Genomic DNA, 144,179 nt, shown 5'->3' with positions numbered 1-144,179 from the left:
CCAACAAAAAAGGACAAACAAGATTAACATTTATTCTCATTCAGTAATAGATTTAGGCAGCCCAGAGCTGTTTTGCAGCTTCCGGCTACTCTGCCATCTTTAGTGTGCTGCCTCATTTCACAATATGGCTGCTTCTGCTCTGGTCATCATGTCCACATCCCAGGAATAAAAAAGAGACCAAGAATGGAAACCTCACTCCATTTGAGGATATTTCCTGAAAATTGCAAACAACACTTAATTCTCAGTGTTCAAAATTTATTCATAAGGCCACAACTATTTCAAGGGGAAATCCAGTTTTTGAGTGGGCAGCAAGGTAGTCAGCTAAAATTGGGGTTCTTATTAATAAGAAGAGCAGAAGAATTGACATCTGGAATGGACAGAATTTTTTCTCACTTTAAAAACATTAAAAACAGATTACTGGCCTCCTAGGGGAAAAAAAAACCTACTAGATGATTCAGTCTAATTAAAATGAAAACAGGTCTATTATTCACCATAATGTAAACAAAAGCTAACTAAACTTTCAATTTTAAACTGAATATTTCACTGACATTCATAAATATAAGTAAAAAAATTTCTATATATCAGAGAACATCCAAAACTTAAAAAAAACTGTATAATTATATTTTATTGACTGGGAGAAGGAGAGGGGGCTGATTAATTTCTTTTAAAAGAGAAAAAATAACTTAGAAATAATTTCATCCCACTCCTAAATCAGAATTAATGCTCTCAGTTGGGAGTTACACTGTCATATTTGAGAACCACTGATTTGAACATACTATTTCTGGAAATGATTTCTTTTAGTAATTACTAACAGTTTATGAAAAGATCTGCAATTCTATTTTTCCCAGTGTTCAAGTAATCTTAACTCATCAAAATGCTAAAATCTTTTATATCAAAGTTGTCTAAGACTTATTCATATAAATGGCCTGCCTGTTCCCTGACAGCTGGAACCTCTTAGTGCAGACCTGTAGCCTCAGCCCCACCCCAAGTGCTGGGACTCATCTGGTCTCTGAGCAGGAATCCATAGCTCATGGTCCATCTTGCAGGTCCACTCTAACCTAGCAACCAGGTTTTCGGAGCAGAGCCTCTGCACTCTGCCTGATGCCAGGCTTTCCTTGTACCAGACTCTTAAAAACCCATTCCACAGCACACTGGACAGTCCCTGTCAAAGACTGTGAATGAATCCACCATCAATAGGAATCCATACCTCATCATTTAGCTCTTCATGCTGTTTTTGAACACCTATTAATGGATTTAGTAAACCAACACTGAAGTCGACTGCAAGTCGGGCATGTTGCCAGGCATTAGCAATAAAAAAGATCAAAAGCACAGTCGCCTGCCCTCTGGTGGGAGGGACAGCTGAAATTGTGAAAATGATATTCCTTATACACAGTTAGATTTGGTCTCCTAGAATGTTCTTCCATTGTTCTTAAGTCTGAACTCTGTAGTCACATGGAATAGATTCCCATTCAGACTTCCACAAATCCACCCTTCTATGTGGAATATTTCAAATAGGATTCCATTTCTGTCAGTCTCCCGAAACTTCACTGCAACTTGCACATCCTACAAATAACCTTCCTTCAAAATCATACACACACTCGTTTCTTTCTCTTCTCCAAGCTCTTAAAACCGTGTTACTGTAATTCTTAAGTCAAATGAGTTTGTTTCTTCACTTTCTGGGAGATAAATCCCAGTTTGAAAATATCCTTCTTAGAATATAGCATTTAGAGGGGTGCCTGGGTGGCTCAGTCAGTTAAGCGTCCGTATTCAACCCAGGTCATGATCTCACAGTTCTTGAGTTTGAGCCCTCGTGGGGCTTTGTGCTGACAGCTCAGAGCCTAGATCCTGCTTCAGATTCTGTGTCTCCCTAACTCTCTGCCCCTCCCCTGGCCGCACTCTCTCCCCACCTCAAAAATAAATAAACATTTAAAAAATTTTAAAAACAAGAGTATAGCATTTAGAAATGAATATAAGAAAATGCCCCAGTATGTCTTAACTCTACTTAACAGAACTTCGTTATTTCATTTAGAATACCATGTCACGATTCTTGCCCCCCCCCCCCAAAAAAAGCTGAAAATGAGTTTAAGGAACTTCTCAGATCACTTTTGAATTTTTTTTCAACGTTTTTTTATTTATTTTTGGGACAGAGAGAGACAGAGCATGAACGGGGGAGGGGCAGATCACTTTTGAACTGAACTAATAGGTGATCGTAAGTTCTGGAAGCTCTGGTTTTCTTACTGTTGGTGCATCCCTTTAGTTGGTGCCATTTGTGAGGCAGTCTGGTATAATAGTTACAGTTGCGTCAGAACTGGGTCCACGTACCATTCCCCACTTGCTCACTACATGAACTTGGGAAAATTACTTTAAGATACTGAACCTCAGTTATTGTAAAACCATGAAAATAAGGGTCCTTACTCCTTAAGGTTTTTGAAGGTGATACCTGCCAATATGTATAAAGCACACTGTTACAGAGTAAGAACTTGACATATGTGAAATACCAGAATTAACAGTTATTTTTTTAGTTATGAGTGATTCACATATAACTTAGGAATCATTAATCAAACACAGACTTTAAGTAACCTAGGATAGTCCTGTCATTCAATTCAAGAACCCTTCACTAATCACTCCATATATGTTATGTTTTATATCAGGTGCTGGTGATCTAAAAATGAATTAAGCTATCTTAAACCTCAAGAAGCCCAATGTTGAATGAAAAACCAGAGATGTATAGAAACAGTTATTCCACAATTGCACAGATAGAGCTTGCTAGGACAACACTCCTGCCATCTCACTGCATCTCATTCCATTCTAGAATATAATGCTTTCCCAGCATGCAATGAAAATTCAATAAATGTTGGTTGATGTTCCGTACTCAAGATTTCAGAAAAGTAATAATGCTGGCCTTGTTCACACAATACTTTGGTCTGGGGCTTTATAAATTAAGTCCTTTCATCTTGGAGTAGATTTACATACACTGCCATTTCCTAATTCATGGGACTTAAGGGATGGTGAAAAGGCACCACTACCATCTCCAAGAAGAAACTTCTGGAAAGTTGATGACATGAGGCTCAATACATATTTACAAAATATTATACAAACTTTTAAAAGTGTCTATGGTAAAAAAATGATTTGGAAGACATACCCCAAAACATTAAAAATATCTATGTAATAGTGAGATCATGAGAGATTTTATTGATATCCTTATACTTCTAAATTTTTAAATACTTCTCAATGAGTGTGCATATTAAAAGAAATACATGAAAAACTCTAGTAGGAGAAAGGAAACAGGTCAGTGATGGGAGTGCAGGAATACAGATGATGGGAGATTAAGAAGCAGAATGGGGATCTTAGGTATATAAAGGTTGTAAGGTAAAGAATAAAGGCAACAGCAGAAAGGATTAGAATGACAACAAATATATAGATTTACTGCTCTGATAGTATCTAGTTCTTTTTACCTTTTGGGCAGGCCATATCTCCAGTTTTCTTACTGAGTAGGTCCATTGGCCATTGGAATGACTGAAACATAATGATTTTGCCTATCTGCCCAAAACTTAGGTAAAAATATGAAATTGAATCTTGTTGCAACTTAAAAAAAAATGTGTGAATTGTTCTTAAACACACTAGTCTTAGTAAATGTGTCACAGCAGGATAAAAACAAAATCAATGAACTGTAAATGCACAGCCTTGACTTATTAACAAAGTAATGCATTTTCTAAATGTAAGACTTTTGCTTTTAAATATAAGGTTCAAGATAGGGGTGCCTGGTTGGCTCATTTGTTTAAGCAACTGATTCTTTTTTGGCTAAGGTAATGATCTCACTGTTTCTGAGTTTCAGCCCCGCATTGACTTCTTTCTCTCTCTCCCCTGCTTGTGGTCTCTCTCTCTCAAAATAAATAATAAATAAACTTTAAAAAATCAGGATAAATATTTGTGAAATTAATGAACCAAAATAATCTCTTTATATTTCTGTTGTTGCCTTAAATATTTCTCTCAAACAATTCACTGGTTAGGTAGGTAGGTAGGTAGACAGGTAGATAGATATTGGCAAAACTATAACACTTTAATTAAAAATATTATTTGATTTCCCCTGATGGATGCAATATCTCTTCCTCTGAATTCCCTAAATATGAAATCAATATCTTAATCATGTAACTTCCACATTCTCTTTTGTAGTATAGATATTTACTTAGACATTTTATTATACTTCCTCAACTATTAGTTCTGTAAGTTTATTGTTTGTGTCCTATTCATTTTATATCCCTTAAGAGCAATCTTAAATTATTTTTAAGACTGGCATTATATAAATATAATAAATAAAAGTGTTCCCCAAAGTTCTGAGAATATTTTGTGGACTGAATCAACATTTATTACTTTAATAAATAAAAGTATTGTTGCATTTTAAAAAATGATTGTGGACACCGCCCAACTGGATTTCAAAACTACTTCTCATATGAGTGACTGTCAATCTATTATCTGTTCTCAATCTTTGCTTATGAATTCTATGCTTAGTTTTCCCATGCAATTGGTTTCTGTCATCATCCCTCTGTACATTCAGAATGGAGTGGGGAGCCTTCCTGGACAGAGTCTCCCCATTTTGAACATTCACCACCATGCTGGTAAATTCTATAGTAAAGACTATCTCTTCTTAGATTTTGTTGAGTTTTAGTTTTCTTTTTAATAATGATATAGTCAATCCATCAAAATAATGTTATACCAAATCTGATCTCATCTATATTTTTTCTTCCTAAAGTAGAAAACTCTCAAGTTGCTTAGTGAAGTGCTAAATGCTTTATATTGACAGACTACCGCTGTTCAGCAATCTATATTTACAGCCTGCCAAAACGAAAGCCATAGTTGGATCTTCTTTGTTGTTCACAGTATTTTAAATTACAAATGATGTTGATTTTAATCATCTTTGCTCTATTCACTCACAAAGCTCGATGCTGCACAAATCAGCTCTCAGATTCAGTATAAAATACTTTTTATTGGGTTTAGCACTTGCATAGCACTTTACACCTTCAAAATACTTTGTAAACATTAACTAGTCAATCCTCACCAAGAAAGAAAAAAGAAAAATATCTTGATGTACTAAGAGGTGTATGTAAAACAGGTCTTAAAAAAAAGAGATGTCCTATAGATTAAATTTGAAGGCAAGATATTTAGTTAGCTGTTTCTTTTCAGCCAATAGAGTATATTTCAGGAAGCAATTGTCAGTTCTTCACTTTCCATTGTGAAAGAATGCGTAATTGTGAAGAGAATGTAAATAGAGCACATAATTTCAATTTTACTGATCATATGAATTACATAAGTATTAATATTATTAATGACCATTAGAATTTTCCACCACATGAGGAAGTCTTAACATACTGAATGGTGCTTTGCACACTATATAAAGCAAATGTTTTGTGCTAAGTCGATAAGACTCAACTAGTCTCGGAGTACTGACATGTATAAGTTACTGCTTTTCCTGCCTGTCCTATAAGTTGCAGCAGCTTCACTTGGTACAGATGCGGGTAAGATTAACTTGGTCCAAATATAAATGAGTCCCCAAGTTCACATTAAATATATGAAATTATATAGCACAGCAGGAGCCAAACTCACATATTATTTAAAGAGTACACTATAAATTTTGTTCCTGGTTTTCTAAGTAAAATATGGCTTCTGCCTTCATTGGCTCTACTTTTCTCCCATTATTCTCTTAAGATTCTCTCATTTTAACCTGTGCTTTTAAAGGGAAACATTTGTATATTCCTCTTGGAAAAAGATACACTTACTGTAATCATGAAGAAAACTCAGTGAAGAGCCTAAGATACTATTAATGTTATATGTTGTATTGGATATTATTTTTTTATCCATGCCATCATTCAAAGGAAAACATTTGCCACCAATGTTTTTTTATAGATGCAGAAACTGAAAAAAGAAAGAAAAGGAACATATCAGAAAGAAACTACAAGGCCAGGAGTGATAGATAATTTGATATCCAATTAAGACATGGCCATAGCTCAGAAACTGAAACTTGTACTTGAAGAAATATATGTTACGAAAGGCCTGCACTATATTTTCAACAAGTAAATAATCAAATGCAACATGCTAGAGTTACAATTAAAAGCTGTATGCTTAAAAGTTTAGATTTCAACCAGGAAATGGACTGATTTATGAAATCATATTTCCAAATTCTTTGAGGGTTCTTCATCAAGGACACACAAGTTAGGAACTAAAACTTGAAATAAACTACTAAGTATTCCAATTTAAAAGCTGTAGATAAAACCAAAATGATCTCACCATCTTCAAGCTCCTTTCTTTTGCGTAAGAATCATAAGATATACTTCAGATAAATTGATGGAAATATTATGCACATCCATCAGAGTTTATTGACATATCTAGGACAATCTTTAAAAATGCAAAACAAACCTCTTAACCATACAATAAGCAACAGAATTTTTACATTGGATTTTATATTGAATTAAAACTTTCAATATTATTAGCAACATTTTAATCTTGCTCAGATATCGCTGCAAAACACCGATTTCAAAGGTAAGGTCTTTGATCATTCACACATTCAGGAGACTGATGTTTCAACTATTAAAAAGTTGATCCAATAAACATTAATATTGAACTTCAAGAGAACAACATTGGATTTCTGGAAACTAATGTGTTTCTATGAATTCATTATATGACCTCTAACAGCAAATATTTTAAAACCCCTTTAAACAATATTTCATGTCCACATCAATTCCTTTTCCCCAGAAGGTCATTCCTTATCAGATGTCAGCTCCTTACCATGTATTCAAGAAAGAGGTTAAATGAACCAGGTAATAAATCTGGAAATAAGAAGAAAATAAGTGACCACATGGGATGTGGTTCCTGTGTCCCTAAAAAGTAAACAGGTAAGATTTTCTTCCCCTGTTCTCAAGGGCCTGAAATTTGACAATTTGTGATTTCTGGATTGATATTTAATTAAGTAAATATTCTTGGAAAGAACAATACTTTAAACTGTAAAATCCTAAAGCCACCAGAAAACATTATTTTTACTTGACAAATTCTTCTAGAGTCAGCCCAGTAGTTATTTAGGCTACAGATAAAAAGCGACCACTAACAAAGGCTGTTTACTCAAAGCCTGGCCATGTTTCATATAACTGGAGGTAGTTATGGCAATTTCTATTTTATAGCTTCCACATCTACTTTGATGAGAGATTGACATTGACATAATAAAATGTGAAACAGCAGGAAAATATTATAAGCCAAAGAGGTAGCCTATTTTAACAACTCACTGTCAGGAAAATTTTCCTCATATCAAACCTAAATCTCTCCATCAAGAGCTAAGTACATTTAAGGACATTCTCAGTTGTTCTACGGTTTGGCTGATTTCCTCTTTTTCTTTTGGTTAGGACTTTATATTTTCACAGTGCTTTTCCACCACATTTACTAGTTTTTCCTCACAAATATGCCTGAAGTTTAATACTTTTTTCCACTCTTTTACAGATCCTGATAATGAAGCACAGAGAGATTCAGAGGCATGTTCAAGGTTACCCAGCAAATTAAAAACCCAGCAGGGGATGGGCTACAGAGCACCTGAGTTTCCAGACTGCTGCTTAACCAACTGATCCATGGAGACTCTCACTGCACAATAAGTTAAGAAAGAGGAAGAAACTTAAACTGGAAAATAAAATGATGAAAAAAATTGCAGCTTCTTTTTCCAAAGATAGATATAAATACCACATGATGTAATGCTTGCCATCAAGCTTTTAGGTAAATTTACAGACTGAGAAATCTACTCCTATCTGTCTTCATACTTTCTCACCCATTTACATCAGGACATAAAACATTAGGAAGTAGGCTCTTTATCTGATGGCTGAGATGAGCACATTCCATTGCCTCATCTCAAAGGGCCATAAACATGGAAATTTCCAGAGGAATGTCTGAGCTCCTCTGCTCAACTTCTCCTTCCCAAAATTGTCCTTCCCAATTGGCCCTTATGATGGAACTTGGAGAAAGAGGGAAAATATTAAAGACTTGGAATTTGAGTGTTGATGATTGGGACAATGAATTTGGAGATCAAGAGCTCTTGAACTTACATCTAAACACTAGTTTGGAATGGAAGCTTACAGTCACTGGGGTGTGAAGTATGACGAGGTAGTAAAACAGCAAAATTCTCAGTTACTCCCACAAAAAGATGTACTGATACTTAAGAAATATAGTCTGACATACTTCAGAAATCCAAAGCTCCCTCAGTCAATAAGCATTCTTTGAATGCCGTTAATGTGTCAAGATATGAGCTAAGTGATGGAAAAAGCCATGAGAAAGTACTATTCAGGAACAATTACCTAATTCTGTCTGGGGTGACAGAATGACACTCCAGGGTCCAGAGTGACAGAAGAAATTATATTTCAAGATGAGACTTGAAAGATAAGAGTTAGCCAGATTGAAGAGTTCAAGAAGAACTTCAAGGTATGGGAAGCAACACATATAAAGAAACTAAGGCGGGAAAGGGCATGAGATGCTGGAGGAACTGAAAAAAGTCAATAAAGTTGCAGAAGGAGACAAAGAGGTATTAGGTAAAGTTTGAGATGTAGGCAGAGATCAGATCATACTAGGCTTTGTAGTTAAAAGTGAGTATTTCTCCCCACTATATTCCTGATGCCACAAGAAGACACAATATGTTTTAAGAGGTAAATAATATATTATGATTCCATTTGCATTTTTAGATAAGTCAGGCTTCTGCATGAATTTACCTGTTATCCATGTTCTTTCCATGTCAACTTGCAAGTATTTTAGCTCTTACTGTACACAAATCCTCTCTCATGAAGAAGATGCGGCTGTTGGAAGAGTCAAGTAATTGAATGATGTCAATTTCCTTGAGTTTCTTAAAGTTACCATAAATTTAGCCTCCAACTAAAATAAGCTAACTGGTATTCTCATGAAACTCAAAGTTATGCAATCATCAGCTAAGCTGAATGAAAATAAATTAGACGTGGAAGTAAGACAGTCCATTTTAAAATGGCTATCCTCATAATAGGAGATTAAAATCTACATAATAAACCAGAGAGAAAATTCAGAAATATGAAGCATAATTAGTATGCAATTGATAGTCAAACCCATTAAAATGCTAAGACTAAGAAGATGCTACTGTAAATAATTTGTCATCAAAATTATACATTATTTTATCCATTTCTCCTTAGCCATATCATAGTAATCACATGTAAGTAGCATTAAATATTTAATTACAAGTAACTAATAACTTCTTCAGGCCAGCATAAGCAAGAGGTTTTTGTTACTTTGTTTTGTTTTTAATTTTAGTTTCACTTAATTTTTCTACCTTTTAAATTAATACCAAATATGTCAAGCCCAACAACCATGTTGCTAAGGAATCTACTTTAGTCCCAAGGAAAGAAGGCCTTGTCCCTTAACAGGTAAGCCTTCATCTGCTAAATCTAATTTAACAAAAACAACAAAATCTATTTAATAATCTCTATTCCACTCAGTGACAGAAGCATAGTTCCAATCAATCTAGACTTTGTCCTAACTATACTCAGGGTTTTGTTAGGTTTAAGGGGCTTACATTCTGCCAGGGTTGGCATAGAACCATCTATGCAAGGACTTCACTGTACATAGCACAGGTATACAAATATCAAAATGTATAGGGAAAATTAAACCATTCTTTTTCTCAACTACACAGTCTCTTCGGATACCCCTCTTCACTAATATGTTAATATAAGTTGGCCAGAGGGAAATGAGTTCATTCTGTTATTTGGGAACTTCACGGGAGTGCATAAAACTACTTTGCTCCATCTGTAGCTCTCTGACTAGACATACCTCCTAGCCACTGCCTCTCTATGTTCTGATGCTATCTGAGCTTTGTACAGAAAGGGAAAGGGAGGTCATCTATGTCCTCAAATTTTCCTGAAACATCAGTGCTCTACTCAGGCCCATTCCTGGCAAATACTGGCTCCAAATGCTTCTTCTTTATGGATCCGTCATCTATGTATCTACCTATTCACTCAATCTTTTGTGAAACACATTATTTATCTTCCAATTATGCTTTCTTCTTGGAGTGTAGGATGTAAAAATGAACAATTATTCTTGACTATTAATCTGAATCAGCAATTTGAATATCAGAACTCAAGAGTTAATGGGCTTTATTTGCTCTGCTTTCTATGGTCTCATCACCTCTTGAATCAAAGACACTAAATGCTTAGCTGTCTGAATGCAAAAAAATTCATTAGGACAAAGAAATAAAAAAAATAGATAGCCATTCAAAAAGCATATACCATCACATCATTATTCTCCTCATCATCCCATATGGGTTTTATGCTTCCCCCATTAAGAAACATATAATTTATTAACTATTCAATTTGATTAGTCCTTTTATTGTCTTTATGGTTTCTAGCTTTGGAGTTTTTCATGAGATCAAACTTTGGTTTACAGAAAACAGTATGAAGTGGATTGGGGAATACTAAACTACATTAGATAATCAGTCTTTATCTTAATCCTTAAACATTAAGGAATAAAATGCAACACACCCAATAAAGGCCATACTAAGTGGATAAAGAATGTGCAGGTTTTTCTAAATTGCAATCTCTTATATATTATATCATAATCTGAGTTTCTGGAAGGAAGACATCCTCAATCTTAATCATCTAAGAGGCAATATCATCTGAGAAGGGATAGGAAACATTTAATAGTTTGGAGAAAATGAAAAAAAAAAGATATATTAAAACACCACCTTTTTGTTCCCATCAACAATGACTTCAAAATCATTCTAAATATCTACTCCTGCAATTTAATGTAAATGTCCTATTTTTCTCAGTATTCAGTACGTAATAAAAGTTATATGTTATTTTTCCTTAGCCAGTGTTGCTCTCCCAACTCTCATAAAATATGTCAGAGTTTATCCTTTGTATTGACATTGTTGTCCTGTACCCCAGTCATGTGGAGTGTCATTCCAGTTGTACTTTTCTAACATTTGGGAAAGTAGAGGGCAGTGACAGGAGAGCTGGATCCCAGAGCCCTGAACAAGCAGGGGTTTTCACCTACATCTGCAACACTATCTGAACTGAGGACCTGACTCATCACTTGCTACTTCAGGATGGAGCCTTTCTTTATTATACTGATAAACATGCAAAGCATGAGAACAGACAGAGCAGACCTTGGATGACAAGCCTATCCCTGCAAATAACAGCAGCAACAACAACAACACAATAGGTTTATAAGTTCAAGGTGTACTGGGCTTTCCAATGGATATCATTTATCTACTAATCAGTCACTAATCCTTAATAAATGCAGGGAAATTGGGATGGCCTTAGCATACATTTTCTTTCACAAGACATGATTAGCAAAACCCATCAGGCAACTGTGGTTTTGATGTGGAAGCAGTCAAATTACATTGAAGTATATGGAAATGGCAATCTATTTTTGATGAGATATGTATCTTCATCAGATTGATAAAAAAGATTAATATTTTTTATAATAAGCCATATAAAAATCTATCTATCTTATGTAAGAATACATTTAAATTTCATCCCAAATCTTTGTTCTGTTCATTTTATAGGTTACCACATTTTTCATAAGTTTTATTTAAAAGAACCGAAAAATCAACTTTCTCTTCTCTCTCTCTCTCTCTCTCTCTCGTTTTTTTTTTTTTTTTTCCTTTTTAGGATCTAAGACATCAAAACCTTACCCAAAGGTGTTATTCTTATCGAAGACCAGTAAACAAACCCATCCTTACAGCTGCAAGAAGGGATCTGGCTGGCCCTCAAAGATTGCTTTAAAGCACCTGAGTGAGTAGAGGGTATTCTGTAAGTGTCAAATATAAGGGAAGATTATTTTGAAAGGTTGTAAGGTAAAAATAACTTTTTCAGAAACACTAGAATTATGTTGGGACAACTTTTAGCTTTGGAAAAAATCATTGCAATACACTGTTGTGATACAACTTAAACCAGTATTTCTCAATGTATTTAATATTTAATTTCATTTTTCATCATTAGAAATCAACAGTTCTTTCTAGAGCAAAAATATACTATCTGACACTACCTTTTTTTTCCTCACCTTATGGCATACACCCACATGTGTAAGGTTATTTAAACAAATGCTTACACCAAAATGTGCAGAGGTAGCCTGTAACGAAAACAGTGAAAATATATTTTCAAGAGATTTTAAAATTCCAGGCTAGCCTCAATTTATTCAATAAAATGTCAAAAAGAGAAAAACTTCAAATCCTTCCATGTGGCCATTCTTTTTCACACATACAGAAAAAGGAAATAAAGGTACTCTAAACCTAATACATATGCAATGCTTGTTTCCTGATGCTGATGGTCAGCCATAACCAGGGACCCGGTTATGTTACTTAATGTGCTACATATCTGGTAATGCCGCCACGTTGTCAATGAGCTTTAGGACTGACAGTAATTTTCTTTTCAGGTTCAGTCTTATGATGCTTTCCTATAGGAATAGGTTCTATCACAGGAGCAAATTATTCAAATCTAATTTAACAGACTCAATAATTCTCCTCAGTTTTATCTTGGGCATTCTGTATTCCTTTCCCTATACCTAGTGGCTATGTAACAATTCAATTACCAAGGTTCTTCATCCAGAAAGTGCAGTTGATTTCCGGTAATTCTTATTCTGTTTGATTTCTTTTTTTCTCCTAGTTTAACACATGCCAGTTGGTGTTGACTGAGTTAAAAATCTTGAAATAAGCCTGGCACTGTGTCAGTATGTAGGTTAAGAAATGAAAAAAGATTTAATAAAATACACACTAGAAATGGAAAATAAGATTAGTGGTGACATTTCTTGTCATGAGGGCATTTTTCGTCTGTGCACACAAAATAAAACAAGCTCAATGTAACTGAAGAAAAGAGGGGAGAGAGAGATGATATAAATTGAGAGATGAAAAGGTAGAGGGTGAGTGTAAAGAAGCATGTTGAGAGCACAAAGAGTCAGCTGGCAAGAAACAGCAGCTCCAAGAACCTCAGAAGGTAAAACTCCAATTAGCAGATCAAGTGCATAAAAAGCAAGTTTCCTAATGAAAGAGCAAGAGCATAAGCAACTTCAAGGACGATTAAAAGTACAGTAAGGTGATGAAAGTATGGAAGCCCTTAGGGATTATTAGGAGTTTTAGGGAATTACAATAATGAGAAAATTGTAAGGGAAAAGTCCTTATATATTCTTTCATGAAAGAAAACCATCAGTCAGAATCTTGTCTGCATGGATATTAGAATGAGATTCTTGTTCTTCAAGAACAGGGTGTCTTCTAGTCAGATTTAGGGTCATTTTACCGCATTTCTCTAAATAATCCTCTCTGATAAAATATGCAAGTATATATATTTACACCTATACATACATGTAAAAAGTTGAACTCAAAACTCACAGAGTCCTTGAAAATAGACTTAATGCTGGAACTTCATGAAACTTAGTAGTAATCTGAAATAGTCTAAGAAATTTGTTAATAAATTCCCATAAATTGTATAGGTATATTAGTTATGTCTGCAAATAATTCAGTAGTTATCAGCAATTATCTGATTAAAATATCCAATACAAGAAGTAAATTTAGATGAATCAGAGAGATATATATTTGGAGAGGAGGCCTGAGCAAACTCAATTTATCAGTATTGATTAAATGAATTAGACAGTAAGTTTCTACTTAATATTTGACAAGTGCCTACAGGCCTTTGAAAAGATTCCCTTTAGGAATCTGAAATTTAGGTAAGAGAAATATGTATAATTAACATTTTTGGAACTTGTCTACCCTATTTTGTGTTCTTGTACTCCATAAGGAGTCTTGATAGACTTCTTGAGAAAGAGCACTGTACACTTAGATATATAATCATAAAAAAATAAAACTAACAGCTATTCAGCCCTTACTATGAGAAAGGGGTCCTTAATGTCCATATTTTGCAGATGATAGAACACAGGGCTGGGAACCCACCTCACTCTTCTATCTTCTTTATGTTTAGATTTCCACTAGATTTATGTCAAGTACTTCTACATGTCAATAAGAAAAAAAACTCATTAGAAAAATAGTCAAAACATAAGGATAGACAATACCCAGGAAAAATATAAAGTTGAAAAGCTGATCAGCACTATCAATAATCAAGGAAGTGGAAATTAAGATAATAATGTAATAATTAGTAGAAAATACTTTTAATAGATTGTATCTGGTTTGGCACTGGCAGAGACAAATGATCACTTATATGTTGTTGACAGAGAAAGGCACTGTGGCAAGATGTATCAAACTCAAAAGTGAGAATGATGGTGAACCATTTATTCTTTTTCTAGGAACATATGTTAGAAACAGGTACTTGTGTACACAGACAGATGAAAGAAAATTCACCAGAGTACAGTTTATTAATAGCAAAAATATGAACAAATTGCTCAGTGATGAGGGAATTATAAATAAAATTATATCATATTGCTACTATGGAAAACACTGAGGTAATTAAAAAGAACAAGATAAATCATATGAAAAGAACTCCAAGACATATTTTAAATGAAGGGGAAAAAAATCAAGTATTAATATACAGATAAGGAAATTGCATTGTTACGTCGCAGAAGGAAATAGAATTTGCTGCTGTGAGCTCAAAAGTAGGCCTGTTTTAATTCTATATACTTCTGGGTTTCAGAATAACTTAAAAAGTGTTTCTGTATTACTCATGTGATTAAAAAGTAATACAAATATAAAATTCTTCATGGGTCCTATATTTCTCTCAAGGAGTTATGGGACTCAATTATACATCAAAAATTGTGTGAATTTTTATACCTATTTTGTATTTATGTTTTAAAAAGTTTTAATAAAATTAAAAATTCTCCAAAAATATAATAAACCCCTCTATATAGGTAAGAACAGCACATTTGGAATAAAAAAATTTTGCACTTACTTTTTATATAAACTTCTATAAAAATACCTTAAAAATCTGAACTTCAGGTTTCCCTATGCAAAATCCTATCTTTCCTGTTTGACTTCTCATCTCCATAATCATATCTACCCTAACTCAACTTTTGGAGCTACTGCAAAATACAAAGGAATTCTATAAAATTCACTTTGCAAACAACACAGCATTTTGTATACTGATTGGGCAGGTGTACATACTTAGTTAAGCTAAGACCACTGGGGAAAAATATATAACAACCAACATTTTTTTGTTGTTGCTTTTAATGTAACTCACTATGCAGCTATACTAGAGTTCATAAACAAAACTCAAGATTCAGCTACTTATACTTAATCTTTTACCTCTAAAAATATTATCATCAAAAAAGTTATAAACTGAAAAGAAAGCCATCAGAATTATTTCAGAAGTCAATACTGAAGTTTCATTGCATGCCTATAATCGAAAAAGGCTTTGTAAGACTAAAAGAAGACCATTCAAATGTTTTTACTCTCAAAACACACAAGGTTGATTAGTAGCTTGTTGTAATTATTGTACGAATGTTCAGAGACAGGGTAATTAGAAGAAATAGAAACTTTATTTCTGTGTCATTTTAGAAAAATTCAATTAAAATCATTCCCAAAACTGAACAAATGTTTAAATTTAAAACTGCTTAGGTTAAAAAAATTTATGTCAAATAATTAAGATAGAGGACAGACAGAGATATGATAGATACATACATGCAACCAAAGAAATGCACTATAAAGATGGATGCTCATAATTACATTAAATTAAACAAAAAAAAACCACAAATTTGTTTCTCCAACATTTACCCAGAATTTTTTTTACAGAAAATAACTTCACTAATAAGCAACTTAGTGGCTTGAAAGTTAACATGCACAAATACTTCTGATGGTAGAACATGAAATGTTTACTTTAGAAAGTGACAGTTAGCTCATGAAAGAGAAAGAGAAAAGGAAGACACAGTAAGAAAATGATTTAGATTGAAGGTTATAGCAGCTGTGCAAATAAAGAAAATGGTGCAATCAACAGTTCACATCCTTCTGATGGATCATTGAAAAAGCTCTATGTAAATAATTTTGACGTTCAAGCTCCTGTAGAAAGTAATACAGTAAAAAAATGCAAGCAAGAAGCTATAAAGTATGAAGAATCTTGCAGTCACTTTTCCTCCAGCAGACACAGGCCACTGATCGGCTGATTTATGTATTGAAAAAAATAACTCTCAGGATTAATGATTTTTTTTAAATGACAAAGAACTACGACCTTTGGTGGAAAACTTAGTAAAGGTGGTATAGACAATATGTTCTGTTGGATCATGGGTAGTATGCAAATGACAACATGATGGCCCAGACTTTAGCCTGGATGCTAACTCAAGTCTCCAAATGGAGAAATTTCTCTCACCTCAAGATTTTTTAATAAAATAAAGTAACAAAAGTTAATGGCCTGCCAGATGTTCACCACAGGGAGTTTGCTTCACGGAAATTGAAGAAGGAACTTAATTTTGAATTTATGGGAACACTGCCCCGTTTTTCCTTGTTTGTCCCACATTGCTTTTCAGCTTTGTTGACCAATGCCAGAAGCGCCACAATGGGACTCTTTCAGTGCTATTCATCTGCATTAGAACAAGATGTGTTTGTCTTTCCCTTTAGTTTTTTTTTTTTCCTTGCCAAGGTACAGCTAGAAGTAGTAATAACATTATCCTGAAACTGACAATTGCTCTGACAATTTGTGATCAGCTCAACAGAAAGTGAATCAAATGAATCAATGAAAGTATCTTAAAGCACAGTCAGTTACTCAAGCTATAGCATTCTGTGACACAAGGCACTTTATTTTTCAGCTTCTAGATTTAGAGCATTGTATGTGTATTGTTCACTTCTCAAGCATTTTTGAAAAGGAAATGAAATTGAAACGTTGTACTTGGGTGGTCTCCAAGAGTATGTAAAGATAATATTGGAGGAATCAACCTAAGTAGTCTTAGGTTGGGGCCCTATGTGTGGTTGCCATTGGAGAGAGTTGAAGTAAGAACAAGGAGGGGAAGGAAAGGAGGGGAGTTGAGAATGAAGGAATAAAAGTAATCGGCTATTCCTTCACTTATAGAACCATATTTATTAATTATTTAATGTGTGTTTTTGACATCTATCTATATGTAGAATTCTGCACAAAAGCTAGATTCAGTCTCTACTCTTTTCTTCAGCGGCTCCCAATCTTTGAAGTACAAATAGACGCCTTAAGAACTTGTTAGAATTGTGGACTCCCTGACCCCACCTATAGAGAACTTACATTTTAGAAGGTACTTAAGAAGTCAGAAGACTTCTTAAGATGGTGCATGAACTAATACTTGCAAAATGCTCCTTTAGAGTCTTGTGAGAAAAATAATAAAATCTATAATTTTACCTAAAAAACCACTGTGGGTGGCTCTTTTACCTGATAGCAACAAAAAATAAACTAAATTTTTAAATTGAATATTATAATAAGTATATTATGACTAGCTCAAAGAGAAAATAGAAAATAAATACTTGTTGAATGTACAAGTGAAAGCATAAATGTGCAAACAGATTTACCCAACATGTGTTCTCTGGATACTCAAATTTTCTAACCTGGAATAAGAACCCGACTTAAAAGTGATTAGCCTTTGGGGCCCTGGGGTGGCTCAGTCAGTTGAACGCCCGGCTGTTGGTTTCAGCTGACAGTCCAGAGCCTGATTGGGATTCACTCTCATTCCCTCTCTCTCTGCCTCTTCTCCACTTGCACTCTCTCTCTCTCTTTCTCTCTCAAAATGAATAAACTTTAAAAAAAAAAACTAATTAGCCTTCCTCACAATGTACAATTTAAATCCAGCTGTTGTGTTACCTTAAAGCACAGTAAGCAAAGAAATGCATCAGTGGATGGTATATACAAAGTGGCTTATGTGTCTCCATTGGAAGATATTAGTCTAACGCATTCACCCTTGTTCACTGGTGGTGAAAGCAACAAAACGCTCAGTATCCATCACTGAAATAATACAAAGAGAATGAAAAATATATAATTTACCTAATTTTTACTTCTTAAGGGCAGTTTTTCCCAAACTTCAATCATTTGTAGAATATCTTCATAATTCTGCCATATCCTTGTAAGACACGTCAATGTATCATGAAAAGGAACATAGGGGCACCTGGGGGGCTCAGTCAGTTAAGCATCTGACTTAGGCTCAGTTCAATATCTCATGGTTTGTGAGTTCAAGCCCCACATCAGGTTCTGTATTGACAGCTCAGAGCATGGAGCCTGCTTTGGATTCTATGTCTCCCTCTCTCTCTGCCCCTCCCTGGCTTGAGTTCTCGTTCTCTCTCTCTCTCTCTCTCTCTCTCTCTCAATCTCTCTCTCTCTCTCTCTCTCCCAAAAATAAAATAAACATTAAAAAAAAAGAAACAGAATGGAGATATTTGCTATAGACGCTACCTATTTTATTTCACACTTATTCCAGTTATCTCATGAAATCTCTGGTTTATCTTGCTAGCTGTTATTTCCCTACACCAAATTTAAATTTAAAATCTCAGGTATTAAAGTTAAAAAGTGTTTAGTTTACCTAAAATTAGCTTATGTTCTGGTAGTGGTTGATTCACTGCATTTTGAGATTCCATGCTCAGACAGTCCCAATCTAAGAAGTACGCATTTCCTCAAATAATCTCACGCTCACCTATGAATGAAGGACCAAGTCTTTCCACGTACAGGAAATTCTCAAAATGTTTAAAACACTTAAAGTTTAAAGAACCAAGTATTTACTATCTCTTCCCAATGGTCTCTGACAAGGAGAATATGTTAAGTGGTGACTTTAAATGACTTTGTTTCCAACAGGCCCTTCTTCTCCCCTACCCCGAAACACTTCCAAAATTAAGCCTGTGTTGAAGGAGAAAAACCCAGGCAATCTCTAGCATCACTCTCTATGTTATAGAGGGGAAAAAATTAAAAAGATATAATTCAATTTACCAAGGTAACTCAGACTACAATGAGATGGCCATTATTCCTAAATTATCAACATAATCATCTCCATCTATATGTTTGCCTAAGGAGAACTGTCCTTAGCGTGATGGGTCATATTTTCTAATTTGGTTACGTCTACTTTGTATGTAATTTCTTTTATTGTGTTAAGTTTTACATAAGTTATTTTTATTTTATGCCTGAGTTGGGGGCTTAGAAGAGAATAGATAATTGCTAAAGTGCCATTAACTATAAAAGAAGGTTATGTATGTTGCTATTTCTTATCACAGGGGAGAAACTCAGGGGTCAGAAAGAAAGGATTGCCCTCAACCTTCAAAACTTTCTGAAATTTATCTTTATACTGAAAATATACTTGCATCTATAGGCATTTGAGCATTTGAGAAAAGTTTAAAACAGCAGCATTTTTGCTCCAAATTCATTTATATTTAATTTCAAAATAATAAATTAGGTTCATTGAGAAAACTAAATAATATATTATCAGCACTTTGCCCATACGGTGAATTAGGAAATGAATGCCTAACTGACCATGATCTCTTTGAAACTTTTGCTATTTTTTTATATTCACTCACAATGGGAATTTAATCTCATGAGTGATCTACCCCTTCTACTTGTCTTTCCAGAGGTAACAACTGTTCTGCTTTGTCCACAGTATACCATGAAATAGAGGGATAAAACTTACACATTACTTGTGTGATTAAAACTCAATATAAATAACTTTATCAAATTAACAAAGTATTTGGTTTTCAGCCAAGATGGAAATATACTAATAAAGTTTGTGATGAAGAGTATTTTAATTTTAGGTTTAGAATGATTTTACATTAACCTCTCTACTTAATGTATACTAACATCCATATCCACTCCCAGAACAAGTAGTCCAGAAGGCCACAGTTTCCTTGGAGGAACAAAAGCAAAAAAATTATTAAATCAAAATATAATGTAGAGATGCATGGCGTAATGAAAGAAAGGGCACAAAGTAGACATGGCAGTGAAGAGAAAAATAACTGTCCAACATATGAGATGCCCTAGGAAGGTCACTATATTGAATACGTATCTTTTCTTATGATTACCATATAATGCTAATAGCAAGTATAAATTCATACAAGCAACCATATGACAGGCTATACTAAGTATTTTACACACAATATTTTAGTTCATCTTTGTAAACGCACAATATAGTAATACTCTCATATTACAGGCAGTAATACTCTCATATTGTGTAAATGCACAATATAGTAATATTCTCATATTGTAAAAGCTAACATTTACAGAAATTAAGTAAATACCAGAGCCTCCCAGCTAGTTAGTAATGCAATCAGAACTTAAACTAGATTTGTCTGATTGTAACACTTGGAACTCTTGGCCACTAAGCTCACATCACTTTGTGAACAAGTCCTCCAGAAACTGTGAGCAGATTATAAAGCTGACTGTTCCAAACCTTATATCCCTTTGAAATTTTGAGCTTTATCACTTAAATTCCTGTGAATGCTGCCTGTACACAAAAACAACAATAGTAAATGTTTATTTTAATGCTAAAGCTTTGGAACCCGTCCCAAAAAATTAGAGTAATATTTTCATACTTTCCATAGAGATAATGACATTTATCCTCTGGCTTTATGTACCACTATGATACCGCTACAGTTTCAGACTGTCAGCTAAATGATGTATGAAAATTACAAAAATACATATTATTAAAGAAAATAAAAATTTAAAGACAAGAAACTTTAAAAAGAGGAAAACTTAGGTGAAATATATTTGAAATCATGAATGAAGTTAGTAAAGTGCCTTACCAATTATGGCATTACCAATCATGTTTTTGTTTTTCTATAGAATAGTAATACATGAATAAAATTTTTAAATGGTACACATGCATTTCCACACAGATTAGTCCCAATTCCCTTAAGCAAAAGAGTCTACTGGAATTATTACTCCCCCAGTTTTCTGAACCACTTCAATGAGTCTAGGGGATGCTGCAGGTATAAGGAATCTATTTAACCCCATCCTTCTAAGATGTGGATAGAAGAGGAGAAATACATGTCCTTCAGGATCTTGGTAATTTTTGAACATGTGAAGCAGTTACACAAGCACCTGGCTGAAACTTGCTAAAAATGCAAAGGAGAATGTAAGCGTGAGATACATCAACTTTCAAGTCAGTAAGGGGTGGTTTGAAAACTTTACAATGTAATGCACATTGCATAATATAAAAATTCTAAGAGAATCTGCCCTAGCACATTACACCACTTTAGCGGTAATTCTTGAACAACCAACAGCGATCTCAGAGAAAAGTCACCTATGTGTGTATATGTGTGTTTACATGTGTATGTGTGTTTGCTTAACTAGTGTTCTGGTTTTGGTGAGATAGATTTTTTTTTGTTAATTTATTTTGAGAGAGAGAGGGAGAGAGAAAGTATGAGCAGGGGAGGAGCAGAGAGAGCGGGAGAGGGAGAGAGAATCTCAAGCAAGCTCTGCACTGTCAGCATGGAGCCTGAGGCGGAGCTCAAACCCACAAACAGAGTCGAAACCAAGAGTCGGACACCTAACCAACTGAGCCACCCAGGCGCCCCAATAGATAAATTTAAAACGGATTTCTAACTCAATGATCTAGTTTATTTTGGAAGTTGAATTTTCCAGAATTTTTATTAAGTTTAATTTTTAAGACCACATTAAATGAAATGTTTCTGTATTCTCTTGGTCTAGTCAACTATAGTTTTGCCACACGCTATGCTTCTTAATAGTGTAATAACTATGGCTGGCAATGGATCACTGTACAAAAAATAAATGGCAGGATGACACAGCATGCTTAGTAGATGTGGAACACAGATTTGGACCCAAGATTTTTAGAATGTAATCAATTATATGATTCACAGCATCCAGGAGATAATAATAAACCACGGACAGTCAGGACATTCTTTCCCTTCCATACTTGATTTCTCATCCAGTCTCAAAGTGTCTGGAGTCATCACTGACGTCTCCCTACTTCAGGTCACATATTTAATAATCAAGTCCTGTAGTTCCACTGTCATGGATCTCTCAGATCAATTTCTTCCTTTCTACTCTCATTGCCACCACCATATTTCAGACCTGCATTACCACAATCTGTTCTGTCACAAATCAGGCTTCACGCTAATCAATCCTGAAAATGCCATCAGGTTAATCTTCATAAAACGTAATTCTGGACATGTCACTCACCTGTTCAGATAGTCACAACAGCTCCCCGATGCCTAGAGAGTAAAATCCATACTTCTTAGCTCAGAATTCAAAGGGCCTCCTGTATTAAGATTATTGGTGGATGTTTAGTTCCTTCTTAGGTGATAGGACCATTTTTTACTTTTGCGCGTATAAAGTAACAGGCACAGAAATTTACACATAGAAGCCTGTATTCTTGCTTATAGGGTCTATCATGGCTCATATATCTACCTTTCTTAACTCTAACATTTCATTATCATAGGATTAAGTTTTCTTATTTTTTAATTTCCTCTGGACTATAATATTCATTACATCAGAAAGTTTCCAACCATAGCTTTTCAGAATTAAGTATCAGAGACAGTTTCTCAAAAGTAGCTATCACTATTTACTCTATATCGCTGATATGAGACATAGAAGAAAAGATATTCCTTTACTTACCTGTAGACCATAAAGCCTGTGGGATCAGAGATTGACTCTAATCTTGAGTCTTCTTCAATCTTTCTTTCTCCAATCTTCTTTCTCCAATTTCTCAGGAATCTTGTATAAATCTGACAAATGTGTTTGCTAATTTCTGAATGTCCTGTCACAGAACAATTAGGTAAAAGAAAAAAAAAGGGTCAAATGATGTTTTTAAAGGCCATGTTTGTCTGAACTAATTGTGTTCTTTTGCTCTGAGTTAGACTATAGGGCTGCATTAACAGTCCACTTATTCGGGAGTTGTTTATCAATGCTGCCTCTCTCTGCACAGAGAATGATTACAGGTGAATCTCCACATGGGTAATTTAGATGGGAGCTCACTTATCAGACCACTTCTGTTCAATTCAGAGCTAAAAATACTTTTGGGGCCCCATAAATGTTAAATAGCACAAAGAATAGTAATAACTAACCTCTTCTTAGTACATATGTTCCTGAGTACACATACTTAATTTTTTTCCAATTATCATTCAAGAACATTTCAGTTCCCTTTATTCAAGACTGTTATTCAGGCTCTTCTGGAAATGTTTTATTCAGGTTGCACATCTCTCCTCCACAATTTTGATTTAGAATTCAGCTCTCTGATAATGAGCTGAAATTGGGGTCTGAAGGAGAAAAACACCATTTTCTTAAATAATGCTACAGGCATACGTTGTCTTAATCTGGAAAAAAAAATGAAACCCTAAACTATTTTTCTGAACTGTTAAAATGCTTGAGTTTTGAAAACAGAGAAGAAAGGCAAATTACAATACAATTCAACTATGTTTTTTAAATATCCACGATCACATCTGCAACATTACAGAATAATGATAGGAGTAACATCAAACACTGGCCTGAGAGCATTTTAGTGGTGTTCTCCAGGCAAACGTGCAATCTGACTAGACATGCATTGCGGGTATAAGTAAAAAACAGAAAATACCTTCTTTTGTGGTGGTGACAGTTGCTGTTATTGTTGTTGCTGTTGATAATAAAGAAAAAGGCCTGCTCTCAGTAGGACAGCTATGATCAACCCTTTCCCTGGGCTGTAGTATATTCTCTGGTTCATACCTGAGGACAGTTGGGGCAACCTCTTAAGCACTGTAAGGAGATCTGAGCAAAGATGCTTTCACAATGAATCAGCCCTGTTTATTCCCAGCTCAGAGAATTGGGGCAACTCATTGCGAGACCTCCCTGTTTTTCACTGTAGAACAGGCTGTTTTGCTTTGACTCTTTCATAAACCCAAGTCTAACACATATCTACTTGGCCATTCTTGAAATAAAAACAGCTAGTCCTGGAGCATCTGATTACTGTAAGTTCAGAGAGCTTTGAGGTTCCAGCTGAGGCAACAGGGAGCTCACAGCTGAATGACTGCTGGCTAATGGAGAAGTCAAAGGACACGGTGGGCACAGGAGCAAAGTCAAACGAGTGTCTCGGTGGGGAAATGTACCAACCCTACAATGACTTGCCCAGGAAATAAGGATACATCTGGAGCCACCTTCCTTTTAAATGACCACCATGACAAGAGCTGTTAAGTATTAAACAGGTGTGTGCTGTTCGTGATTGCATTTGGATCTCCCAACTTAGTGGTGTCAGTAGAACTAATGACTGAGACAGATAAAGTGGCATACTTCCTGCATGGATTAAGATTCTGTGTGAAAGCCAAAATAAAGTGCTGCACACCTGCCACATTTGAGGAAACATAGTCATAATTCCTAAGATGCTTATCTAAACTTTCTGGTCTTAAATTCTCAAATGGATCAGCTCAAAAAGATTTCAGATATTTGGAAGTTAGAGAAAATCACAAAAACTCTTCAGGCATATATCAGTTCCAAATCTCTCATGCAGGAGAGCTTCAAAATTACATTTGCTCTTACTCCTGCATTTGTGATCTGATAAGAGCACTGACATATATTAATTGCTGCAAAATGAAGCAAAACAATGACCAAGAATGAATAAAACATTGGTTTAAAAATATCCCTCATTCCAATGCTCAGTACTTGAATTCGTTACATTTGAGAATATATACATAAACTCTTATGTGGCTGGTGAAATAAAAACTTGCCAAATATTTTGAAATTTCCCTTTAGAATGTTAAGCTACCTTGTAAACATGATCTTTTCCACTTTTTCCTTCTATAAGCATATGACTGTATTTCAGCTTTTTCTGACATCTTCTCAGTAATTCAAAAAAATCACCTATTCAAGATGTTTTGCTAGGCATTATACAGTATAAAATTATAAAAAAGACATTAGTCCATATCATCTAAAAATGTATTTTATGGATGAAAATTACATGTTTAGAAAACACAAATATAATATATAAAGTGCTAAATGCCATAAGAGAGATACAAAATGATTGGAGGAGTGAAAAAATATTTAAATTAAAATTTCTATTTTGTTGGATGCCTGGGTGGCTCAGTTGGTTAAGTGTCCAACTTTGGCTCAGGTCATAATTTCACCATTCGTGGGTGCGAGCCCCTCATGGGGCTCTGTGCTGACAGCTCAGAGCCTGGAGCCTGCTTCGAATTCTGTCTCCCTCTATCTCTTCCCCTCCCTCACTTACACTCTGTCTCTGTCTCTCTCTCTCTCTGTCTCTCAAAAATAAAAAAAAAGTATATATATATATTTTTTTTTTTAAAAAATCGAAGATTTTATTAAGATACATCTTGGAGAAATAAAAGAATTTCAACAGAAATAAAAGTTAATGGCTTTTCAGAAAAAAGAGAATATTTTAAGCCACATTAAAATGGACATAATAGAATGAAATCACCTTTGTGGATGGGTTAGGGGCTCAGATTGCCTGGAACAAAGGGTACATAAAGAGAAAGTAGTTGATTAAAATGCAAAGGACAATGGGAGTAAGATCACAGAAACCTTCAGCCATATTAATGAGTATGAAATGTGTTTCCATAAGCTGTGGAGAATTATTAATACGAACTTTTTACTAATTCATTTTATTATTTTATTTGGCAAGTAATACATAACAATGTGACATTAGAAAAAATAAATAAATTACATGATATCTCACCACGGTTAACCTTTTAGTGTACACTGTTTTCAAATATTTGCAAACATGAGACCATACTAAGCATCATGTTAAGTTACCTGCTTTTTAAATTATATATGTATATATATTTAATGCATAATGAAAGTCTTTGCAGAACACATTTCTTTTCATGTCTTTCTTTTAAATAACTGCATAAAAGCATATTTATTGAATGTATCCTAATTTATATAACCATTTCTATATTTTTATACATTTACATTGCTTTTTATCATCATTACAAACAAGTTTAACAAAAATAAATATTTATTGAGTACCTACCATGTGCCAGACACTATTCTAGATAATTTTCATAAAACGGAATAAAATAGGGGCACCTGGGTGGCTCAGTCAGTTAAGCGTCCGACTTGGGCTCAGGTCATGATCTCACAGCTCGTGAGTTCAAGCCCCATGTTGGGCTCTGTGCTGACAGCTCGAAGCCTGGAGCCTGCTTCAGATTCTGTGTCTCCCTCTTTCTCTGCCCCTTCCCCACTTCTTCTCTGTCTCTCTCTCTTTCTCTCTGTCTCTCTCTCTCTCTCAAAAATAAACACCTAAAAGAACAAAAAACAGAATAAAATAGACTAATGTGCTCCCATGTAACATAACATTTTGTATTTACAATAACATCTCTGTACATGCATCTTTAGCATTAATTCACTTATATTTTTATAAATTTTTTAATGTTTATTTATTTTTGAGAGAGAGAGAGAGAGAGACAAAGTGCGAGTGGGGGAAGGGCAGAGGGAGAGAGGGAGACAGAATCTGAAGCAGGTTCCAGGCTCTGAGCTACCAACACAGAGTCTGATGTGGGGCTTGAACTTGTCAACTGCGAGATCATGACCTGAGCTGAAGTCGGACACTCAATTGACTGAGCCGCCCAGGCACCCCAATTCACTTGTATTTTTACAATAATAAATGCTGGATGCAAACTTTCAATGCCAATAGAATTGAATATTTTTAAGAATATCTATGCATGCCACAAGCTTGTATTAGAGTATATTTCTGCCTATACCACTGATAAAGTACAGTATTACCAAGATTTTTGTTCTTTGTCCAAAAGGATGCAAATTATATATCATTTTTATAAGGTATCTTCTTGTGTTGCTAGTGATTTTCAATATTTTCAGTTTTGCTGTTACTGGTTATTCTTCTGCATGTATGAAGCGTTTATTTAGCCCTTTAACATAAAAATTTTCATTTTTTCATTTTTATGTCCTCTTTGTGACATTTCATTATAAATTAAGAACTTTGCTAAGTATATATTTATAATATTTATTAATTATATATTTTTCAAATATTTCCTCAAATATATATATGTGACATATGAGAGAAAACTATATTTTTTTTAACTTTTTGTGATAAATTTTACTAGAGAGATTTATGATGACTTTGGCTTTTGGTATTATGTTTTTAAATGACTTACTAATGTCAATACTTATACAATTTATCTATATTTTGCTCTAGCACTGTAAAACACTTCTTACACATAAGTCATCAATGAATTTATGCTGTGTGATACAGGAGTCAAATTTGCTTTCTGAGAGGTGAGGCTCCTATCTCCATACCGTTGATCAACCAATCCATCATCTACCTCAATGATTTGTCACAAATAGTAAGTTCTCTATAAAAGCATTCTTTCTCTAAGATATAGGGTGTAAAAACTTTAAAAATAGCTCATTAAGACCATTTTCCCCTTATACATTCCCAATACTTCAGTAAATCCTGTCTAGGATTAAACCAGTAGCTACCAATTCCTTACTGATATAAGAGAATTTTGAAGCTTCTGAAGCCACCTACTAATCTATCCATAAAAGCTGATGATTCTCGGGAGCCTGGATGGCTAAGGTCATGATGTCACGTTTTGTGGGTTCAAGCCCTGCGTTGGGCTCTGTGCCAACAGCTCAGAGCCTGGAGCCTGCTTTGGATGCTGTGTCTCCCTCTCTCTCTGCCCCTCCCCCACTCACACTCTGTCTCCGTCTGTCAAAAATGAATAAACGTTAAAAAAAATTTTTTTAAAGGCTGATGATTCCAAAAGCCATTATGTGGTCTTTTTTTATTTCAAAACATCTTCCTTTCTAATATCCATAAGTTATTTCATTTTCTAGTATGAATACATGGCCCAAATATTTTAATGAACTCTAACTAGAAAAAAGATACTGTAGCTGCTTATCAGTAAGATTTCCGGCTGTAGTTTAAAATTCATGCTATCTGGGTAAACACTAGAACCTAACAAGCACCTCCATTTAGCCCTTAAGAAGAGGGGTCTAGTACAGCTAAGTCATGTTCTTGAAGGAGCCATTAACAATAGTACCCTCAGATCTCACGTTAATGGAAAGTAAAAGAATTCCCAAATGAGGAATGAAACTATTAAAACCAGACTCCGGGAAAATGGAGGCACATTAATTGGTTAGCCATTTTCTTTTTTTGTAACATCCAAATGGTAACGTCTTCTTTTTCCCCTCCCCTCCCCAAAGTTTATGTATAAAGACTTTCAAGTTGTATTTAAAATGTAGCTGATATAGATAGGGGTGTCTGGGTGACTCAGTTAGTTGAGCATCCAACTTCAGCTTAGATCATGATTTCACAGTTCATGAGTTCAAGCCCCACATCCATCTTGCTGCTGTCAGAGCCCCTGCTTGGTATCCTCTGTCCTGTATCTCTGTCTCTCTCTCTTTCTCTCTCTCTCAAAAATAAATAAAATAAAAATAAATAAAATGTAGCTGACTTAGGAAAAGCTCAAATGTCTGTGCTTAAAAGACTGAATCTAGTTCAGAAGCTAAACTGCTGCAAAGGAACATATCAGAGTTACCTGGGAACTTTTCAAACTAAATACACCCCATACACATGCACCTCGTATAATGAAGAACTTCCTATGCCTCCCATTTGCCATTAAAACCACTACAAAGTAAGCCATTGCTTCTAATGGAAGTGGATCAAATTTCTGGGGTGTGCTGAGAATCATTTCCATATTAACTAAGAGACTAGGAAACACCTTTACATTAACGAAGAGTGTATCATGCAATCATTCAATAAATATTTTTTTGAGCAACTACTGCCTGCTTAATACCTAGCAGGAACACAATAGTGTGAAAAAAAAAATAGGCATAGGATTAAATAAAACAGCAAGGTCAACATGGAGAGACCTATGATTGGTGTAAAACAGAGTATTATGGGACTATGCAGAAAGAATACCAATCCATTCTTGGCCAATCAGGGAAAGATGTCCAGTGGAATTGGTATCTATGTTGAAACCTAAATGATGAAATAAGTCAGGCAAAAAGCAGAAGAAAGTCTCTGAAGATGCAACAGCCTACGTTAATGTCCAGAAGTGAGAGATTACATCATGTTTGAAGACATAAAAAGATATCCAGAATGACCAGAGTGTAGAATTCAAGTCGAAGAAAGGGAGAGGAGATTGAGAGAGGTACAGAGAGAAATGAGGCTAGAGAAGCAATAGGGCGATCATGAAACACCCACTAAGCCATGTAAATGTGTTTGAATTCTACCAAAAGAGCTCAGAAGAACAATGTGAATATTTTAAGCAGAAGAGCAGCCTAATCTTTTCCTTTGGGAAGAAAACACTGACTGCAAAGTGCAAAACATCTAAGAGGAGGGCAAGTCTAAGTCATGGAAACAAGTTAATATGCAAAGGTGTTTTCTGTTCACTTCTGAATAAAAGTTCAAATAAGTATTAAACCACCAGAACTCTCTGACTAACCATTGATTACTCTGTGAATTATCTAGTTAAAGCACAGTGTGTCTTAATTGTTATACTTAATAATGCACTGTTTATAATTTAAGTTGTTTACTATATGAGGTTTAACACTCAGAGAATTGATTAAATTGGGTAACTCCTCTCTTGGATGGAAGCAATAACCTTCAATGGAATGCTAACTACCTCTGAGAATTATGTTTAACTCAGACTTTCTTTGCCATAGGCAGAAGTAATTGATTTTAGGCTGGGTGAACTGGTTCTTAATACATATGCCCACAGGGAGAATGTCATTTTAATAAGATGCTTCTATAAGCCACATCCTACTTAAAACAGACGGTTTTCCCTTTGTCCTCATAAGCAGAAACTGAAGGAGTCCTGTTTGCCCTTAAGTTCATAGTGAACAACTGTGAAGTAATGTAACACTGAGTCGGCAGTCTGCAAAGTCTCTCTTTGCCAACTCAGCTATCTATGTCTGGTTTGGTTTTTAGCTGAAGCTTTCCCAGGAAAATACATCTATGTGTAACATTCTTGAAAACCACTAATTAGTATACCTAAATCTGCTTGTATTGGCTCTGCCGCAGTTCTCTTGATTTCCCAATTTACTGTTTGGTCCTGCTCCCACCATGCCACAACTAAATAAACAACTGTATCTCAAGAGATCAAGGCGAAAAATGGAGAGTCTTCAAAAAATATGAAATCATTGATTCATAAAAGCAGTCAAATTTTGATGTTGATGCACAGATTTTACCTCCTGGAGTATAAGCACTACGGGTTGTTCAGGGCTATTAACTGAGTTGTAGGGAAAACTGGTTGCATGTCTCCAATTCATGTTTACGTATCATCTGTTACATTTTTTTTAATTTCAATAAATGTTTGCCAGCTCATATAATACATTATGTCATATATTATATATGACATTAAATTTATCCATACATACATCAATGTTCATATATTTAGACCTAAATTATCTATATAGCAATGTTAATACTATCAATCAAATTTACTGCCCATTGTTCTTACTATGTAGCATCTAGTTTACAAAATCCCACATGTAGCCTACTTTTAGGCATTTACAAAATAAAACATTTATTTTTTTAAAAAAAACAATGTCTTTAATCGTTTCAAATTATTGTTGGTATTATAGTTCTTTAACAATAATTTTCACAAACTATTAATCGCAAACTGCTGGTGATACCTGGCTTATTTTACATAATACACGGATGGACTTTTAAAAATATTTTATTAGTTATGCATTTATTCTAACATCAGTTGGAATAATAGAGCTAGAACACAAACACTATGGACAGTAAGGTGCTGCGCTATAAGGACTTGACTGCCAACCCCAAGGACAAAACCATCCTGGACCTGGAATAGCCTGTCCTCATCATAATCTACAAGCCCACTGTCCCTATTACCTCCTGGAACACATGGAACTGCTCAGAAGCCAAGAGCTCACTGTCACCCATATCCACATCTCTCCACCATCCCCAGAGGTGTGGGTGGAGAGCCAGACCCCTAGAATCATCTCCCAGGCTTCAGCCACAAGAATCACTGTGATCTCCCTACCCCAGACAGGCTTGGCCCATTTCCATCATCATCCTACTCAGATTCCAACACGTACAAGCAGCCACCCACCCACAAGCAGAGAGAATCCACGAAGGCAGCCCTCAGAGCAAGCCTTTCATTGAGGACCTCATCATCGAGTCATCCAAGCTCCTTGCAGCCCTGCCCCCAACTCCAATGCCCACCAAGACTGAACTGATTATTAGTCATGCCCTCTGTTGTTGGTCACTGTGGAGAATTAAAGAAACAGAGGCATCACAGAAAGAGGCAGAGGAAGATGATAACTCCAGAGAAGAGATGAAGGCTCCCAGGGATGAACAGAGACAGGAACTCAATAAGGTGACTTAAAAAAAAAAAATCAATGTTTATATTTAAGAAAGAGAGAGACAGATTGTGAGTGGGCGAAGGGCAGAGAGAAAGGGAGACACAGAATTCGAAGCAGGCTCCAGGCTCTGAGCTGTCAGCACAGACCCCAACACAAGGCTCGAACCCAAGAATCATGAGCTCATGACCTGAGCTGAAGTCTCATGCTTAACCGACTGAGCCACCCAGTGCTCCAGTAAGGTGACTTTCTAACTTGAGAAGATAATCTTGAAGGAAGAGATGAAAAAGTCATCGCCTACATGAGGAAAACCCAGTCCCTACTCAACCAGACACCATTTGAATCCTCACTGCACCCTGGGACTTCTAAGTGTTTTCTCCCTAACATGGCAAGGCCAACGTGAGCCAACTACAGCCCACAAACTTCAGCCCATGGAGAGTGAGACTGGAAGGCCACGCCCACAAATCTGTCACTATGAAATGCTGATAGCAATTAATAAGAGGTGAATCAAGTTTCACCCTGTAGGTGTGGATCAGATGAAGTTTGAGAGGTGTCAGTCAAGAGAGGACTTATCAAAAAGTCCTCTCTCTTTTGATTGCCCCATCATGACTCACCATGGCTGACACTCACCAGTGCTGCTTCAAGTCTCTGGAGTTGGGGTCACTGACCCCAAGGCATCCTCATCCCATGGTGAGCAGGGGAATGATCATCTCTTAGGGGATCAGGAAGGTTGGGGCAAAGGAGGATTTGGCTCCACTGCCCAAGTAAAGGGGCAGCCAAGACCTCTGCAGCCCCTAGAGTTGTGAGACATCGACTTTCATCCCCATAACAACAAGTAGGGGTATTCTTTCTCATCCCTGGTATTCACTGCACAAGGTAAACCCAGTCTGGACTCCAGCAGACACAAAGTTGATGTTTGTGCCCTCTCTCTGCCTGCACCCCATAAGAAGATTCCCAGAAGAGACTGAGAAAAAATACACATGGTGCTTCGTGGTCAGACCTCTCAGGTGTGTTGAGTAATGGGTGGATAGAACCTCGGCCCTGGTAGGAGGAGAGTGAGTGTGGGAAGCAGCCAGGCAGACAAGTGCCCGAGTACTTCTCACCTCACCTTTTACAGCTTGCCCTGTGCCTGGGCCTCCTGCTTCTCTGACTCTAGCTGGAGCAGGCTCCAGCTCAGGGAGAGCTCTAGCAGGGAGGCTGCCCTGCCCTCTAGTTCACCCTGTCTTTTACCTGCCACCCCCAAGCATCAAAGCCCCTTGCTCCAGTACTATAACTTTCTCAGAAGCCTTGACTTATCTTGGAGATGTCACTTATACAAAACCCCAGCCTCTAGGGCCTATGCCTCTAGGCACAGTCAACTAGAACTCTACATTCTAACACCAGCCCAGGTCCTGGAAAGAACCCAGGATTTCAGACTCCTTTGGACAGGATCAAGAGAACAGCTACAAGCACATGTCTCAGTATCTTGGCTACCACATCCCGCTCATACCCATGCATCCTCCAGCATACTCTCTAAAGAATACAATTTGGGGGAGCACTGACCCCTGCTCTCCTCACCTAACTCTCTGCCCTACCTAAATCACACTATCATTTTTTCTTCTCCACAAATATATATGTGTATATAATTTTACACTATTCTACATATATATACATCCATATTCTACACACACACACACACATACACACACACACACATACACACACACAGTAAACCTTGGTTTGCGAGCATAATTCATTCTGGAAACATGCTTGTAATCCAAAGCACTCATATACCAAAGTGAATTTCAACAACCATTGGCTCAAATGTGATCATGTGACATTCGGCATTACATGCTCCTCACATTGCAAGACATCACTCATTTATCAAGTTAAAATTTATTAGAAATGTTTGCTTGTCTTGCGGAACACTGGCAGAGCAAATTACTTGCAGTCCAAGGTTTTACTGTTGTTGTTGTTGTTGTTATTGTTGTTGTTGTTGTTTTCCTTAGATATAGGTATATCTGGGTCTGGGTTTTGTTCCTGCCTAGACCCTGACATCCTGTTTCACCATGTGTATGATAATGCTGGGAAGGGGGACTGTGCTTGGAATTAAAGGTTGCAGTGGGTCCCACCTGACCCCAAAAATACATATATATACTACTGAGCGTTTTCTTACTGTCAAAAGTTAAGTAAAACAAAACTCAGTGTATAAAAAGTGGATTTGAAATGTGTGCATGCGTGTGTGTGTGTGTGTGTGTGTGTAGAGAGAGTGAGAGAGAGAGAGAATCCAATTACAAATGATACCCAGATAAGGAAAAATTATGAAGGTAGTTTTTTTTCCTGCCTTCAGACTTGAACTAAAACATCAACTTTTCCTAGGTCTTGACTCTGCTGGCCTTTGGACTAGAACTACACCACCAGCTATCCCAGGTTTCTAGCTTGCTGAATCACCCTAGGACTTGCCAGCCTCTTAGGACTTGCAGGCCTCCATAATCATGTGGGCCCATTCCTCGCTTCCTTATAATAAATCATTTGATAGCTAGATAGTGATAGAGACATATAGATATAGATACAGATGAAGATATACAAACTAAATGTTGGGAAAATTTTTTATTGTACTGATGTCATTACATGCATACCCACACACACATTCTGTTTCTCTACAGTACACTGAGTAATATACTGTTACATCAGAAGATTGAAGATAACATGTCCATCCTAACATGAGGACCAGGAGATCAGCTCATGTTTCATATGGTATCCCAGTAATGGGAACAACGCAAAAAGAACAGTTATCTCCCAGAATGACATGATGACTTTGATAACACATGCACATATTTATAAAATGCATTCTTGAAAAAAAATTATTATTTTGGGGTGGCCAAAAGTGAAGTCCATCTCATTAATTTGCAATTGTATTTTATATTTTCTCCTCACCAATGACTTACTTCCATGTGCTTCTAATCGTGGAAGTGCACTTTAATAGAGCTATAGAATATACTGTTAAGGAGATGACACATTTACCATTGTGCAGTAACAGAAAATCAATGGCCACTAGTCATAGAGGCTTTTTCAATTTCTATCACACATGGTATGCAGCTCTTGCTTCGGTGGATAATCCAATTGTAAACAGTGACTCACTGTTAACAACTCTAGGAAATAGGATTAGCAATTTCTAATTTCAAAGTAAACCTATTTCATTTTTGTCCTGCAAATAAAAACAATGTTTTCAGAGATTAAGCTTTTCAGCTTTTAGAGCTCCCCAGAAACAAAAATGCTGGAAACGAAATTTTATTGTACTAATGCCATTAATGGAAACCAATGAGTACATGTTCCTAATAGTTTTTTAACAGTATGGTACTACTCTTCCTCCTCCTACTACTACTAGATTGAATTTCAATGAGGGGAAACTTAAAACTTGAATGGAAAGAAAACTTAATTGTACCTCTGGAAACTAAAAATTTTAGACGTATCCCCTATCATTGTAATCAGGACAAGAACTGAAAGTCCATACATGATTACAAAAATTTGTTGCCACATCAAAAGTTTGGTTGGTTTTGAAACACAGTTAAACTGAATCAATGATCTTGTAATTTCTGTGAAATATTTATGGTACCATTCTAAAGCCTATTTTTCCTACTTTATCTGTGAATTCCTTTAGTAAAACATTGCCTTTATAGAAAACTATACCTCCGGAGTTACAGACTCTTCTCAACTCTTAGTCCAAAGAACAGAAGATGTCTTTTGTCCTGCTTTTAGAACACAAAAGTGTCACTGTGTTAGGCCATTGGGTCTCTGTCCATAATATTCCTGTCTGGCTTTTTTAAAAATGCCTATGTTTGAACCCTATATACAGAGATTTCTCTAATTGGTCCAGACTAGAAACTGCTAATCTATGTTTTTTAAGCTCTCCAGATATTTATAGTATACAGCCATAGTGGGAAACATTGGCCTAGATTAAACAAGGAAGGTTTACTCAAAAAGAAGCCCGAGGCTATGTAACTGGGATTTAGAACCACAGTATTTATTGTTCAAGTTTGTAGCAAGAAAACTGTACTGAATCCAAAGGGCAAATAAGATCAATCAAAAGACAGAATAAAGTTAGTGGACAGGAAAGTCAATATTGCAAACTGAAGGAGTTTTGTGGAACAGTTTTTATGACTAGTGACCATTGGCAGAAAGCAGATTCAGGAGTTAACTTGAATAAGCCATTCCAGGCTGAAAAAACTAAAAATAAATATCTCCCTAGCTCCTTCTGTGGGAAACTTGACTACGTGTCCAGACAAGAAATTATATTATCTGGACATGGGAAGTTACCTTTTTTTTCCCATTGAACTCATTAATAGTCAACAAACTTGTTCACATCATTCTGATATGAGTACATACTATCTAACATGAAATTAGAGAAAGTTTGTGTCATTTATAAGTTTATGGCACAGAGCAGATAAGAATCAGAGCCCCAGATCCATGACTGGCCAGTCCCACTCACCTTTAAAATCCCACTCACCTTACAAATTTGTAAAGTACTTTTATGAACTCATTGGATTTGGAAGCCACTAGAATTAATTCATGTATTAATCATTTATTTTGTATTAGCTATATCTTATAGGCACTATGCAAGATGTTAGGCAGTCAGGAAAAGATATAGCCCCTGTCCTCAAAGATCTTACATCCTCATAAACTAAATAGAAAGTTACCCAACTATCAAAACTACTGTATAATTAGTGATATGCTAGCAGGTAAGAACAAGGTGTGAGAAGGGCAGCACAAAAGAATTCAATAGGTATGGTTGGGAGTGGACTGCTAAGGCCTATCAAAATGCTTTTGAGAGGAGATTATGTTTCTAGTGATTCCTGAAGCAAAGAAAGGAAGCATTAAGTGACTATAGTGCAAAGCCACAGAAAATTCAAAGATCATGCATTAAGGAATGGTCCAAAAAGGGGCTGCATGTAAAGAGTGACATAGGAAAGATAGAATAAGACATGGGTTTTTTTTAATACCCAAGACTGTTTAAATTATATCTTAAGAGTAATAAAGAACATTTGAAGATTTCACACAAGAGTGTGAACAATCAGATATTTGAGAATTAAAAGAAGCTAAATGAGAGACAGAAACATTAGTTATAAGACTATTGAAATAATACAGTTGATATTTAGCTAAACAAAGCTACGATGGCTAAGATAGAGTCTGAATATAGAGCGGACAAAGTTCACTGAAGAGGCAGTTAGAAGTTGATGAGGTTTAGTGAAACAGTAGGAATGAGGAAAGCTGGAATAATATAAAATCACTCCCAACCAATTTTTAGCTTATGAAATCAAGTGAAACTGAAGTGTCATTTATTAAAGGGGATAAAATGAAACAATTGATTTAGGACAGAGTTTAAGTTCAGTCCTACACAGTTGAATTTGAGGTGCCACTGGGCAGTTAACGGGAGCAATCTTAGAACAGTTGGAGATATGCTATGATGCATAAGAGCAAGTTTGTGTTTGAGTCAGGTATTGTGAGTCATCAATTCATATCTCCTTGTTATAGCCCTGGGTCTTCTCAGGAACATGATTCCAAGCTTTGCCTTCCTGATGCTGAAGAGACCACAGAAGCAGTTGATGGTAATAGTGAGGTGATGGAAAAGGTGGTAAAATCTGCACCTTTGTCACCCAGTATATTTTTTGAGAAGGCAGTGGGCTTCAGACGAAGTCATGGAAAACAAAGAAATAGAGAGTACAGTAGAGGATACAGGTCCAAAAAGGAAGATAAGAAACAGAATTCAAAAACTAAAAAAAAAAAAGAGGCCAAGAGAGAAGTGCAATTTAATGTGAAGAAAATGAAATAGTCAACTGTACTATCAAATACTACTCAGAAATTAATTATATACGAACCATAGGGGTACCTTGGTTGCCCAGTCAGTTAAGAATTTGATTCGATTTCAGCTCAGGTCATGATCTCAAGGTTCAACAGTTCGAGCCTTGCATTGGGTTCTGTACTGACAGTGTGGAGTCTGCTTGGGATTCCTCTCTTTCTCCTTCTCTTTCTGCCACTCCCCTGCTCTCTAAATACATAAATACATAAACTTAAAAAACAGAACCATAAATCACTCAATCTTACAATTAGAGGTTTGGGGCAATATTGGCAAAAGCAGTTCCAGTAATTTCCAGGGATGGGATTCTAAACACAGTGAGTTACATGTACATGGCATGAACAGGAGGTGAGAGATAGTCTTTGAATAAACTTGACTGTTAATGGACAGAATTGTATGGTGTGATGCCTAGTAAAATATATAAGATTGAAGTGAGTTATGGGTTTATTAACTGTTTTAGGTTGGAGAGATGGAAATTTGTTGAAAGGAGTGGCATAGAAGTCTTCCAGTTATGAGATTCAGCCATGATATTCAATGGACTGAAGTCCCTAAGGAAATGGGAATGATGGGATCCATAGCAAAGTATGACGGAATTTTTTTTAACAGAAAGAATGACCGCTTCCTGTGAGAAGAGAAGGAAAAGGCAGAGTGGATACATTAGGTTGAGAAATGAGAAAAATCCTCCTAGTTTAGTCTGTTTTCTCTATGAATTCTAATGCACAGTCAACTTCTGTGAGTCAAAGGATAGGAGTAGGGAATCTGAGAAGAGTTATGGGAGTCTAGAATAATAATGCATACAAGAGAGACTGATGAAAAGCTTAAAGGATTTTGAGGAAGATTTAAGTACCTGCCTGAAGCTAGAAACTATAAATCTGTTCTCTCCCTTCCTTCCATAGTTATATGATTCCCTTTAGCAGTGGCCGTTTGCCTGAACGTAGTCAAAGAGATAATCCAGGTTGACGACTAGGCTTCAAAGTGCAGGTATTGGGAAAGACACGGAAACAAAGCTGTTGGGGTTATTGGAGAGAGGGAGATGAAAATGTGGTTCACAGTTTCAAGATTAAATGCAGAAGAAAACGAAGCTAAGATAGAGAACCAGAACATCGAAAAATCAAGGATTGAACAGTTTCTTTGAAGTTAATGTACAGGTAGAGTGAAAAAAAGGAGTTGAAATTTGGAAAAGAATAGTCAGTAAGTAGACAGTTGCAGCTTACTATCGCATAATACAGCAATTATTTTATTTTGTACCATTATCTTCCACAATCATCCCTGGCACACAATAAATGTTTGTGGAATTAAACTTATTCTGAGATTTATAGAAAAAATATTTCCTTAATTGAGAGATAAACCACATAGTATTCTACACTATAAAATACTTCTCTCACACAGGCAGAGCATAAAGGTCTTATATTCAGGCTAGTAAACCACTCAAAAGCAATACCGGGCACTAAGCTTCCAATTTCAACCTAAAATTCAGAGGATCTGATTCAAATACCATGTTTTGGCCAGTACGATTTAATTTTAAAACTAGATGAGTCATCCTGTCCATGAGGTATTTTAAGCATAGATTGCATTGCATGAAGAGACACCCTACCTAAAGCCTAAAACTAATACTGAGGAAACATAGCAAATTATACACAATCCTTGTGGTTGACTTTTTTCCCCAAGAAAAGTAGATTAGTTACCAGAATTTGACTTCACTCAGCGAAGAAATTGATCCTAGAGATGCATATGTTGACATCATTGTAATAATACCACTTTTCTCATTTTCGAGGAAAAAACGTCCTTAGAGATCACTCAATCCAAGTACTTCATTGTGCAGCATGAAGACCAAGTCCTAAAAAAGGTTAAACAATGTTTCCAAGGTCATACAGAAATTAGGCGGCTTCACTGTAACAGGACCAAACTCTTCCACGACAGTGAAAATCACTGGAATATTTAAGAAGCTCTCTAGCTTATTTATATAAGTTTGTATATCAGGGAAATTGAGTGAAACGGGCATGATTTCAATAGAAGCGATTGCTTTCCATCTACCTCTTAAGAGAGCACTGTGGGCTGAAATCTTGCTCATGCATTCTCTTTTTTTTTTGTTGCAAATGAGCAATAGAAAGGTTCAAATAGGTGATAACCACCCCCCACCGACACACACACACACACACACACACACACACCACACACAGAGAGAGAGAGAGAGAGAGAGAAAGAGAGAGAGAGAGAGAAAGAGAGAGAGAGAGAGAAGAACAGACAAGAATAATAGAGAGGAAGAAGATCTATGAAAACATAATTCACAAACTGAAGTTTCTCCCCCCAGGTAATTAGAAATAGGCTATATTTGCCTATCTTTTTTTTTTGTAATCCCTGATGTGTTTGACTAAAATGATAATTAGCTATATTTTCCACTTTGGTTGAGACATATTGTATATCATGTATAGTGTGGTTCTGGTCTCAAGAGGGAAATGGATCATCAGGAGAGTATTTTTCAAAGTCTCCTCTCTGTAAAGATTTACTGAGTTGTCTCTAATGTACACTGACAGCTTCTGCATTAAAATTAGAGGAAAGTAGACATCGATATTGTCAAGCTAAAAAAAAAAAAAACCCTCTCCCCTTTCATTTTCATTCTACTAAAATAAATCAGGTCCATATCTTTTAATATTTTATTAGAATTGTTCATTTCTGAAGGTCAAGAGCAAAATGACTTTTCAAAGTTTAAAAAAGATTAAAAAAAGGTGGCAGTTAATTGAAAGTCTCCAGACACCAACAACAGTCTGGACCAGAAGCTGAAAAGCTGTATTAATTTCCTTGCTCAAAGTTACTAGTGTTACTTAACAACGTAACTGAACTTTGGTGTGCTCTATATGAATTTGTTTAAAGTAACATAAACCCATCCTAGATAACTTAAATAAAGAGAAAGTGATTAGAAGAATATCAGGGCATTACCAAGTAGATGGAATTGTGGACACCCAGGTTTCAAATCAGAGCAGAACCCAGACGAGAACTACTTTTCTGGAAGGAAAAGAAAACAACAACAACAACAACAACAACAACAACAAAACTGATGGAATGAGTTCTAGCTATTTATTTTGCCCTGTTTGATTCTACTCAAGATTTATAACCCTAAAACAGAGACTCTATTTGCCTAAACTTGGGGTTCACAGGTACACCCTTGATTACACAGGAGTATTGAGATGGGGAAGACCTGCCAGCTTCAGTAAGCCAATATGGCTAACTCCCCTTGCTACATACAATGGGAGAGAGAGTTTTTCAAAAGAAAATCAGGGTATTGCTAAGAAATGGAAATTCATGCTGGGCAGTCAGCATTTTAAAGAACATCCACTTCAAGCCAAAAATCTTAGTGTTGATTTTGAAGGAAATAATAATAATAATAACAACAGCAGCTACACTTAATGCAAATATTCCTGTTAACATATATTAAAATGTATATGCTATTCAAAGTCCCCAAAATCAAAGCAGCAGAGGGTACACTGGAAATCTGGGATATGTGCCCTTCTCAAGTGATAGTGTTTATAAAAATCTTTTGCTTACCAGCAGCAGTCTGAATTCCTGAAGTGGCCAATAATTTATTTTTCCTTTCTAGAGCCACAGATCAGGCTTCACATTTATAGGTCTGGTAAGTCACCATAAGTCTAACATGGAGGTAGCAGTTAGTCCAGCCCAAAGGAAAAGAAGTAGAATCACTTCAGAAATGACTTAATCCACGCTTCAAACTAGCATATCCATCCTGAAAATCATTCCTGACTACATGAGCACCTGAGAGACATTTGCATTTGAGAGTTCTGATCTGACAACCGCAGACATTAACCCTTAATAACATGTAATGCTGCAGTAATTTCACCTATTTGCAATTCATAAGCACGATCTGTTTGGAGCAAAAATAAACTACCAAAAGCAGATTCAAATGGTTTCAGTTTAAGGTGATGACTAATAAAATAACGCTTAACGCTGAGCAGAACTCTAAATTCCACCTCAGTGGTTCTGACAACTTTTCTATTTCCTGAATTAATAATTATCTTAATATAGGAACCTCTTCTATAATACGAACTTTTTCTTTTATGTGTATCGTGTGCTGCTCGAGAAATACATTCTTAGATGAGATAGTGAAAATCAATGAACAAGTTGGAATAATTCCAAAAATTTTGAAATAATTTCATGAACCAAAATGGTATTTTAGTACAATTTTAAAGTATGTTACATAGTTATAAGACATATGTCTTAGAAGGTAATCGAGAAACATTTTAATCTAAATGCTTTATTTTGTGAAATTTCCAATGCCCTAATAGCACATGCTGCATAATTAAAATCAAAGACAAGTCAGTCAATACAGAACACAGGATTGAGTATGGAAAAATATCCAACATGCTCCTGAATATAAGCAATATATGGTTCAAAAAAATGATATGAAAGCTGATACATTGTCTACCTCTGATATTTACCTTTGTGGTCAGAAAAAAAATTGTCATAACTCATGCCCTTTTTTCCAGAGTCACTAATTTTCAAATTTCTAATGGAAAACATACTACTGTGTATTGCGTCTCAAATAACTTATTGACAGTCTTCTTCTTCCTTCTTCAGTATTACCAAAGGCATTCATGGAGAGCAAACAAGCATCTCAGAACTGGAATATATCAAATAACTTCCCAAAGAAATATGGCAATACATTCTCACAAATGGGAGTGCAGAGAGGAAGAGAGGTTTTCATAAAATATTATCTTAAAAATAGAGCAAATCTATTTATATAGAGCAAATCATATGTTTAATGTATTTTGTTAGCAAAACATGCACACACAGAGGATCAGACTTTTAGAATTAGATAAAACTGTACAGATAAATTAGACTGCTGTTTCATAATTGCAGTAAGATTATTTTGATAGGGTGATATTAATTTTTAAGGGCATATTATTTATGCATCAACATAAGTATAATTAGAACTCCAAACGCCATATTTCCCTGATAGTTGCATTAAGAAGAAGCTAAAGGTTTGTTGTTTGGTTAGGGTTTGGTTTTTGTTCTTTTTTTTTTTTTTTTTTCAAAAGGCTATTTTAGAATGTTAACAATTTTGAGATATAGGTAAAGGTAAATGTGTATTCACTATACAACTCTCAGAATTTTTCTATGTACTAGAAGACTGTTATAATATTAGTTATTTCATGCCTCTGGGCACTTTGCATACAATTGAGCTTCTCTATCTTCTCTACCTATCTGATTCCAATCATCTTTAAGCTCAAATATCATTTTCTCAGTCAGGTGACCTGTCCACACAGAGTTAGAGACCCTCCCATCTGCAAGTGCGCTATATGCTGTCCCCAGAAAATGATATTTGTTGTATTCTTTAACACCTAATTTGTTGTCAAGGCCATCCCTTACACTTCCAAGGGCCATGCAGACATGCAATAAAATCACATGGAGAAAAATTTTAAGGTACTGATATAATTCTGCACTCAGACTTGGTGAGGAATAAGCAACCACATTTTTTTTAAAAGTTCTCAGTTGAGTCTAATGTTCATCTATTGTCAAGAGTAACTGTACTTGCCTGTAAACTCTTCAATGTTAAAGAGCTTTTATTGCTCATTTACTTACAGCTTATTGATTCAAGCACAGCACATGGTGGGCACAGAGCCCATATCTCAACGTTTAGGGATTCATATAATACAGTAGTAAATAGCAAATCAGTAATGATGATGCAGATAGCAATATGTGGAGAAGTATAGATTGAGCTGGAAGCAAGCCTGCATAGACCTGATCTTTAAACGAAGCTTAGCTGAAAAGACAAGAAGAGTAGGAGGATCATCAGTTCTAGCAGCACAAACTGCTTCTTGTATTTAGGCATAAATCTGTAATATTAAAGAAAAAATATTTTCCTGCCATGGGAATCAGAGCTCCTGGTTAAGTGGTCCTGTAGAGTGAAAGCTTCTATGCTCCGTCTCTGGCCACCACTCAGGCCCACTGTGAATGCAGAGGACCTCCTGAAAGTGAAGAAATTCTCAGAGGGCTTTGGACAGGAGAGTTAAAAATTTCTTCACTCGTTGATGGTGAAGGTGGGAGGAATTGATTGGGGTAAAAAAAATCCACGGCACCCCCCATGTCAGCACCAGACAGGGCCCCGGGGCTCATCTTCACGTCCCTCTGGCATCCCCTCTGCTGTCTGGCACCAGCCGGGGAGCGGAGGAAGGGCTCCGGGGCCGCAGAGACACAGGAAGCACATTCGGCAACTGGGCTGGAATACTGGTTCTTCCTACTTCTTCCTACTGGTTCTCCTCCTCTTCTGGATGCTCATCAACTCCTTTGTCCTGCCCTCCATGTTTTGTTTGTTTTTTGAAACCTTCTTTGTTCCCCTAAATTAATGCTGCTTGGATTTTTGTCTTCTTTATAATAAAGTTAAAATCTCCCAGAACCATCAAGGAGTAGGAGCAGCCCACACTGTGGGGTTGGACAGACCGTCAGAATGGCTTGCCAGCTCCCTCCGCCCTTTTCCTCCTAACTCAAGTTTTACTCCTTGTGCACACAATGGCGAATGCCCTGGGTCGCCAGCCAAGCCCTGCCTGTAAAGGCTGAGAGCAAAGCCAAGCCATTCCCAGCCCCTACGTCAGCATCCTGGGCCCTGTGTCCTCCCTGCAGGAGGAGAGGATGGTTTTTGTGAGCACAAAGCTATGTAGATCAGAATGAGTGAGGGCAGTCAGGTAGGGTTTCACTGCTGCCTTCTCTTCCCTCTGAACGTGAGAACGCTGAACCCAGCCACTGCCCCTGGCACCCCGCCCTGTAAATGGGCTAATAAACCCTTTTCCCTCTTGAAAAAAAAAAAAAAAAAAGAGTGAAAGCTTCTAACACTCCAAAAAACTGTAAACTTTCTATTAATAAAGAACTTAGTTGCATTCGGATATTTTCAGGAGGTTATGAGAATATGTTCATGCAATTTTATTACAGGTCATTTTTTTTCTTTCCTAAATATAATCTATTGTCAGGTTAGCTAACATACAGTGTGCACAGTGCGCTCTTGGCTTCAGGAGTAGATTCCCGTGATTCATCGTGTACATACAATACCCAGTGCTCATCCCAACAAGTGCCCTCCTCAGTGTCCATCACCCCCTCCTCCCTCCCATCAACCCTCAGTTTGTTCTCATCATCAGGGAAATATAAATCAGGTCATTTTTTTTTTAATTTTTTTTTTCAATGTTTATTTATTTTTGGGACAGAGAGAGACAGAGCACGAATGGGGGAGGGGCAGAGAGAGAGGGAGACACAGAATCGGAAACAGGCTCCAGGCTCTGAGCCATCAGCCCAGAGCCCGACGCGGGGCTCAAACTCACGGACCTCGAGATCCTGACCTGGCTGAAGTCGGATGCTTAACCGACTGCGCCACCCAGGCGCCCCTAATCAGGTCATTTTTTTTTTTAATGAAGTCCCATGTCTCTTTCTTCAGTAAAACCATATAATTCTGTCTTTAAAATAGTTTCCATTTTGAGTTGCCATGCTCAAAGTGAGCATTCTGAATACTATAAAGAGATGCCTTATTTCACATAATTTCACATAATTCAGATAAATATATCAGGCATGCAGGAAGCACTTGGTTTACTGAGGAATGAGTCACTATCTGCGCTAAAATATAAGTGTCCTTGTACCAAGGAAAGGCCATTCCTGATGAATGAAGCATGACTGAGGGCCTCACCATCACCGCCTCCTGCAGAACTTTTCCATCCCTTTCAACCCCCATTATGCATACATAAAACTATTGTTTCTCTCCTAATATTCCCTTCTTTTTCTGGGTAAGTAATTGTGAGATTTTATTAGATAATAAATCCTAAGTGTTCTGAGTTAATTTCAATATATAATACTAATAACATTAATTCATTGGTGAAAAATTAGCACTGTAAAGGCATTGATATTGTTATAATAGCTCTGTATCCTCAGTTTCTCGAACAATATCTGGTGGACAACAGGCACATGACAAACATTTGTTAAGTAAATCAATGAATTAGTGATACTACATCCACTCTTTCATACAGTACATAGAGTGAGGTAAAGCAGATGTAAGTTAGTGTTCCTGTGTTATAAAATACATTTGTTTTTACACTCAAAAACCTAGACTTAAGAAAATCCGGAGTAGCAGATCTTCAGGCTCAAAAATTTACAGTCAACCACAGTGCTAAGATTTGGGACTATTAGTCGACACTCTTCCTCTCCTTGTAAAGCCTGAATTCAAGAGCTCTTGAAAATCACCCAGAGTAGATTGAAAGAGGATGCAGAGGGGTGTGAAGTTTCTATCCAGTCAGCCATAATAAAGAAAAATCACAATACCATCCAGAAAGGGAAATAGTACATTTTAGCAGGTAAAAGAAAACGCATTCTCTTCTACTATTGATAGGTTTATAAAATTTGGGATCCAGTTTCCTATCATCAAAGACCCAGAAACCTGAAAATGTGTTTCCCAAATTATTCATAACATAAAAAAAAACCTAGTGATGGATATCATAGAACCTCAAATCTGGTGCTTTTTAAATTTTTTGCCAGGTACAAAATCATTAGCAGAGAAATATACCGTGACTAGCATGTCATACAGAGGTCTCCATGCCTTTAATGTTGCTATTAATAGCTAGGGAAATTCAGAGCTTCTTACTTATTCTCTCATTGTTTGCACCTGATGTCAACTTAGTCAGAATGATTTGTTTAAAATATGTAATTCAGAAGGCATCTCAAGAAGTAATGTGGAATGTATAAACCTGGCCTGCCTAATTTCAAGTGAAATACAAGAAAGAAATGCATATTAATGTAAAATGACTATAAATCAAAGCTATTTCATTTTCTAGGGTAGTATAAAAGCCAAACCTGTTTGAAACCATAATTCAGCTGTCATAATCTCTTAGATATACCACTGACCTCCTTGGAAGTTTCTGTCACATAGAAGTGAATGGATCAGGAGGAGCAACATTAAATCACATGGCATTACGGAGAGCCAGGCACTTGAAAGTAATTTAGCTCACTTGAGCAAGTCCTTTTAACCACAAGTCACACTTTCCTAGATAGAGATTCCTTTTGCTTGTACATGCACATACACTGACATAAAACACATTCACTGTGTAGACTATACAAAGAGATTCATTGTGTATTCCATGTCTGTGCTTACGGATTTTTTTTTTCCATCAATATTGAACTCGGGTGCTCCTGTGTTTTCAAGAACAGCTAAAAGATTTTGTGTTGTAACTCCTGAAGCCACTTGTCTGATTAACTTAAGGATGTAGATTTTCTCTGGGTATTTTACATTTATTATTAATAAACAGCCAGTATCTAACATGATTACTTGGCTGCCTACCTCTCCAAAATGAATCATTCTATTAAAACTGTGACTTTCAACGTTAAGCCTGAGGTAGGAAACGGGTTTGAATTTAGAATCATGCTATTCACCAATGCCAAGGATTTTGTTAGGGATTTAAAAAAAAACCTTTTGGGGAGGAGGGGTTAAGAAAAATCTGCCTTTGGAACTTATGGGGCTTTTAAACTGGAAGAAAATGGGATGATGTTTATTTGACTCCATGTGCATTTGTTACTAGATTTTCATTGGAGTGCTGCTGTTTTTTCCATGGACAATGATTATTTTACCATTACCTCTTCCCCCAAAGATAGAAGATTAACAAGACTATTCTTGTTACTTTAAAAGCTTTTTAACAATTTCAGAATTTCTTTTTTTTTAATGATTATATAATTTTGAGAGAGAGAAAAAGAGACAGAGCATGAACAAAGGAGGTTACAGAGAGAGATAGAGAGGGAGACACAGAATTCGAAGTAGGCTCCAGGCTCTGGGCTATCAGCACAGAGCCTGACACAGGGCTCGAACTCACGAGCGATGAGATCATAACTTGAGCTGAAGTTGGATGCTGAACTGACTGAGCCACCCAGGTGCCCCCACAATTTCAGAAGTTCTTGTGATTGTGGATGAAAGAGGGTAAGGTGTGGAATACAGACAGACTTCTGCTCAGAGCTTCAAGCAACTATCTCAGAACTGTACTACAAATGGGTTGATCCATGTTTCACCCTCAAACCTTTCACTTAATGAATATCTGATGATCTCCAAGAGTTTGTTGTTTTGTTTTGTTTCATTTTTTGTCTTTTTTTGAGATAAGGAGAAAACTATTCATTTCACAGTTGAGGAATAATTGATTCCCAAAGGGCTTGCTCTATCCACAATGAAAAAAACATTTAAGAATCATTTCTGTTATCTAATACAAAGACTAAGAATATAAAGTCCTTGGTTCCATTTAAAACTCTACTGATAAACTTTTCGGTAAATTACTCTATACCTAAAATTTGTATTTAAAGACTTCCAAACTAGGGCATTAAAAGCTAAAAATGAATATCCTGCATATAGCAAACACTGAGCTTTAAAAAAATGTATTAAAGCATGATTTCAAATTACTTGTGTAATTAATAAATGATCAGTAAATACTTGTTTAGCTGCATTTTTGTGGATGCAGGGGGCTTTGAAATATAATGAATAGTATTTTTAAAAAATAATGCATAGTCCCTGACTTCACAAATTTTACAATTTATATGGCAAAGCCAAGTTTTCAGTGGTTTCATTCTTATTTCCAGAATCATTTATAGATTGACTGCAAACAATTTTATAACAATCTATAGCCAGCCATCCCTTATACTTGGTGAACACAAACTTACCACAAGGGGCTGGATGACTTCTAAGGAATCTCAGCATAACTTGGCATATTTCTTGAGAAAGATGATATTAGGCAGATAGTTCCCTTTTTCACATCTCTATCCCTCAAACTCTTTTAAGCTCTTACATAGAAACTGTATTGGTTAACTAAAAGCTATAAGAAAACTATTACTCTAATTGTAATATAAAACCTGGAAATATTTCTTATCACTAAAGTCAGTCAATGTATCCCCCAACTCATGAATCGATCTTGAGTCTCCTGAGACCACTGTGGTGTACTTTATTGCCAGGAATGAAAATAACACGCTAGTGATGCCTGGCCCCCATCAGTTCCTCAGCCACATTACATTTCTAGCTATGTTTATAAGCATCAACACTTTTTCATCTGAGGACTCCTTTCATATTTACTGTAAAAAAACAAAGCATATATATATATATATATATATATATATATATATGTATAAAATCATTCCCAAAGCAACTACTACAAAGAGACACCATTAAATTCTACCTTCTAGAACTCATTCGTGAAATTTGGCTCTGTATCTGACTAGTGGGTAGAATTTTGAATTCCCTATTATTACAATCGGTGGCAAATTAGAAACTAAACTCCACCTAAAAAGAGGGGGGAAGCAAATATCTGTCTGATGTCTTAAAATTTTCTCCTGAGAAAAATCATTTAGGTGTGGTCATTAAAAAAATGTAAAAAGGAATAATTAGAAGAAAATTGGAGGTGTTTAGGAAAAATACTTAGGTGAATATACATTTTCCAAGAGCATTTTTTTTTCCCCAAGAGCATTTATATAAGACTGGAAGGAGTGCCAGATAAGTAGCCTTTGTTTTTGGCAACTTCTTCATTATCAATCACCAAATCTTATAAAGTCCCTATGTATCTAAGTAACCTAAGCCATGAGATAGAACATGATACATAAGATATAATAGGAAATGTAAGAATTTATACATCTCAATGAAGGGATTATATTCCCTGTGAAGAAGAGACTGATAGAGTGTGGGAAAGGTGCCTTCACAGAGGAGTCTATGGTCTTGATGAAGAAAGGAAATTTCTATCAGGTTTAACAGTAGCTGCAAAGAAGAATGCTACTTGATTGGATATTCTCTTTAACCAAAAGCTGAACCACAGGACAGACATCTCATTCACTCTCATTATTTCAAAGGCCATCTATATTTTGAGGTTCAAAGTTCTATTTTTACACCAATTCATCATCTGAGCTTCATAAAATATCTAATAAGGTCTACTAGACATCCCCAAAAGAATATCAAAAGGCAACTCACACACAGAGGCTCTAAAGACTGAACGTTATGTATTTTACTATTGACCCATTCTTACTCATTTAGGCAGTCAATCAGTCACCCAACCATTTATCCAATATTTATTCAGTAGCCACGATGTGTTTGGCATTGTTCTAGAAGTCAGGGATACAACAGAGAACAAAACTCCCACAAATACTTTCTCGCAAGGAGTTTACATGGTAGTGGCAATGTAAAAAGTCAGAAAAAATAAAATATAACACGTATTTTTAAGTTCTAACAACAAATAGAGCAGGAAATGGGAGGGATTTGTAGATAAGGGAGCTGCCTCATAGAATGTGATCCTCCTTCTGTGTTTTTTTATCTCAGAGAATGTCACTAACACACACTCAACTGCCAATCCAAAGACAAAGGTTGATTCGTGAAGTTAGTAATTATGCTATGTCCATAATAACCCTCCAATTCATTCAATTATTTTCTTCCCAGTGCTATCACATGAGGTCAACCTGACATTGTCTCTTACCAAAATAATTACAACAGATCTCTATAAGGTCTCCCTAGCTGTTGTACAGCTTCAATCCATTTTTCAAATTGTAGCCAGAGAGCTATTACTAACGTATAATCTTTACAGCCGCTTGGTTTCCACGTTGATAAAATCCAAAAGAGCTTTTCCTGTCTTGCCCCTTCTCCATCACCATCCCTCTCTATTTCACATTGTACTCTCAAGCCATGGATTGAATTACTGAATCCTTTGACTCCTTCATACTTTTCACTTGTTTCTACATGTGCCATTTCCTTTCTCTGGAAAGGAATATTTCTCATTCTCTCCCTTCCTCGGCCTCTCCCTCCCTCTTTTATTTTCAACCAGATAGATTCAACTAACTTCTCAGTTTAGACATCACCTTTTGCAGGAAGTTACCACTGAGACCCCCCTGGAACCAATTCCTAGGACCTCCCATAGCACACTGTGCATATACATATCAGAAACTTTACAACATTATATTGAAAGCCAATCACTAATGTGGCAGTATGACACTGTGATGTTAACTTGTATTTTCTTCTCCCTCTCTTCTATTCAAATAGGGAACTGGTGCTGTAAATGTTGCCTTATGGAGAGGTGCATCAGAAAAAATAGTCCATAAATCTTTCTGCTTCCAAAGGATGGAGAGGATTTTTAGACATAGGCAAAATGACGAGGTTTACAACATGAAAGAAAGCCAATTTCCTTGCTTTTAGAAAGAATGTATGAGAACAGCAGTCTGTGGGTCCAGGAGCAATGGGAACCTGCCCTTGACTCCCAGAGCTGAGACCAGTGAGGAGAATGACTGTGTGGTGCATCAGTGCAGATGGACCCAACAGCAGTTTATAAGAAAAGATGTCCCAGCCTCCAAAGTCACATGTGAGAAGTAGATTGCCACTAGACATGAAGCAGCTGTGTGAACCAGGGTGGTGGGTAACACAGTGATATTCTGGAGCACTGGGGACTGATTCCATACCTTTGCAGCATGTGAGAGTTCATGTTCTTGGCATAATCGAGGGGGAGAGATCCTCAAAAAAATGAAGGGTAAGTATAGGAGACATGCCTAGCTCCCAGTCAATATCTATCTGCTCTTCCACCTTATTAAGAACCACCAATTTTCTTCAGAGTATCAATATACCTAACAGTAACAACAACAACAACAACAAAAAAGCAAACAAACTGTGATTTCCAGCCTTCCTCATAACTAAGAGTGGTAAATAAGATGTAAGCCTAAGGCTTTACGGAAACATCCTGGAAAGCGCTGGAAAATGTGCCAACTTAGTTGACATACATACTTTGCCCTTGGCTATTCCTCAAATTCATGCCTTTAAGTTAAATCATGACATTGAAGACTGTCTTTGTCACTGTATTTCCCAAAGCTCTGGATTTCCCAAAGCACCCAAAATAAAAAGGTAGCATTTAGGTCACATGTTTCTAAAGAGCGAGGACCTACCTATTATCTGTATTAGGTACATTGGGTACACAGAGCCTGATGTCATTTTTTAAATTACCTCTAAAGCATTAAAAAACAAAAAGTGAGAATTTTGAAAAAGTATTCTGAATCATCTTTTATTCTAATAGCATGGGGACTTTCCCTTAGCTCTCAGTGTAATGAGCCCCTAAAATTGTCTGCCCATGCCAGTATAAACCAGGACAGGTTAGTTTATGCAAGAGTAGTAACCAGCCTTTAAGTCTCAGGGATTTATCACTAAAAAAAAAAAAAAAAAAAAAAAAAAAAAAAAAAAAAACCTTTTTCCTAGTTCATGCCATGTCTACAGCCAGCCCAGGTGGTCTTCCAGAGCTGCTCTTCCTCCTAAGGTTGGCTCAGTATCCCAGGCTGCTTTAATCTTTGGCACATTCATGTCAACACATGCCTCCATGGTCACAATGGCAGGAAAACAGAGTTCTGAAAAATATCGTATCGACCATCAAATGTTCTGACAGACAGTGACACATAGATATCGCTGCTACCACAATGCATTCTAGAACTAGTCACATAGGTCTGCTTAGTCATAGGGATGTGAGGAAAGATACTCCTCCCATGTTTCCAAAAGAAGAGAAATGAACATTAGTGATCATGCCAAATCTCCACCATACATAAGCAGTTTTTAGAAGAAACATTCTCATATCCCTAAAGACAAAGGTCCTGAAACATTTTGTATTTAAAATCTCTCTATACTTTAAAAACATATGGAGGGTGCTAAGAGGTTTTGTGGATGTTTATTTTATCTACCAATATTTATCATATCTGAAATTAAAGCTAAGAAATTTAAAAAATATTTACTAATTTATTTTAGGAGAATAGTAACATATCCATCATACACTAACATAAATAATATTTTTAGTAAAAATAACTGGATTTCTAAATGAAATTAAAAAATAGAGAAGTGGCACTCTATTATATTTTTTGGAAATCTCTTTAGTATCTCTACTAAATAGAAGACATCTATATTCAAAAATCTGCATTCAACCTGTTGTGATATCACACTTTATGTAGCCTCTGGAAAAATTTTATTATGTATCCATGGGAGAATAAAACTGGTAAAGGCAAATAACACCTCAGTATTACTATGAAGATAGTTTTGACTTCACAGAACAGTGAAAGGGTCTCACAACACCACTAGACACTTTAAGAAATGCTGCCTTAAGATGGCTAATGTCATTGCTCAATGGCATTGCAAACTATACAAAGGTAAAATGCTTGCTGCCTCTAATGTCTTCTATTTTGCTTTACTTTTGCTCTGAAAACTTTTATTGGGTCAACTCATTGTGCTCTGATTGAAAAGTATTCAGTGCCTCAATCAGGGGATAAACTTGCCTGCTGGTTTTCCCAGAAACGATCTGTGAAGGATGTCTCCATTATCTTAAATAATAGTACTGTTTTCTTCTTCTGGTGTGCCTTTTCAACTTTCTCAGTGAATCCATCTGTCATTTTCTGATCAGCAGCTGAATAGGCACATTTGCTTTCACGTCCTCTTAAATCCACTTTCTCTATCCGTCAGGACCCTAAATCTTATAGTATGAGGGTCGTTATCCTTAGCACACTCTTTCCTTCTACCTGTGGGGCTTATTATCTTACTCTTTCTTGAAGGGCCCTTTGGTTGAAATCCCTTTATCAATAGGACTCATGGATTGTCTAAAATGGTACGAAGATACGCCTTTCCATTTGCCTTCTAATTAAAATATTCAAATAAACAGTCACTGAATAGCTACCACATATAAAAGACTCCTAGTACATATAGAAGATTTCTACATTTATTCAAATAAAAAAACTATAGATTCTTAATAGTGATTTAAAAGTTACCAAAACAAACAATATGTTGGAGTAGAAAATAAGACATAAAATATTAGAGGACAAAAATATAAATGTTTTGGGTCCCTTCCCCTCTTTTGAATCTCAGTTTGCATATCTGTAAAACAGGACTAAGAGAGAAGTTTCAGAGGTCTGAGAATTGTTTTTTCAGTCAGTCAGGCCAGACAGTATATACCCCCGCCTTATTCTCCCTCGGCTTCCAGAAAGCTGAAGGGTCGTGGGTGCCCTGGGGCCAATTACTTGATGCTAGTGGGACAAAGTGGGACGCCCCCTCAGATACAGGTTTCTGACCCAGGACTTCAGGGTCACCTCTCCTTTCCCTCAACCCCCATAGAACATTCTTGGAACCCCTGGGACAGCGCTGGGAGGGCACACACAGAAACCCACCAAGAGTGGGGATCCTGGCTCAGGTATAGGGAGGGTATTGGGAGATGGCATTCTTCTATCCGGAGTGAAACTCAAGAGGCTAGAGATGCAGGGCCACCCCCTTTCACACTCTCTGCAGGTGGTTGTTCTCTGCCATTTTGCCCCTGCTCAGAGATCCCCTGGCCTCTTTGTCTCTGCACCCATCTTTGTCATTGTCTTTGGGGCCCAACCCCCTGATGTCATGTCTGATGTCAGCAGGGAGTCAGTAGCAGGCCTGCATCTTGGGCCACTGAGCTGCCCCAAGGGAGATGTTCTTGGCGTGGAGTCTATGCTGTCTTGAAGTGACTAACACTGTAGGTCAGGATGCTACCCTGCATATGCCCACACTGCCAGGAAGCCCTCCAAGTAGATGATGTCCTACAAGTTGAAGTGCCTCAGTGTTCAGCAACTTCCCCTCCCACAGTAGGAACTACATCTCTGAAGATCTGAACTCAAATCCCACTCTGCCATTCCTAGGCCTGTGGTCTTGCACAAGCCCCTTAACTCTCTAAGCCACAGAACATGCTATAATACTCAGCATATAGTAAGTGCTCAACACATGTTACTTCAGTTTTATTAGTATTATTATTACTATTTTTATATTTCCACTTATTAACTGTATGACCTTCATCAAATAACTGTTCTAAGCCCCATTTTCCTCAGAATGAAGATAATTGCACCTGTTCTCCCAGTAAAGATGTGAGAATTAAACAGCAAGGCAATCCATAATGGTTAGCTCCTTTTACTTCCATTCCTACTTAGCAGCCATGTGGCTTCCACATGTTACCTTGCTTTTCTGGGCCTCAGTTTCCTCATCTGCAAAATTGGGAAATAGTATCTACTTTCTTGGGGAGCCTGGTTGGCTCAGTTGGTTAAGTGTCTGACTTTGGCCCAGGTCATGATCCGCACTTTGTGGGTTTGAACCCTACATCAGGCTCTGTGCTGACATCTCAGAGCTCAGAGCCTAGAGCCTGCTTCAGATTCTATGTCTGCCTCTCTCTTTCTGCCACTCCCCTGCTTGCATTCTGTCTGCCTCCCAAAAATAAATAAATATTTTTTAAAAATAGTATCTACTTTCCTAGAACTGTGAGCATTCAGTGAGATTATTTTTGACATACAGAACCTATCGAACATGTTACCTTATTAGTATTATTATTTCTGTTGGTATTATAAGCCCTCCTTACCAGCTGTGTGACCCTGAACAAGTTCCTTAGGCTCTCTGAGTCTCAGTTTCCTCATGGGGTAAGATGGGAAAAATCAATCCTTCTACTAGTTTTGCTGTGAAGAAGAAGCATCTACATCAGTACTTTGTTCTCACCAGCTCTGTTTCCTGGCTCTGTGATGCAGGCAAGTCCCTTCCCCTCTATTTACCTCAGTCTTCTCAACTGCCCTGTGAATCTAGCAATCTCCACCTTATCCAAAGTTGTGGGATAAGGAGGAAATACTCCCACAAGCCTGATTAGGAATGGCATGGATGATGTTGGGGCCTTGGTAACTCCTGGGGCTCACCAGGGAGGAGGAATTTGCATCTCTCTGTGTAGAGCTTCAGAAGGCTTGCACAATAATCCTGGACTGGCTGCCCCACCCAGAAATCCTGCAGCAGCAACACAAGCTGCTTCATGGGGGGGGGGGGCAGGGGCAGAGTGGCGGCAGCTTACTCTGCAACTGTGGGGACATCAATCCCAGAGAGCAACCCACACTCAACCTCGCCTAAAAGACTCAGAACTCACTGGAAGGAAATATATGACCCAGTTCTCCTCTAAAAACCCTTCTATTGCCTACTCAGGGAATATCCAGAGCTCTTGGACCACATGGAAGGATAGGATGGGAACTCAAGCAGCTGGACTTTAAATCATGCTCCTTCATTGATCAGCTCTATGAAGGAACAGGTTTTTGTCTTGGCTTTACTATCAATTAATTATTCCTTTAGACTTCATTCACCTCAACTAAAAGAAGAATATGCTACCTTTTACACTCATTGACCTCTATCATTCTATGATACAAGTGAGGGTTTGATTAAGCCATCTATGTATTAGCAAATCTCTTGATGTATGTTCTTTTTCATCATTTGTATTACATACCCTGTGGAAATACTACAAATATTAATGTTTATTTCACTGTCAATTATCACCTGAAATTCAGAACAAATTCTAGACCAACATGATTACATGGGTCCCTGAGAGAAAGAGCAAAGTGACCAAGGCATCCAACAAAACAAAAATAAAAACAACAACAACAAAAGCTAATTACTTTTACTCCTTACAAGTGGTAGAATTTGTTGGTTAGAAACTTCCTCTGGAACTTTCTGATGTAATCTGAAACCAGGCCCCATACATGGAGGATAGAGAGAGACTGATGAGGCAGATGACTCCAGATTGGTAGATGGCAGGTTTAATAATCAAGGGAACAGACATAAGAGGCTTGTCTTGGGCAGCCTCAAAACAGGTAGATTACACTCACCAGCCAACTCTTAGAAATTTATATAGAGGCCCTAACTGGGTTTAGTCTCATACTCAGTCAAGATAGACTCAACACATTCCTATCGCAAATCTAAATATCCTTAGAGTAGCTTCTGGGAACACAGAAAGCAAACAGAACACACATTCCAAGGACAGGGGAGGGGGTGGGGAGCCTCCAATTGCTCAGATCCAGCTCAGGGGTCAACTGCCAGTTATATCTTCTTGATGACCTCCTCCAACAGAAGTAAATTGAATAGTTAAATTGTTAGTAAAATGTTTAAAATATTAATAACCACATAAGATATGATTGATACCTGAGAATCTAAGGTTCTCTCATTACTCTCTCCAAATACCATGAGAGAGAGTTGCACATGACGGAGGAAAAGCTTGAATTTTGAAATGCATGAATGTTGAGTCTCTTATCTCAAATTTTGAGTTTCGTCCAAACTAGTTCTATTACTGAATTATTAAAAAATTCAGTTGAAGAGGAGGAAAAATTTTGACAATGGAAACCTAAAAATCTAAGATTCAGCTTGTATCCCTAGTTTTACTACTAAAGAGTCTAAGAGAACCCCTTTAGCATTAGAGGTAAGGAAAACAAACATGAAAGAAACTAATCAAATAATTCAGTAGATCATGGTCTTTGGAATCAGAGACACAAATTTGACTCACACTTCTGTCACTCATAAGTCAAGTTATTATATAGACAATAACTAGTCATGTTATTCAACCTTGCTAAGCATCAGTATCCTCAACTGCTCGGAATTGTCCTCATCTGTATGAGTGAAATGACAAAGTGCTTGTACCTGGCATACTGTAGGAATCCAAAGTAATTGCTGGACAACACCTTGCTCTTGACCAAATTATAAGCTTGATAGGGATTTGAGGTCTAAATTACATGAATAGGCAATTTAAAAATACCCAAACTTTCTGGAACATATACTTTGGCATATTCATTTTCAGGTGATTCACTGTAATCACTGTAGAGAAACCTGTATCATTCAAATAAGGAGACTTTTTTTTAAGTTGATTTATTTTGAGGGTGGGGGCGGTGGCAGAGAGAGGAGAAGAGAGAGAATCCCAAGATGTGCTGACAGCGCAAAGCCTGATGCTGGGCTTGATCTCCCTGTGAGATCATGACCTGAGCCAAAATCAAGAGTTAAACACTTGAGGCCCCTGGGTGGCTCAGTCGGTTAAGCATCTGACTTCAGCTAAGGTCATGATCTCGCTGTCCAGGAGTTCAAGCCCTGTATCAGGCTCTATGCTGACAACTCAGAGCCTGGAGCCTGTTTCAGATTCTGTCTCCCTCTCTCTCTCTGCCCCTACCCTGCTCATGCTCTGTCTCTGAGAAATGAATAAACCTTTAAAAAAATTAAAAAGAGTTAGATGCTTAACTAAGCCCACCAGCTGCCCCAAATAAAGGGGCATCTAAGAAGAGAATCAAAGCCCTGACTTTCACTTTGCTTACTGAACTGGTTTGACATAAAGGAAAGGGGACCTTGAAACACTTTTTTTTTTTTTGAGAGAGAGAGAGTGTGCACGCAGAAGGCAGAGGGAGAGAGACTCCTCACCCACCACCAAGCCTGATGCAGAGCTTGATCTCGTGACTCTAAGATCATGACCTGAGCCAAAATCAGGAGTAGGATACTTAACCAGTCGAGCTTCCCAGGTGCCCTGAAACACTCTTTTATTATAGTATTAATCACAAGATTTAGAAATATGATTCTTAAAGGATACAGTTAATATAAACTGAATATAATTTTTAATCAGCTTTACAAATTAAGTTCTTGAGAAAAAAAGTCATAGCTAAATGCCTGAAATATTAATACCAATAGTGGTAGTAGTAGTAGTAATAATAATAAGAAGAAGAAGAAGAAGAATTTGCCTATCATGTCATTTACGATTTCAACAAAATAGTACTTTTCTATCTTAATTTCATGTTGGAGAAGCAAAGTGTACTGCTAATAACAACACAAGACTGGGTTAGGCATGCAAATTAGAATCCAGTGCCTTTTGAGTCCTTTTGAAAGGTAAAATGAATAAAGACTGACAGCTTTTATCAAAATGATTGAAAATGATTTGTGAAGGATTGAAGAAAAAAAGTACAATGATCTACTGCTTAATACAATGGCTCATATGGTCAAAGAGGGTAAGCGTGGATAAGGTAGATGTGACCAGAATGCATGTCTTTAACTGGGTTGCCAAAATGCATAAGGTGTATTTTTACATTAGAAACAACCTCATATATGAATGGAAAATAAATCCAGAGGAATGAACTCAGTATGTAGTTCAAGAAATAAATCTAACCTTTCAAATATGTGAAAACTTGAAGAAATCTGCACATGAAGAATGATAGGAAGTTCTCAAATAAAAAATAAAATAGATTTGAATATTCCCCCATTCCTAAGTAAATGGAATAATCAATAAATCTTTACCAACCACCCGATAACAAACACACAGTTACAATAAAAATCCCCACTGTGATAATTCCCCTGAGTAAATATTTGTGTAATCAAAACTCTAACATATTTCTAAGTCTACATTTATAGATATAGAAATTATTCTGGTAATATCTCTACCCAGTATGCTATATAATTTATACGCTATTTTCAAGCTGTCACATACTTGTCTCTAGGCACTTCCATATTTACATTTATGGGAGTAGAAATTGTTTTGTTAATATCTGTATCTGGTAAATATTACTATGTCATTTTCCAGTCTTAAATATATCCTACAAATGAGGCAATGCCCAGGAAAGCTTTACTGAACATATTACATTTTGCCCATGAAGGTGGCCCATCCCCCCCCCCCAAAAAAAAAGTCATTTGGGGCGTGGTGACAAGGTGTGATTGTGTTCGTTGTTTGACTTAAATCAAATCATTTCTGACACAGTTCAAATCCTTTAGGAACCTATCTATGGCCAATTCAAACAAATAAACACTCGAATAAGAAAAGTAGAATGAAGTCCTGCTGTCATACATTTCACTTAATAGTTGTTTTCCTGATGTATCCGAGAGGAGTATTTGAAAGGACAGTATGTATTTTCCTGTGATGTCAAAATGTCAATTCAAAATCCATCTGTTTTAGCAGAAAAATAATACTTTGTCATAAATGCGAGCTAACAGCCAGTCCTCTACCTGGAACCCAGAGGAGATTGAGAAAATCCTCTATTGTCCTAGCACAATGTTAGTTATTATTTATAAGGCCTTATAGAAAAAAAACAGTTGCCTGACATTCATATAGTTTTCTTAGGAGAAATGTTCCCTTTCCTCAGCAGTGTTTAAAACACACCCAGGCAGCCAGGGATATGGTTATTTACCTTGATACTGAATTATTTTTCTAAAGCTTGTCATTTTAAAGAAGAGATGCTAAATATTGATAAGGTTTGGTTAGTTCCACAGCTTCGACACCAAGAAGCCTAGCGAAAACCAGGGATAAAATAAAATGTTTCTCCCACTGTGCTGTAAATACATTTCATTCAAACCTGGTGTGAATGCCCTTCAAGTCTCAAGTCCTTAGAATTTTAAGACTGAGAGCATATCAAAGCTAAGATTGCCAAATTAGTACCAATTTAGTGCAATTTAAAATTGTGTGATTTTGTATAAGAGAATACAAGCTGAGACTCTTATTTGTCTAGTGACATGTATGGTTGTCTCAGTGGTCTTTACTGCTTCACTATTGATGGTATAGCAAACATCTTTCCAAAATATCATGTAGCTTTCTGTCTAACATGGGGAAAAAATACCTATAGAGGCCAATTGTTGGTTTGATGGGTGTTCATCTTTCAAAAAACAACCCACAAAATTTAAGAAGGTAGCCAAGGAGACCAACTTGCTGTTGATAAATAAAAGTGTGATATTCTAGCCATAACACCTTATATGAGATGCAAAACAGGTATAACCAATGATTCTTTTAAGAGCGTGTTTTGCCAATAAGCATAAACATAATATACACAAAAAAAGGATGGGACAGTAGAAGGTGGGGTAATGATTTCTTAAACTAGATGATATTCTTAAATTTATTTTGAGTATCTTGAAGGATTGGAGAAAATTTTGCTCCCATTCTCTTCCTGAGTTACAATAAAACACCTTTGGTTATAGTTCAGCATATCTGGAAAACTCAGACTCATCACTCTCTACATCTTCATGTAAAATGAGAGTATTGGATCATACCATTCACTCATTCACTTGCTCACTCCTTGAATATTAATGAGTTCCATGCCAGGCCTGTGCTATATACTGGGATGTCAGCAAAAAGATAGGCATGGTCTCTGAACCACTCGAGTCCACATCCTGTAAGGGAAGTCCTACGTTATCCATGACAAAACAAACACCTATTTCAGTTACGATAACTTCTATAAAGGAGCAACACAAAGTGATATGGAAGCCATTAACAAAGAAACGACCTGTGGTTGGAGGGGGGAAATCTAAGCAGAGAGAATTATATCTGAAAAGGCCTGAAGTGGGAAAGTTCAGGTCAAGTTTAAAAAGCCAAAAAGAATGTGTGGTTGGAACAAGGAGAGTGATGGGGCCAACAGAACAAGATGGGGCTATGGAGCTGGCAAGGAGCAAGATCTCATGGGTCTCTCAGGCTTCATAAAGGATGTGAGGCTTTATGCAGAAAACAACGAAAAGTGTTCAAAGCCTATAAGAAGAGAGATGACATGACTTGATTATCCCTGAAGCTGATTTCTACTCTGAATTTGAATAGGAATATATTTGTTTCTACTAATTAAAATTGAAATAAGTAGGGCTGGCATTATTATTATCATTGTGTTACTATAGATGTTATGAATTGACATAGGCACAGAACTCAAGTTAATAAATTGTAACTTAATTATTATATTGTTAAACTTAATTTAACTCATTTAGCCTTGATTCCTCAATTCCCAGTGATTAGATGATAACTCAGTCTTTGCAATTCAAGTTAAGCAGAATCACTTCTACTCTAAACTTTGATCTCTGTTACTACCACTCAGCCAAGTGCAGTCATTCCTTAGGATTCTTTCTCCACTTCCATCCATTCTGACTTTCCTTTCTTCATTTTCTTGAGGTAATCTAAGTTCTCAAAGGACATTTGTATTGTTGGGCATCTGGCCCGGTACTCTTCACTGTGTTGTGTATAAGTCATTCCATCTAGTCTCCTTCATAAGATGATTATTTTCTTTTTTTTTTAATGTTTTTTCAATATTTATTTATTTTTTTGAGAGACAGAGAGACAGAGCATGAGCAGGGGAGGGGCAGAGAGAGAGGGAGACACAGAATCAGAAGCGGGCTCCAGGCTCTGAGCCATCAGCCCAGAGCCCGACGCGGGGCTCGAACTCACGGACTGTGAGATCATGACCTGACCCAAAGTCAGACACTTAACCAACTGAGCCATCCAGGTGCCCCAGATGCTGATTATTTTCTACTGATGGTCTCCATCCTACCTTTTCAATTCCCTCCCCAAACCTAATGAAGTACAATCTGCATTTTAACAAAATGGGTCCCCATGCCGTGTCTATACAAAGTTTGAGAAACCCCACGTCTAAAGTATTTTTCTGTTGATTTCTTTTCAAAAAAAAAAGAAAAAAAAAGAATGGAACATTTTATTAAAGATGAAGATGTAACCAATGTAGCAATTAAGAGCTCCTTTCTGAAAATAAAATGTAACTTTACGGTTATTTGCATAGCATTCAAGGCTGATGTATGTAGTTACCTAACAAGGTACACTAATGTTGCTAATGAGCCAAGCACAATATATGAGTGAGTCCAAACTGTCCATTCTTAATCTATTCTTTCCATGCTGACATGAATTATATCAAGTCCACTGGCAAAACAGACTTTAGAGTTTCATTTGGTAGATTACTCATTAGTACTCACTCTATCTGTTCTAAGCTATCTTGCCGTAGCCCGAAATAAATTTGGGATCTTTACATATTTTTCTGAGGGAATTCCCCCAAGGTTTCGTGTGTGTGTGTGTGTGTGTGTGTGTGTGTGTGTGTGTGGTGTGTGAGCGGTGTAGTTGCAAAGCTAACTAAAAACTGAATAGTGTCAACTGATACGAAAACAACATCAAATAAATGTTGTTTTCAAGTCTTTTTATTTTTTAAAGCTTATTTACTTATTTTGAGGGGGTGCAGTGAGAGGGGAAGAGAAAGAGAATCCCAAGCAGGCTCCGCACTGACAGGACAGAGCCTGATGCAAGGCTTGAACTCACAACCTGCAAGATCATGACCCGAGCTGAAATAAAGAGCTGGACACTTAACCAACTAAGACACTCAGGTGTCCCTTGTTTTCAAGTCTTCTAAAAATTTCATTAGGACAGCTCACACATTAAATAAAGTCATATTGATGAATATGTCATATTTGAACATAATCATAGTTTCAGTTGCTCCAACAAAATTCTGAAACCATGTGTGGCATGTTTTTCAGTAGTCATTATAAAATCTTACTGTGATCATTTCTCATCATGAATACTCCCTTATGCACCAATGTAAGACCATGTCTCCATTACTAAAGTGAAAGTTGGAGTTAAGCAATTATTCAGTAATTTCTAGTGCCAGGTAAGGCCTTGGCCCTCCTGGATGCTTACAAATGTTTATTGATAAAAACTGTATTATAAAGCCACCCCTATTTGCTATGAATTACCTACATTGCCTTTTTAGAATTGTGAGTGTTCTCTAAATAACTCCATGCTCCACTTGTATTCTTCAACCTTGGCATGTATGTCTATCTTGAATAAGTTCTTCCAAAATGCCCTGGAATACCAAATTTTGAAGACTTAGCCATTCCTCTTTTAGCCTTCTAATTTTGCCTATTGAAATGATAGAATATTGATGAATTGTGAAGACTGAACCCCAAAATTCATTCTAAATTATTCTCAGGCAGAAGGAATGACTCATTCCAGACCATCTGTAATCTCTTTGCTCTTCTGGCCCACAGCACATAATGGTGAGGCAGCTGGTTGGGCTGGAAATAAAATAGATGGCACTTCTACCACCATCACCACCCCTTTCATGAAGTTTACTGATCTAGAAAGAATTACAGAAATAATAATCTACTGGCTATTTATGGTTTAGTGTGTTTCAAGTCGTGTGCTAGGTACTTTTCATTTGTTATCTCACTTAATCTTAAAAACATCCTATGAGGCAGGTGCTATTATCATCACTATTCACCTTTTACAAGTGAAGAAACTAGGTGTTAAAGTCAAATAGCTAGTAAGCATTATAAATAGGATTCAAGTCCAAGTTGTCCTGTTCCAAAGACCTCCTCTCCTGTAAGATTTTCATTACCATGATGTTCACCTAATATAGTTGCCTGACTTAAGCCATCCCATCCAAAGGAGAATACCACTGTTCAGGTGAATATAATTAACTTTTATATTCTTAAAATAGAAACCTACAAACACATATATACTCACAAATACAGGCTTGATATGGAGCTGTTTCTGGGTCATAAGTGAACACATGAAGTGACACACACCTGGTACAAACCTATAAAATGTAAATGAAATGACTATCACTATGCTATTTCTACTAAGTAATACCCAATCTCACAGACATCAACACAAATAGCCAAATGTACATAAGAATGAGAATTTGTATTTTCTAAATACGGCATACATGTGCATTCCAATTTGCACATATAAATGAACCTACGTATATGGACCTCCACTGGCAAGAAGCACAAAGGACCACTTTTACTTAAGAAAATCCTGAGAACCTGCTGGATTCGGATGTCCACTTCAGGAATTTGTTCATTTCATGTGCATGGACATCATTACAGGCTGAAAGCTTATTAAGTATAATCAAGAAGGTCCTTTTGGAATTATCTTCCTTAGCCTACTTCCAAGGGAAATCATTTGTAGGTTTCTTCAGGGCAATGGTTATCAACCAAGTGCTCAGGCTCATTTTCAAATGTTCCAAACCAAATTTACTGTAATAATGATAACTGCTCTTTCAGTATCCTGATCTTTTTAACTGCTATACATCTTTTCATCTATTTCCATTTCCCTTAGGTAGAGTGCAGACTAAGAAATCATCAGACCCATTTTTCAATACTATACATCATCAGAAACAATTTTGATAATCATATTATTAGTGTGCATAACCCCATCCTTCAGAACTCTACTAAAAGAGTCACCTAAATGTCCTGCTCTTGTTCAGATACTCTATTTATATCTACAAATGTCAAAAATTCTAAATGAAGTGTATGAGCCTTGATTGATAAAGAGATATGGTTCTCTTTCCTAGCCAAGTAAAAAATAGTTAATAAAATCCTAGCACCTGCCTAAAATTGATTTTTAAATTCTTCAAAATTGTTCTTTAGTTAATTCAGGTGACACACATTTCTATCCCAGTTCAGGAATAGTTTTTTAATGCATGATTATTTGGGAGAGAATATTAGATTTATTACCTTTGCTAATGAACACTTAGATAAAAGAGGTATTCTCAAGATAAGTATTCTCATGACATGAACTCTGATTACCATATATTAATTTTCATTTCAAGTCTGAATTATATAAAGAGTGAACCCAGTGGCTTTTACATATAGAAAATGGGACCTCTCCAAAGTACACTCTGCTATAATTCTCAAGTGTCCCCTGTCACATTTGTAATGTTGCATATCAGTAGTACCAGAATTCATCATCATGAATGCACTTCCAAAAGTTTAAAGAAGCAGTGGATAAACCTTAAAGACACAGAGTTTAACCTCACACTTTAAAATAATGTGTTAGCCTTGTTTCAGAGGGACTGAGGGGACTGACTTCAAGAATGGCCAGTGAATTGGTTGAGATGCCCCTTCCCCTATGCTCTACACCCAAGAGAGTCCCTTACTTATGTGCTCCTTTTTCACAGCAGCATTTATCACGGAGTCACTAAGAAAATGCAACTCCTTAGTGACAGCAGGGTGCATCTGCATCTCCAATATTTGAGACAATGCCGCAACTTTTCAGTACCAAACAGTGCCACCAGGGCCACGGAACTCACATTCCCTGCAGGATATGCCCTTGTCCTGGGGAATCTTAGGGTGATGAATATATCATGAAACCAATGTAACTAGAATTTTAAGAAAACAATGATTTTATCTTCTCCCTGGAATTGAGCAAGGGAAAAAATTAATGGCCTCATGAAATCTAAGAACTAGAAGTGACTTATGAGGCCAGTATCCCCCGGATACCAAAACCAGATAAAAACACCACAAAAAAGGAGAAGTACAGGTCAATATCTCTCATGAATATAAAAAATCCTCAACAAAAAATCAGCAAACTGAATGCAACAATATATTTTTTAAAAAATCATACACCACAATCAAGTGAAATTTACAGGATGCAAGGGCAGTTTAACATTCACAAAACAATCAACATGATACGTCACATCAATAAAAGAAAGGATAAAAACCACATAGTCATTTCAATAGATGTAGAAAAAAAGCATTTGACAAAGTATAGCATCCATTCATGATAAAAACCCTCTGTAAAGTAGGTGTAGAGGGAACATACCTCAACATAATAAAAGCCTTATATCAATATATAAGCCATAGCCAACATTATACTGAATGGTGAAAAACTGAGAACTTTTACCCTAAGGTCAGGAACAAGACAAGGATGTCCACTGTCACCACTTTTATTCAACATAGTACAAGAATTCCTAGCCACAGCATTTAGACAACGTAAGTAAATAAAAGGCATTCAAATTAGTAAGGAAGAAGTAAAACTTTCACTACTTGCAGATGATATGACACTATAAATAGAAAACCCTGAGGACTCCACCAAAAAACTAGTACACTGATAAATGAATTCAGTAAAGTCATAGGATAAAAAAATCAATGTATAAAAATCTGTGGCATTCCTATACACTAATAATGAAGCAGCAGAAAGTGAAAGTAATAAAACGATCCCATTTACAATTGCACCAAAAAGAATAAAATATCTAGGAATAAACTTAACCAAAGAAGTGAAAGACCTGCATTCCAAAAACTACAAAACACTGATGAATAAAATTCAAGATGGCACAAAGAAATGGAAAGATATTCCATGCTCGTGGATTGGAAGAATATTGTTAAAATGTCTATACTATCCAAAGCAACCTACACATTTAATGCAATTCCTGTCAAAATACTGCCAGCATTTGTCACAGAAGTAGAACAAACAATCTTAAAATTTGTATGAAACTACAAAAGACCCAAAATAGTCAAAGCAATCTTGAAAAAGAAAAACAAAACTGGAGGTATCACAATTCCACAATTCAAGTTATATTACAAGGTGATATTACAAGGTGGTAGTAATTAAAACACTATGGTAATGGCATAAAAATAAACAGATAGATCAATGGAATAGAAGAGAAAACCCAGAAATAAAACCACAATTATATGGTCAATTAATCTTTAATAAAGGAGAAATGAATACACAATACAAAAAAGTCTCTTCGACAAATAGTGCTGAAAAACTGGACAGCCAAATGCAAATGAATGAAACTGGACCACTTTCTTTTACCACACACAAAAAATAAACTCAAAATGGATTAAAGACCTGAATGTGAGACCTGAAACCATAAAAATCCTAGAAGAGAGCACAGGTAGTCATCTCTGATATCGGCTCTAGCAACAGTTTGCTAGATATGTCTCCTGAGGCAAGAGAAATAAAAGCAAAAATAGAATATTTTGACAACATCAAAATAAAAAGCTTTTGCACAGTGAAGGGAACCATCAACAGAACTAAAAGGCAACCATGTAATGGGAGAAGACATCTGAAAATGACATATCTGATAAAGGGTTAGTATCCAAAATATACAAAGAACTGATACAACTTAACACCCAAAAAACAAATAATCCATTTAAAAATGGCAGAACACATGAACAGACATTTCTCCAAAGAAGACATACAGATGGCCAACAGATACATGCAAAGATGCTCAACATCACTCATCATGAGGGAAATGCAAATCAAAACTACAATACCAGGTATTTACCCAAAAAATGCAAAAATTCTAATTCAAAGAGACACATGCATCCCTATGTTTATTGCAGCATTATTCACAATAGCCAAACTATGGAAGCAGTTCAAGTATCCATCCACAGAGAAGTGGATAAAGAAGAGCAGTATAGGGGCGCCTGGGTGGCGCAGTCGGTTAAGCGTCCGACTTCAGCCAGGTCACGATCTCGCGGTCCGTGAGTTCGAGCCCCACGTCAGGCTTTGGGCTGATGGCTCAGAGCCTGGAGCCTGTTTCCGATTCTGTGTCTCCCTCTCTCTCTGCCCCTCCCCCGTTCATGCTCTGTCTCTCTCTGTCCCAAAAATAAATAAACGTTGAAAAAAAAATTTAAAAAAGAAGAGCAGTATATATATACAATGGAATATTATTCAGCCATAAAAAAGAATAAATCTTGCCATTTGCAACAACATGGAAAGAGCTAGAGAGTATAATGCTGTTAAGTCAGAGAAAGACAAATATGATATGATTTCACTCACATGTGAAATTTAAGAAACAAAACAAATGAGCAAAGGAAAAAGACAGAGAGAGAGAGACAATCCAAGAAACAGATGCTTAACTATAGAGAACAAACTGATGGTTACCAGAGGGGAGTTGGGTGGGAGGATGGGGGAAATAGGAGATGAGAATTAAAGAGTACACTTACCATGATGAAAAATAAAATGCTAAAAAAAAAGCATTTTGAACCGTCCCTTGAACCATCATATATTGTGATATGTCAGGATATTTTAGTGTCCTAGTAGACATAGGAAATATCAATTTATGGTACAACATTTGCTAAAACAGAAAAAGGGATCATCTACATGATTAATTACCCTGTTTATACTTCCAATATTTTTTTATTCTGTGTATTTATTAAAAGCATTTCTTCAAATAGCTACTTGTTTTAGTGAAAAATAAACTTAGCATTAAACATTTTAACTCTTCAATTGTAACAAAGCATGCGATCAGAAAAATTCACGAAGTCTAGAGCACAGTGAATTACCACAAAGGAAACATACCAATGTAAGCAATGCTTAATTAAGAAAGAGTATCCTACAAGTTCCTCACTTCATGTCCCCTCCCAGTAACTACCTCCTCCCTTCTCTCCAAAGGTAATTAGTTTTAAAATATGTCTATAAATGCTTTATAATCCTACCTTCAAAAGATAGATCCCAATTCTCTTCCCCTTGATGTGAACTAAAGTAAATGACTTGCTTCTAACAAATGGAATAGAGTTGAATTGGCAGTGTGTGCTTTGGGAAATAGATTATAGAAGGCATCATGCTTCCTCCTTACAAAGACTCTTAAATCACTCACTCAGGAGGAAGCCAACTGCCATGTCATTTGAACACTTAAACAGCGCAACGGAGAGTCCCATATGGGGAAGAATGAAGGGACTGTTAGTAAAGTCAATAAGGAACAAAGGTATCTCAACAAATGCATGTGACTGAGCCATTTTTTAAGTTTATTTATTTTGATAGAGAGACAGATATATAGAGAGATAGTGCGAGCAGGGGTGGGGCAGAAAGAAAGGAAGAGAGAGAATCCCAAGCAGGCTCCACACACTCAGCACAGAGCATGAAGTGGGGCTCGATCTCATGAACCATGAGATCATGACCTGAGCCGAGATCAAGAGTCTGACGCTTAACCTACTGAGACACCCAGATGCCCCATGAGTGAGCCATTTTGGAGTGTGTAGACCAGTGCCAATCAAGTATTCAGATTACCAAAACTCTGGCATTTAGACTGACACTTCATGAGAGTTCTTAAGCCAAAACCACCCAAACTGCTCCAGAATTCTTGACTCACATACAGTATGAGATAATAAATGTTTATTATTGTTTTAAGGCTCTAAGTTTTAAGGTATTTTGTTTGCAGCAATACAAAAAATTAACCACTCTCTTTACTACTAATACCATAGTTTAGCTTAGCATGTTTTTAATCTTCTAGTAGTAGAATCATTATTATTTATTATTCTGTATTCAGTTTATTTTACTCAACATTATGTTTGTTAAATTCATTCATATTGTCATGTGTAGCTATGATTCATTTCTTTTCATTGTTGTATAATGTTCCAATGTATGAATGTACCACAATTTCTTTATCCTTTCTAGAAATGATGTTTGGTCTGTATTTAATTTTTTACTTCTATAAGTAATATTTCTATAAACATTCTTGTACATGTCTTTTGCTGCACAAGCAAGCATATTTTTATTAAATGTATACCTAAAAGTAAAATGCCAGGTCATACAATTTGCAAATAGTCAAATTTATTCCTCTGTAACAATATATTTCCAAAGTAGTTGGAGAAATTTACACTTCCATTAACCGTAAATGAGAATTTCTATTGCTATATATCCTTGATAACAATTGGTATAATCAGGGATAACATTTCATTACTTTTTCTAACTTAAAACTGATCTAATAAAGACATATGCAGACTGTAAGGAGATATATGCAACTCAGATATCTGACAAAGGAATTGTATCATGAGCATATAAAGAATTCCTTTAGATCAGTGTAGGAATATAAATGAAAACAACTCAATTTTTTAAATGGGCAAAAGACTTGAAAAGGCATTTTAAAAAAGAGCGTATCAAATAACCAGAGACAATATGGAAAAATGCTTAACATCAATAGTATCAGGAGGGGAATACAAATTCAAATCACAATGATACACCTACCTATAAATACACAGCCACCAGATATGCTAAAATTCAAAAGACTGATAAGACCACTGATAAGACACTTTGGCAAGAATGTGGAAAAACTAGAATTCTTACACATTGTCAGTGAGTGTGAGGTGGTACAACTTTGAAAAATTGCTTATCAATCTATTTGAAGGTAAAACACATACTTACCTTAGGTATTCTATACCTATATGTTTACAATATAGAAATAAAAACATGTCCATGAGAAATATATATTCATATTCTTTTTCATTGCAGATTTATTTATAATTGTCCAAAACTTAAAAAAAAAATAATTCCAAATTTACATTGCAAGAGAGATGATAAATAAATTGTGGCTTATTTATTTAGTGAAATATTACTCAACCATCAAAATGGCCATATGACAAATATTAAGAATCTACTATGTGTTACATATTGGGATATAAATATAAGAAGCAGTTTCAACAAGTTTTGCATATTTTATCTTGAAGGATTTAGAACTTCGGAAATATTTTATTTCCATTCTTCCAAAGCCACACTACCCTAACCTCTTAAAAGAGAAACAAAAATAATACAAATTCATCAAACAGAAAACAATAGTTTATGTCTTTTAATAAATTTTGAGGGTTGCCTGGGTGGCTCAATCGGTTAAACGTCTAGCTTCAGCTTAGGTCATGATCTCGTGGTCCATGGATTCAAGCCCTGCATCCAGCTCCATGCTGACAGCTTGGAGCCTGGAGCCTGCTTCAGATTCTGTTTCTCCCTCTCTCTCTGCACCACCCCCACTCATGCTCTGTCTCTCCCTCCCTTTTTCTCCCTCTCTCAAAAATAAATAAATATTAAAAAAAATCTGTCATCATTCCAAAGAGTGTTCCCAAAACAAGAAGAGAAATATTACATAAACCTTTTTTTTTAAATAATGTATTTATTTGTTTACATAATAATTTAATCTTTCTGGATTTAAAGAAATAATGTCATGTTTTAAACACACTTTGGAATGTATGTAATTAATGGTGTCCATGCAAGTTTTTATTCTAATGACAGGTTGAAAGGATCCCCAAATCTGGACTTTGCCTACAGTTATCATTTCTGATATTTTAATAAATAGGACCCAATAAGGTACTAGTAAATTATAACATAAAAAATACATGGTATATAATAAAGCCTTCTTATGATGCTTTCCCACACATATATTCCTGTTTCAAAGGCACAAGACAAGTCCAACAGACTCCAGTCATGTTTAACATCTTAGCAAACAGGAAAGGCAAAATAGCTTAAGTCCAAAATGCATTAGCCCACTACTTCTTACATAAAAACACAGATATCCAGAAAAAAATAATAAATTAGCATGACTGTGAACTCTAGGACTTCAAGACACATGATTTGGGCAGACTCTATCTCTGCTCTGTAAATATTACTTCACCAAAACAAGAACAAGGATCCATATTTAACAGAAGAACAGATAATTAATTAATCATTATTGGAATTTATTCTCAGTGTGATGGGAGGCCATTAGTGTTTCTGACAAAATTTGACTAATGCTTTTAAAATATAACTCTGTTTATAGTGAGTAGAGTAGAAGAAAGAAGTGGGAGTTGGAGCCTCAAGTTAAGTAGGATGTTATTATAGAAATGAGGTGCTGGTAGCTTTATGAGAGGAAGAGTAGTGGAGAGAGGAGAAGACAGGAGACATAATGAATATTGAGCCAAACAAATTTGAAGTGGGAGGAAAAGCAAGCACTCAAGGATGACTTCAAAATGTTTATGCCCAGCAACTGGGTGAAATTTTACTGGTAGGAAAGAGTAGACGTGAAAACAGTGGACAGGGAATGGAAATCGAGAGTGTGATTTAAGACATGCTACGTTGTAAGGGCCTATTAGACATCCAAGTAGAGGTGTTGCGCACACAAACTCAACAAATTAATTACATATATATACACACACACACACACACACACACACACACATATACATACATATGTATATATACATCCAGAGAGAGAAAGAAGGGGAGGGAACTGGTCTAATTGGTGATTATACATTATGTAAAATAATATATATAATAGAGTCACTGCTGTCTGATTAAATTCAAAGACCCAGGACAATGGAGGATCGACTAGAAATTGAGTGTAGCGTGCAGATTCCTTTTAGTGAATCATATCTCCTCCATTTGGGGCCAGGCATTTGGGGTAGTATTGAACCCTAACTGAAATTCCTTGGCTTAAGCAAATCAGAAAGAAATTCCATCTGCTTGGCTACACACTGATTTCAGTTTGGGTCAAGTCTAATTTGGGCTGTGAGAAAATATGAGCTTCTAGGAAAACGTTTTTCCTGATCTCCCATGAAAGCTATCAGAAAAGAGGTGGTCTTTAAAGGAAATCCTGAGTTAAGATGAAGCTGTCCTTGTAGAAAGTAAAGTACACAAATGGAAAGAAACTACTTGGGGCACTCTCTGATCAACTATCAGTTGAAGCCAGCCTATCTGTGAACTTCTAATTTAAGAAAACCAATAAGCATCTTAACTCAGGCAAATGTTTTGGCTGTTTCTATTGATTTTAATAAGCATCTGAGACCAAAAATGGAAGTAAAGGTAAAAAGGAAGCACTGAAGGGAGGGAGAAAAGGACAGAAAAAATTCTTTAGTCTGAGAAGTACAAAAGAAAAATGAACCAGAGAAATTTATTCGTTCACTCCCTAAAAGGAGCTTTTACAGCGATTTTCTTGCAAAATCTACAAATATTACCAGATTTAGAGTAATATTGAACCGTCAGAGATTTGGTCCTCTCAGGTGGTTAAGATACCTGCCAAAAAGGACCTTACTCCTCTCCGTTTTACAAACTGAAATTGACCCCAGAGAAAGCTGGATGCTGGATCAATGTTACATTACCCTACTGCTATCAGGTACCACACTGTTAGAAAGAAAATACTCTTGCTCCTGAAAATTTGCGTCCTCAAGGCACTCTGAAAAGAGTCATCAAGGAACCCTGATGCTTCTGAGAACCCCATAGCCCACTTGAGGGAAGATTTGTCACCACAGTGTTCTTAAATCTCATTGGTAAGATCGGGATTTTATGGTGTATGTGTGAGGTGGGGGCGGTGCTTAGGGCATTGTACTCAGCTGTTACTTTGAAGAGATCAATAACAATACCATTTAAAGTATTTTTAAAATCCAGTTTCACCCAAAACATAACAACTGACATTTTCTATTGCCTGAATTTTCAAGAAATACTCTGAACAAAATGAAACCACTTCAATTAGCATGGCATTAATTCTGCTTTGCAGGAACAGGGAAGGGGATGCAGGGCTCTTTTCCCCTTGGTTCTCTATGCTATTCACCTGGACTTGGCCTGAGTGCTTGGCAGATGCAGGGGGAGTAATTGAGGATTATGTTTATCCTTTCTGTTGACATCTGGAAAAAACCCCAGGCAAAAGTCAGCAGCCGTTAATTCAAATAAGTATAGTTCCTTTGACAATGCAATTGAACATCTTTCTTTTTTAAAGATGTAAAGCCTCTTTCTAATCCATCATGTTTTTACCACATCTAAGCTTTGCCACATAACTTACATGTTGGGAAGCTGTTCAAATAACAATGTAAGTACTTCCTGCATTTCTAATAAAGATGTAGTCATAAAAGAATAATATGTTTCAACAGCCCAATTTTGGTAGCTTCATACATACCAGAAACACCTGCCAACTACCTCTACAGACACCTTGCTTCCTAACATTGTATAGTTTAAATATTCATATGAATTATTCATGAAGTATTCCTAATTGATATTTGTTATTCAGATGAACTGCAAAGCTATGGATCTTCCCATCCTTAAATAGCATGTATTCTGGCTTATATGAGATTAGAAACAAATTTAAATATTTTATTTATTTATTCATTCATTCATTTATTGTTATTTAGTTTGTTAGTTTTGGCAAGCAATGTTCACTTGTGTTTGTGACTGGCAACTTACAATTTCTGTCTCCTAAAAAGGTGAAAAAGATGCTAGCCACCAAGACTGTCATAACATATTCAAAGTGCTTTTGACAAAGTTCTTGTATCTCAGCTGCCGGCTGTGTCAAAGAGCAGAGTATTCCGAAGAGAGAGAGAATATAAAATATAGATGAAATAATTACCACAGTAGCTACTTAATTGCATTTGAGTAGTTACACTCTGCTAGGACTATTCAAAACACTATTTTAAGTCATTATTCCTTTGTCTTAAGTGTTTATACTCCAGTCATTTTTAATGAAAATATCCTGTTTTTAATCTTCTAATGGGAGGGGTAGTCAAACACAAACCGCTTCTATGGTACCGACAGCATTTGCAAAACTTGCTCATATGCCTTCATTGCAATGTTTTAATGTAGGGCAAATGGCTGCAAGCTCTCAGCATGCTCGAGAAATCTCTGGTGACATAATTAAACATGCCATGACCAAGATTTCTTGAGAAACTCCAGACTGGTAAACCCAGTCCCACCAAAAAATATTAACTAGAGCACCATCACTAAATCCCAAATAACAACTGAGAAAAGCTATCCACGGCTCCCAGGAGCTTCACAGCTCAGTGTAAATGTTCACTCATCGTATATTACAAACATGTATACATATTTTAAGTCATCTTGAAATGTTCCTAACTAGATATGCTGGCAAGTAACTTAATCAACCAGTTTTCTCTTCATTGTCATTTTGGCACAGGTGGTGTCTTTCTGTTTTAAAGTAGATTTTTTAAAAGGCGTCAACACCCAGTAGTCTATCAGTAGTACTCTATCATACCACATCAAAGGCAATTTTTCCATAAACAGAGAGGAAAATGCCTCGGAGGTAAAAAAAAAAAAAAAAAAAAAAAAAAAAAAAAAAAAAAAAAAAAAAAGCACCATCCTAGAATCATGGTTTGACACTGATTCTGTTAAATGTATAAAATTGCCGAAGTTTAGAGTTAGGAGTCCTCGGATACCTAAAGGGGTCCTCATTAACCTGAATGATGAGACAGACACAGTAACAACCGATGTCATTTACCTATTTGCCATGTTCTCATCATTACTGAAGGCACTGCATCCTGAGGTGAAATAAAGGAAAACAAAATAAATCTGAATTTCAAGTGAAGAAAAATAATAAAACCTTATGATAGTAAGGCTTCAGTCATAAAGTTCACCTGAACAAAACTAAATGCCTGATATTAATTTAAAAGCAAATTCATATTAGAAAAAGAACAGTAAATTTTAGGTACACATTGTAGTACACATTGTAGTAATGTACACATTGTGTACAAATTTAGGTACACATTGTAGTAATGAAAGTTATTTCTTCAGAAGAGTTATTATGAAAAAATGTATCTGAAAGACTTTGATCCTGAAGCACTATGGAGAATTTGGCAAATTAGCTTCACTTATTGTGTCTTATTCCTTCAAAAATGTTGATGTTATGTTTTATGTTATATTTAAAATATCATGATATCTATTTTTAAAACAAAATGATATATCTTTGTTTTCTCTATCCCATGAAGGTTATTATTTTCCTATAGGATTTGAACAACATAGCTACAGGTTTTGATTTAGATTTGACACATTTAGAGGATGTTATATTTAATTCCTAGAGGGAAGTGCCATGTGATGAACAGGACTAGAAAGCTGAAACCTTAAACTCTGGTGCTGGCAAGGCCTAGACTGATAATGCATTTTCCTTTAGAAGTTTCCTCTGTCTCAAGTAAAATCCGAATAACGATTTTGATTTTAATGCACTGTTTTATTAATGGGAAAATACTCTTAAGGGCTAAGTATATTACACATACACATGCGCATAAATGTGGCAAATAATGAGTCTATATTTAGAAATACTTTCCAAATCACCCATTCCCAATCACAAAAAAATATTTTGAAATGGCTTAAATTCAACACATAAAAAATACAACATATAAAAAACCAGATGCAGTAATTTTTAACAATTTAACTCTGAAATCAGACTGCTTAAATGCAAATCCCATCTCTGGGATTTTTTATTATTATATGGTGACCTTGGACAAATTACTTAACTTTTCTGCACTTTCATTTCCATATATGAAAATAATCTATCTCCCCCATAATTTGTTTTGACGACAACAATTGTTATAATGTATGTGAAAATACTAGAACAATTCCCAGCTTGTATGAAAACCTAGGTAGAAATTTTAGCTATGATTATCATTGCACTAATGTAAACAGAACAACGTAGTTTATACCACTAGAATAAAAACTTAAGCAATCAGGCAATCAAAATGAAAAATGAAAATTTAAAGAGCAAAAGAAGTAAGATTTTATGTTTGTCTTTACCTAAAAAAAAAAACAGAACGCAAACTTCTGTTTATTATTTTCATTATTCTAATATCTTCTATAAATGCTCTTAAGTCCATCAAATTATACCATTTCATGCTTTCCCTACTGTTTTACTTCAATCAAGCTCCCTCCTTCTGAAAAATATAAAACAAAATCAAGTGCTAAGAAGCTTAGTCATTATTATCTAAATGTTTTTTTTTTGTTAATGTTGATGTATTTATTCTGAGAGAGAGACAGAGAGCATGAGCGAAGGAGGGGCTCTGTGCTGACAGGTCAGAGCCCAGAACCTGCTTCAGATTCTCTGCCTCCCTCTTTCTGCCCCTCCCCTCTTTGTTCCTCTGTCTCTCTCTTTCTCTCTCTCCAAAATAAACATTAAAAAAAAAATCTAACCCCATAAAAAGCACATTTGGACATTTGAAACTTTACTTCAACAGAGTGTCTTTCAGAGTTTTGCCTTATATTCTAATGACAGTGTTACACATGTGCTTACTGGTTTATTAGGACTTCTCTGGGAAGCCCTTCTCAGTGTGCTTATGAATTCTGTTTGATTATTATTATTTTGGACCAGAGCCTACATCTGCAAGGATGGAAAGATAAGACCAACTTTTTTTTCCTAAACAAGGTTAAAAAAACTTTTTTAAAGAGATTTCTCCGGCATCTTAGCATTTAGTTTAAATTCAAATTAGATTTTTATGTTAACATATATATTGGAATTAGAATGTTTAGTTATTTGTTTGGATAACTTTAAAAATAAGAAATTTATTGACCCATTTCTTAAATATTTCCTTAGTTATAAATATTGTGTCTATTTTTCCTTTTGGAATAAATATGTTTACCACATCTAAATAGAGAACAGCTGTTTATTTTTCCTAATTTTTTAAATTTATATTCATCACCATGTCTATTTTCACTAATTACTTAGTACCAAGAAAATATACACCCATATCTTTCTACTCCCAGTGAATTTGCTCCAAAGGAATGTATCATGTGTTGAAGGTCCACCTGGTGATGAGGGGACCAAATTTCCCCAAAAAACACAATGCCTGATGTACAACGATATGACCTCTACAATATAAACTATCAAGGGATACCAAACTCAAATACACTGAAATCATAAGCAGAAGCCTGACTTCATCGGCAAAACAGTCTTTTTAATTATACTAGCTATCCCCTACTTTATGATAAAATTCAGTGTCAACATCATCTTCCAATCCAAATTCATAATAATAAATACCCCAAACCTTGGATTAATATCCTGCCTTTCATTTGAGTAGCTCAGAAAACTTTTACATTTACAACTCTTTCCTCTCTTTATAAATTTTAATCTGGAGAAATTATGTTCCTCAATGACAATGCAGGAAATAGGTTACTCTTAACAAACTTAAGAGGTGTTAAGGTAGAGGTGCCTGGGTGGCTCAGTCAGTCAAGCATCTGGCTCTTGATTTCAGCTCAGGTCATGACCTCACAGTTCATGGAATCGAACCCCACACTGACAGCACCCACACTGCTGTCAGCACAGAGACTGCTTGGAATTCTCTCTCTCTCTGTCTCTCTCTTTCTCCCTCTGCCCCTACTCTGCTCATGAACTCTCTCTCTCTCTCTTAAAATTCATACATAAACATTAAACAAACCTAAATGTATATTATATCCTTTATTGTGTTTGTCATAGTTTTTAATCTATTTACCTTAAACTAGTCAGATATAAAAAAAACTTGTTACAAAAATATATATTTCCATGATACCATGGAAATAAAAGCATCTTCCCACATAAAAAGTTGGACAAGAATGAACATAGCAGCATTATTCATAATAGTAAAAAAAACTAGAAACTACCCAAACATCTGACAACTGAAGAATGAGTAAACAAAATGCATCATATCGATATAAAAAGGAATGATGTACTGATACATGCTTAAAAAATGGGAGAACACTGAAAATATTTTGCTAGGTGAAAGAAGCTGGTAACAAAAGGCCATTTATCATAAGAGTCTATTTATATGAAATGTCCAAAATAAGCAAATCAATAGATAATAGGGGTGGCCCAGGGATGGCCTTGAAATGAAGGTTACCGGTAAATGGGGATCATTGTTAATAGGTATGGTGTTTCTTTTTGTAAAATGTTCTAAAACTGAATGTGGGGATGGTGCCTAAATCTGTGACTATACTAAAATTATCGAATTATATCATTTAAATTGGTGAATTGTGGGGCGCCTGGGTGGCGCAGTCGGTTAAGCGTCCGACTTCAGCCAGGTCACGATCTCGCGGTCCGTGAGTTCGAGCCCCGCGTCAGGCTCTGGGCTGATGGCTCAGAGCCTGGAGCCTGCTTCCGATTCTGTGTCTCCCTCTCTCTCTGCCCCTCGCCCGTTCATGCTCTGTCTCTCTCTGTCCCAAAAATAAATAAACGTTGAAAAAAAAAATTAAAAAAAAATAAATAAATTGGTGAATTGTACGATGTATGGATTATTTGTTAACAAAACTGTTTTTAAGATGTAACAGCGAACTTTAGCAGTACTTCTGCTATATTTTCCTCCTGTCCTCCCTCCTTTTGGAGGCCATTCTTTCAATATGAAGCTTTCTAAACAAATATTTGCAGTTAGTGATCCTCTTGCCCTCTCCCCCTTAGGGATGACTCAAAGGGATGAAGGGACTTGCTCATGATTACACAGCTAGGTGGCAATAACCAGAACAAAAATATTCCATCCCCTCATCAGGCTTTAGCCAATACCAGGAAGGTTTCTTGTTTGCTTCTTATGAAATGGATTTGTACCTACTGCAAGTACCTCTGACAATACTTCTGTTATGATGATCTTCTCTTTAAAATATGCATTACTTATGTTTTAAATACTTTGTCTCAAGATAGAAAGTAACTATCTTCCTCCTTGGCCTTTTCTTTTAGAACGGAATAGTCTCACTCTCTATGTGGTAGTTAAGTCCTACATGTTCAAAACCTGACCATTTAAAAAAAAATTAGACAACTTTTAAAATTTTAATATCTTTATAACAACTGAAGGATGACTAGAAATTATTTAATGAACATATGAAACATTTTTTATTTCCTTCTTGGCTTACGTAGGAGTAGTCCTTCTGATCACTGGTGCTTAAAAACATGTTTCCAGGTATCGATTTGAAAGTAATAATTCATGTCATTTTGAGTAAAGCAATGGTTGGTATGGTATGGTGTTTGGTATTTAGATCATTGAAAACAATTCCTCCAAGGTCATCCTCTTGACTTCATAATCAAAATTCCAAAACATAATACCTATATGGGAATTCATAGATCCCTCATTGGTGATATCCTGATGAATTGCCCATTGAAAGATGGGACCTGTTCTCTGCCCCTAAGAAACTATAAGTTTTCACTTTCCTCTTTAATTCTTCTGGGAAGACCTCTCTCTGTGTCTATTCCATCCCTTTGTTTTAATCATCTTATTTCCCTTCCACCCATTTCCTGAACAATCTCCCTTGGCAGACTTGCTCTCCATGTGAATAATCATGTTAGCTTTTACTTAGAGAGTGTCACAATTTTGTCTCTGAAGTATTGAGGACTAACTGTATCCCACATTTAGAAATAAAATAACTGAGCCATAAGATCATTATCAAAGTTATCATGATTAGTTAACATCAAGTATAAACATAGAACCCAGTTCTTATTTGTGGACCTCCAAGTTTCATTGATTAATATACACTTAAAAAAACAGGCTCAGATTTCATGAAATCAGACAGAAACACTGAAAAGCACCTGAAGAGACAACTACAGTCTTTGAAATCTATTATAATATCATATACTATGTACAATATTTTTTCTGTTAAGCCCACCCATAATTAGGGTGCACATATTTTAAATATTTATTGAAGGCTGTCCACTAACCGAGGTATATTTTGCAAAATCATCTCAGGTAGAAGACATGTCTTCTTCCTCTGACACAGTAGTATGTTATCTATAATGGCGCCTAGCATTTTTCTTCCTCATATTCAGATCCACATCTGAATCTTCTTTTTCCAACAAATGATAATAAGAATTCATTTTCACCCAGTAAAGCTCAGTATTTGTTTCAGGAGGATATGTTCCTAGCCTCTTTATAGCCTATGGAGTTGTTGCAGAGCTGTGAAGTAGGTTTCAAAGTTGTCATTAGTTTTGGAGCTATGAGCACTTGAGTTATTTTCCCTCTTAACTAAACTATATAAGAATAATTGTTATTGTCAGAATTAGGGGAGAAACACTCCCTGCAGTCTTTAGATGAAACCCAATTACTACAGAGGGTATATTTTAAAAATGCATAAATTACCACATGCTACCGTTTTTCAATGCTTTCCATATCAAACTTGTCCTTTGGAGACCACATTGAACAAAATGGATCCATGCATTTCTCTTGAATGACAGACAGCAAGCATCACAAGTGAAAGGTGAACAAACTGTCTGATAGGAGCTCCACTAATTTAAATGAAATCTAGATCCCTGAAAAACTCAGAAATCCATGAGAAAAAATAACTTTGTCAACATAATACTAGCCTTTCCTTAAAGACATATTTTTGCTTTAAGAACTCCATAGACATTTCATACCAAATAGTTCCATTGAAAATGTGTGAGAGATGAGACTATGTAAGGGCCTGACTACCAGCATAGAAAGAGCAAATACATATTTCAAGCAAATAAATTAACAAAGCTCATTTTTCGTAATTTTTAATTTTCTTAATTTTTTCACAGAAATACATTTAAAGATATTTAAGTGAAGGATTATTAGCTATTATTAGCTGTTCTAATTCTTGCAAACATTTGGCTAAAGTAGAGCAAGGATATATTACATTGATTAATAGAATGACCTCTGATATCAAACCTACATTTTAATTCATGCCCTACTACCTATCAGTTGTGAGACAGCAGGCAAGGTGGGCAACCTCTCTCTGTTATAGTTTTCTCATGTGAAAAACAGAATAATTAATTGTACCCACCTAATATGGTTATGTGACTTAAAGGAGATAGAGCTTCTAAAGGGTTTAGTAAAATACTGGTACACACTTAAAAGTGCTAGACATCTTTATTATAGAAATATCATACAAGAACATAGATAACTAAAGTTTTTAAGTTTTCCTTATTTCAATTTCCTTTTGAAGTTTCAAAACAAAAATATATTATTTACAAAAGTAATCTCAAGAACCCTTAGTAATTTAGAAAATAAGCTCATTGTAAAAACACATTTAAGTTTTCATTTTTAGGAAACATGACTCAAATAAGATCAAAAGTTTTAATGTTATCATAGGAAAGGGGGCTACTTCCATAACCTTGGGCAAAGAACAATTTCCTATATCAAAGGACATTATCTTCATCTATTTTACTCTATTAAATAGGTTGGTGGAGGGAGGCAGAAGTAAGGGGTCCTTAAGAAAGGAAAGGGACACTCTCCCAGCTAGCCAGATTAACATATGAAACCCTTGTAGTTGGTTTGGTCACCAAAGTGAAGCTATATTGTCCATCCATCTGAACTAACTTTGGATGTACTCATAGAACTTGTATTTCAACCAGCAGAAGATTCAGAAGGTTATCAGCTACTGGAAGGCAGGCAATTGCTTTGCCAAGTTGTCAAAATAAAGTTGAAAAATAAAACTCTAGTCTTCTGGAGTTGAAGGTAGAAGGGAAAATGGAGACTGCCAAGAATCTAACCCTTCAGGGAAACTTCATGAGGTCCAAAGTAGAAATGCAGGCATGGAGGAAACAGAATTTGGGTAAAAACTGGGTCTTGGAAGGCGCACCTGGGTGGCTCAGTTGGTTAAACGTCTGACTCTTGGTTTCAGCTCATGTCTTGAGGTCATGATTTCATGAGTTTGAGCCCCGCATCAGCTCTGTGCTGTCGGCATGGAGCCTGCTTGGGATTCTCTCTCTCTCTCTCTCTCTCTCTCTCTCTCTCTCTGCCCCTTCCCCACTCACACTGTCTCTGTCTCTCTCAAAATAAATAAATAAACTTTAAAAGAATTTTTAAAAAAACCTGCATCTTGGGATAATATCCTATAAGGTCATTCGACAATAAGTCTCAAAAATTGGACCTTCTTAAATTCCTCCTGCCTAAACTAAGGAATAGTTTGAAGATAGCAACCAAGCTACTCCTAGAGGCAGGAAGCTAAATGGCTCCAATTTGAGAAGACAGACTTCAGTGTCTGATGACTCTCATCCTAGAAGGGAGAGTCTTTCACAGAATACTGAGCAATGGAAAGGATACTAGCAGCATCTAGTGGCCTACCTATGTAAGTGCCCCCATACCTAGGTCCTAGGGTTGAAAAAGTGAGTGAAATAAACATGGTGAACTCCTGATGGACTTTAATGGACTTCTCATTTCTGGGAAAATAACAGTGGAAATAAGGGAAACTGTCTGGACTACCATGTTCAAAGCATTGTGGGGGGAACGTAAAGAAGCGTAAGATATCCAAATAGCTTAGTTTAAATGTATTCTTCCTGCACCATTCCCAGTTAAACCAAAATCAGTAAAATACCACTGAATATATAGACCTTTTCATATTTTTGATCAATCAATATATAGAGCATTAAAGTAATTAAGAATTAGTTTCAAGAGAACACATGACATATTTCCTGTCCACAAGGTAGATAAGGTTATAGAGACTGCTTAGACTCTACTTCGACATCTATATCTGGAATTTTTAACCATCTTCTTGCAGGAGACTTCTATATTGTAACATTAAATGGAAAGACAATTTTCTACTACTTGCCATTTATCGACCTGTCTAAATCATTTACCCTATGTCTGTGGTGATCAAAATATAGTTTATTCTAAATATATCTGAGGAGCTGTTGAAATAAATCATTTGGAAGAATTATCTATTGAAGAGACAACTCTATTTACAATTTTGCCAAATATCTGTGCATTATAGGCCATCAGTGTATTTTTTTAAAGGAATGCACATTTAACAAAATTGTCAAAATCATCTTAAAGAGATGGAAGCAGCTTTCTAGAAAAATAAGTGTCTGATAACCAAAAAAAAAAAAAAAATCAATTAACTAAGCTCCTCTTTAAAGGTAGAAAAGAAATGGACATTACCTGAATTCTCATTCACGTGACTGCTTTTCAAATATTAAGGAGTTAGCTAAATCTTGCCTGTAACTGCTATATTAGAATTTAGCTTTGATAACTAAAGATCATCCCTTTTTTGAATGCAGCACAGTTTCAAGTTTCTCTTTAAAGCCTTTTAAAAGGCAGTTCTTTTTATTCACAGCTCACTTCTCTTCTTTTTCTAATTAGTAGCTTGAATGCAATTTTCCTTTTTTTTTTTTTTTTTTTTTTTTTTTTTTTTTTTTTTTAAATTGAGCAGGCTGTGTAGCTAAATGGTGTTTTTAACATCCCTGCACTGGGGACAGATTCAAAACGAAGGCAGAAGACAATAGAGATTGACTACATACTTCATGGACACAAATCAAGGGAAATGCTGGTAATTACAGGAATTCGGCAACACTTTGTCTCTTGGCATCTGTACTTGGAAAAACAATGAAATAATCATGGACAAATATGATGTGAAATGTGTTTATGGAGCAGCATGTTTTATTAACACTGAGCACTGCAGAGAGATAAGCACCACTTGCTAATTTTAAAATTTCTATGAACTGTGGCAATTAAGCCTAATAATTATTTAAAGACTATAATAAAGATGAGTCCATTTTGTACTGCATTTTAAAGAAAAAAATAAGTACAGTGCTAAAGTTCAGTTTAAATGATGTACCACCTGTACAATGTTGTACTTTTCCTACCTCATATGATTTGAAACTGGAAACATCTCTTGACACATTAGTCACAAACTTAAGGATTTCCTCAGTTCACATTTTGCCTCTTTGCTAATTTGGGGGGTTTTGTTGTTGTCGTGAAAACTATTTGTTGGCTGTCTTTTGTGCTTTAGATGTTAAATTTATAGAGTGTTGCTGAAAACCATGGTGGCCATCAAGAAAGAGTAGGTCTACTTGAACAAAGCACTGAATATATTAACTGTTTCTTCCAGAATAGTCATTTTTCCCACTACAGATTCTTTCTAAATAACAACAAAAAAAGCTGCTGATTGTTTTTAGTCCTTTGATGGAAAACTAGGGAGGCTTGTTAGATCCTTAGGCAGAATGCAACTTCTCCCACTGAATTAGCTCAGTGATAACAGATTCAGACTGGGTATCAAACCCCTGGAACTTGCATTGACTACTGAAAACAGAAACACTGAATTATTGGTCATTAATACAGATTTATGTTATGGAAAAATCTATTATATTTTAGCTTGATTTCCTACCAGGGAGACAAGACATTTCTATTAATTAGTATATCCTCTATTTTCTCTCCTCCATACTCTTGTGCTATCTTTTGCAATTCATTGTCATTTCCTGAGTAATTTTATTTTTTCCCTGAGTAATTTTAAGAGATAAACTTGCGTATTTTACTTTGTAGCATGAGAATAAAACACAATGAATAGCTAGTCTCTGAGTATAAACCCGGGAACACCAAGCTTCATTCATCTCTGTTCTTTCCTAACAGAGCAAGTTTATTATGGCATTTATACTGAAAAAAAAAAAAATTCATTGTATTTGGTATAGAAAAGAGATGTTGCCAATATTTATTTCTGAGCCAGAGTTCTGTCAGCAGGAATGGAGTATGATTGCCTCCCCCGCCATAACAAAAAATTCAGATGGGTTGATTTGCAACACTCAGTATATTGCTTGTGTTCTTCCTGCATCCTCAGCAAGATTATTCCAAAACATTGGTACACATTCCACACTTGCAAAGAGGCAATTTCTCATTAGAACTGTAACTTGATAGAGAACCATATTACAAAGGATTATGAAAAAGTAGATTGTGCCAGTAGCATATTTTCAGTGCCTCTCTTTTTTTATTTGCATCCACATAGTTGAAGAGGAACAGAGCTGGCCTTGAGCAAAAAGAAGTTGAAAATCTAAGCCAGCTTCTTTCTGAGGTCTCTAATCCTCCTGAGTTGTGAATTCCCACCCCCCCCCAGCTTCCAAGACCTTACCCCACTCCACCCCCCACACACAGACACATGTACCTCAAACTTCCTCTCCTGTTTGTTTCAGGTCAAAGACTTAAAGCAACTTTTGACTTTCAGAACAAATGATTTTAAGTCAAAGAGCTGACTTTCCATGAGATATCTGCATTTTCTGAATTTTTGTTTGTGAGATAGAAAAACTATCCCCACTTAGAAAGAAAGATAAAAGGTATTGTTCAAGGGCAAAAGGTAAGGCTGAGGGTAGAACAAGATAGATTTTATGGAAGAAAGTCAGTCAAATGTTTTTTGTTTTGCCAAAATTGTACCAGCCACCTCTCATAATCAGTTCCGAAGGCAAGCTTGATTCAGTGCATCACAGGAATGGAAGGAAAATGTATATAGAAATAATCAACCTGAGAAGGTCCCACACTTATTCTCAGGGTCCACAACCCTGATGCAGCCCTTTCCATCTAAAAAAGAAAAGAAAAAGAAGTAAGGAATGAGGTCAGGGAGGGAAGAAGGGAGACAGGGAGGGAGAGAGGCAGGAAGGGGAAAAGACATTTCCTACTAGGGATAATTGGGCGTAAGGAAGCAATATGCAAGCATTATCTGTTACCTCTGATCCCAGGGGACCAGAACTCCCCATATCTTACTCAGAACGTGGGTTCTAAAGTCTGTTTATATGGCAAAATCACGTAGAATCAACCATCAACAATTTTGCTTGATAATATCTTTTCAGTAAGTTCGGCACTGCCCCAGGGTCGTTTTTCCCCCTTCAGACTTAGAAGCAGACCACTGTCTCTTAGTTAAGTACTAGACGAAGTATGGGAGGTATGTTGTGTGAACAATAAATATTTTCTTGGCTCCTTCTCAGTGTTGTGACATGCCTGCGCTGTGAGAGGCATGCAGCCACAGGACCTGACAGAAGTGGAATCTCATCTCACGTCATGCTGTGCTCAACACCACTGGCAGATGGAGTGGCCGGCACAATCATTTGGATTTAGAGCCATGCAGTCCGGAAGCTGCCCCGCTAAGAACTGGTTTATCAGCCCCAAACTAGCACGATTGAACTATTACCCCAACAGGAGTACCCATAGGTTCTTGACCCAGACACTTGACTTTAAGTTGGTTCTAAACCTCAGTCCTCTAAAACTGTTACTTCTAGGAAAGGAGCCCCTGGTTATAACCCTTAAAGAATCTCTGAGATGAAAAGCAGGGAATAAACGAGACTGGCAGGAAGAGATGAGCGTGAAGAAAGCATTGGCGTTGGGTTTTAGCTAACGCGTTGAAGACAAATGCATGGGGGCCTGGGGTATGGCGACGGTCAAATGTAGGACTTTTTCTTTTAAAATGTGTTCGTTCACATCTCCGTGTGGAATATATGTAATTAAACAGCAGGTGGTATTAGGAGGAACTGTGAATATTACCACAGTTTTGAGACACTGGTGAAATGATAAAAAAAGAAACTACAAATTTGATTCCAGCGTGAAGAGAAATATTAGTTATAGAAATTCACATAAATTTCATAGTGTTGTGATTTTTTGCTGTGCAGAATAAAAAGTATTATACTTATTACAAATTACACTACATTACTGTTACTTCGCTTAACTTCATGCGTTCTTGCATACTTAATATGTGCTATTCTGCGTGCTCTGCTCACTATTGTTTTTAGTCCAAATAATTTGAAATGTAATTTGTTTTGCTTTCCATGAAAAAATATTATTTGAGAAGAATGTAGATTTATATTTCAGTATTTCTCAAAGTATTATACGAATGCCTTACCAAATAACTACAAGAAGCCTCTTTAAATAGTAAGTACTGGGGCGCCTGGGTGGCTCAGTGGGTTGAGCATCTGACCTCGGCTCAGGTCATGATCTCACCGCTCGTGAGTTTGAGCCCCGGGTGGAGCTCTGTGCTGACAGCTCAGACAGAGCCTGGAGCCTGCTTCTGATTCTGTGTCTCCCTCTCTCTCTGCCCCTAACCACTCGCATTCTATCTCTGTCTCTCTTTAAATGTTTAAATAAAAACATTTTAAAAAATTTAAAATAAATAAATAGTAAGTACTTATGCCAAACTATTTATACCAAACTATTTTCTTTTTATAAGAAAATAGAAGACATATGCACATAGGAATTATGGTTCAGAGATTGCCATTTTATAGCATGTAATGTAACAAATTAGTGTAGATATCATTTGGAGTACTACTACCATACCCTCCAATTGCCATTAGCTTATAATGGAGGTTTCACATTTACACTGTTGTTCAATGCAGATATTCCAGAAATCTGTTTTCCTCCATGTAGTGATTCAGGGACCCAGGACCTATCTATCTGGTAGGACTTCTATCTCGTCAGCCTGCCTAGTCCTCTGCACCCCGCTGATAAAACATGAAAGAAGATGGAAAGGGAGTATCTGTTTTCTAAAGGGCTTGCCTCAGAAGTGACACACATTACTTCCACCACTATTCCACTGCATTTTGCTGTACTACTAACAACTAAGGATTTGTTGCCATCATCATTTCTCCCAGGTCTCTTAGTTTTACAAGTTATTCTTTTGTCCCATTTCCAATCAGGAAATTAAGAAGACAAGCAATGAGGTTGGAGCAGAAGAGTGAGTAAAAGGCAAATGGAGGTCACTTCTTAAATCCAGGAATTAAATTACTGGAGATCTAACATCAGTAGAACTGTGAAACAGAGGGTAAGTTAGGAGCCACTCGTCTTAATTCCACTGGCATCTCTGCCCTTGTTGGGTGAACTGAGAAAAATAATTCTACTCTCTGGGCCTGTGTTTTTGCAGTTATAAAATAAGGGAGTTGCACTAAGGAAAACCTCATAAAACCGTAATCTGAGATTAAATTACCACATAATTAATTAATTAATATAATTAATAACCTACACAGCTTTTCCACAGGTACATGTATGGCTTTATTTATTATTCTTAAACTATTAAAAGAATCAAAGACTTCATTAGCAGCAGTACTAAGGCCACCACACCTGTTATTACTACAATTAGAATTAAGCTGACCCTTTATTGAGTGCTTACTACATTCCATACATTCTGCTAAGTGAAATGAATTTATATATCAAGTTCAACCAGCCAGACATTGCACAAATGAAGACAAAACCTATGCCAACTCTCTTCAAAACTCCTCATGGCTGTATTACACTAGATTCACTGACCACTGTAGGGAACCCCTGGAGGAGATGAACTATCAGTAGGCAGTTCTATCACATCTGTGTATCTGTGAACTCAGACCAAAGAGTGAAAAATTGCTCTAACGCATGATCCCACCAAGCGCCCTTTTCCAGTTTGAATATTCTGTGTCTCTGATTCCATATTTGAAAAGTGAAGTTTATGTAGCTTACCCATAGCTCCCTCAAATGCCTTAAGTATCCATTAAGTCACTGCTCCAAAGCAATAAAAAACCCAACTTCTGAGAATTAACTATATGAACATAAGGTAATGAAGCCAACTCAATTATCCATGGTAAAAGATGACAAGGCAAAGCAAGACTAAATTGAATATGCAGGTGTCCCAAAACCATATTTTTGCCATTCACGTAAGCTCTTAACTAGCGCTAATAAGCTGCAGAAGAGATAGATTTGAATTTTATCACTTTCTCTCTCCACCCCCTACTTTGGTCTGGTTCAAGTCCTAACGGGCAGTCAACCACCCTTTAAAAGGCAGGAAAAGCAAAGGCTGGACTTTGCAATCAATAGACTGGATAATTAGCCCCTGAGTAATTGAGAGTTAACGGTCTTATATTAACTTCACCCCATTACTCCCAGAATATGAACAAGCCAGAGCAAGTTGGACATGAATACGAGAGAGCAGAAGAAAAAAAGAAGGGTGGCAAAAGAACTGGGTTATTTGCCTTGGGGTTATCATATGATGTGAACTGTAATGACACAAAGCCAGATAACAACAGCAGCCTAGCAGAGTGACTCCAAACATGACAAGATGGTCCACAAGAGCTGTAAGAGAGTTGTTTCCCCTTAGCACCAAATTATTTTTCTCTTTTCTTCCTACAACAAAAGACTCACTCTAGGCTTTGGCTGTGTTCCCAAAAGATTGGGTAATTAAGCAGGTAAGATTTCCAAGGAGAAATAAATATTTTTCAGTTACTAGACACTGTCATTGGGCTTTGATTCAAATGTGCATAATTTTTGAACAGGAAACATAATGAAAGGAATGTTTCACAAATTAATATAAAGCCCAAAGGCATACCTGGCACTCTCTTACATGAAATCATTGTCTTTCATAAGCCAGGAATGTCGACCAAGTATCTTTCTTGGAAAACGCTTTCTCCTTGTAATATTAGCACTGGTTTTACAGAAGGAAAGCTCAACTTCAAGAAAACTGCTCATAAAATACGACCTGAGCCTGTTTTTTCTAGGTTTGATGGCATTTTAAATTAGAAGGACATTGGTTTCAGCATTATCAGGAAAAACAGTGCCTCTTCCTCAGAAGTTGAAAAGCTAAAGAGAAGGGTTAAATGACCTGCATAATTTTACACAGTGACTAATTCAAATTAGAGGTTTGGATATAGAGCACTGGGCTCTAGGCCCAGAACCCCAAACTACTATTTTCTAAAAATAATGTGAAACTCTGAAAGGTAAAATGGCTTAAGAAGCTGAAGAAATTTCCCCAAAGTATAATTTCAACCGTGTAAGTGGGAAATAGTCAAGCACAGGTTGAATGACAATTTTAGAGTGCTGAAAAATGCCCGAGTCATCACTGGGGAGATGGAACAACTTGTTTCCCTTATAGTGATGAGAGGTTTAGGATAATCGTTCCACACTCTGTCTGTTCTTCCAACAGCAACGAGTAAGATAATGGTTTAACAATGTGATGGAGAATATCCTTAACTAAATCACATTTTCTATGAATGTGACCTTGGAAATTTAAAGTATTATGCTAAAATATATTTATGAATCTCATTTTATGCAAAACATAAAATAACACAAATATCAAAAAATTAAACATATCAAGAATTGCCTAATTTCTGAAATGATGGTGACTGAAATTTAAATTACAAATTCCTTTGAATTGGTAAATATTCCTATTATCTGAGCAACACATTTTGTGTGCTTAAACATTTCTATGAATGATTTGACTGCATATCATACCATTATTTTAATGTTCACCCTCAATGTAATATAAAGTTTTTTATAGTCTTTTTATTTTTCAAGCGATTAAGTCATATTATTTGCTTTCAAGCGAAAGTCACCATTTTTCAAGCCATAATGGTGCTTGGTGGTAGGGGAAAAAATCTGGAAATCAGTAATTTCGTGGTAAAATTTAGAGGCAATCAAATGTTAAGATAAAGACTGTGCCTGTTACCAACTCATTGTCTGTTGGCTCCAAATACATTTTTCATTGCCTGCGCAATAAAAAAAAAAAAAAAAATAGAAGAACCCTTAAAGTGTTTTTTTTTCCTTTCCTTGCTGGAATGATGTTAAGCTTTGTCAAGAGGGTGCTAGAAGGACATTGCATGAGGAAAGCGTTTTCCTGGCTGGTTGAGGTGTGCTTCTGGACAGGCTCCCACACTGCAGGCGGCTTCTTTTAGTACCAAGCACCAGCACCCAGAGCACAGCAGTTTCCAAAGCACCTGGCTCAGGCAGTCTCATAGTTGAGGACCTTCTGGAGAGCCACCTCATGGTGAAGAGATTTCCCTAGCACTCTCACAGGTGGGTTTCTGGCAAGCTCTAGAGGGCAGATTGCTAGCAAGTTCTAGCAGTGCAACCGTGCAATGATTTTTCTGCCATCTAGTCAGCCTCAGCTCTGCCATCTCCTTCAAAGGCTGCCTCTCAGTCATAGAGAAGCAACTCCTCCTTGTGTGCTGTGTTTCAGCCCTAAGTATTGGTGCTGCTCTGTCTCTAGTAATACTAGAATCTTCAGAATCCTAGCTACCAAATCCTACTAACTACAATCTATACTGAGTAATTCTTTAACACAACTTTCCTTGTTGAAATCATTTCACAGGTTCTGTCTTCTGAATGGACACTGACTGATACAAACTAAGACTGAGTGACTCTCATTCTCCATAGCGTTACTATCAGAGAGATTACTGTGAATATTTTAGAGAAAATAAAAAGAATATTTGAAATATGCTAGTAACTTGAATATTTATGCATTCAAAGGAGGCAACCACTGTTTACATTTATTCTTCTAAGAAAATTTTCTTGAAATACGATAACTTTGAATTATGCTTAATTTTGGGGAACTCATCCCTTATATGTGGCTGTCTTACGTACAAACACATAAGCTCTCTAAAATGTTGTCAATGTTTTATGCCAGCCAATAGTTCACTAAATGTTGAGTCTGCAATTCATGTGTAAATATAATTCTTTATAACTGCAAATATGAAACCACACACTGACCACAATTACAGAATGGTTAAAAATATTTTGAAATTGAAATGAGGTATGACTTTGTTCTCCAAGCGACATTCTTTTATGCATTTTCTACCAGTACTTGCATCATGCTGATCCTGTCTGCTCAGTCAAGTATCTTTTCCTTTACACTGAAAAGCAGTCACAGGGGGAATAAACTACTAGGCAGAATGGATCAGCGTCCAGCTTGCAAACCATTGTGAATATTTATAGAGCATTTGAGCATTATTAGCTGAATCTTTTCCTCAAAGCACTGTTTTTTTAATATGTGACCAGAATGATAACTGAGAAAAGAAAATTCTGTGTGTGTATGTGGTATGTGTGTATATGCGCACATATGATCAAGTGCTCACATTTGTGTAACTTTCCCACTGACATTTTTCCTGTGGCATTTTTATCATCCTCCTCAAACCCAGTTCTGTCTTAGCATCTCTCCTTTTACGTATTTTGCAAAGTCTATGACCAGACCTTTTTTCTCTTGAAACAATGAAAAACAGAAGCAAAGTTCACTTTATCAAAGCAATGCAGGCTCATTCAACAGAAATCAAGATATAAAAGTCTATAACTAATACCCATAATTCTTCTAACTTATCCAGAGTCAACTTCTGTTACCACCTTGTATACACATACATACGTATGGACATTCACATATACAAGTCATGTTCTTCAGGATATTTTTCTAAAAATGCAATGTATGTATTGATTGTTTTCTAACACATTTTTTCAACTAGTACACTTATATAATATATTACATTTCAGTACTACAACATTTTAATATTGAAAGAGCACAAGGTAAAATTAAATGACTAATAAGAAGAATATGAAACAAGAAAGAATAAGAAAAGTCTGAAAAAACCCTGGAAGTAGGAATATTTATTTTCTAACAAAGCACTGTGTTGACCAAACAAATTGATTTTGTCTAAGTCCCCTTCAATGGGAGAAAAATAGCATTGTTTATAATAATTAGAATTATTGAAATGCAACCAAGAATGCATGAAGCATGTTTGGAGATATCAGAAATAGCAGTCAGGTCAAAGGTTTAAGGTTCAAAGGACTGAGGTCTACAGTAGGAAACATCAAAGCAGATAGGTCCAGTTGACTCTCACTGAATTTTATATCTTACTTCAATGCCAGAAAAGAAAGAGTTGATAAAGCTATCTCAAAGTCAGTTAAGAAACATCACTTTCCTTCGTTCACAGAGTGGTCATAATGAACTTTACCAAAAAAGTAACTTAGTGAATTATAAGTTTGTCATAGGATCAATATATATTTTCTGAGGTTGTATGTGTGTGTATGTCTAACTTTTAGTAAAAAGGCACTGTCTCAAATATCTCAAGTAAAGGCTGTTCCTTATTATACAATCTTATCTCAGAAAAGTAACTTAACTAATGTGTAAATTCCAGGATAGATTTTTTTTCCCTTCTGCCAAGAAAACTAAAAGGATCAGATTTGTGTCAGCATTATCTAGCAATGAGATGACATTCTACATTATTCCAACCTCACAGAATAAAGAATTTCTTAGTTTGTAATGCTTTATTTTTGATGTTGAACAAGTCACTTCTAGACATATGTAACTCAATTTAATAAATGTTCTTAAAACATTATGTTGCCAACAATAAATAGAACCCTCTATCAAAATTAAATTATTGACTTAAGAGCAATAAATCAACTTTATACTAAAGAAAAAAAATTTTACCTTACTAAAACTTTAGCCAGAAATAAAAAACACAACACTTTTTATATCTTTAACTCACAAGAAATTTCCAATATGATTCCAAAAGGATTTCAATATAAAAGAATTTTCATTCTAGCTTTTAGTACTAATGTATTGCTACTGGTCGTATTTCCAACCTAAGAAGATGGCCTAAAGAATCACATATTGGGAAGTTCAGTTCTTTAAAGATGAAGCTAGAAAAATTCCCAGATGATAGTAAGTTATTCTGAGGTTTAGAATGATCAAGGAGACAAAGAAGAACCAATAATTAAACTTATTCCCCATGGATAGACTGTTCCCCTAGGCATGTATATATACATACGGTTACTACTGCCTGGCTACTTTAGAAGGCATGAGGTCATTACAAGTAATCTTACAATATCCTAACATTTATACTTGGCAATTTCAAATGCCCTACCAAAATATACGTATCATGATTTAGGAAATCTTCAGAGTCAATAGAAAAATGGAGTTTTACTTTGGCAATTGAATGCCTACTACTGTATATACATTCAACATGCACAAATAAGATCTCTACTCTTTAGGAATTAAAATGTAATCCAGAGGAGAAGACATAAATATGAAAATTACAAAAGAGACAGCATTCACAAAGTAAAATCCCTAGCCATGTATATTTACTCAACTATGGTTTCAACCCTAGCCATTAATGTATTCTTGAATTGCCAGATCCAAAATTCTTCATATTCAATGAACTTCCTCAGTAACCAAGTACAATGTTTTGCTGGTTTAGGCAGAAAAAGTTCATCAGTAATTTCAGACTGTTTTCCTACTGTAACCAAAATGGTGACTGTTATAAAACCCAAACTTTAGATATAATATCTCCTTCATCTACCTTATAAACTAATGTTGAGATTAAATTATTAAACAAGATGAACACTACAGATCATCACACACTCAATTATAAATAACTGAAATTGTGAATCCTGTGAACAAATGTGGGAACTTACACAAGAGGTTAAATATCTGATGTATAAACTCAAGAGAACAGCTTCAGTAAATACTTACAGAGTATATTCAGAATGTAAAGTATATACAGAATAGAGGACTTACAAGTCTTCCAGAGCTATTTTAGATGGTGGGAGATAGATTACTTCATTTTTATGCTTCACAAAGACACAAAAAAATCATAGAGTCACAATGATTCTCAAGTCTCACTGATATTAAAAATAGAGATAATTGAGGGTTAAATATTAATAGTTATTCATCTTTCTCTAGTATGCAGTCAAATCTTTTTTCAACATAAACAAAAGTTGTAGACTACATACCATATTGGCTCTAAAAGTTGAAGACAATAGTTTATAAGCACCCTTAAAATTTGCTTTGTAATTAGGAAAAGTTGGATTCCAAACTTTCCAAAGTTTGGGAAATTTCTATTTGATTCTTAAGTGTCCTGTGAGTTTACCTTCACTGCTTCTCAAAGAAAAGCACCAGACTTTTCCTACTTCAGAAGCCTGACTTCCCCATGATACATTTTGAATTGAACCATGGTTGACAGTTTTATTACAAATATGTTGCACTTGTAATTGTTACACCAAAGGAAGTGATTGAAAAAATTTGCAAAGTTATAAAATTGGACTTCAGTTCTGTGCAGAATGAAGAAATAAATGTTAGTTTTAAAAAAGAATATCCTCAGAGATGTATATATCAAGACAAAAGGATTCAAATTTGATTTATTATTCACTTTGGGCATAGCACTTTCTGATCCGGAAAAAAAAAAAAGACTGTCTGAAAGTATTCCACTTTACATAAGTGGTGACAAATCACTACTTATAGATTTCTTTCCAAAAGCCTCACTGTCCATGGCATAAAAATTGCTCGAAAGGGTTCCGTGTGTTGCTATTTTAACATCTCCCACCACACTATACAAATGCCAGTCTGACCAGTCTGCCTTTAGGGCTTTCAGAAGCAGCTTTCTTTAAAGGTTACAGGGGATGTTATGTCTTCTAAGAATGTCAGCTCTCTTGACAGTTCTCCATGATATCAACATGGTTGATACTAAAATTTAGGTAAACGGATGTAATTTAAAAGGGGATTCTATTCATGAGTCCATTTTTATGTTTGCTAATTATTTCACACATCAGTTTTATTTTTAACAAAAGACATCCTGTTTTATTTTCATAGCTTTTAGCTTTAATTATTTCATTTTTACTTTTAATTAGGTAAACCCATACCTTTAGACCTTTTCAGACCTCTAGACCCTTAGACGCTGGAGGGGAGGTGTTTTCTTTTAGAAACAGTACTCCGTTCCACCTAGGGAAATCAACTTTTTCACACTCTTCATTAAAAATCCTCATGTACAAAAGGATAAAACTATAAAAATGTCTACAATACACTTACAGGCAGAATGGATTTGAGCTTATAACATTTAAAAATTATTTTGGTGTTATTTCAACTTTAAAAAGCTAAAAAATATATCATAGACTTTAGTGTCTTCTTCCACAACTCAAAAATTAACTCACTTAAGAAAAATACGTGTGACAAACGTCTAGATCATCAGCTGAGCTAATTACTACATCTTTTTGAATTAAAAGAAAAGTTGCATATAAATTCAGTTGGCACAAAAACAGAATTCTAATGCAAATATTCACCATTCTATTCTATGAAAGGTTTACTTTCAATACCTGAGTAACAGCTCACAGACTAAGCTAATTAATGTTCTAAATTTCATCAAATATGCATTAATATGTTCTCCTTCCTGACTTCCTCAATTTGGAGATTATTACAAATTAGTTATTTTTTTTCCCATTAGGAAAACAAACTGAATTGTTACTACCTTGAACATTTTGAGTAAGAACTGGGATGGCAGTTTGGTAATGCATTTGACAATGATTTAATGTGAACCAATAGTATACCTTACAAACTCAAAATGTAACTTGCAAAGATGCAGAGAAAATACATCATGTAAAAGTTGACAACATTGCTAAAAATAAATATCTAGCAGAAGTAGTATTAACATCACAAAAAAATCAAATGATCCTATACCAAAGTTTACTTCAGGCAAAACTGAAGGCAAAATAATAAAATATCAAGGTTTCAAAGATATATAAACCAAATTGAAATAAAAGCATAACTTAAGCTTATTAATTCAATCACATGAGCTCTGTGTCAAATTACACTTATGGTTCATAAGAATCAGGAAATAAAGTTGGATTGCTCCTGTCCAACACTACTGTAGGGTAGTAGCCTCACTGGATCCCCGCACTTCCCCCCAAAAAACACATCCTGGGCTTACCACTGTGCCTCATGCTGAACAATTCTTAAAGCATTTTTGAACCATTTCAGGAATGAATTTCCGAGACCTGTAGTCATTCATCTCTGCTATTGGGCAAAGTTTAAGAACCAACATGGATTCTGAGTTGCTGTTTACATAATGGTCTATGTTAATGTAGGACTGTTTTTAGACTACATTCCTAATAGCTATGACCTTCCATCCTTAAGTTTGTGCAGACAGCTCTGCTAACCTCCTTCAGACTGAGGTGTGATAACCATGGCATATTGCCATCTCACATGCTACCATCACTGTATGTTTACCATCAATACATAATGTTGTCTGAATTGTACATTTCTTTGTAATTTTTGTAATGTTTATTTATTTTTGAGAGAGAGAGAAAGACAGAGCATGAGTGGAGGGAGTGGCAGACAGAGAAGGAGGCACAGAATCTGAAGCAGGCTCCAGGCTCTGAGTGGTCAACACAGAACCTGAGGTGGGGCTTGAACCCACAAACCGTGAGATCATGACCTGAGCCAAAGTCAGACACTTAACCAACTAAGACACCTGCATTGAACATTTCTAATCAAGGATCTGTTTTATCTTCCACTAGTGAGTGCCAGGATTCCATCTGAGTTTATTTGACACTCGTCTTACTGGAGGTGTGCAGTCATCTAGCTGGAAGCCGTATAGTGACCCTTTCCCACCCTCAGATCCCCACCTCTGCCTATCTGTGACCAAGCTCCAAATCATGTTGCTATTTCTATGGGTTCACCAAACTTGTAGCAATTTCATTAAGGGTTCATTAAAGTAGGTGTTCAGATTTTAATGTTAAAGGTAGCGTATTTCCCTGTTGCAAGTATAAGCCATCCCAACATACTCTACGTTCTAAAAGAAAAAGACAGAAGGAGTGAGGGAGAGAAATAATGAAAGAAGGAAGGAAGGAAGGAAGGAAGGAAGGAAGGAAGGAAGGAAGGAAGGAAGGAAAGGATGTAGGGACGGAAGTGGAGAGGAAGATGAAGGAAAGTTCTGCTTTTCACTAACTGGTTGATTATAGGGAAAAAACTTAACCAGCCTGGGTGTCATTTTTTTTTTAGTTGTAATGTATAAATCACTGTTTTGTACAATTTTAATTTTTGCAACCATAAATTTAATCAAGTCTGAGGTCAAAGTCCAAAATACTAAACAAAGGCTCGGGTCTTCAGTCCTCTGCTCTCTAACCCCAAAAGAACATAGTACCAATATCCCTGGAATAAGAAAATAATTATATTTAATGACAGCTTACCACATGTCAGACATTCTACTAGGATAGTCACATACACTATCATTTTTCTGGCAAACAAGCTAGGAGTATGGACAGGGAACAGTATGGCGTGTTGGTTTAAAGGCTAGGATGCAAAGTCTGTCTGTAGGGGTTGAAATGTCAAGGCTAACACTTGTTTATATCATTTGGACAAGTTACTTAATTTATCTGTGCCTCAGTTTCTGTATCTGTAAGACAGAAATAATATTACTTTCTTTATGGGCTTAATGATGTAGGCTTTAAATAAGATAAAGTATTCAAGCACATAATAAGCTCTTAAGACACATCAACCATTCTCACTATCTCCAATTTATCTATTAGGAAAGTGGGGCTCAGAGAATTTAAGTAATAATCTAAATTACATGGCAATCAAAAGAAATAGCTAAAAATCAGTCCTATCTACAGTCCCGAAGTCACACTCCTATGTGCTACATTATGCAGAGGTCAAGGGCAGGCTGCCCCCAAATATGCCACTTTGGCATATTGTTTTACATAAAAGTTAATTAAGAAACAGCCTGTGCAAGAAGGTCACTGAGACCCTTCTCTGTCCTCATGGAAGCAGGAAATAAATTTCTCATGTGAAAAGTACCCTCTCTGTGCCAGGAGGCAAAGAGGCATCCTCATCATCAAAGAGAAGAAATTTGGAGCCAAGAATGCTGCATACAAAACCCTTATTACTTTTTACTAATACACTACCTCAGCCCAATTCTGTTTAGAATTCCTTACTAAGTGAATCTTCCAAAGGTAAATTTTCTTTGCCCTGCCAATTCCTCACAGATTTATTGCCTCCTGGTCTTAAAAGTATTAAAACTACCCTCCTTGGTCATTTCTTTTTTTTTTTTTTTATAAAGTTTATTTATTTATTATTTTTTTTTTAATTTTTTTTTTAACGTTTTATTTATTTTTGAGACAGAGAGAGACAGAGCATGAACGGGGGAGGGGCAGAGAGAGGGGGAGACACAGAATGGAAGCAGGCTCCAGGCTCTGAGCCATCAGCCCAGAGCCTGACGCGGGGCTCGAACTCCCGGACCGCGAGATCGTGACCTGGCTGAAGTCGGACGCTTAACCGACTGCGCCACCCAGGCGCCCCTTATTTATTTATTTTAAGAGAGAGAGAGACAGCTACAATGAGCAGGGGAGAGGCAGAGAGAGAGGGAGAGAGAATCCCAAGCAGGCTCTGTGCTGTCAGCACAGAGCCCGACATGGGGCTTGATCTCATGAGCCTCTCACTAACCATGAGATCATGACCTGAGCTACAATCCAGAGTAGGACACTTAACCGATTGACCACCCAGGCACCCTTGTCTTGGTCATTTCTTTAGGACTCAATTTCATTATTGAGCCTCCACGTGCACATAATAAAACTGTTTTTTACTCCTGTTAATCTTTCTCATGTTAATTCAATTCTTTGTCCAGCTGGAAGAACCTTGGACTGAGGAAAATTTCTTCCTCTCCTTCAACTAAATGATTTCTTAGATCCTAACCTGGAGAATATTTGTGATCCTGTGATATAAGCATCAAAAGTTAAGTCATCACACTGCTGGTTCTTAATAACCCTAAAATACAAAATGTAACTTCTTTGGTAGTCCTACTAGCATTTTTTAAATCATTGTTATGTACATATGAAAATAAAAACCTGTTTTTAAAGTTTATTTATTTGTTTTTTTGGGGGGGAGGAGGAGGAGGGAGCAGAGAAAGGACAGAAAGAATCCCAAGCAGCTCCACACTGTCCACTCAAACTCATGAACCATGAAATCATGACCTGAGTCAAAGTCAAGAGTTGGATGCTTAACTCACTGAGCCATCCAGGTGCCCCCACAATAAAAACCTTTTAAAAGTAAAACTATACTACTCTATTGTTGTGCAGCTTGCTTATTTGTGTCTTAAGCACCTTTTCATGTCAGAACTTACAGCACTACTTCTTTTCTTTTTTCTTAACTGATTCATATTCTTAAATCATATCATTTTTAATTATTCTTGGTCATTAGATTTTCTTCCAGATTTGGGGTGGGGTTGTTTTGTTTTGTCTGTTACTAAAATCATCCTGAAATAAATACTCATTTACAAAAATCCTTGTGCACTGGCACAACTATAGTTATAAAAATTTCTAACATTGACTTCTGTTAAGTTTCTCATGATCCACATAAGAGTGAAAACATATGGTATCTGTCTTTCTCTGTATGACTTATTTCACTTAGCATAACACTCTCCAGTTCCATCCATGTTGTTACAAAAGGCCATATTTCATTCTTTCACATTGCCAAGCAGTATTCCATTGTATATATAAACGACAACTTTTTTATCCATTCATCAGTTGATGGACATTTAGGCTCTTTCTATAATTTGGCTATTGTTGAAAGTGCTGCTATAAATATTGGGGTACCCCTATGCATTAGCACTCCTATCCCTTGGGGAAATTCCTAACAGAAGACCATGGGGGAGGGGAAGGAGAAAAAAAAAGTTACAGAGAGGGAAGGAGGCAAACCATAAGAGACTCTTAAAAACTGAGAATAAACTGAGGGTTTATTTAGACAGATGGGGGTGGGAGAGAGGGGAAAGTGGGTGATGGGCACTGAGGAGGACACCTGTTGGGATGAGCACTGGGTGTTGTATGGAAACCAATTTGACAATAAATTTCGTATTAAATAAATAAATAAATAAATAAATAAATAAAACAAAAGAATTTCTAACATTGATATCATGACATCACTATGTCAAAAGGTGTGTGCATTTTATATTGTGTTAGAAACTGCCAAATTGCCCTTCATAAAGTTATACCAATTCACATGTTCACCAACAGTGCATGAGTATCTATTCCCTGTCTCTCTTGATGCATTTTTTTTAAAAAAACAACATAATGTAAGAAAATCCTAACCAGGGGCACCTGGGTGGCTCAGTCTGTTAAGAATCCAACTCTTGATTTCAGCTCAGGTCATGATTTCATGGGTTTGTGAGTCTGAGACCCATATCAGGGTCTGTGCAGACAGTGCAGAGATTGCTTGGGATTCTCTCTCTCCCCCTTTCCCTCTGTTCCCCCCTACCTGCTTATGCACGTTCTTTCTCTCTCAAAATAAATAAATAAACTTTAAAAAATTTTTTAAAAAGACAGTTCAAACCATATCTGCAAGTACATTATACTGATTGGCTTCTTATTATTTATTTGTACTGTACATTTAAAGAGATATGAGGTAGCTTATAATATTAACATACATATAAATGAGACTGTTCAACTTAAAATACAAATATTTATCCACACCAATAAAAAGAAGGCCAAATATATCAGAAAGTTTGGAAGGATTTAATACTGAATGCCTGGAACTATTCTAGACAACAGCAACATGATAGAGAATAAAACAGACAAGTCCCTGTTTTGTTTATATTTTCATAGAATAAATACAAATAAATAAATTAAAATATAAAATAGGATTTCAGCTAGTAAGAAAGGCTATCATTAAATAAAACAGTATAACAGTGGGTAGGTTTACTTTAACACAGATCAATTTTAAACAGAGAGGTCAGAGGACTACACTTCTATACCATAAGATGATTCTAGTGAAAGCAATCAGGTTTTTAATTACCAACTGGAAGAAAAACTATTCCATTCCCAAATGGAGAGATGAGCTGCTTGGCAGACCCATGTCTTTGGTAAAAGGGGAAACAGGCAGAGGGATGTAGTTGGCTTACGGTAAATCAATCATTACACGTAAAAAAAATGTTCACACCTCCAGATGATGTTTGTCCTGTCATTTTCCACAATTGATGAGAATCACTGATGCCTAATCATTTACCATATGCTGTGAGGAGACAGAGGGAATTAAATCTCATATCCAAGAAAGGTCAATAGAAAGTCAAAAGAGTAGAAAACAATCAGATATACTTTACTTCCATAACTGGCTAATACAAAGAATTCCCCCATCTTTCAATGAAATTGTTTTCCGGCTTCTCAGAAGACCTCCACGTTTTCATTCCAAAGTAAAGATATGAAAGTTAAGTATGATTTCCTGAAAGTCAGTGATGAGTCAAGACAACCAGGGTATTTATGAGTCTCTTATACTGTCATACTTGAAACTGTAGAATGTTAAGCAGACTATTCATTCACTGGAGAAATACTCCCAGTCATCCCAGGTTTGTTTACAACAACAGACAAAGAAGAGACATCGCTCATAGATCAGCATGTCATAAAACAGAGACAGCTCACTGCCAAGGGCAAATTTAGAACTCTGAATGAAGAAAAGACTCTGTGCCCACAGAGCACCCAGACACAGAAATTCAAGTGACATGATAAGGGTGTCAAAGTTATAACTGCCATCTACAGTACAAGAAAGCTTATAAAAAGAAATTTAATTCCACTGTTGTAATTAGAAATTAATGGAAAAATCTCAGCAAAACCTTCAGAGTGAACTACAGCTCAGGGGGATCCACCTGAAATAGTTTACCAAATTAATGATCAATTGTCACAGGACCTATGAAAGCAACAACAGACAAGATTTTTAAATTATGTATGCACAATTCCGTGATGATAAATTTAAAAATGTCAATGAGACACACACCTTTCTGGGAAAACAGTTACAAAATCCAGCTCAAATAGAAGTAGAAAACCTAAAAAAAACTAAAGGCCATAGGGGGGAAAAATGGAATTATGAAAAGAATTACAAAATGTCTCAAAAGAAAGTTTAATCAGTAACTTCTTTCATGTTCCCAAGGAAAAGATAATTGGTATATACATCATTAAAGAAAGAAGCTAGGAAAAAGCGACTTTGGACGGAAGAATCTTAAGAGAGTTTACTGATGGTCTGATAAAACTCCCTCATCAGAATCAGTGTGAAGGAATGCCTTTCCCTAGAACTTTGTTGCCAGCAATATTGCCTTTTTCCTGGTTCCTTCTTGATTCCTTTCTAATCAGAATGGACATTAACCGAAGGAGTGGTGGGAGGAGAAGTTTTTGATGTTATGTTTCTTCAGAGACTTGGGCCTTGCTCTTTGATGTTCCAGGATGTATACTAACAGTATCAAGTTCCTGATTCTAACTTTGAAGAGCCTTATTTACCTAAATGTTACCTGTGGGAAGAATTTGGGAAATAACTTTCTAAAGCAATTAGTTTGGTACAACTCAAAGAACAAAGGAACAACAGCAAAGACATTATGCAAATGTGTGGCTTTTCAAAACTATACTGCCTGGAAAAAAGCATGGTCAGATGCCTCACAGAGAGTGGCTTAAAAAGTTTGAATGTGTCCTGCTATTCTACATTCACTTACATTCTGTGTTAATATTCAACTTCACTTTGATTAACATTATACATTTGACCCATAAAACTAACCTTAAAGGAAATTCACTTATGAATACAGATATGAATATTTCTAAATGAGATACAAGCATATTGAATTCAACAGTACATCTACCATGACCAAGTCTGTTTTAATTCAGGAATCCAAATCATAGAAAATCTTTTTTAACAGCAATATGTTCAAATAAGAGAACACTTTTCATAACCTCAATAGACTCCACAAAGATACGTGATAATATTCAGTACTAAATTTTGAGACATATTTTAAGAAATGAACAAGTCACCACTATATCTCTTAAAGTCAGACCAAAATCATTTTAGTGATCAAAATACTGAATTTCCTAACATTATTTAACATTTTTCTAAATGTTCTAACAAATACACAAAGATGTGAAACAGGAAGAAAAATACAGCAGTTAGAAAGGAGGAAAACAATATTCTCACTGGTATAATTCTGTATTGAGAAAACTCCAAATAATCTACCATAATATTTTATAGTTAATAATGGCTTTAAGTAGTTTAGCCTCTTATAAGAAAAAAATAATAAAAGCAAATAATTTAAATTAGCTTCTATGAAATATAATAAAAAATTCCTTTCAGATAGCAAGCAAAATTTAGGTAGGATCTTCATGAAAGACCTATAAAATTTTAAGATTTGAGTAATTCATAAACCATTTCATTATTATAAATCAGAAAATTGATATATTTAGGAGAACACATTCTTTCAAACTCATATAGAGATTTAATGCTATTGCCTATAAGATTTAGATAGACTGTTTTCGAAGTTAGCATAGTGATTCTCAAGTTTACATACAGGAATTAACATGGTCAATAGTTAATATATCTTTGACAAAGAAAAATAATGGAGGAAAATTTGTTATGCTAAACATAAAAGTGAATTAAAAATCTACAATAATAAGATAGTGTGATAGTGGCATGAAAATTTACAGACATAAAGAAAACCACAGATACCCTGAAATAGACCTCCATATACAAAAGAATTTAATATGTGATATAAAGGATCATGGATACCAATAACAAAGGAGTAAATTATTCAATAGATGATATGAAATAATTATTTTTTAAAGAGTCAGACTTATACTTCCTAGCATACTTCAATACAAATCTCAGATGATTCTAATTAAAGAAAAAAAGTGTATCAAAAAAATAAAGATATTATTATAGAACTGATTCAGAAATAGCAAGAACTTAAAAAATATTAAATAGCTCAGAAAAGTGTTACAGCAAATTCTCAGCGCCCAGTAAGAGACAAGCAACACACACTCGAGGAATCAGAAAACACTGTTTATTGGCGGAGCAGTGAGCCTTGGCACTGGCCTTATTTAATGCCTGGATAGCTTCTGGGTACTTGGAAACTTTCTATTGGCCGCATGGTGGCGGGGAGGGGGAATATTGGTTGTGCTGCGCAGGCAGTTGGCTGATGCAAGAGGCAAGCAAGACTATAGAAGCCAAAGGCATGCAACGGAGGTATGTGGCCTTGGACATCTGGCTGACCGTTTTTTTATATATGCTTTTGCTGGCTTTGCTTCTCAAAGGAATAGAAATATATTTATGTGTATGTGTCTTTAACAGCATGCGTGTCAAAAAATTGAAAATGAATTAGAAAGCAAAATAAAATTTGGAAAAATGTGTCACACATAGTAACTTTTATGTGATTTAGAGACATCAACTAATGTCATTCCAACAGGGCTTTTCATGTATAGGGAGAAGAGCAAAAGGGACACCTGGGTGGCTTGGTCAGTTAACCGTCCTACTTCAGTTCAGGTCATGATCTCATGGTTTGTGGGTTCAAGCACTACATTGGGCTCTCTGCTCTGTCTCCCTCTCTCTGCCCCTCACCCCCCTCTCTCTCAAAAATAAATACACATTAAAAACCAAAAAGGAAGAAGAGCAAAAACACAAGTCAGTTTTCTGCCATTATGCTTAAAAGCATAAGAAACAGCCCAGAAATCAGAAATTCATGTTCATTAGGCTCAACTGTCTGACTCCTGATGTGTCCAGTTTCATATTTACCTACCTTCCATATGCGAATCTTTTTTCAGAAAAACACCTAAAGAGGCAACAAATAACCAAAATGAAGGGAATTTAAAAATGCAAATGGAAGAATTTCTATTTTTGTTAATGATATTAATTATTTTGGTTATTCTGCTTCCAGATTAAGTAAGAAAAGCAAAACAATGTGGTGACTCATCAGAGAGAGAGAGAGAGAGAGAGAGAGACAGAGACAGAGAGAGAGAGAGGTGATAGACTTTGAATTTCCAATGCAATTAATGAAAAATACATTGAGAGGAAGGAAAAATAATTCTTCCTCTACCCTTCTAGATTCTTGGCTGACACCCCTCTGTATTACAAGAGAGATTAACATGAGAAAAACAGACAGAAGTTTAATATCATATGTATCTCCTATATATATCAGAAATATGCAGGAAAACTGAGTAACTCCCCAAAATGGCCAAAGCTACCACCTTACATACCACTGCCAGCTAAAGACAAAAGAAGATGTGTGTGGGAGGGAAACCAATTGTGGAAGGTTATCAGGCAAAGCAGAGTAGATAAAGGTCAGGTTGTTTGCAGATTTAAGCCAGTTGCCTGCTCCACTGATGAGGGTAGATTTAGCCATCCTCCTCCTTCTGATACAGAGAGAGAGACACCCTTACAAATGGAGATTTAAATGTCTCTTACAAAAGGTTAACTTCTACTCGGTTTTCAGAGCTTCTACCCTGTGTCTGCTGTTTCTTAAAAATAACCCTCTCACAATAATCCTTATGCCAAAGAAACATTTTGGAGTGGCAAATTCTGCTCCCTTTCCATATTAAGGATAGATGACTAATAGCAAGAGACCATTTAATGCTACATATAATTTTTAGGAGTTGAGTTTCCCAAATTCTATTCCCACCTCCCACCATGTCATCTCTCAGGTCAAATAAGCACTACCTCCAAGTAAGACACATTCCTAACCATCCTTTTCTCTCGTTTCTTTCACCAATGTATCATCCCCTGCCTCTTGTTCGCTCAAGTCCTTGCTCATAACTGGCTATCTTACGTAATAAACTAAATTCCCCCAAAGCGCAAATAGACACAATAGGGCCACGTACCCTATTTTAGAGGATAAAACATGACTGTGCCTTTGCTACCTGTATAGGCTGAAAATGTGGTCACCAAAAACAATTTCAATAAATAAACATCCTTTTAAACATATGTGTGTAGATGTGTGTGTGCGTGGACAGTTGCATTTTTGTTTTGCACAGAAGCACAACGTGCAAAATAATTCTCTTTGGGGATAATGCATGCCACAGTCATGGGCAACTTTAAATTTCTGTGGTTAAATGAAATTTCAAAAATTCTGTCCAAGTTTGATGTAAAGGGCTTACTGATCTAGGTCCTTTGAGAAGTAAAACTTTTCAAAAATACAAAGCAGGAAATTGTGATCACTAAGCAGAGTTACCACTGTGATGTTCCCTGTGTATGGCTTATTCAGAGCCCTACAAAAAAGAACACAAGGTAAGCTGGGGGCTTCTGAAGCTCCAGCCCCATGCTTCTTCAAGGCTGCAATCCTGTGAGCTATTCTTGCAATGGCGTTTGATGTAAAATAGTGAAAACATCAGATTATCCTAAGAATACCATTTTAAAAGGAGGAATTTCTGGGATTGCTTTTTTTCTGCTGTGACCCAGAAAGACCCACCAATCCATGGGCAAGCAAATTGCGAGTGTGACAGGACCAGCACAAATTGCTCGGTTATAATGAAGGACCGGGAGCCACCTGTTCCACAGCAGGGATAAATCACAGTCCCTGTTTCTATAAGGCAGGGATCTGCTAGGGAAGGGAAACTGAATATGGGGAACATTCTAGAGCCAATTTGCTATTCCAGTACTCTTGGGTTCCTTTTTTTTACTAAAGAACAGGGAAAGAATTCTTTTCTACCACTAATTACTCATAACTACCCATAAAAAAAATGTGTCCATAAATACCATTTTTGAAATATAGATGTTCTGATCAAAGGTCTGGCCTACATTAGCTCAATTAATTTACACATGTGTTCTCTCCTAGCGCTGTGGGCAACATAACGTCTTCATCATCACCCCTGAAAGTTTTCCAATTTAATCTCACTCAATTACAATCACTGCCTTGGGTTATTCATTCTAATGTAGTTTGCATTCTGTCCACAATGCTCCCAGTCACCTGGTCTCCACTCACCCATAATATGCTGGTTTCATTACTCCAATAGCCATCTCCTGGACTTTTATTTAATAGTCACAGCAAACAAAGTGAAAACTGAGTATTGCTTTCTGTCCGCCCTTGGGATGTGACCGCTGAATGCTGCTTCACATCTCTGGGAGGCAACCAAGCTGCTTGAACTGATTTTTCTAGTCAGCCCTTTGCCCCATGTGGTCTATTTTGATTCTATCAGCTTATGCCGAGGACGGAGGATACATGCCCTTGAGTGAACACCCAATGCCAATTTGAGTCCATTTTCTTCCCTTGTTTTAGCCAAGCGTGGCTCCTGTCTCAGACTCTCATTGCCTTTCCTTCTGCCACCACAGCTGGTTGCTGTCCTAGAGTTTTATCTCCCCCACTGACTAAAGTACAGGATTGATTTCTGCACTGGGAGGAAAGAATTTAATTGGTGAATAACAGTCACTTTTATTCCCTTGCATTCAGCGAATTTACAAGCTATCTCAGTATTTCAAAAAATAGGGCCTTCAGGCAGGAGTAGCATTGGAATCTGAGCATCAGCCATCTATCTACCTCAAGCACTCAGAGCCCAGTGAAGTTCAGTTGTTACTTAGAAAACCTTAATAGGCACCATGGGACCCTAACACAATCTCTCTTTCACACATAGAAGCAGTCTGCCAACTTTCTAAAGAACAAAGACCCAGTACAGCAGCTCAGCTCTCCACTTTCCTTTCAAGCTCCGTTCCTGTTCATCTAATTTTTGTGTATCCCAAATTAAATTACTTAAGGCATATTCCCCACTAAAATTACAACTAAACTAATGCCATAGAAAAGAGAAATATTTGTCGGTCTTTCTCAGAAATATAGGAATTGAATTAAGTATCAATACTTCTTTTTAAAAGAATATATTGGGGCCCATTGTATCCCAAGATTCAAATAGCAAGCGCAGCCCCTACACTAAGGGGAACAGAGGGAGCCCCTAAAGGCTGTGCCTTCCTGCATGAAAATCCACAAGTTATCACCAGGTCATTCGATATGTTGGCTTAGCCACAGGGCCACCTCAGTTCTGTGCTAGAGAACCAAACAATATCAAACTGCCCTGCATGCTGGTATTGAAAAAAGCCAGCTGTGAATACTAACATACAAAAATAAATACAATGTCATAGGACATGGATCCACTGAACGAAGTAACAGAAGGATTTATTTTGTTCCTTTGATATAGGACAGAGAAAACTCACGCTGAAAATCACATAGGAGAGAAGGTGAGTAGTATGAATGTGACATAAACTGAATGGGAATCTTGGAACCTGTGAATGGGAATCAAGGATGAATTAATATCTTTATAAACCTAACGGTCTCATTCCTACCCCTCACTTCCACTCTCACCCCCATTCGTATGTAATTTACAAATAATACTAAATTATACATTTGGTATAAAAATTATCCAGAGATGGATTTCCCCCCATAATGACAACTTATATTACTTCTTGAAATTTCAGTTAATAAATTTTCTCTAATATGTTCTTCTGCTGGTGTGCTAGGCATCTGCTAAAAATGCCAACAGGCTATTTGTTATTTCCACATCAACAGAAATAATAATTAAGAGTATGTGAAGATAAGAACGAAGTCACGCAGAGGTGGTAATTTTTATTGTGGTGGCACTCACGTTGTTGTTGTTGTTGTTGTTGTTGTTGTTGTTGTTGTCGTTGTTTTGAGATGTTGTTAAGGATGAAACAATAAGATAAAATTTTTGGAAGACACTAAGGCTACTCTTGAAAGACAGAAAAGAGACTTTTATAAATAACTAATAATTAATCAACTATGAACGGTTAAGTACAGCACCCCCCCCACCCCAAGAATGTGCACTTTGGCATGTAGATTATTTTGAGCTGAAGGCACTTGAGACCCTGCAGGCTCAAGAGAAACTTTTGTCCCTCCCTTAACCACACACAAGAATCTAAATTGAGGGTCTTTCTCAGAATTAGGGTTTTTAGCAGAGATAAACTTTATCTGGGTGACCCATCTATACGACAGGGCAAACATCTAATTACCAAATACTGCTCTTCTTATTGCCTAGTTGAGTGCATTCCTTTCCTCTTAAATCCCAGACCCCTACCCCATCTCCTTAATTCAGAATGACATATACACCTCATTTTGCCTGTCATTGGAATTTCCATGTTTATGTAGATTCCCCATATGTACACCTATTAAATTCTATTTTCTCCTGTTAAGTTACCTCATGTTAATGTGATTCTTAGTCCAGTTAGAAGGACCTTTGAGGGGACAGGAATTATTGCTTCTCAACAACTATAATTTAGAACTGTGCTATATGAGCCAGGCAACATGTTACAGGAAAACAGAAACTAGATTCTTCCTTTATTTGGGGGAGGAGGAAAGGTATTAGGGAAAGCTTGGGAAAAAGAAAGCATTTGAACCAGGTCTTTGGTGTTGAGTGGGATTTTGACAATTGAGCGGTTAGAGTAGGAGGACAGGGCCAGGATTAAATTCTAGTAGGATTAGTAAAGCAGAAAATGGAGAAAGCAGGCAGCATACAGGCTGTATCCGTTTGCTATCAATGTTATTAAGGCAACTACTGAATTCTTTTTTTCTGATTTTCTTATAACATAAACTTCTGATCAATAATTTATTCTTCAAAAAGGACCGTTTCACTATAGATTAGCCAGTAGAAGGTAAAGATTACATTTTTCTAATGAAGATGACAAAACCGAACCAAAACAAACAAACAAACAAAACCATTAATAGCATTGAGCCACTTCAAATATCCTGAGACAAGTTTAAGCCTTTGTCAACTTACAATGGAACTTCCTTTTAAAATTTTGCCAGAGTGGGGCACCTGGGTGGTTCAGTTGGTTGAACTTCAGACTTTGGCTCAGGTCATGATCTCACAGTTCATGGGTTTGAGCCCCATGTTGGGCTCTGTGCTGACAGTTCAGAGCCTGGAGTCTGCTTCCCTCTCTCTGCTCCTTTCCTGCTCATACTCACTCTATCTCTCTCTCAAAAATAAAGAAACATTAAAAAAAATTTAAATAAAATACAATTTTGCCAGAGTACAAATAATTGTATCTGTTAAGCAGAAGACACAACAAGAACTAACATTCTAAATTTTATGACATAATTCTGACCAACAGAAATGACAGAATAGTAGAAAAAGAGAAGACTTGTTATGAAGATATAGTTTGGGGCCTGCCAATTAAAAATATGTACTTATGGGCAAACATTCTACATCTCTGTTTTACCATATGTATAATGAAATAAAAAGGATCTATGTAGGGGAGGAAAAATAATTTTTCCTCTACCCTTCAAGTTTCTTCACTGAGATGCACCCCCCCAATAATATAAGATACATTAACAGGAGAAAAACAAACAGAAGTTTAATAACACACGTACCTCCAGTATACATGAGAGATACCCTGGAAAACTGAGTAACTACCCAAAATGGCCCAAATTACCACCTTAAATTTCATCTTCAGCTAAAGACAAAAGAAGATGTTGGGGTGGTAGGGGCCAGTTATGGGAGATTATCAAGAAAAGCGCAGTAAACAAGGGTAAGGTTGTTATGGAGATTTAAGTCCTTGCCTTCTTCATTAATAGCAGTTGCTAGAGATTTGGAGTCATCCTTCACTTCCTGGTACAGAGAGCGATTTCCCCTATATGTATAAACGTCTCTTACGAAAGGGTAACTTCTATTGTTTTCAGTTTTTCCTGTCTGCTGTTCCCTAAAAATAATCAGCCTAAAATAACTCACGTGCCAAAAAGAAATATTTTGAGGTAGATTCTGCACACCTTCATCTACTTTTCAACGGTGTGCATTGGGCAACTTCTGGTTCAAAGTACATATCTCATATATTGTTGGCATTATTATTATTGAATATATAAAGTCACTAAGCCACCTAAAGTTCATAATAAACACCTAAAGTTAGTCCAGACTTCAGAAAAACAATTCAAACCATTCAGAGAAAAGATGCATATGTCTTTACAGCCATAGATTCTGAACAGAAATAAACATTTAGAGAAATAGAATACAGCAAAAAATAAATAAATAAATAAATTCTAACTTTACAATCTTGACTCAATTTGGTCCATATGCCCATGCTATTTTCTTTTGCTGAATTTTCCTTTTTACTTATTCAAATTATATTATTTAACAAATCAGGCAGGAATTGCTTCCGTATGGCTAATCTAATCTTTGCTTTCTTCCCGCATGGAGCTGTTATTTTCCTTTATTCATTTTTGCATTGTTTCTCTTTCCTTTTTTTTTTTTCTTTTCCTGTTTTATTATTAGAAACCAGTGGTTTGCTGAAACATTGGAGAAAGCACAGAATGCTGGTAACTAATACTGCACCCTGCTCCTGAAAGATACCCCATTACAGATGTCACTGAGCCACACAAACATGGATAAGGGTAAGAAAAGTGCATCACAAATACCTCATTTGAGTTTCTCCACTCCAAGTAAAGCTAACACTAAGACCTATATGTCATGAAGCTACATCAGCAGCAGTTTCAACTCCCTGAGGACAAGGACCAAAATATCCATTATTGAAGTAAGAAGTCTATTTCCATTTTGCACTTCAGCTCTCTATTTCTGTATAAAAAATACATTAAGAATCATGCAAGTATATACTCTGCTTTTCATTCAGATAATTTTGCATGAATTATCTCAGGGCAAAAATATAATAAGTTAAATCCAAATGCATAAAAAAAAACTGCAGTGAATAATAAAATGGCACTTAAAGTATAGACTTAAGCTGCCAACATATCCCTCAGTAGTTTACTTTACTATCAACCTAGTAAAGTATATATTAAAAAAAAGTGGTACACTATTTTGCCCTTAAAGGTTAGATTATGACATATACTAAAAGCATGACTGGGGGTGCCTGGGTGGCTCAGTCGGTTAAGCGGCCGACTTCAGCCAGGTCATGATCTCACGGTCCGTGAGTTCGAGCCCCGCGTCGGGCTCTGTGCTGACAGCTCAGAGCCTGGAGCCCGTTTCAGATTCTGTGTCTCCCTCTCTCTCTGACCCTCCCCTGCTCATGCTCTGTCTCTCTCTGTCTCAAAAATAAATAAACGTTAAAAAAAATTAAAAAAATAAAAGCATGACTGTTCTCGAAGCATAAAGTTGCATGCCAACGTATGTATTCTCTGCCTTCAGTTCTATAAAATGTATATTTAGAGTTGTTATCATAAATACCAACTGATTGCAATATTCGTAACAATAAAAGAATCATTTTCTAAAATAAGGCCCAGATCATAGAAACACTAATTTTAGTATTTCCTAAAATTAATGTGGGAGGAAGTGTGTGTCTGTGTGTGTATCTTTAAAGGGTATTACCGTGAAAGAGAAAACATATATACCAAAGTAACAATAAGAAAATGTCTGTATTCAAAAAGAGGTAAAGGTAAAGTAAAAAGGCTCTGTTCTTAGAAAATCATTGACCTCCTTACCCTCCCCACATATGCTCTGATTAGCTCAATAGCAATCTTTATCTAATCCGAAGTCTTCAACCTTGAAAAAGCACTCATCTCTATGCAAAGCAATTAGGGAAAAAGTGTTCCCTGCACAAAGTAGTTTCTCAATAATGATGCTTTGGCCATCCAGAACAACATGGATAGGAGACAGGCATTAATGAGTCAGGTCTGCTGGAAATAGCACACATTTTAGAAATCAAAGGCTTTGCTAGAAAGGGCATAATTCCATCTCTGAAGGTCACAGAGTCCTTCACATTCACTTCATTTCTGGATATTGTATGCTGAAATTACAATCATCCTCCTAAGCCTGGTTAGCATTGCTGAACCAGGTCAGTAAAAGGAATCCAACTTTAACACAACTGAAATTCTAATTATTTGTACATGGTCATTATTTCTGGGGAAATTATTGCAGGGGCACATATCTGTCTAAATATGTCCATTGAATTTTTATTTTCTGCTCTTTTGCTCTCAAGCATATTGCCGTTGCGGGAACAACTTACCAAGAAGAACTAAAAAAAATTCTAAATCCTTCAAAAAAAAATAGTAAAGCCGGAATACTAGTCTGAAATAGACCTACACTCCCAAACCAAGCATTAGTACTACAATTTATGTTAAATTTTATAATCTTATACTATAGTTTAAGTTGAAAGTTCAAGACATGCACTGTAGTTTCTTCCAAAAATGGCCACGATAAGATTTCTGGTCCCATATGCTTTTCCAGAATTTTGCCACTCTCTCACCAAAAGGTGTGGTCTATTTCCCCTCCCTTTGAAATTGAGCAGGACTCTGCCACTGCCTTGACAAAGAGAATATAGGAAGAGGTGTTGTGTGACTTCTGAGAGTAGGTAAAAAAAAAAAAAAAAAAAGAAGGCAATTCAGCCTTTGCTGGTTTCCCTCTCTTTCTCTGGGTATGAGCCTTGGGAGCCTTCTGCCAATTTGTAAGAAGTCCTGCTACCCTAAAGCCACCAAGTTGGCAAGATCACATAGAGTGACAAGAGACAGAGATGCCCAGAGAAACCTTCAAATAATTCCAGTCTCTAGTCTTCAAATCTTCCAGCTGGGTCCTACACATTATGGAGCAGAGACAAACCAGCCCACCATGCATTGAAAATATTTCTGACCCACAGAATCACTGAAAAAAATAAATGATGTTTTGTGTTACTAAAGTTTTAGGAAGTTTTATTATACCATTATAATAATTAGAACACTTCCATAAAAGAAATAAAGAGCAGGGGTGCCTGGATGACTCAGTTAGCGTCCCACTCCACTCAGGTCATGATCTCGTGGTTCGTGGGTTTGAGCCCGTGTCAGGCTTCATGCTAAGAGCTCAGAGTCTACAGCCTGCTTTGGATTCTGTGTCTCCCCCTCTCTCTGCCCCTCCCTTGCTCGCTCTCTCTCTCCCTCTTTCTCTCAAAAACAAATAAACATTTAAAAATTTTAATAAGAAAATGTATTAATTATTGAAAAAGAAATATAGAGCAAACTTGGGGCAAATGTTCCATTTACTGCATCTGACTCTTGCCTTCATTTTTACTGCCTTTGAAGAACAGTATAAACTTTCCAAATCAGTATTCAATTCCTTAATGAAATGGAACTGCATGTCCTATCAAATATACAAATATGAATGATATAATGCCCATTAAATACTTTGAACCTTCATTAAGATCAAAGTATATGTAAAATCTTCCCAAAGGAGACCGAAAGATCTGCCATTTGCCCACATTTTCTGGGACAACACCCATCACACCTCTTCCCATACATATACACACTACCTTTGATATGGCCAACAGATAAAACAAAACACAAGATAGATACATGTCTCTCTTATTCTTCATTCTTAACATCCAAATGTAGGAGCCAAAGGTAGGCTGCCTCTAAATGGGTCACTTTGACATATTGATTATTTCAAATAAAAGTTACTTAAGAGACAGTCTAGGCAAGAAAGACACTCAGGCCCTTCTCTGTACCCCTGGAAACAGGAAATAAAACACTCATGTGAAAGGTACCCTCCCTGAAGCAAGAAATAAAGAGACATCTTTATCATCAGAGATGGGAAATTTAGAGCTGAGAAGGCTGTATAAACAACCTTTATTTACTTCTTACCAATTTATGCCACAACCCAAATTCTGTTTAAAATTCCTTACTAATTGGAGCTGCCAAAGTTAAGTTTTCTTTGTTTTGTCAAGTCCTCACAGAAGTATTGTCTCTTTGTCTAAAAAGTACAAAAACTTCCAGCCTTGGTCATTTCTTTAGGATTTAATTTCATTATTGAGCCCCTGTGCACATGTAATAAAACTTTGGTTCTCTATTAATCTCTCCTTCTGGAAGATGCTGAGGGTAAAGAAAAAGCTTTCCCTGCCTTCACAACATTCCAGCTTCTTGTCCCTGAGAGTAAAGTCCAAGCAAGAGAAATTAGTAACTTGAGGGGACTGTCAGAAGAAATTGATAACCTTCAATGACAAATCTCTAAACAGAGAGAAGTAATAGTTTAATGAAAGATTTGCTCATTACCTAACTTTCAATTAAAAAATGAAGGTTGACACCAAAGTTTTGCAACTCTTACAAATTTGCAATCATCATCATAGTGACAGATTTTTTTAAAGGATGTATTAAGCACAGACACTTCCTCAAAGAATTTCAGGGAATAAGAAAAATGATAGTCTTAATTTCTCTGAAACTAATGTTTTATTAAGCTTGTAAGTCTGAAAAACTGTTCATCTGAAAACAATCTCATTTAGAATAGCATTAAAAAAGAACAAAATACTTAGGAATAAACTTGACCAAGGAGGTAAAAGATCTATCCACTGAAAATTATAAGATCAGTGAAAGAAGTTGAAGAAGAAGCAAATAAATAGAAAGATATGCTATGCTCTAAATTAGAAAAATTCATGTTGTTAAAATGTACACACTATATAAAGTGATCTACAGATTTAATTCAATTCCTATCAAAATTCTAAAGTCATTTTTCACAGAAATAAAAAAAAAATCCTAAAATTTGTAAGAATCACAAAAGACCCTGAAGAGCCAAAGCAATTGTGAGAAGAGCAAAGCTGTAGGCATCACACTTCCTGACTTCAAACAATATTACAAACTACCGTAATCAAAACAGTATGGTAGCAGCATAGGGGTACACACATAGACCAACAGAACAGAATCAGAACCTAGAAATAAATCCACACATACATGGTTAATTAATTTATGACAAATGAGCCAAGAATATTCAGTAGGGAAAGGATAGTCTTTTTAATAAATGGTGTTAGAAAAACTGGATTGCCACATGCAAAAGAGTGAAACTGGACTGCTATCTTACATGATACACAAAAATCAATTCAAAATGGATTACAGGCTTGAATGCAAGACCTAAAAGTGTAAAACTCCTATAAGGAAGCATAGAGATAAATTTCTCAGACATTGGTCTGGCAATGATTTTTTTGGGTTTGACATCAAAAGCAAAAGCAACCAAACCAAAAATAAACAAGTAAGACTATATAAATCTTAAAAGCTTCTGCTCAGCAAAGGAAACCATCAACAAAATGAAAAGGCAACTTATGGAATGGGAAATGGACAAAATATACACAAACCACACATTCAGTAAGAGGTTAGTACCCAAAATATATAAGGAGCCCATACAACTGAACAGCAAAAAAGCAAATAACCAAATTAATAAATGGACAGAGGACCTGAATAGATTATATCTTCCAAAGAAGACATACAAATAGCCAATAGCTGCTCAACATCACTAATCAGGGAAACACAAATCAAAATCACCATGAGGTTATCCTAAACCACTATGTTAGGATTGGTATGAAAAAGATGAGAGAGAACAAATGTTGGCAAGCATGTGGAGAAAAGGAATACCTGATACACTGTTGGTGGGACTATAAACAGGTATAGTCACTATAGAAAATATGATGGAGGTTCCTCAAAAAATTAAAAACAGAATTGCCCTATGATCCAGCAATCCCACTTCTGATATATATCCAAAGAGAACAAAACTGTTATTTTGAAGAGCTATCTGTATTCCCATGTACACTGCAGTATTTTTCACAACAGTCAAGGTGTGGAAACCATCTAAGTGTTCGTCAATGGATGAGTGGATCAAGAAAAAAAAAAAACATATATATATATATATATATATGATAAAAATGTGATATATATATATATATTTGTGAAAATATATATAATCAAACAGTATGGTAGCAGCATAGGGGTACACACATAGACCAATAGAACAGAATCAGAACCTAGAAATAAATCCACACATACATGGTTAATTAATTTATGACAAATGAGCCAAGAATATTCAGTAGGGAAAGGATAGTCTTTTTAATAAATGGTGTTAGAAAAACTGGATTGCCACATGCAAAAGAGTGAAACGACATTTTTGTGAAATCACACACACATATGTATATTTTATATGTATGTCATATATATATATATATATATATATATACACACACACACAAAGATACATATAATGGGATATTATTTAGCCTTAAAAAGAAGGAAATCATGTTATTTGTGGCAATATTGATGAAAATGGAGAGCATTATGCTAAGTGAAATAAGGCAAACAAAGAAAGATGAATACTGCATGGTATCACTCATAAGTGGAATTTTTAAACAAAAGGTCAAATTCATAGAAACAAAGTGGAAAAGTAATTGCTAAGGGCTGGAGGAGGTTGGTAGAACGGTACAAACTTTCAATTATAAGATGTATAAGGTTTGAGTATCTAATGTGTGACTATAGTTGATAATATTATATTGTATAATTGAAATTTGCTAAGAGAGTAGAACCTAAATATTCTCACACACACAAACTCACACAGACTCACCCTATGGCACATCAACAAGTCCCCAGAACATGTGCTGAGGCATCCCCAGGGCCAGCGGTACCAGAGAGCTCTGCGTGAATATGAAGAGTGTCAGAAGCAGGGTGTGGAGTGTGTGTCTGCCTGCCTCCTTCACAAAAGGAGACCGAGGGAAGACCAGATGGACAGCTCCAGGCCACCTTGCCTGAGAGAAGCCTTCTGGAAACCTGCATCCAGCAATGACAATGCAACTGTGAGTGACAGTGATGACAGCATGACAGACCTCTAACCACCGGAATTGTTCACCAGAAAGGACCTGGGAGGGACTGAGCATGGCGACAGCACCAATGACTTTTTGACAGAAAAGGAGGACAAGAAGCCATGACACCCAACAGAGAAAGGCCCTGGGGACAGAGAAGAGATGGAAATGGACTAGGAACTGGTCCTCAAGCATGGGAAGAGATAGTTGGGTTCACTGAAAAAGTTCAAAAGTCATCACCGTACACCTAAGAGCTCCAGCTCTTTTATTTTTTTTTTCTTTAATTTTTTTTTTCAACGTTTATTTATTTTTGGGACAGAGAGAGACAGAGCATGAACGGGCGAGGGGCAGAGAGAGAGGGAGACACAGAATCAGAAGCAGGCTCCAGGCTCTGAGCCATCAGCCCAGAGCCTGACGCGGGGCTCGAACTCACGGACCGCGAGATCGTGACCTGGCTGAAGTCGGACGCTTAACCGACTGCGCCACCCAGGCGCCCCGAACTCCAGCTCTTTTAAACAGTCATGTTAATAAACGGCTGCTGGAGAAAAACAAAAATTAAATAAATAAATAAATAAATAAATAAATAAATAAATAAATAAATAAATAAATAAAATAATTGTTATAATGTATATGTATATCAAATCACCACATTGTACATATTGAATATCTTACTACTTTTCAATTATAAATCAAAAACTGAGAAGTTATTTAAAGAAAAACAATAAACTATCTTATGGTTATTCTGCAAATATTATAGAGCGACTAAAATGTGAAGTGGGAAATTCTAGGTATTTTGGGGTATGAGGAATCTTTCAGAGAAGTATAGTACAGGAGATAAGGTCTTCCCATAAATAACATAGAAAATGATGAAATAAAGAAAAACAGATAGGGTTTTTCAGATATTAGAGAGATTGCTTCCATATGTAGGAGAACAGTCATGAAAGGTCTCATCAATGGATAGCAAACTGAATATTTGGGGAAGAAAATTCCGTGAAGAAAAATTAACATGTATAAAAGCTCAGAATTTGGAAAACATCATTGAGATCAAAAGTGGATAAAATGGAAATGGGATTGGAAAGGTAAAATAGGATTAATATTAAGGGGCAATATTAAGGTGGGAGATTGGAGTCTTTGAATGATAGGAAAAGTTTGAATTTATCATTTAAGAAACGGAAAACAATTGAAGATTTCTGAACAAGGGAATGACATAATATGGGTTGTACTTCAAGAACAGTGATGCCTTTTGCTTATATGGCACTTTATCATTAAAAAGCATCCCAATGTATTTTATCTCATGCTTGTATCACAAACCTCTGTGAGGCATGTAGAGAAGAGATTATTATCAAATAATCCACCCCAAATCATAGTGTTATTTGGTGGCATAAGCCAGACTCAGAGCCAAGCTGTTACTAAGGTACAGCAGCAGGCTCTCTACTAAAATGCAAAGTGAGCTAGTTGGTGGTGTATGAAGATGAACTGACAAGTCAGGGAGGCTGTGAAATAATCCCTGTGAAAGATGATCAAAGTGGGGACAAGATGAGACTTGTCTCCGTGATACAGGAAGCAAAATTATCCAGGTAGAAGAATTTAAACAGCATTCTTCACTGAAAAACAGCAATTGTAAAACCATTGAATTTTGTTTCATATGTACTGCCTTCAGTAAATCATCCTATGACTCTCCAGTTTATGAAAAGAGACTTTATGAAGCTCTTAGTAACTAAATTACCAGCATAGAAAATTAAATGGAAAATATACACATTCCTTCCTACAAAATAAAATCTTAACAAATTCTTATTTCGGGAAGTTTATTTTAACACTGGATTATGAAAATATCATGCTCTGACACTTACAGTGGAATGATATCAAAGCACAGTATTACAAAGGTTTTAAAATATTCAAAACATTCTAACAAGAGTAAAATTCTCCTTTGTATTCACTTCAATCACCATAAGGAAAATCACCACAAAGTAAAAGGATAAAGCGCTTCTTTTTCTTTCTCCTAAACCTTAAAACAATTCAAAAAAGTTCCATCAACAGTTTGGACTTATACATACAGATCTAATTAAAAAGCCTAGAAGTGCAGGCCAAGCTAAGTCTTAAGCATTTGAAATTGCTAAAAATCGATACGAAATTAACATGGTAAACTATGGTTAGTCTTGAAGATCTTTGCAAATTTACAAAATGCTTCCAAATCATGGCAGCTCATCTCAAATGTTCCAAGGAAGCAAGACAGTTTTGCCATATTTATATTTTCCCATGAATGGTAATGATAATTATTCCCCCTTCCTCCTGAGTGGCTTGTGCTGTGCCTTATTACAAAGGGGGAAAACAATGATTTATAAACATTGGGCCAAAGAGAAACAGGGCCAAATGGATATACCTGAGCACCAAGAGTCCCCAGGGCAGAATAAATGTCCAGGATTTCCACAGAGTATGGGCAGAGTTTCAAGAGCTATTTGAACAGAAAATGAACTAAAACAATTAAAATGTTGATGCATTTTAACTGACACAAAATCACCTTCTCTCCTTCTTAACAACTCTGCCAAAGCTATCTTCACAAGCAAATGTCAGGAGGCACAGTTCATAGTTAAGTCGACAATCAAACAAGAACAGCTGCATGTGTCTGGCACATTGGAGACTCCGAGAGCATTTACTAAACAGACAACCTAGGAGCCACATATGCTAAGTAAGGACAGTACCCACCTTGAAGTTCATGAGAAGATATTCTACCAAAGTCCAAGAGAAAGGGGAAAGAATGTTTACTCCCAGGAATGAAAGCATTCACACTGGCACGCGTGTGAGCCTCATCCTGTGACACTCAGAGCTCTTAGTGCATTCATTTTCAATCTCTCCCAGATGCAACTTTATAGGTCGGAAATACCTAATGCTGGATATGCTAAGTGGGCCCTTCTGTCTGTAACAAGACCACCAACTGTACTGAAGGAAGTGCCTCAAATAATGAGGGAGAGAAGTGCCATCAGTGTTTCTTCCTTTATTGTAATACTATCACGGTCACTTTATCACTCAGATACCATTTTTTAAAAAGAACTCATTGAACACCGCAGAAAATACTCTTCTGCCTACTGAAAAGTATGCTGATTGGAACTCAATTGGCTTAATCTTTTTAGTGTTTTGATCTTAAGGGTTTTTATTCATCTCAGGCTTTTCTATCAAGAAAGGTATTCTTGTATGATCCCTGTTCATCAACTAATTGGCTTGACTTGAAAGTCACTACATCTCTATGTAAGTTCTTCTATTTGCAAGATGTTAAAAGGATTATAAAATCTATAATGTAAACTGCTGAAAAAAATTTTAAACTTCATTGTTAAGACTGTGGTTCATATACATTTTATTTTTTTAATTCCTATTAATTTTCAATACATCCATCATATTCTTTCCCAAGTATGTATCAAATATCAACGAAAGCTTCATGTGTTCAGAGTCAAGAAAGAATTGCAACTTTCCTCCTGAATTCCTTGTCTAGGATGTTGGTTATTTTCACTTATACTTTGACCTTGATAAACTGTCTCAGCACACTCATAATAAACATAATCTCTTCAAAGAGGCATAAATCAGCTGATCAACATGCCAACTACAGTGAATAACAAGGGGTAAATGAGCCTGTTGAAAAAATACCCAGAATGATGCCACTAGTGATAAGGAATTGCAGTAAGTGTATTAAAATGAGATGACCACTGTAGGGGGGAACCTGGCTGGCTCAGTCAGGTGGAGCAAGCTCTTGATCTTAGAGTCGTGAGTTCGAACCCTACATTGGGTGTAAAGATTAAATACAAAATTCTTAAAACCAAATAAAAAATAAAATAAAATGACCACTATAGTGTTTATATCTCATAGCTCTCCCATGTTGATAGGACACAGATATCTGTCAATATCAATATCACATGCCCCAGTGTTTTGCTGGAGGGTTTCCATACAACAAGTTAAGGTACAACTTCAGCCCAAACTCTCCCCAACCATACTTCTTCTCTTTCCCTTCACCTATTTTCACAGGTAGAATGCTGATGGTAGCTGGCCTCAGAAGCAGTTCCTGAGTATAAATATCAAACATTACACAGAAGGAATCCCTGTTTCATGTGATGTAGGTACGTCAGATCTGATGACTTCCCTGATGAAAACACTAACAGATTCCACAGTTAGTTTTCACAATAAAATCCTGGCTCCTTCCAATGGCTCACAAGCCCTGAGTGGTCTGACTCGGGCCACACCAGCCTTCCTCCTGTACCCCTAGTGGCCATTTATAGCTTTGAAATAAAAATAATAGCTACCTCAAAGGATGCTTTAAACATTAATGGAAGTTCATATTCATAAAGGACTGGGAAGTATGTCTGATACATACTAAGTGTTTTGCTGATTGTTCCTCCCTCTAGGTTTGTGTATTTTCTATCTGCTTTATTAGGAATGTAATTATGCTAGCTCTTAGCTAAACTGGCCACTCCTCAGAGCAGCCTTCCCAAACGTCTCATCCAAAGAAGCAAAACCACTCACCTTGACAGGTTACCCTTTCTCTCAATGCCTTCATTGCTTTCTGTCATTATCTCCTTCTTATATTTCTTTCCTTTCATTCTGTCATTTCTTATTATGACACAAGCTCCATGAGGGCAGAGACCCTGCTTCCTTTTGAATCTCTCGTTCTTGACATAGAACTTGAACATATATTGGGTATTTGTCTAAATATGTGTTTAGTTAATTAGTTAATGGGATCATGAGATCTGGATCCCAATTTCATTATTTGGAAAGTCTCCTAATTCCTCAGAGTTTCAATTATCTCATTTATAATTAAAGATAATTACTACTTCTCTACCTGTGCTTCAGTTGGAAATGCAAATTGGCTAATCTACATGAAAGTGCTATAGAAACTGTAAATATTACTCAAATATTAGTTGTTACTTTAAAGAAACAAGCTAAAACAGTAGAATAAGTATTAGATCACAAGTCAAAAGCCTAAATGCAACTCCCTTCCAGTCTTTATTCTGAGACTCTGAGTAAACGTACTTCCCTGAGCATCTGATTCTTCATTAAAGAAGGATGGTAATTTGGTTTTATGAGAATTACATGACTCATCTAGACAATCATAAAAGTCGTGTGAATATGTATAAAAGGTTACTTACAAAATAGTGGAATCATACCAAGACAGCCTTCCCATTCCCCTCACCTTGATTATACTTTAGACAGGCATCTCTTTGACTATAAACCCTGATTTCCCTTTCTTAGGGCTTTTTTTTTTTTTTTTTTTTAGAAAACTTGCAATTGTAAATTCTTTCTCTGAGAGAAATCTTCTCTGAGCCTCTTGTAACCCAAAGATATTTTCCTCTAAGACTTGGGAACCATCCACTTGAGAAGTAATCATCAACAAAGATACTACTCCTAACTCTGAGTTCCGTAGGAAGGTAGGAGCCTAATTTTGATGAGCAACAATTAGCAAACACAGATTGTCTAATCACATTGACCAGTGTCCTCAGGTATGTTTCCATGAATTCACTCCAGTGCCTAAAAACTCTTCTACATTTTATTTCCACAGAATTTAGTTCACTGTCGCCTTTATTCCAATAACCTCAATTCTTATTACAATAGAATAAAGACTTCCTTGACAGTTTAAACTGTCTGGTGAAATTTTTCTTTAAACAAATTATAGGAGTGTAAACAATGGCTCCTTTGGATTAGATTGAGTTTATCACAAACTCCACCAAAACAATCTGGATCAGACTGAGTCGTGACCATCTCTCTCAAACTTTTCTATCCTCAGGAGTATATTTTTAGAGCAGTTTTAGGTTCACAGTAAAATGGAGAGAAATATATAGAGATTTCTCAAATAATGTCCTGCCCCCACACATGCATAGCATCTCCTGTTATCAACATCCTCTACTAGGGTGATACATTTGTTACAACTGATGAACCTACATGGATACATCATAATCACCCAAAGTCCATAGTTTATCTTAGGATTCACTCTTGGTGTTGTACATTCTATAGACTTGGGCAAATGTATAATGAAATGTATACAGCATTATAGAATCATACAGAGTATTGTCACTGCCCTAAAAATTCACTGTGCTCTGCCTATTGATTCCTCCTTCCTCCACTCCCTGCCCTAACCCCTGGCAACTTGGGTTTTACTGTTTCCACAGTTTTGCCTTTTCCAGAATGTCATATAATTGGAATCATACAGTGTGTAGCCTTTTCAAATTGGCTCCTTTTACTTAGTAATATGCATTTATGCTTCTCTGTGTCTTTTCATGACTTGATAGTTCACTTCTTCTTAGTGTTAAATAATATTCTATTGTGTAAGATATACCAGTTTATTTATCCATTTGCCTAATGAAGGACTTGTGGTTGCTTCCATGTTTTGGCAATTCATGTGCACGTTTTTGTATGGACATAAATTTTAACTCCTTAGGGAAAACACCAAGGAGTGAAATTGCTAATCACATGACAAGTGTATGATTAGTGGACTGGAAACTGTCAGAGGCACCTGAGTGGCTCAGTCAGGTAAGCATCTGACTCTTGATTTCAGCTCAGGTCACGATCTCATAGTTCATGAGATCAAGCCCCACATTGGGTTATGCTCTGAGAGTGCAGGGCCTGCTTGGGCTTCTCTCTCTTCCTCTCTCTCTGTCCCTCCCTCACTTTCTCTGTCTCTCAAAATAAATAACTAAACTTTAAAAAAAAGAAAGAAACTGTCAAACTGTCTTCCAAAATGGCTGTACTATTTTGCATTCCCATCAGCAATAAATGAGAGTCTTTGTTGCTCCCTCTTCTTGCCAGCATTTGGTGGTGTTAGTGTCCTGAATTTTGGGCATTCTCACTGTAAACTGATAATTCACTGTTGTTTTAATTTGCATTTTTCTGATGACATACAATGTGAAGCATCTTTTCACATGCTTATTTGTCATATTTGGTCATCCTTCAATCTTTTCTCATCTTCTCATTTCTATGTCAAATACATCTAAAAGACCATCACCTCCAAGTTTCTCCTTAAAATTTATGTTCACGTGCAAATAATTTGATGACAGTGATTGTTCAGTTTGATTGTAAAATCTTTGTAACACTTGTCATTGTTGTCATTCAACATAACTCATTTCAGTGTCTCAGTCTCTGCTCCTGTGAAACGAGTAAGCTGGATCAAACAATTCCTTTCCAGTCGTGTTATTTGGGGAATCTAAAATGTTTTTCAGAGGCTTTCTCAATATCTTGATACTGCATCTATAATCCCTTTGGATGCTTAAGGGAAGATACAGGGATGATAAGCCTCTATCCAGAACATGCAATGTAACTGCCCTACATAATTTTTTAAGGTTTGAAATGTATGGATTTTTACAATTTTCTTCCCATCATTACTACTATCCTGAAACTATATTTACTAGCAATCTACTTAAACCTCTCTGGGATAAATTCAGCTCTGAATGACACATGGTGAAACCAATTTTAAATACTGGATGTCAAAATTAAATCGACACTTATTTAGCAGGAAATTATGACACTGCTTTAAATTTCCAAAGATTTCTGTTGCTCTTTTTAGAAGTTATCAGTCCTATGAAAAATATCACATTGTTGTCCTGGATTTGTTCTGAATTCAGACTTACTCATCTCATACCTTGCCTGTGGGTCTCCCCAGTTCCTGAACTTCTCTGCTCAGAGTATCCCTAAGTTTAGAACCATTAAAGCATCTGCTTTCAGGAGATACGTTCGGAATTTCCAGACAGAAATACCCATGAAAATCAAACCAAAGGTGAGTATCAGAGTAAATCAGATTTATATTTGACTCAGTGACTGATTTTCATTTGATCAACTGCCTGATTTCTTTATCATCGTTTTGCAGGTGAGTCACCGTTAAATGTCATGGTTGCTTTATGTCAAAACAAAGTGAAAATCTGTTACTATCAATCTGTGAACATAAATTCAAATATAGTAAGAACTTCCTTGAGAACCTATGATAAAATCTTAGCTTTTCAAAGAACTAATCAGTACAAACAGAACATAAAGAATGCCCTCCATGTTTCATTTGATTTTCCATTTTGCAACCATTTGATAGTGACTGTCTTTTTGATATCACAAACAGTTAGCAGACGAGTATAGAAGAAACAGTTATTCCTTAGATATAAATATTATGGGTTAAGCTCACTGCAAGTCAATGTAATACAAGAATCTTAAAGAAACAAATTACAAAGAGCTCCAAAAGAAGCAGACACTTCATATTGAACCATATAATATAAAGTAACATTTAAATGGTTTCAAATGACTTATTCCTTTAAAAAAAAAAAATTCTAAGTAATCTTTTAGATTACCAGGATATATTCCCAAAAAAAATCTTAATAATTACTTACACTTATTCATTAGGAGTCAGAAAAAAGAAAACATATCTAGCATTTACTGAACATATACATTGCTCATTTATTCTTCAAAACAGCCTTACAAGGGAAGAACTGCTACTTTCATTTTATAGATGAGAAAACTAAGGCTTGGAGTGCCTAAATAGAACTTATCCAAGGACATAAAATAGAAATGTTAGAGCCACATTTGAAATTAGTTCCGTTTAACTCAAAACCTATCCTTTTTTCTTTATACTACACTGCCTCTGGCATTAAAAGAATGTTCTACTATCAGGAGAATAGAGGCAATGTTAAAAAGAAAACATCCAATCTTGGTGATACATGTGATCTGTCCTTCAGTTTCAGGAAAATGGGAGGACTGAAGTGAAGCCTAGGTTTGATTTAGAGGCTTTGCTGTGTTGTTTCATTAGACAGGGGAACTACCAAGCAGTATGTTTTATATGGTTTCTATGAAAAAGGATTTTGGGACTTGATAATGGAGGTAATTGTGCTTAAAAACATTTTGAAATAGATTAAAGAGATAACAGTAAGAAATCAAACATCTCCGTGCAAATATAATGGCAGCCCATGTTCCTGGCACAGATTTTTCTTAGGAGTTTGCAGACATAACTACAATTCAGGGCCAGAGATAACTCTTTAGTTACAGATGCCATAGTGAAATTTGTTTCTGTAGCCACATTTATGAAACCCAATTGCCACTTTGTCCATACCCCTGGAAGAAAGACCTTCTACAATATTTGGTTGTTTTTCCTAAAGCAATGTTCTAAATTTATTGCTCGCAAACTCAATGACCTTAAAAAGAAACTCTCAGTGCTGCCTGAAATTAGTGAACATTGGAATTAGATGTTGTTACTTTAAAACTCATCTTGTATTTCCAGACTCATTGCCTACGACTCTCTCACGTGGACTCTTGTCTAGCAAATGGAGGTTAATAACTATCCTAAACCCAATCCATCCTTGAATTTGTTCATGCTGCTCTCCCTACCTGAAATAGTCATTTCCCACTGTAATACTACCACCAGTACTGCCTAAAGAATCCCTAGATTATCACTATTACTTGCAAATAATAGAAAATCCAAATGGGGTGCCTGGGTGGCTCAGTCGGTTGAGTGTCCCACTCTTGATTTTGACTCAGGTCATAATCCCAGGGTTGTGAGATGGAGCCTGGTATCGGGCTCCGCACTGAGCATGGAGCCTACTTAAGATTCATTTTCTCTCTCTCTCTCTCTCTCTCTCTCTCTCTCCCTCTGCCCCTCTCCCCCACTTGTGTGCCCTATGTCTAAACTTAAATATATATAATATTTACTTGTCTTAAAAAATTTAAAAAGAAAAACCATGACTTAAATAATAATAAAGATCTTGAAAATACCTAAATTATATAAATGCAGAGGAACTCAGTTTGCATGTTTTGGTTAATTTTCTGTCACAACAGTTTTCAAAGAACGAGTGTTTTCCTTCTTTTATTTGTATTGTCACCAGTCTGCTGGGATTCATTACATAGCTAACAGTCAAGACCACAGCTGCTGGAATTAGACTACTTGAGTTCAAACTCTCCTGCTTTATAACCTTCAGAATACATATATAAGTTCTCTGAGCTTTAGTTTTTTCATCTATAACATAGAGATAAAAATAATTTCTAGGATTTAATGACTTAGTACATGTAAAGTGAGGATTTAATATTCTAACAGGAAAAACTAAAAACCTTAAAATAGCACGGGGCACATAGTATTTAGCAACATTTTCTATATGTTTGTGCTCATGGGAAAACGTAGTGTCTGTCTGTCTCTGTCCTTTCTCTTATAATTAGAGATTAAAGATCTCCTAGAAGCTACCAAGTAGCCACATCTTACAGGTCATGTCTGTGCCTAGCTACAAGGAAAGCTGGGAAAGGGAGCTTCTGGTCTGTTGTGGAGTCAAGGCTCTACCATCAAGGACATAGAGAAAAGTCATTGCAGGGAGAGGAGTGACTGTTGTATATTCAACCAAAGATGGCTGTCAAAATCACTCGTTAGCCCTCAAAACATCACTAGTTATTCAAAAGTCTATCTAAAATGCTCCTCCTTTTATGAGACCCTTCCTGATTTCCAAACCAGGAATCATTTTTTTTTTCCTTTTTCAAGACCTCTAAATAGTTATGCAAAGTGTCAAAATCAATCATGTATTATACTTTGAAAATATTTAAGAGAATTTAAGGCTGAATGAAACTATATAACCTAGTTTGATCAACTTTGTGATGATCAAATTACATCTATAATATACAAATCAATTAAAATAACCAAAAAGAGCTAACCATTTAAATGTTTATCCTCTGTCAGGTATGATAATAAGTGATTTACCTAAGTATTTTATTTACTCTGCACAACACTCTTACAACATTAGAGTTGCAAATAGACTTGCTTTACAACATATTCCCAGTAAACCTCCTCTCTCTTGACCCCTTAACAAATATAGCTATTTTGCTATCCAATTTAATTCTCACAATGAAATCAAATCTATAAGCATACACACACAATTAAAAAGATTTATTATGGAGAAAATGCCTTAAGAAAGCTGAAACTAATAATTCTCTAACTCCCCATTTTTCACTGGGGATTGATAGGCATTTTGAAAGAAAAATGGTTGAATGCTCAGATATTTGTTTACAGATTTGCTTTTTATTCTTTCATTTAGTACTATTTAGAGTTTGCCAAATTTTAGTATAGAAGAGGTACCGTGAAGCTCTGTATATACAAAACAGTGGTTGCAGTATTTCGTAAGTGATAGGACATTTTCAAGCATAACATTGATTATATGGAATTACCATTTTACCCTTTATTTTAGAAAGTAACTCAAGTATAACATGTGAATCCATTGTACTACTACCATTTTACAGATCAGAAAATAGTTTCAAAGAGAAAACATTAGTTACCCAGGGACATAGAGCTAGTAATTAGTTTAAGTGTGTAATTATAACCCCTATTTGGTCTGACCCAAAGTCAAAGTGGCTAATAACTACAGTTCCTGCTTATTGACCTCCACCTACAGTGTTAATACCGTCAATGCAGAAATTATCTCTTGGTGTTGCCCTAAGTACATAGCCTAGTGTTTTATGAACAGAAGATACTTAAGGTATATTTGTTGTAATGAGAACTCTGAAAATTAATCACAAAAAAATTCTGATAGTGGTCTTTGCCTTTCAAATGCTCCAAGTCTTGGAGGAGAAACAGGAACCAAAGTTGACTAGAGTTAGCAATAAGAAAGACATTCTACCCTAATACTGGCAGTAAAAATAATAGAGGCTTTACCTATGCTTCTTTTCTTTTTGAGAGAGAGAGAGAGAGAGAGAGAGAGAGAGAGAGAAAGAGAGAGCAAGAAGGTGAGGGGCAGAGAGATAGGGAGAGAGAGAGAATCCCAGGCAGACTCCACACTCTTATTGCAAAGCCCATGCAGCGCACCATCCCACAAACCCTGAGATCATGACCTGAGCCAAAATCAAGAGTTGGATGCTTAACTGACTGAGTCACCCGGCCTCCCCTGTGCATTTTTAATTTTTTTTAATGTTTATTTATTTTTAAAAGAGAGAGAGCACACACATGCACACCGTGGGGGGTGGGGAGGAGCAGGGGGGAGGGTTCCGAAGAGGGCTCTGCCCTGACAGCAAATAGGTGTCCTCTCATAAAACTAAAACCTAATTTATGACCTACTCTCACCCTCTTTGGCATTCTATATCATGTTTAACACTTAACCCACAACACTGAGTATGAAAAGCAAACTACATTCATTCTGTTTATTTGAACCAACTTAAATCTAACTCTAAGCCTTCATCTCTCCAGTTGATAAATCTAATCTTAATTATTATTTCCAAGGCTCTATTCACACTCTCAACAATAGTCATGACAAAACTCGTGCAGCACCAAAGTTAAGATGTATCCCTCTGGTCAATAGGCATCTGGCTTTCCCTATTACTGCTGAGATTCCTATGCTTTGGCCTACGTGGTCTCCTCAGGGCTATGGTATCTAGAATCCAAATCCCTAGGAATGTTTAATTTTATGTGTCAACTTAGCTAGGCTATGGTACACAGATATTTGATCAAACACATCTGGATGCATTTTTTAAAATTTATTTTAACGTTTATTTATTTTTGAGACAGAGAGAGACAGAGCATGAACAGGGGAGGGTCAGAGAGAGAGGGAGACACAGAATCTGAAATGGGCACCAGGCTCTGAGCTGTCAGCACAGAGCCCAACGCGGGGCTTGAACTCACAGACCCTGAGATCATGACCTGAGCCTAAGTCAGAAGCTTAACCGACTGAGCCACCCAGGCGCCCCTGGATGCATTTTTTTAAGGAGATTAACATTCAAATTGGTAGACTTTGAGTAAAGCACTTACCCTCTATAATGCAAGTGGGCTTCATCCAATTAGTTGAAGACCTTAAGACAATGACTGACCTCCCTTGAGAAGAGGCAATTCTACCTCTTCTTATATGCAGTTTAGCTGCAACATCAACTCTTCCCTGCATATCCAACCTGTCAGCCTGCTTACCTGCAGATTTAAAACTTGCCATCCTCCACAACTGTGTAAACCAATTCCTTAAAATAAACCAACCTCTGTCCCTCTCTTTCTTTCTCTCTACTTCTTTCTCTCTCATACACACACACATATATACACATATATGTATGTATCTTCTGTTTCTGTGGGGAACCCTGACTACCGTAACACACTAGGTGTATCACATGTCAAACTATTCTGGAAGTGATCTTTAATATTGAACGATAACATGGACCTTCCTCTCCTTCCAATTTCCCAGAATACTCAGCCATCAACTGATCAAATTACCAAGGTGATAAGACTCCATTATTCATGTTCTTGCTCCCATGGAGACCTTTTGAAATAATTAACCACTTTTAATGTTTCCCTTCCTTTATTAACTTAACATGCACTTTTAATTAATTCAATTTAAGGAGACATAGGCAGACAGACATCATCATCATCTTGACCAGATTAGTACAAGAATAACTTTACTAATTTCTTTGCTTTAACTTTTCCATTCTCCATTAAGTAGCCAACATGATCTTTTAAAAACATAAGGCAACGCATGTTATTCCTCTGCTCAAAATATTCCTATGGATTTTCTCCATTTATGGTAAAATTTAAACTTATTGTCATCATGGCTAATTGGGCCCCAGCTGATCTGACCTCTGCTACCTCTTCAAATGTGTCTCATACACTACCCCCTGCACAACAGCCACAATGCTCACATTTCTGTAGCTCAAACAATCTAAGCTTTATAAGCAAATGACATTTTAGGCCTTTGGTAATTGCTATTAAAAAGGCTTGGGATGCTTTTCCCCAATATATTCTCTTATTGGCTCTACATTTCCATAGGGGAGAGTGAAACAGTTCCCTCCTCAGATAGAACATCATTGCCTGCCTAGTGAAGCCCAACCACCCATACCACCCCTCACTATCTTTTCACAATGGTTTATTTTCTTCATGACACTTTTTTATTTTCTAAAATTATCTTGTTTATTTGTTTACTTGTATGTTATCTGTGTCTCCTACTAGAATTGAAGTTACATGAGAGTGAAAACTGTCTGCCTTGTTGATGCTAAATTTCTAGGGTCTGGCATAATAATCATTTAATAAGTACTTATTGAATGAAGAAATCCAAACAAGGCACTATCCTCCTTCAGCAACAAATATTCTTGAGGCAGCCAAATAGTAGTCACCTATTAGAAATGGAATCCAATTTTTTTTGTGTGTTTTATTCTTTTTTTTTTTTTTTTTGAGAGAGAGAGAGACAGAATGTGAGCAGAGGATGGACAAAGAGAAGGGGAGACATAGAATCCGAAGCAGGCTCCAACCTCCAAGCTGAGCTGTCAGCACAGAGCCCAATGTGGGGCTCAAACTCACAGGCCAAGAGATCATGACCTGAGCTGAAGTCAGATGCTCAACCTACTGAGCTAGCCAGGCACCCCAGGAATGGGATACAATTTAAAGACCTGTTCTCAGGAATAAAGCAAAAGATGAATTTCCAGGGCAACACTAATCAAGAGAGCAAAAGTGCATTATATTCTCAGCCTGAAAACAAGATCAGCTGAGAAGTATGGGGCAGGACTGAGCCACCAAGAAAATGGTAAAGTCTGGCCAAAAACAGGCAGCTGCTGAAGCAGAAATGAGAGAAATTCATCAAATAGATCAGGGTTCAGCAAACAGTTTCTATAAGGACCCAGATAGTAAATATTTTAGACTTTATAGGCCATAAGGTCTCTGTCACAATTAATCAACTGTTTCCATACAAAAGAACATATAGGTAATATATATACAAATGAATGTGACTGTGTACCAATAAAAATTTAATTATGGACACTGAAATTTGAATTTACTGAAACTTTTAATTGTTTTATTTAGAGATAATTATAGATTAACTCAAGTTGTAAACAATACCACAGAGAGGTCCCACACACCCTAAACCCTATTTTCCCAATGGTAACATCTGACAAAACTATAGCATATTGATAATAATATAATCAATGTACAGAATATCTACAGCACCACAAAGAACCCTCATGTTGTACTTTTATAGCTACACACATTTCTGTCCCTCAATCCTCATTCTTAATTCCTAGCAACCATTAATCTATTCTCCATCCTATAATTTTGTCATTTCAAGAATCCCATAATACAACTCTTTTTATAGAGCATAATTTTCTGGGGAATCATCCAAATTGTTGCATGTATCACGTTTGTAGCTCTTCACTTCTCAGTAGTATACCATGGTATGGATATAATTCTATAGTTGTTCTTTCTTTCTAATTGCTTTTGGTTTTGTTATCTAGGTACTCCTAGCTTCCTAAGTTAAGAAATGTTCTCCCTCTTCTAATTTCTGAAAAAGATTGTGTAGAAATGGCATTAATTTTTTAAACTTTTGGTAGAATTCTCCAGTGAAAGTATCTGGGCTTAGATATTTTCTTTCAGAAATTTTTACATTACAAATTTGTTTCCTTAATATTCATAGGAATATTCAAATGTCCCATTTCATATTGGATAAGGTGTGGAAACTTATACTTTTTGAGGAAATCAGAAATCATCTAAGTTGTCAAATTGATGTATATATAATTGTAGTAGTCCCTCATTATCTTCTTGATATTTAAAGTCTCTATAGTGATAGGTCCTATTTCATTCCTGGTAGTGGTAATGTTTTGCCTTTTCCTTCTTTTGTCAGTATTGCTAGAGGTCTGTCAATTTTATTGATCTTTACTAACAGCCAGTTTTGGTTTCATTGATATTCTCCATTGTTTTTTCTGTTTTCAATTTTCTTAATTTATGCTCTTTATTGTTTCTTTTTCTTCTTTTGGTTTTAATTCGGTCTTCTTATTATAGGCCCTTTACATGGGATCTTAGATTACTGATTTGAGACTTTTCTGCTTATTTAAGCAGTGTTATAAATGTCCTTTTCAAATCTGCTTTGTGTCCCACAAATTTGCTTTAATATTCATTTAATTAAATTATTTCTTTTTTACTTTCTCTTGAGATTTTCTCCTTGACCCATAAATTATATAGAAGTATGTTGTTTAGAACTGTGTGTATTTCCAAGTGGTTTGGAGACTTTCCTGTTATCTTCCTGCTATTTGTGTCTAGTTTAATTATATAGTGGTAAAAGAACAAATTCTTTCTGATTTCAATCCTTCTAAATTTTTTGAGGTTTGTTTTACACTTAGAAAAAGTGGTCTATCTTGGTATATGTTCTGTGGACATTTGAAAAGAACGTGTATTCTTCTGGTTGGTATAATGATCTACAAATATTGATCATATCTTATTGGTTGATAGCAGTGCTATTATTTTATTCTTGCCAATTTTCTGTTTCTCTGTCAGTTGCTGATATAAGAGTTGTAATAAGTTAAATGGTGACCTCAGAAAATATCTCTTCACTCAGAAGGAGTGAGTGTGACCTATTTGAAAAGAGGGTTCTTTACAGATGTAATTAAGTTAACAATCTTGGGATGAGATCATCCTGAATATAGGGTGGGCCTTCAATTCAATGACAGGGGTCCTTATTAGAGAAAGGGACAGATAGATTTGAGACACAGAGATACACACACTACAAGATCATGAGAAAATGGAAACAGAAATTGAATTTATGTGTCTATAAGCTAAGGAATGCCAAGAATTTCTGGCAACTACCAGAAGCTAAAAGAGATGCATAAAACAGATTCTCCTTAGAGACTCCAGGAGAAAAAAGAATTTGCCAACACTTTGATTTGAGACTTCTGACTTCCAGAATTGAAAGAAGATAAGTTTTTATTATTTTAAACTACCAATTTTCTGGTACTTTGTTAAGAACTCTAGGAAGCTAATAGAAGGGTGTCAAAGTCTCCAACTATAATTATGAATTTGTTTATGACTTCCTTAAGTTAATCGGTTTTTGCTTCATACACTTTGTAGCTCTGTTGTTTGGTGCATACATATTTAGGATTTTAATACATATGCTATTAATATACTAATGTTCACATGATCTTTAAATATCAACCTAACTGTTTTGTTATATTTAAAGTGAGCTTTTGTAGACAGCATAAAAGCAAGGTCAAGTTTTTATATGTGTGTCTTTTAAAAATCCACTGTGCAAATCTCTCTCTTAACTGATATATTTAGACCAGTTATATTTAGTGTAATTTTTGATATGGTACAGCTTAAGTCTGCCATTTTATTTTTTGGTTTCTTTTTGTTCATTCTTTTTCCTGTTTTACTCTGGATTACTTGAACATTCTTTTAGAATTCCATTTTGATTTTTCTACAGTTTTTCAGTATGCTGTTTACAGTGTTTATATAGTAGTACTTCTATCTATTACAGTAAATATAAATAACTCATCACAGTCTACTGGTGTTAACATTTTACCAGTTATTAATACAATTTATAATTTATAAATATAGTTGCCTATTTTATAATATAATTGCCTTAAATATTTCCTATACATATTTGTAGAACCTTATCAAGACAGTACTATAATGTTAGCTTTAATTACCAAACATAATTTAGAAATCTCAAGAGGAGAAGAAAATTTTATAGTGTCATCCATATTTTTGCTTTTATCATGTTGTTTATTTCTTCCTGATGTTCCAAGATCTTTCTTTTACCATTTCTTTTCCGTTTAGAGAGTGTTATTCAGTCATACTTTTCAAGTAAATCTGCTGGTGACAAATTATCCTAATTTTCTTTCACCTGGAAATGTCTTGATTTCGCTAACATTTGGAAGGATATTTCCACAAGGTAGATAAATCTATATTAATAGCCCTTTTCTTTGAGGGTTTGAAAAATGTGTGCTATTTCCTTCTAACCTACATGATTTGTGATGAGAAATACACTGTCATTTGAACTGTTTGTCCCTATTAGTAAGTAGTCTTTTCTCTCTCATTGCTTTCAAGATTCTTTTTTTATCTTTAATTTTCAGAAGTTTGACTATAATGTGTGTGTGAATTTCTTTGTGTTCTGGGCTTAAACAACTTCTTGGCTGACTTTTAACATATTTAGGAAGATTTTAGCCATTATTTCTCAAATACCTTTTTAGTCCCACCCTCTTTCTCCTCTCCTTTCTGAAGAGAGTCTAATGATGCATTAGATCTTTTGCTATACTCCACATGTCCTGAGGTTGTTTTTTTTTTTTCAATCAATTTTCCCCTTATTTTTCAGACTACGTAAATTTTATTGTTCTATCTTCAAGTTCAGTGAATCTTTCCTCTGATCTTTCTATTCTGGTGTTGAGTCCTCTCATTGAGTTTTTATCTCAGTTATTGTATTTTTAGTCCTAAAATTATCATTTGTTTTTTTTCTTTATATCTTCTATTTCTTTGATGAGAATTTCGATTTCATTGTTGAGACTATTTTCATTTATTTCAACTGTGTTTGTAATTTCTCCTGAAAGCATTTTTATGAGGCTGCTTTAAAATCTTTGTCAGATAATTCTAAGATTTTTGTCATCATGACATTGGTACCTATTGATTTTTTTTCATTGAAATTGGGATTTTCAACTGGAAATAGGGCATATTCAGTATTATGAGATTCTGGGTGTTATTTAAACCCTCTATTTTTAGCTGCCTCTACTCCAAAAGAAAAATGTGGAGTACTACCTCCTTATTACTTTAAGGTGACGGTAGAAATCCAGGTTCCTCACTTGAGATCCACTCACTCTCAAGGGCAGAAGGGCCTCCTTGATACTGCTGGCAGGATGGGAGTTCTGTATCCCCATGAGGCCTCCACAAATACTATCCTGGTTGAGTGGAACAGGAGTACCTCCACTGACACCATGGGTTGGTAGGGAGTGGCCTTATCATACCTGGGTACTGGTGAAAGTCCCAAATCACCACTAAGCCTCCTCTGACACAATCACAGTGGGATGGTGGAGACCCACCTCATTACTACCAGATAAGAGTCTAGACTCCCCACATGGTTTCCACAGATACTAGGGAGATGGAAGTAGGGACCCACACATGGTCCCTGGTAGAAAAACCAGGGAGTTTGGAATGCCTCATTATAGCCTTGCAAGGGTTTCATTCTCAGCCTTTGTCAGAAGGGTTGGGAGTTGGACTAGTCTTCTCTGTGATGCCTGGCTGAGTATAGTGGTTATTGTCAGAAAATTTTCTGTCTTGCTAAGCTGTTCCTTTCCTAGTGTATGGATACAGAGATGAGGCTTTTGATGTTGTTGTGTGACCATTGACATTTCCAGTTCCTTCAGCTCCAAGTATAGGCTATAAGAGGTGAAAAGAAAAGAAACTCATCACAGCATCACAGTGTTATTGTTTGGATCCTGTGGACCCCAACTGGTCTGTCTTTTTCTATTTTTCAAGGTCTTTTTTTTGTTTCAAATGTAATGTTTTTAGATAAATTTAGCAAGAGGAGGACTACTTAAAAGTTCATTTACTCCATCTTCTTGAAAATAAAGTCTCCCAACTCCATATAATTTTAATCTATCATGAAATATTATTCATCTTTTCAATTTTTTCCTACCATTAAAAAATGTAAAACCCTTCTTAGGAGGTAGGCCATACAGCAATTAGTGGCAAACTGGATTTAGTTCATGTGCTATCAATGTCAGCCCCTAAAATAGATCAAGATTGGAACTATGACTCTTTTTGCTCAGTGCACGCAATAGCCTGTACATTAAAAGGGTAAGGTAGACAATCAAAAATTAAAAAAAAAAATAGCTTTCTCTTTTCTAATATCTAGAGACTACAGAAAAAGAGAAAATAATGGTTGAGAGAATGCATGAGTAGGATCAGATTAAAATTATTAAAGATCCTAAGGGTCACAAGACATTTCATGGTCTCCTGGACATAATTCCAAATAAAAACAACATTAGGTCATAAAATAAGAGTAAGAAATTCCAACAAAATCCTGATTTTTCTAGTTGTGACTACTTTTATGTTCACTGAGAAATATCCATGACTTCAAACGAAATTTTCAATAATTTTCCTCCTTTGTTTTCACTCTAATCATACATCTAATCTGCTTGTTGAGTAATCCAAGCTGACAAATTGAATACATAAAAGCAACAATTTCCCTTTATATACAGACATTAATTGTATTAAGTAGGTAGCAAAACACATCCAAGAATACGATAGATTGTATCGTATTGTAAAATATGTAAAACAAAGTCATAGATAGGAGAGAGAGCTTGAATGTAACTAAGAGTAATAAGATAAAAATGAAAAGAAGATTAAATATTTGGGAGGCTGAAAAATATCCAGCAAACTAAAAGTTCCAAGAACTATCTCGGCTTTACAAGAGAAATTCAGACTTATTCTTACAATGTGAAAGTCACACAGCTGCAAAATATTTCCAGTGAGAGCTGGGCAGGGGGTGGGGTGGGGTAGGGGAAGACAATGTTGAACTCATATGGCAAATGAATGCACTGCCACATCCTAATTGTTCAGCTGAGCCAGCCTGAAAATTCATGCAAAGTGCAAAGTTAGTATACATAATTTTATTCTAAAGCTTTCTTCCTTGAATTGCTATTAAATTTTAAATAAACTGAGACATGAGCATTTACTAAAGTCATTATGATTCCATTACCCATGGCATGGAGATCTGTACCCATCATGCCAGAAGCTCTTTGCATTGAATTCTGTTCAAAGTTTCTCTTCTGACTTTTTATTTATTTAGTTTGCAGACCTACAGTAAGAAACACCCAGTGTCATCTGAAAGGACACATATTGCAAGAAACTAATTTCCTCCCTTACTGGAGCTATGTGATGTGTGACTTCCCATTGAGTACAATTGCCAACAAGGCACAGGTGTGCACTGCGTGAGGAGGTGAAAATGTGATTATAGGAAGAGAGATGTTATGATTTTCTCCCTGTATCCATAATGTAATCAGCCTCAAATGAGTGCCTGCTTTTCTTTCTCATAGTAAACACCAAGCCTGGGAAGCAAGAAAACCAAAAACTGCCATATCCAGATTCAAATTCATACTGTAATTGGCTTTAGAAATAAGAAGGAAAGCAGGTTTATCCCCTTTCATTGATTCTTTGGCATACTGCAGAAAAGCATCCTAGAAATCCTTTTACTTCTAATATTTTCATGCTATACTAGTTGAATAAGTAAAACCCAACACTGAATAGGTTGTCCTTTTTCTTGAATCTAATAAAATCAATCATTCAATACTGCATTCTTTAAGAGATAATTCACACAAAAAAGGTATAACATCCTTTTATTTTCAGTGACAAAAAATGTTTTAATTGGAAATGCTTATAAATTTAAGTCAATAAAAGGAAAACTGAACTTCCACAAACTGAATAAGGCAAAGCACTAAATATTATTAAATCAGACTCAAATACTATTAATTCACCTAATTCAAATGTGATTCAACTCAGATGGGTACAAATAATTTATGTACAGAGTTATTCAATACAGAATTGTTTGTACTTGAGTAAGTTTGGGAAAAAAATACATAATCTGTTAATAGGGGATTAAATAAACTGTGGGATATCTATATATTATAACCATAGTAAAAGGATAACTAACATCTTTATGTACTAATATGAAAAATCATCTCTGATATGTATGATTATAATATTCTACCATTTGGCTTAAATAAGATAAATAAGGATGTGTGCACATTTATGTGCTTACTTATATATACATACAATATTCTTATAAGGATATAAATGAAAGGATAACTGTGGTTGCCTATATGAGGAAAAGTCAAGTAGCTGAGAAACATTGGTTTTAGGGAAACTTTTATTATCATTTTATAGTTTTTGAGTGCTTGAGCCATGTAAATGATTACCTATTCAAAAATATATTAAATTTTAAATTTTAAAATTTTTGAAATATTGAGTTGCTAGTATATTAAAATGTGAGAAATGCAATCAATATAGTTACAATAACTATATTGTTCTCCATAGATAGATTATCACTAATTTGGGGCTGAATGCATAATGCATCATACTTATATCAAACCAATTAAAATCTCATGAGATAAACATGATCAGGTTCAGTTAACCCAGATGAGCCCCTAACACTGAAGTCTACTCAACAGAACTGATTTTACTTGTGGGAAAAATAGGCAGATAAAGATGCCTTACAAAGTGGGAGATACAATATATATCAACATGATCAAATTTACCACTTCTACTGTTAAGTTACACCTTTTGAAGTTCTCCCTATTGATAAAATACAGGAAAAATTATTTGGGCAGAAGTTTAAAACATATTGGATAGTTTGTACAGCAACATAAATTAGATCATATAATTTAACAGAATCTATTATGGCCAGGCTCAGGAAATCAAAGAAAGATAACACAGGAAAATTTTATTCTTGCAGAGAGGAAAATTTTGGAACCATCTGGAGTCTTTGCCAGATCTACTGGATATAAGAAATAGACACTCCCAGTACCTGGTTACTAAGCTGTTAAACATTCAAAAGGGAATAATTTAAATAGAAGTTAGGAGCCTTAAAGAAAATTAGGTTTAATTTTAAATTTTGAATAAGATTAGCCCTGAGCAGTGAATATAGAAGGTTTATTAAATATAGTCAAGTGCTCACTATGTTGTACACCTGAAACTAATGTAACATTGTGTGTCAACCATAATCAAAATGCTTTTAAACAGTTAAATATATCGTCAAAGGCCCATTTACATCAAGGAATTAAGAAATTCAAAATAATCTCTGAATATAAATCTGTATAAATAGCTGTATGTATTATTAAAGATCACAATATCCTAAAAGTGCTTTACTTCTTAGAAAACATTTCCTTAAATTGGTGCCAAAAGAAGCCACATGAAAAAATAATTAATAATGACAAGGAGAATTAGTAATTAGAATCCCTATGCAGTAATTAAAATAACAAATATATTTATAGAGTGAGACTAACATTAGTTACCACCTTTATATTTAAATCAATTCTGCGTATACCCCCCTCCCAGCTATTTTCTTTTCCAGCAGAGATTTCTGGAATAGGGAGCAGACCCCAAAGTACCTTAAGTTGGAATTTTACAACTACTCTTAAGTGAATACATTAAGGCTGAGGGAGGGATGCCAGTTTCAGATGGCAACACATGTATTTTTTTTAAGTGCCAGTAAGAAAGTAATAAAAAGGAGCTGTTTTAGGCAAAATTATTCCAAATGGTTAGCCAAAATATGTGACTGCAGGTGCAACTAAAATTTTAATGCTGGAAATAAATTTACTCTGGCCCTTAGGTATTTTGAAAATGCATCTTTTTCTTCAGACAAAAAGAAAAAAAATGACCCAGAGAGAAAAATTAGGTCATGAGATCAATAATAAACACTAAATAATCTATTTATATGAATATGAGAAAACTTTAGAAATAAATCTCATCAAAGTTACAAAAAGTTCAGTAATTAGAAATACTGTTTCTAAATTACACAAGGTTATTTTAGAGTCCCAAAAGTATAGGGATTTCTCTCTTATGGTAAAGTACTTATAAAAATCAACCAAATAAATTTTTCTCAAGAAAGATGCTATTAAAAATACTGCCCAAAAGTGAAGTAAAGCAACTAGCCAGGCTAATCCTGTCCATATTTTCTAGTTCACAAACTTTTTCCATTCTTGAATGAGCAAATAAAAAGCAAAATAAAAATTGAAAATATACTAAAAAATTAATACAAAGCAACATTGGTCCATTATAAGAGAATACACACACACACACACACACACACGCACGCACGCACGCACAGAAAGATTGAGAAAGAAAAGAAAGTGCCATAGACATAACGTATTCCAATTCTGTTAAAATTTTATGTATCATAAAATTTTCAAAATTCCATAAAATATTCAAAAATTTAAATTGACCTTCATAAAAATATTATAATAGAGAATGAAAACTATTTTAAGGGCTACAAATAAAGGAAAATAATAATGAAAATAGGGCCTACCGGGGAAGTGATTGAAGGACAGAAAATGAAACCGTCTCATTTTAACAGAAATAGGAATAGTTTGGAAGAAAGAACATTAAGTGTTCAGTTCGTGATAAATTGGATGATGTTGCAGATTTCGTAAGGGCAGTAAATCTAGACAAATGAACCTGAGTGAAGAGAAATGTGGACAAGAAATAAAATTAAATTAAATTTAGGAGAATTGAAGTTAATTTTATACATCATCAGAAATGTAAATCATCAGTGGGAAACATAGGAAAGAAATGTCAAGTTGAACCACAAGAATCAGATAAAAATTTTAAATGATAGCCTAATCATAGCCAGGTATAGTTTCAAATTCACAGTTGTGAGTTTCTGGAGAATTTACTTTGTCAGTCAAAAGAATGTATTATGGGTATACTGCTTCTGTTTGTCAAACTAAAGAAGGACTGAAGTAATGAAATATTATTTTTTTGTCTGAAGTGTTATAAAATTGAATTATATGCCTATACCACTTTATAAGCCACTATATTAAAGTTTTAAATTGCTTTTTATCTCTGGATAAAGGTGTTATGCTTTTGAAAAATAAAGTAAGCAGTAAGGAATAAAAGGAGGGAGCAAGGAAGAGAAGTCAGGAAACTGAAACAAAAGAACCATATTTAGTAGTCCCCAAATGATCATTCAGTTCACTAAATAATTCTTGTTATCTTCACTTTCTCAAATACTTCTAAGTAGCACCACAGTGATCAAACAGAACATCTTCATTTAGGATTGCCATATAAATTTTTATGACCCAAACAAAAAATCAGGATCATCACAAAGTCAAATGAGTAAAATAAAGATAGGAAGAGATAGGACATGGCTGGATGCATTCTTTACGTCAAACAGGTTGCATACATTACCAAGTTTAATTTTCACAATGACATTAACAGGTATATCATTTTACAGTGGCCACTGAAAAATAAAGAGAAGAAACTAGCCAAAGATCAAAGAACTAGTAGGTGGCAGAAAATTAATTAAAAGCTAAGCCTGTTTGACTCCAGCTGTACCACCTATTCCCCAAACTATGTCAAGCATCTTAAATAGAAAACATGATCAACTCTATCAATGGGCCAGCAAGCAAATGAAATAAAGGAAGAAAGAAAAAAAAAGGAGAAGAAAGACAAAAAGGAGAAAAAGGAAGAGGAAGAAAAACCACTGTGGTGCTTGCCCCCTAGTTACTGAAAATCCTACTGAAGAATCAAAGAACTAAATGTTAGAAATATGATATATAAATATAAAGTCTCCCAGATTTAATACAAGAAGAGATTTCTCAGTGTAAATTCTTACAGGGTAGGTTTCCTGGAGAAGAAAACCCTCATTATGGATAAGGTTTGGGTAATAAAATCAGGGAGGGAAAAATTCCAAGAAGGGAATCAACATAATTTCTAGAAGGAAATGATGAGCAGCATAGAGAATGGAAAGATCATCAATTCCAGATATTTTCTGGAACTTCACATTTGCTCATATCCTCAAGTGAACTTTCATTTGTTAACATCTTTTTATACTCCAACAAGCTTAGTTTTCCGGTTTTTTTGTTTGGTTTTTTTTGGGGGGGTGGTTATTTACTAAACTCTAAAATTCACAGAAGGTTGCAATACTTAACTTTTGAGATGAAATCATGACTCATAATCTAAAATCATTCAAGTGAGGCTGAATGTTCCATTTGACCAACTATTACTAAACAGCTGACATTTTTTGTTGCATTTTAAATTTCCATACTTACATTCACCCTGATTGAGCAATGATCTCTCTTTTGTGGTGATAGTTCTTTTTCACAAGTGGTCATGTTATTTATTTCCACAACAGAAAGGCTGCATGGGACCCAACACCAGGAGGCAGTTTCTACTGGGATTATGGTGAAAGAACTGCTAAATTTTCCAAATATTACATTATCCAGGTCATAATCCATTTATATTTATGCCTAAATAGTAGTTATGCTGTTGAACAATAAAAATGAATAGCTTAGTTCAGCACCCAGAATAAAGTAAAAACTATTACATACAAACTTATTACCTATGTTACCTAACATTACTCTCCAAAAGGACATCATTCTTAGGTAGACATCAGTTTTCACCTTCCACTTTTTCTTGTTTCTTTGTAACACAGATAATATCAATTTATGCAGATTTAAATCATCAAAAGGCACCATTGGGTAAAACATGAAACTATTAAGCTAAAATAATTATAACATTTTTCTAAATATCAAGAATGCATTTTGGTCTCTCATTTTTGTATCTTCCTCAAAGACCCACAAATCTCATTGTCAATGAATTGCTACTAATTGCAGAGATGAGACTGTGATTAGGCTCTTAACCCTCAAAACCCTGCCCTTCATGCATTTAGTCAGCCACTGAACTAATATTTACTTAGTATTTATATCTAGGCACAGGAGAAACCGCAGTAAACAAAGTCTCTGCTCTCAAGGAGCTCAAACGGAAGGAAACCAACAATAAATAAATGTATCATTAGATGTATAGTGTGTCAGATGAAAAGTGCTATCAAGGAAAGCAAACCAGAATAACACAATAGGGAATGCTGGAGACAGTGGACAAAGAGGTTGTCACTCTATATAGGATAGTCAATGGGGTGTTAAAGGTCCTATTACGGTCCCACTCTGAGTGTAGAGAAATAATATGATACAGAGACAAAGTGCAAACACTAAGACCATGCCTAGACAGTAAGGTCACTGCTGTGGCATCAAGGAACTCTCAGCTGGTAGCTATCCCAGCCCAGAACCTCAGGGACCTAACTCAAAAACAACATCTCTGAGTTTCCAAAGAGTTCCAATAGTTCAAATAGACACAGGAGTCATAGTCACACCGAACCAAGACATGTGACAATAACCGGACCTTCAGAGAGACAGAAGATGTGGAACCAAACGTGGTTCTGGAGGTATAACTGTAGCTGTACTACATGATATTAAAAAAAAAAAAAAAAAAAAAGCAAATTCAGACCTTGCGACTGACCTTATGGTCTTGACACTTTATCACCAAAGTTTTTGACTTGCCCCAGTTTCTCAGAGGAAATGAAGAGATTACCAAATTCAGTTTTCTACCAACAACAAATTCTCAGTGCATAAAAGTATATGATGGGGGGGGGGGTCTGGCAGATATAGAGTTATATCTGAATGAGGGCTAGGGATCCCAAAATTTTTATCATAAGCTAGGCCCTGGAATTCTGAGAAAAATGTGATACATATACTAAAACCAAGTGTTCATGTGCCAGCAAATTAATTAAGAATGTAGAAATT

The 144,179-nt window shown here is 36.0% G+C and overlaps 2 pseudogenes; both read left to right on the top strand.

Annotated features, from left to right (window-relative positions):
* The first annotated feature begins 30,550 nt into the window (after window positions 1-30,550).
* On the top strand, window positions 30,551-37,929 carry LOC115520070 (annotated as a pseudogene).
* Window positions 37,930-43,498: 5,569 nt separating this feature from the next.
* Window positions 43,499-117,449, top strand: LOC115520000 (annotated as a pseudogene).
* The last annotated feature ends 26,730 nt before the right edge of the window (window positions 117,450-144,179 follow it).

The sequence above is a fragment of the Lynx canadensis genome, chromosome A1, assembly GCF_007474595.2.
Source record: "Lynx canadensis isolate LIC74 chromosome A1, mLynCan4.pri.v2, whole genome shotgun sequence".
In the NCBI taxonomy this organism is placed as follows: Eukaryota; Metazoa; Chordata; class Mammalia; order Carnivora; family Felidae; genus Lynx; species Lynx canadensis.
This window is presented reverse-complemented; position numbering and strand designations above follow the sequence as displayed.